We start from the raw sequence: 124,772 nt of genomic DNA on the forward strand, positions 1-124,772 counted from the left end.
AGATGTATGAAACATTATGAAATGCAAATAATGACGTTCTTCACCCTTCCTGAGAAGGTCAGGAAAGGCTGTTAAGATAACGTTTATAATTAGTCTTAAAAGATGAAAAATAGTTTTACAGAAAGCATAGAAGAAACAACAAGTGCAAAGGAAAGGAAGCAGGAAAGAGCACAGCCTACAAACGTCAATATATATTGTGGGACAGTGCCAAATGAAGATGTGGTGGCAGTGAGTGTGGTAAGTGGAAGTTTAAGACCTACACAGGAGTCAGGCCATAAGGCTCATGAGCTTCTTTCTATAAACTCTGGGAACTTTGTGAAAGACTTTTAAGTTAGGGATTGATACAGTTAAACTTTTTGTTTGCTCGTTATTTTGGGGGTTTTTTTGGTTTTGTTTTTTTTTTTTTTTTGGTTTTTAAAAAATACTTTTTAGTTGTAGTTGGACACAATACCTTTTTATTTAATTTATTTATTTTCATGTGACGCTGAGGATTGAACCCAGGACCTCGCACATGCTAGGCAGGCACTCTACTGTTGAGCCACTACCCCAACCCCTGCTCATTGTTTTTTTTTTAATTGAACCTCACATACAGTGAACAATGCTCTACAGCTGCTGATACATTATCATTACTTGTCCATGAAATGTTCCTCTTCAATTCCTTCTGATCTCCACTCCTCATACCATTCTTTGCCCCTCCTTAAGCAATTGTTCTTTTGTGTTTATATTACTTCGTATGTGTTATCATAAAATGCATATTATTATAGTGTTGCATGTTTATTTTATGTGAATGGCATCCTATTACATATAACATGCTATTTTTTATTTTTTGCCCTTAGCACATTCATATTGCCATGTGGATATATAACCCACTGCTTCCAATTACTGAGTGGTTAAGACCATAAGTAGGATAGTAAAATGACCATAAAATTGTATGTTACTTTCATGGTAAATGACCATAAAATTTATCATCTGAACCATAAAAGTGAAAGGTGCTCTCAATAATTACACTGGAATAACAGTTTTAAAGGGCTGTCCAGGGCAAATCAAAACCATGGTCATCCTGTGCTCCTAAAATCCATATTGTTCATCTGTGACATTTTACTGAACTACTCTTCCAGGGATGGTCATGCAGATTATCTCCAAATTCCTACTACCAAAAAAAAAAAAAAAACTTTTCAAAGATCCTAATAAAGACCCCCTTATAAATAGACATGAATGAGAATTCTAAACCAAAACATTATCTGTAATGATTTATCAATATCTGACATAGATCACTACTGAATGTAGAAAAAATGAATAAAGTGATAAAGAAGTAAATTACAATGTTTGGAGAGTAGAGAAGCAGAGTAGTTAGGTTAGTATGAAAGGTTTTCTTAGGGAATTAGTGAAAGGTATGGATGGAAAGGATGTTGTGGGACAAGATTTTAGGAAGGCCATGTATGCTGTGAATTTTATCTTGATATGAAATGAGAGTTACTAAATGTTTTTGAACTAGGGTATGGAGTTGACAGAAATGGAAAATACTGGAACTTCTGATACTGATACTAGGAAGATATTGAATCAAATATAGCACAGACACTAAAAATTAGGAGACCTAATAAGGGAATATTTGAAAGCCAATACAGTACAGTAATTATAGAACAGCATGGATTCTAGAGCTAATACTGGTGTGTTTGTTTTAGTACTGGAGATTGAAACCAATGGCACTTTTACTAATAAGGTATATCCCCAGTACTTTTTTATTTTTATTTTTATTTTTTTTTTTGAGACAGGGCCTCACTAAGTTGCTGAGGCTGGACATGAATTTACTATTCTCCTACTACCATGCCTGGTACTGTGTGGGTTCAAATCTACTTCTACCACTTACCAGTGTCACCACATCATTTAAGTTCTATGTGCCTCCATTTCTTCAGGTACAAATTAGAGATTATAATAGTACTTCTTCCACAGGTTAACTATAAAGACTTTATGACAGAACCTTGCATGTTATAACTACTCTTAATGTTAGCTAACAATATTATTGTTTCAATAGTCCAGGAAGAAATACAGATCAATTTAAACAAATCTGGTGGAATGCTTTCAACACCCAGAATACATGCCCTTAGGGAAGTACCCAAGTATCACATTATGTGTAATTCATAGAATCCTATCTTTCACAATAAGACAATACCTTAAATGGCTTAGAGTAAGGCAAAAAGGAAATTTGTTGGTCTCCATTATGTGTAGTTTGCTAACTCCTGAGTCACACATCATAAAAATAATCATTCAAGTTAATGACAAATTGTAGATGCCACAAATATAATAGCTAAATTAGGCTCAATGGTGCATGCCTGTAATCCCAGCAGCTCAGAGGCTGAGGCAGGAGGATTGTGAATTCAAAGCTACCCGCAGCAATGGCAAGGCACTAAACAACTCAGTGAGACCCTGTCTCTAAATAAAATACAAAATAGGGCTAGAGATGTGGCTCAGTAGTCAAGTGACCCTGAATTCAATCCCAGTACCAAATATATATATATATGTATATATATATATATATATATATATATATATATACATACATATATATATATATATGTATATATATATATACATACACACACACACACACACACACAAGAGCTAACTGTCAAATGTTAATCAGTATTTATTCATTTTCTATGGAGACTCAGTGTTTTTCTTTTTAATTTTCATAGGCTTATGATATCATAAAGCCATAAACCCATCTATTCAAAAATACAAATTTTCAACAACAAAAATTCTTTACCTAAGTGTTCACTAATTCTCATATTAGACTTAGGAAAGGTACAACGGAACTGCTAGAATTGAAGAACTGATTTCTAAGCTATTCTTTATTAAAAGTAAGACTGTTAGAATATAACACTTTCTGAACATTCATTAAATATTGAAACTCTGTTATTTAGATAGGAAATATAAAACTTAGTGTAAACTAACTAAATAATATTACAGCAATATGATCATTCCCAATTAAAATATTCAAAATAGTTTCCAACTTATATATAATAATATGTGTATTCTGGTCCAAATATGACTATAAATTCTTAAATAATTTGCATAAAAATGAACAGAGCAATTGGTATTTCTTTTATGTAACTAAATAAAATATTTAGGTATAAAAAAATTTAACATATTTAGAGCAAGTATATAATTATAATCCTAGTTTAGATGCAACATTCTTTAAGCAATATTCCCAAAGTAACAACCTAGAAGTTTCTTATAGCATTGGGTTTAAGACACACCCTGCCCTATTTTAGTAATCTGTATATGTGTGTTATTGGGATTTTTTTGTGATAGTTGGTTTTTTGGTACTGGAGATTGAACCCAGGAGCACTAAACAACTGAGCCACATCCCCATCCCTTTTTATTTTTTATTTTGAGACAGGGTCTCCCTAAGTTGCTTAGGGCCTCGGTAAATTACTGTGTCTGGTTTTGAATTTGCAACTCTCCTGCCTCAGCCTCCCCAGCCACTGGGATTACAGGCATGCTTCACCATGCCTGGCTGTATATGTGTTTTCTTTTCTACCTTGTTTTAGTACTGGGGATTGAAACCAACGGCACTTGGGGTGCTCTTTGAGGCCATGTCTTCTTTCTACTTCAATAAATGCTCTGTAACTAATTTGTTTTTGGACATATTACAGTATATATTGTGCTACAAATAGTAAGTGGCTAATATATGCTGAATGATAAAAATTAAAACTTAACATTCAAAAATTAACTTCATAGCCCAACATGGTGGCATGCACCAGTAATCCCAGCAGCTCTGGAGACTGACACAGAAGGATCACAAGTTTGAAGCCAACTTCATTAACTTAGTCAGACTCTGTCTGAAAATAAATTAAAAAAAAAAATAAGGGTTGGGGATATAACTCCATGGTAAAGTGCCCTGAGTTCTATCCCACTGCCAAAAGAAATTTTTAAAAGTATGTCGTGTACATTTCTATTCACATTTTCTATTCATTAAACTGTATTTTGTAAAATCTTATACATGTTTAAGAATGCTGAAGACACCATTAAGCAATTTTAAAACATTAATTCTAAATGTCCCTTTTCTAAAATTTTGTATTGTTTTTCTAATGACACTGTACTTTCTGCAAAGAAATGGTATGTCACCAGAAGTTCAGCTTCCAAAACATGTGAAGGTATTATTAATTTTGAACCCATCATATGCAATGTCTGTAAACTTAAACATTAAATTGCAAGGCAATTCTTTTGTATCTCTAGCCCTGACAATACTTCTGAAGACCATTTTGACTAATTCTTCCCTTATTACCACCTTCTTCAAAATACTTTAATCTGTGCTCCTGGGGTTTTATCATCCACCAGCAAAATCTACCCTCTGGAAAAGAACATAGACTTACCTACACTTTCACTCACTTACGTAAAGAGGCAAAGGAAAGTCTGGTGTAGGATCTGTCTCTGGTTTCTGTGTTGGATTTCTTTATGTAATTTTGCCAAGATTCTGTTTCCACATGTATAAAATTAAAGTCAAAATTAATCATTCCAGGGCTGGGGATGTGGCTCAAGCGGTAGCGCGCTCGCTTGGTATGGTGCGGCCCATTTCGATCCTCAGCACCACATACAAAAAAGATGTTGCGTCCGCCGATAACTAAAAAATAAATATTAAAATTCTCTCTCTCTCTCTCTCTCCCCCCTCCCTCTCTCTTTAAAAAAAAATAATAATAATCTTTCCTGAAATCCGTTCTAGCTCAGGTTATCTCCCTTAAACATGTTTATAGTTGTGTGCATTTATTATTCATTCACTCAGCTTTATATAGCACCTAAAACAGGTAATCAAATACTGTTATTTTAATACTTATTTGTTGACTGAAAACCTATTCTATGCCAAGCATTGAACTAGATGATTGAAATCTAAGATCCACCCAGTGCTATTAAGGAACTTGAGAGAAAAACAACTGGAGATCAAAAAGGCGAGTATAGCTAAAATTCCCCCAATTTGGGCAGAAATATCAAATCCTTTTAAATGTGGCTGGTAAGTACAGGGACATAAACACTATGTTGAGTTTTCAGTGTTGAACTCTGGCTAACACAGGAATGTGTGCTTACGTATTCACAGTACGTACCCCCATCATAATTTAACATGTTCTCTACGATTCGTCGATGAATGTGAGTCCCCTGCCAGAATCCAAGAGCGGGAACAACATCTGCTTTAGTCACCACTGTTCTCTCACTACCAGAGATGCTGGCCGGCATGCCTTTCGCGCTTTACGTTGAAAAAGCCGCACTCTATGCACTTTGACTAAATGTTACAACTCCACTCTAAATAATAAGGGATCCATTCTTTAATAAATACAGTCTGCCCCTGAAAGTTAGAATATGATTTCCCAAGCATCTTGGAAGACCATGTTCATGTTTTTCCAGCTCAAGGAAATGCCTTTTCCCCTAAATAAAAGAATAGACCCCGGGAACCCACCGGAGTTCCTCGGGAAGAGTCAAGCCCTATAGCGGTGCTTGACTCCCACCGTCACCCCTTAGGTCACCTAGGATTTTCAAATCTTTAGGGAGTGGGGCACTGAGACCTGCGGGCAGGGAGACGCAAGATGAGCTCAGCCCAGAGGAGACCACCAGCCTTCGCTCTCGCGGCGACGCGGCCATGAGGATTTAGTAGCCCATTGGCGCCTCCGCCTCAGGCTGTGGGTGCTCAGGAATACGCCGGTCCTGGACGAGGGGGAACAGCGCCCTTTACTGGCCAGTGCAAACTCGCCTCATGGAGCTGTCACGATTCAGAACCCTCCCTCCCCAGCCACGCCCAGGCTCGCGAGATAAAGTACGGAAATCTCCAGATAGGGCTCTGCGGAACGGAATTTCCTCAATATGTTGTTCCTACACGGAAAGATTTTAATTCGCCGGAATCGACTGGCATTAAGAGGACACCGCAAAAAGGAAAGCGCTATCACTGTGACTAGGCTTACTGGACCGACCGGAAGTCCTAGTTGACACGCCACGCGGAGAGCATCCTGGAACCGGAAGGAAGTGAGAACTCCAGAAGCCGATCTGGACGTCCGTAAAGTCGCGTGGTAAGAGGCCCGCGGCGGTTTAAAGCTGCTTGCTGCTAGAACGTGTGGTTCGTGTGCCGAGGCCAGAGTGGCCGAAATCCCGGTGTCGCTGCAGAACGTGAAGCCGAGGGAGAGCCATGGTTGGGAGATCCCGGTCCCGGCGGCGGGGAGCGTCCAAATGGGCAGCTGTGCAAGCCAAGGCAAGTGGCACCACCGCGTATGAAAATGAAGATTTAGGATCGCCACCCTCACCTGGAGACTCTAGCTACTACCAGGATCAGGTAGATGATTTTCATGAGGCACGATCTCGGGCAGCCCTGGCCAAGCGCTGGAGCGAGGTTGAGAGTGGGGATGAGGAGGACGGTGATGATGAGGAGGAGGTGCTGGCCTTAGACACTGACGACGAAGATCGAGAGAGTGAGGGGGATGAGGAAAATGATGATGATGATGGTGATGGTAGTGGAAGCTCCGTGCAGAGTGAAAATGAGGCTTCCGTGGATCCCAGTTTGTCGTGGGGTCAGAGGAAAAAACTTTACTATGACACAGACTATGGTTCCAAATCCCGGGGTCGGCAGAGTCAACAAGAAGTAGAGGAAGAGGAAAGAGAGGAGGAGGAGGAGGCAAAGGTAATTCAGCGGCGTCTAGCCCAGGCCCTACAAGAGGATGATTTTGGAGTTGCCTGGGTGGAGGCCTTTGCAAAACCAGTGCCTGAGGTAGATGAGGCTGAGACACGGGTCGTGAAAGATTTGGCTAAAGTTTCAGTGAAAGAGAAGCTGAAGATGTTGCGAAAGGAATCACCAGAGCTCTTGGAACTAATAGAAGACCTGAAAGTCAAGTTGACAGAAATGAAGGATGAGCTGGAGCCATTGTTACAGTTGGTGGAACAACGGATTATTCCATCCGGAAAAGGAAGCAAATATCTGAGAATCAAGTATAACCTCTACCTGAACTATTGTTCCAACATCAGTTTTTATTTGATCCTAAAAGCTAGAAGAGCCCCTGCACATGGACATCCTGTCATAGAAAGGCTTGTCACCTACAGAAATCTAATCAACAAACTGTCAGTTGTGGATCAGAGGCTGTCCTCTGAAATTCGTCATCTACTCAAAGGTGATGCTTTAAAGAAAGAACTGAATGCAAAAGCAAAATTCACCAATGCCAAGCCAAAATCTGTTTCAGAGGCTTCTGCTGCTTCAGCTATAGATCTCTCTGATGGTTCCGATATTGATGAAGAAGATGCATTGAAATACTACAAAGAAATGGATGACAGGCAAAAGTTTAAGAGAAAGATAGAAGAAAATAGCATTGAAGAACAGGCTCTTGAAGATCAAAATGTAAAGAGAGCCATTACCTACCAGATTGCCAAAAATAGGGGACTTACACCTAGAAGAAAGAAAATCGATCGCAATCCCAGAGTGAAACATAGGGAGAAGTTCAGAAGAGCCAAAATTCGAAGAAGAGGCCAGGTTCGAGAAGTTCGTAAAGAAGAGCAACGCTATAGTGGTGAATTATCTGGCATTCGTGCAGGAGTTAAAAAGAGCATTAAGCTTAAGTAAAGTTTTTCCTGAACTTACATAAGGTTTTTGGTAATAATTTTAGATCAATAAATTTTTGTTTTAACTGAAGTGATTGTATTTATATATACTATATAATCTTTCAAAATGTTTGTCAACAGGGATATTTTGCCTGAGTTATTGATTAATTTTATATGCTGTTTGATTTACATTAAAGTCTTACTAAGGAACTGAGGGAGCAGTATGAAGATGCTTGGAGAAAGATAGTGTTGAAAAAAAGTTCTCCAATATTTTGTCAGGTATTAGCCTAAGAAAATTTCCCAGCTGATTGTGGAACTTTACTGAAACTTATTTGTATAACTTTTCACATTAAGAGAATGCAACTCTGGCAGTCATCTTATTTGTAACATGACCTATAAAATAGTTCTGGTGTATATTTCATTTACCCACCTACAATTCTTGAGTAGGATTTTTATTAATATGTGGGTTTAAGGTTAAACTGAATTTTGCACATTCTGTGGTAAAAGCATGGGAATAAAGAACTTTAGCTAAAAGTAGAAAAAGATATACCTAAATTATAGCAATTTGTGAATACTTTCTAGTAGTCTTTCATGTGGTAAATAAGGCAAAAGTTCCATTTCCCCCTTTGTGGTGGTGACTTACAGTGGTTGCTGTTAATATTCATATTCCCTTTACTGAAAATTTGTTATGATTGCTAGTAGGTAAGTGATGACTTTAAGTGGTAACAAAGTTACAATTTTATTTATAGTTATTCTGATCTTCATAATTGAAAAATATTGTTAGTGCACCTAAAAATACTCAGGATGATACCAGGGAAGAAAATGAGAATATACTGAAGGGAAGCACAAAAAAGTGTTACCACTGCCCCTGTTTATTCATTAAACATTATGTTAGGGATGTAGCGTGGATCCATAGTAAACACTTGCCAAGTAACAGTTGTGTATCACCTCATCTAATCCTTAAGTAGTACTATTCTCTCAATATCACAGATGAATATGCTGAAATTCTAGGTCAGCTTTCTAAAGGATACCGATGTGAACCCAAACCAACTTAAGGTCAGTATTTGTTCTCAACCTCTGGTTTACAGCTGCTTCCTCAGGGTAACATGCCAGTTTATTTTCTTGTTTGTCTTATACTGAGGCAAGTTAAAAATAACCGTAACACTTACTACTTACTAAGGTACATTTCTGAGCACCTTATTTGTACTTATTTCCCTACTCCTCAACAGCCTGATGTGATAAATTGTATTATTCACATTTGGAGATGAGGAAAATTAATTTTCTCAAGGTTACACAGTCACAGGATTTCAACCCAGCCTTTCTGACTTCAAAGCCTAATCCAATACTTCTTTTCTGCTAAAGTAGAAAACACAGGCATACAGGTTTGGAGTTAACTCACCAGGGAGATTTTTGTGGTTTTTTGTTTGTTGGGTTTTTTTGTTTTGTTTTGTTTTGTTTTTGTGGACTGGTCCAGACTAGGCTGTCTGTATAGAGCTTGTCTAACGTATGTCAACCGAGCTACATCCCCAGCCACCAGGAGAATTTTGAGTTAACTGAACTCAGATGAGTAGTAAGGGCAGACTATAGTTAGACTACTCAAATTCCTAAGCCAGCTCCATCACTAGTACCTGTGACTTTTGGGGTAAGTTACTTGGTATCTGTTCCTCAGTTTTTTCCATCTAAAATCTGAGTAATAACAGTACTTATTTTGTGGGGGTTATTATGAGGATTAATTATGTCAGGCACTTAGAACAGTAACTATTACATAGTAATCACACAAAAAGTGTTAGCTTCTCAGTAAAAAAGTTAACACCCGAAGTTTTGGGAGAAATGAGGGGAGTATTGTGTAAGGAATACTAGATTTAGAAAATTTGGGACAGGGCCAAAAAAAAGAGGACATGAAGTTAAAAGACTGAAAGTATGATTAAGAACAAAATGTTTTTAAAAGAATAAAAATCTCTGATTTAGGAAAGTGGAAAAAATTAAACCTGACATTCCTTCAGAGACTTAACAACACTTTATAAATAATTCATTCTGGAATAGATAGGATGTAGATGGTGCTATCCTATATTATAAACACAAAATGTAATTGCTGGGTTTAGTATTTACATCTCCAGAATTTTTGTTTTAACATTTAAAGTAGCCAGGCATGGTGGCTCACACCTGTAATCTCAAGAACTCTGGAGAGTGAGGCAGGAGGATCACAAATCCAAAGACAGCCTCTCTAACTTAGCAAGACCCTGAGCCACTTAGTGAGACCCTGTCTCAAAAATTTAAAAATGGGTTTTAGGATGTAGTGACCCTGGGTTCAATCCCCAATATTAAAAAAGATACATTTAAAGAACACTGAAATGGGGGTGGGGCTGTGGCTTAGCTGTAGAGCCCTCACCTAGCCTGTTTGAGGCCTTGGGTTCAATTCTCATCACCACATAAAAATAAATAAAACAAAGGTATTGTATCCAACTACAACTAAAAAAATTTTTAAAAATTAAAAAAAAAAAAAAACACTGAGAAGTGCTGAGGACTATTCTATTTTCATTTTTCCAGTATAGGGGCTTGAACCCAGCAGTGCTTTACCACTGAGCTTCATCCCTAGCACTTTTGCGCTGAGGCTGGCCTTGAACTTACAAACCTCTTGTCTTAGCCTCCCAAGTCTCTGGGATTTCAGGGACCATCCCTGGCTTGAGTACTATTCTGAGGTATGAATAATAAATTGCTAATCAGTGTGGTGGTCCTTTTTCACAGTGATGAGAGTCAATATAAAGCACAACCTGTTTGTTTGGTTGGGGTGGTACTGGGGTTGAATCCTGGGACTCATGCATGCTAGGCAAACACACTACCATTGAGCCACATTCTCAGCCCACAACCTGGTTTTATGATAGCATGTTAAAATACAGACAGCTATGGGAAATATTAAAGTAGACAAAAATGTCAAATTAGTGATCCAGCACCTTACTCTATTGTTAACCAGCTGATTGGTTTTGGACTAGTTTTTTCTAAACTGGTTTCTTAACAATATTCTTTATAAGAAGTTAAATAAGCATGCTCCTTTTGTATAGAAATGAATTTTATTAACCTAAAAACTACCTAATAGTAAGGTTTGGAAAACTAGAAAGTTACCTTTTGTAATCTTAAGGCTAAAATTAGCTTACAGCTGGGCAATTTAGGAGGTTGAGGCAGGAGGTTTCCAAGTTTGACAATAGCCTTGGGAACTGTCATTGAAAATTCTTTAAAAAAGGATAGGAGATATAGCTCAGTAGTAGGCAAGTGTGAACCTAGGGTTCAATGCCCAATATCAATTTAGGAAAGATGAAACAGTATACTTTACATGTCAGGGATCACAATGATGAACATTGAATAGATGATCGCCCCAAAACGCAGGATTTAATTAAAATTTTAAATCATGAAAGCTGAATTTTTTTCTGGTATAAATTATATAATTTTTTCAGATATTCATCCCCATTTGTTGTTACTTTAGCTTTGTTTTCCAGATGATATATTTTCTTGATTCTTTAAGCTATCCTTAAAAAAGTGAAGCTTTCAGTAACAGTAAATATAAGAATCAACATTTGTTAAACTATGAAACAAAAACTGACAAACTAGTAAAATGTTTTGCCTTTAGAAAGACACAGGTAGGGTAGCAATTAGAAGCTTGTTCTCTGGAGTCAGACTGAGTTCGCATTTTTGCTTCTCTAGTTTCATCATTTGTCATGTGTCTTTGATGTACTTATTAATCTCTCTGCCATTTCCTCACTCTGAATAACATATGACCTTTATGTTCATTTAAGTAGTTAATCCATATAACATTTAGAAAAGCACTTGGAAGATAATATGTAATTAGTTACTATTAATCACATTTTTTAAAAACTACTTTGAGTTAATTTCTCCTTGAGTCTACCATAATCTAATTTAGAATGCCCAAGAATCAGTTGGTAAATTTAAAATGCAGGTTTCTAAGAACAGGCATGACGGAACACACCTGTAATGCCAGCAACCTGGGAGGCTGAGACAGAAGGATCTCAAGTTTGAGGCCAGCATCAGCAACTTGGCAAGAGACCCCATCGAACAAAAAAATTAAGAAGAGCTGGGAATTTAGCTCACTGGTAAAGCTCCCCTGGGTTAAATCTCCAGTACCCAAAAATAAAATACAGATTCTTATGCCCTATCTCACATTCTTGATTCAACAGGCCTAGTGTGAGGTCCAGGGATTTCTTAATTTTAACAGGCACTGTACAAGATTCTGATCCAAATGGTCTGTAGTAAACACTGGGAAACATTGCTCTGGGCACACTGATTTTTAGAGTCTGTTGAAAATAATGTCCCTACACCACCAGAGCCATAGGATGGGTCTAAACATTTTACATTCCATGTCAGTAGGTTTCTGGACTTCCTGAAGCCAAGAGTCCATGAACCTTAGAAAACCTTACACTAAGGGAATATTATTTTTTCCATGGGTAGAAGAAGGAATTATTCAAATTAAGTAGATGACAACAAAATTTTATTAAGTGATCTTTTTAGACATATTTTACACCACATTGAATATAAATAGAAAAGAAAATTTAAGCCAAATAAAAATAAAACTTCCCCAGATGGCCACAGACAGAAATCAAAGAATTTGGATAGGATCTTAGGCATTTGAAAAATGAAGGAGGACTGGGAACTACTTAGAGGAATACATTTGTACACTGTAAAATGGAGAAGATAGGCCTATTATAATTAAAGCAATTAACTGCTTAAATAAGATGCTATTGGAACCTCAAAAAGAAGCATGTAGGGAGAATGGAGAAAGTTTCATGATATATTCAAGCAGAATCTTGGCAGGAAGAATGAAAAAGTGGCTCTGGCAATAGGGGAATGCCAAACAAAGTGTTAGCCAACAGCTACAGAAGTAAAGCAAGGTAGGAAGATAACACTGGAAAGCTAGGGGTTAGATGACGAAAATCCTCCTAGGTGGTTAAGGAGTTTATATTGTATCCCAGATAAGGAGAAACCAACCAAGATTTTTGAGAAATGGTACAACATATTGGTCAATCTTCAGAAAAGTAAATTATACTACCCCTAATAGCTGCTGTAGGGAAGGGAACTAGGATGCATTAAGACTAGAGGCAGAAGGGCTGGGGTTGTTGTGGCTTGCCTAGCATGTGTGAGGCTCTGGGTTTTTCTCAGCACAGCTTATAAATAAATAAAGGTCCACTAACAACTAAAAAACATAAAAAAAAAAAAAAAAAACTAGAGGCAGGAACCAGCTGAGTCTTTTGCAATAATATTAGCAAGCGAAGAATAACAAAGCAGAGAGAACAAAGGGATATTTGATAGAAATCTGGAGAGCATAAGAATTGAAACAAAATAGATGAAGTCATTAGAAGGAAAATAAAAGCAACCAACCAGATGACTTCAGCAACATTATTAAAATATTAAACACTAAATAGACACAAACTCCTATGGGTTTGGGCCTCTTAATACCCAAGGAACACAGCCTTCCTGTTGGTAAATCTTCATTAAAGATATAATTATTTATTAATCAAAATAGCATTTCAGCTGGGTGCCCTGGCACACATCTGTAATCTCATCGGCTGGGGAGGCTCAGACAGGTGAATCGCAAGCAAAATGCAAAGTGCTAAGCAACTCAGTGAGCCCCTGTCTCTAAATAAAATACAAGATAGGGCTGGGGATGTGGCTCCGTTGTCGAGTGCCCCTGAGTTCAATCCCTGGTACAAAAAAAAAAAAATAGCATTTCAACACAATTTCTAATATAAAAGTAACATCCATTTTAGACTGCTTGCAAAGATGAAAAATAGAAAAATACATCCATGTTTCTACCACCCAGAGAAAACTGCCATTAGTTGATCGAACTAAATATATTGCTTTTATTTCTTAAGAGTAAATAAACAGGAAGTACAACTGGCTAATTCATGTTTTAGAAAAATAAGTTAATGAGTCATCAAAATTTAATAATTCAGAAGTACAGTGGACTCAAAAAGTTTTCACATTTGAGGCATTGTATTAACTGGTATAAATAAACTACATTTATTAAAATTAATTTAACATTAAGTTTTGAGGATTTTGGGGGCGTGTGTTTTGGTACCAGGGATTGAACCCAAAGGCGCTTAACCACTGAGCCACATCCCCAGCCCTTTTTATTTTTTGAGACAGAGTCTCACTAGGTTGCTGAGTGGGGCTTCAAATCTGCAATCCTCCTGCCTCAGCCTCCAGAGCCACTGGGATTACAGGTCTGGGCCACCATGCCCAACTTTCACACAAATTCTTAAATTGAGTGCCTTGTTTTCAAATAAGACTTTTCCCAAGTACCATACTCTCAAACAAAAGATTCAAGGAAACCATTATCTCATCATCATAATTATTCTTATACTATAATGAAAAAAGTAAATCTACCCTTCTCAAGTGGTATCTTCTGATTCACAGCATTAAGTAGCTATACTAAAAACATTATCATCCATGACATTGATCTCTAAAAGGCTTTTGATATATTCTAAATATATATTCTTTTTATATATTCTAAAGATCACCGAAGGATGTTTAAAAACTAAACATGAGTAACTAAAACTGCAGATAAAAAGGCACCTCCTGCTTTTTTTCCACAAGAAAATTAAGAGCTTGATTCTCAGTTATTAGGCTTGGATTTTGTCACTATAAAATAATACAGGAAGATGTTCTCTGCATTTTCAAGAAGGAACAACATGTTTAGCCTTTTTTTTTAATGCTGGCTTTCTTAAATGTGTGTAGCAGCTGAATCAGCCCTTTACGTCACTAACATTAATGCAGAGCTGTGATTATATTATTGATCTAAAAGCTAAATGCATAAGAAATTAGGAACTTGGAGTACTATCACCTTGAAAGAAAAGTTTAGTCTTGCCTATAAATTTTAAACTAGTAATTCAGTTGAGTTTTTTTGTATTCATCACACTGTCAATGACAATAGAACCATTTTTAAACTAGAGAGGCACAAAAAACAAAACACTGCAAAATTCCACAGTATATATCTACACCTCTGTAAATATCTTGGTTTAACAAGAAAGGATAAAGCTGGCATTTAGTCTAGATAGCATTTTATAACTTGGTGACCTCCTTGGCTAATTAGATTGGCCTTTCTCAGGAATAATTATTCAGGAGATCCTAAAGAACCTGGCAGGGGAGTGGAAGGCAGTGACAAGAAGCTGCTGGTGACAAATCATGAAGGCCAAGTATATGAAGATGAAATAGAGTTGCAGTAATCTTCAAGTCTACAGAAATATATGTCATTTAAAGTCAAAAATTTAAGCCGGTAGTGGTGGCACATGCTTGTCATCCCAGCAACTCAGGAGGATTGCAAGTTCTAGACTAGCCTGGGCAATTTAGCAAGACCTTGTCTAAAAATAAAGTAAAAAGGGGGTGAGAGTGTGGTTCAGTGGTAAAGGGCCTCTGGGTTCAATCTCCAGTACCACACACACAAAATAAATAAAGTCAAAGTTTAAAAATGGGGGGGGGGGAGGCTGGAGTTGTGGCTCAGGGGTAGACTGCACACCTAGCACGTGTGGGGGCCCTGGGTTGGATCCTCAGCACCACATAAAAAAATAAAGGTATAAAAAAAAGTTCAGGAAGCTTCTGATTTCTTTTCCTTTACCTACAATGGGGTAAGCATAGAATCTTTCCAGACTCTTTACTGAAACACTGCAAAACATCTTTAGGAAAGAATCTGATAACAATATAAAGATCTTGCCTTGCACAGTGGCAAACCCCAGTAATCCAATTGGCTCAGGAAGTTGAAGCAGGAGGATCACAAATTTGAAGCCAGCCTCAGCCATGTAGCAAAATCCTGCCTCAAAGTAAAAGATAAAAGGAAGGAAAGAAAGACAAGCTGGGGAAGTAGCTCAGTGATAAAGTGGCCCTGAGTTCAATCTGGGAGGAGGAAGGGGGGCAGGGATTCACACACATACCCTTTGGAATTTCTTAATACAAAAACAAAATGAAAGATGCAGTTCAGGACAGGTATTAAAGTCATATATCTAGAATCTTTTCATTTTTCTCTTTGAGAACAGACACAACTCCTGAAAGAAATGTCTTTTAACTAAGACTCATTCTCATCAAAAAATTAAACCTCCATGCCAAAGGATGATGAAAAAGAATTTTTTTCCCAACTCAGTTTTTTTTATTTTTGAAAGTTACATGCTGGTTTGTCAAAATGGCTAAATATAATTAAAAATAAGTACTTAACCTTATGTTAGTGTTTTAAAGGCCTTACTTAAATTTCTTACTTAACCTTCACATGATCCCTACAAGTTATATAATCATTTTAGAGAAGAGGGCAAATGACTTGCTCAAACAAGGCAGTAGGACTAGGATCAACAGGTCAAGGAAATGCCAGAAAAAAGCTACAGAAGAAATTTTTAAAGATTGCTTGAAATTAACTTCTTATAAACCTTTCCTTTTTAAATGCTTCTTGTTTCAAAGAACGGTGAAGAATAGTATTAGAAGTCTCACCATAATCTCTGGTGGTAATTCAAGAGTGATTTACAATAAAAAATAGATATAAATAGATATAAAAAGGTTTACTTTTCCTTTCAGAGAAGTGTACAAAGGGAAAAGACTGAAAAGAGGAGGGAAAAACAGGTAGGCAAAATGTTACACAACAGTGATTTTTAACTATGTATGAGTCAACATGGAGTCTGTGCCAGCATTTTGCAACCCAACACAAAGCTAACAGCTAGGAATCCAGGTTAAAGAAAAATAAAAACTGGAAATAGTCTTTCGTAGAGAAAAATCTGTTTACTTCTGGAATTGGTTTAAATATTCAAAATAAAGCAACGGTGGTCAATTGCTAGCATGACACAAGCCCTTTGAAAGTGAAATTGTCGACCTGTAATAGACAAATGCCATATAAATTCTAAACTGGTTGGCTTAAAATGTTCTCCCGCACGTCCGGAGTACTGGAAAACTAAGGAATTAAAGTCAAAACAAACACAAGATTCCTACACAACGCAGACAAGGAACAAAAGGGGAGCTGGATGGAAGACACGTTTCTCTGGTTTATCGTATACAAAGCTCAAAAGAATCAAAACCGTGAATCAACGGTTCAAGTTCCAGTATACGGATAGTAAATGGTACAATTTAGTGCCTAGGGGAAAGAGGTTCCTTTTTAAAAAAATCTGTGTCGCCTCTTAAACCCAGCTCTTTGTGCCTTCGTGCTACCGACAAGTTGGGGGTTACACATAAACACCCCTGGATATCTCGCCTAGTCTCCCACCTGAAGCACCAAGGGAGAAATACATCTGGCCGCCTCAAGACGGTGCCGGGGCGGGTAAGGATCGGCACCAGAGCCGTCTCCTCCCAAGGATCGGGAGGGAAGCGGAAGGTGGGGAGAGGAGGACGCTGCCCCCTAGGGGAGCCGAGTCGCAGGCTGGGAGCCCGGGCGGGAGGGGCGGGAGGGGGCCGGTAGGAAGGCCGCGCCGTCGGGCGGGGCGGTCCCTCCAGCTGGCGCGGACCCGGCGGGGCGGGCTGTGAACCGAGCGGCGGAGCCCAGGCACCCGCCCGCGGACAGGGAGAAAGGTGGCGACGGCGGCGCGGACGGGACGGGGCGGCGGCTCCTCGCCGTGACCCTCTGCCTCCTACCCGGGCTGGGACGCTAGTCCGAGGCGGCGGCGAAGCTAGGAGAGCATGGCTGAGACCCCGCCGCCGCCCACCGCTGGTGCTGAAAGTTGCTGCGAGGAGCCGAAGAGGGGCGGGGAGAAGCGGCCTGAGGAGCCGCGCAGCGATGCCGCGGGGGTTGAGGACCCAGAAGGCGAGGCGGGGCCGCCGCCGGTCTCTCCCTCCGGGCAGTCCGAGCCCGACTCGCCGGTGGCCGCCCCCTTCTTCCTTCTCTACCCGGGCGATGGAGGCGCGGGCTTCACAGCGCGTCCGCCGCCGCAGCAGCAGCGCTCCTGGAGGACCCCGCCGTCGCCAGGCTCCCCGTTGCCCTTCCTGCTGCTGAGCTACCCGAGCGGCGGCGGCGGCAGCGGCGGCAAGCACCGTGAGTGGCGGGGGATGGGGACGCCGGCAGGGAAGCGGGCAGTCGGCCGGGAAGGGCCGGCCCGGCCCCCGTGGAGCTCCGCCTCCCGCTGCTGCCCCGTCAGGCCGGCCGGGAGGCGGGGGTGCTAGGGGCGGCCTTCGGGAGGTCCTGTCCCGGGACGCCCGGATGTGGGAGACGGGGATGACTGTGGTCCGGCCGTGGGATTATTTACCTCCGAGTGTCCCCAGGCCAAGGGCTCCCGCCCGGCCTGGTCTCCCTCCCCTCTGGGGCTGGGCGCTAGTCCTCGCAGCCTCCCACGTGCTCGGGCGGGGGCGTCTAGCCGCCCACCAGCCTCCATCCCGGCTTCCTACCTCGGCCGGCCGGTGGAGTGGGACCCGTCCTGCGTGGAGTCGAGGAGGGGCGGCGCCCACAGCCCCCGCGGCCGTGCTGGCCCGCCTTTCGCAGGTTCCCGGCGCAGCTACAGCCAAGTAGGTGTGGCTGCCGCGCCACCGAGGCCCGGGTGGCCCCAGCGGTTCGAGTGAATTTTTCACGAGTGTACACTCCATACCCGTAAATATTAAAGATGCGCCTCCCCGAAAGGGAAGAAAATCCGAAGCGCGAGGAACATGATGAGAAGGAAAAGTGTGGCTCACTTAGGAACCTGCCAGTTTTTCATCTTTTGTCAGGAAGAGGCCTCCACGTTTGAAAGCCACTGTCACACTTGAGCCCTCAGAATGCAGGGAACCCTTTTGGGCTGCTGAATTAGTCAACAAATGCATATTGCTACTGGCAATGAGCGGGCCTCTAGAGTAGTTAATGTGAGGATTCTTGCAAGAGTGTTAAATCTGGCATAAAAAGACAAAATTTCAAAAGTATGAAAATGTGGCTTACAAAATATGCTGTAAATGTCAGATACCTTGCTTGGGATGAGTGTTCCTGTTTTCCGTCTCTCCCACTCCCCCCCCCCACCCCCAGATCTTTCTTTATAAGTGCTCAGCACTGCCAAGAAAGTCTGACTTTGCTTTTTCTGCCTCCTGCTTCAACCCCTAGGAAAAGTTAAGCGTTTGCTGAATATTTCTTATGTGCATGTGCTGTGATTATCATGGTTAACATGTCTCTGTGAGCCAAATATGATGCTTTTCAGATGAGGAAACTGAAGATCAGAATAAATTATATGATTTGTCCTCAATAACAGCCAAAGAGAAGGAATGAAGTTGACCCAGATTCCTGGTCTACCAAACATCAGAGATCCAAAACTGAGATGGTTTATCAGGTTAATAGTGAGGGTCAACTGGATTCACCCGGTGGTCGTTCAGTATTACTTCACTTTGTTACTTATTTGGAAATTGGATTCCAAGAGGAACCATTGACTAAAAATCTTAGTAACAGCAGTGTAAGTGTTGGAATGGTCTGCACTGTCTCCAGATAGGAGTGTCTCACCTTAGCAGAAATGAATCTTTCTGTATAGCAGAAGAGGTAAAAACAAGAATATGATCAACACTTGCAACATTTTTCTAAGGAATCTGCTTTCTGCTTTGTACTTAAACACAGACTCTTTTTCTTCTCTTCACAGTTTTCTATTTCTGTGTAATTTGCTTACCAACCACATCAGTATAGTATGACACTCTTGTCAGTTTTTTGTGTAAAGATTATGTACAAGATACCAGTTGTTTATATTTGAATTTCAGTTACTTTATTTGATTTATTTGACTTTTTTTCTTTTTGATAAACGTTGACTTTTATTTTTTTAAGTATTGTTAGAAATTGGGGCCTAAGTGTAATGGTGATCAGTAAATGGAAAACTTAAAACTAAAATTTCATGTGTATAATATTCTAGTTGAGCTTATAATATTCTAGTATGGAGTGATATGCTAGCATATAAAAGTTCAAGAATTTCTTCATGATCTTTTTTTCTGAAATAGTTCATTGATGTGTAAGTAAGTGCTCAGAAAAATTGCTGGAAACATGCACAGGTCTCATTTCCTCTGTCTTTAAAGACATTCATATTAATTTAAAAAATCAGTGTTACATATTTTATTCAAATATAAAATTGACTTTAAAGTGTGTTTTTTTTTTTAATTTTGAATTTTTAGTTGTATGTGATATTTTTATGTACTTTAAAACCCAAATCTACTTAAATATGAATACTCTAGATGTGAATGAAAATACTTCCTGGTTGCCCTTAGAGTCAATGCAGTATTGCTTTCTACAGTGTACCTAACTATCAGAACTCTGATTCTCCTGACTGTTCATTTAAGAAACTGAGATTAAATAGTTTTAAAAGACTTTTTTTTTTTTTTTTTTTTTTTTTGTACCAGGAATTGATCCCAGGGGTGCTTAAACACTGAGCTGAGCCATATCACCAGCTCTTTTATATGTTATTTTGAGACAGGGTTTCACTGAGTTGCTTAGGGCCTCCTTAAGTTGCTGAGGCTGGCTTTGAACTCACAATCCTCCAGCTTCAGCCTCCTGAAAGACTTCATTTTAATTAACAGGATAGTACTTAAACCTAAACTCAACACCAAATAATATGGGAACTAAGATCTGCTTCCTGAGCACTCAGTTTTTAACTCCTTGATGTATATGCCAAAAAGTATACTATACATAACAGCATGGAAAGACTGTGTAGTAAAGTAGTATTCTCTTTTTACTTTAGAAATTGTGACTATACTCAAACTTTTTAAATTAATGTTTACATTTGAGTTTAGAAGCTTTGTTTTTAAATGACAGTGCTAAAGCATAACAAACAGGTGTACAGACAGGTAGCCTAAACTTTTTAGGATTTTTGACATGTACAAAATTTTGTAGGATACAATGTTCATAAAAATCAGCTTTCATAAATACAGTATGAAAGAAGGCTTCTGATGTACTTCGTCTTTTTCTGAATCTTTGAGTGTTGCATATCTGCTCAGTTTTTTTCTAACTTTTAAATCTGATATTCTCACCAGGCAAAGTAATACATGCCTATAGTGCCAGTGGTTCAGGAGGCTGAGGCAGGAAGATTGCACATTTGAGGCCAACCTCAGCAATTTTAGTAAGTCCCTGTCTCAAAATAAAAAATAAAAAGGGCCAGAGGCTGTAGCCCAGTGGCAAAGCACCCCTGGGTTCAAAAACAAAACAAACAAAAAATACTCATATTCTCTTCTCTACCATACCTTTTTAAAATGTATTACATAAAAATTACAAGTAATAGTAGCACATAGAGCTACTGTGATTGTCTAGATGTTTTATAATAAAAAAAATACAAAGGCTAGGAATGTAGCTTTTTTTGTTTGTTTGTTTTGTTTTAAAAAAATAGAAAAGTATATCTTAACAAAGTACTTTACTCTTTATGGGCCTCAACACATCCCCTAGCCACTTGTTTCTTTTTGAAGGTACCTGTTTCTGAATTTGGTGAGTTTGCTTCCCAGACTTCTTCATGTATTCACAAACACATGAGTTTGTATTTCATGGTGCCTATTCCCTCTTGGTGTATGAAATTCCAAGCCAGTACTCATCAGCCATCTGAAAAGGAGCTAAATGCACGCCATGGTGTAGTACCTTTTTTGGTGGTGGCGTGGTGTAAATCAAACTCAGGGCTTCACATGCTAGGCAAGCAGTCTACCACTGAGCTACATCCCCAACTTCTGCAGTACTTATAATGCCTTCCTTTTCCATTCTAACATTACAGGTCTTCTTGTGAATAGACAGTGCGGACAAAAAATGGCTTCTCCTTAGAGTTGTGCGGGAGAGGCATTCCTGCCATTTGTACTGTTCATATATTTTATTTACAGCTATTTTTCCAACTCTCAAAGCTACAGCCAACATTTATGTTTAAGGCAATAGCCCACATCTCTGTCCTTATCTTTTTTCTCCCAGTTAAAGCAGTGTACAAAATGTCCCACTCGCAAAGAAGCAGTTTTCTTTCTTATTTGTATGTGCTGTTTTGAGATGGGAGGAGGCCTAGAAAAGGAATAAAAAGGAAAAAAAAAAAGAGAATCTTGAAAAAGACTGGCAGTGTTACTATGACTACCCACTTCAAAGTATACCTAACAGAGAGTGCCAAGGATAGTGCAGAGAATGAGGCTCTTGATTATCTCTCACAGAGCACTTGAAGAATCCATAATGTGAGGAAAGAACTGCCAAATTACATGTAAACCCAGGAATGTGTTTAAGGGCAGAAAGTCAATTTTATGTTTACAGTTTCATGTGTGTGTAAATAGAATAAAGAATATATTTGTTCTTCATATATTTGTTGTAGTTTATCCTCCATGAATATTTCTTTTTTGCTTTCAACTTTTTTTTAATCTTTTACTTCAAGACAAGATCTTACTGAGTTGCTTAGGGCCTCCATATGTTGCTGAGGCTGGCCTCAAACTTGCAGTCCTCCTGCCTCTGCCTCCTTAGTCTTTGGAATTATATGTGTGCAGCATCATGCCCAGCTCGCTCTCGCTCTCTCTCTCTCTCTCTCTCTCTCTCTCTCTCTCTATATATATATATATATATATATATATATATGGGGTTTTTTTGTTTGTTTTTATGTGGTGCTGAGGATCGAACCCAGTGCCTCACATGTGCAAGGCAGGCACTCTGCCACTGAGCCTCAGCCCCAGGCCCCAGCACTCTTTCTTATTTTTTGATTTCTTAATAGTTCTCTAAAAAGTTTTATTCCTAGTTGAGAGCTGAAGATGCATTAATCCTTTCATCTGCTGTATGCTTTTTAAAAAAAATTTTGAAAAGATGAAAGTTTATTTGATTTTGTAAATATGGAATGACCTGCCCAAGCTGGGTGATATGGGAACAAAGATCAGGTCATACTAGTATAGTTCACCTTCATACTAATAGTTGTGGTTTGGTTTTGTTTTTAAATATTTTTTACAGTAGATAGACACACTACCTTTATTTTATTTATTTATTTTTATGTGGTGCTGAGGATTGAACCCAGTGCCTCACACATGCTAGGCAAGTGCTCTACCGTCTGAGTTACAGCCCCAGCCCTGTTTTGTTTTTTTCACTGCTAGTTCTTGAAACAACAAATTGATCTGTGCCTTTTTAAAAGGCTGTCCCTTGGTATGTTCAATGTAGATTAGTGCCTTTGTCTATAATATTATTACTCATTAACAATTATTCATTAATCTGTTAGTCTTCAGCTCTTTTTAAACACAGCCCTTCCAACTGTGTTTAGAAAGCAAAACACTGGGGCTGGGGATATAGCTCAGTTGGTAGAGTCACTGCCTCACAAACACAGGCCCTAGGTTGAATCCCCAGCACCACAAAAAAAAAAAAAAAAAAAAAAAAAAAAAGACTATCTCTGAAAAGCAAAGCACTGTCTGACCCATTAATACAATTTTTGTCAAATGGCAAATAGAAGCACCCATACCTGAGAGAGAGAGAACCCCTTAGAAATGTAGCCCCTTCCAACAATATATAATTATAGATAAATGACCACTAGAGAACTGGACATTAGCCCTTTAGAGTGTCTGAGTACATATGACTCCTTTTCACACACAGCTGAAATGACCTGGGACACTTGAACCTCTGAGTGTGGGTAGCTAGATCCTGCCCCAATTTCCTTTCTTGGGACTAAACTGTCCACTGTTTGCCTTCCTGATTCTTTTTGTTACCTCTTTACCTAAACTATCATAGTTTGTGTTCCCAACCAACTTGTCCCTTCTTTTCTGCCTCCTTGCTTTTGTTTTACCCACTCTTCTGGCCTGGCAGTATCAAAAAATCAAATCATGGGCTGGGGATGTGGCTCAAGCAGTAGCGCGCTTGCCTGGCATGCGTGCGGTCTGGGTTCAATCCTCAGCACCACACACATACAAACAAAGATGTTGTGTCTGCCGAAAACTACAAAATAAATATTAAAAAATTCTCTCTCTCTCTCTCTCTCTCTCTCTAAAAAAAAAAAAAAAAAAATCAAATCATATTCTGATGGGCAGAGCAATAGTTTCAGAATATTAGATTTAATTTCTGAATCTTGACTTTTTTGGGCTTCTCTCCTTCTATTAAGCATAGGTTAATTTTTTTTAATAGATGGGCACAATACATTTATTTATGTGTTGCTGAGTATTGAACCCAGTGCCTCACACATGCTAGGCAAGTGTTGTTCCACCACTGAGCCACAACCTTAGCCCCAAGGTTCATTCTTATAGACAGAGTTTTCTCTTCATACTTTCCATCTTAGTTTCATTTTGGGTACTAGAGGATCCTAAAAGACATTTCATTATTTAACAAAAAAAGTACTATAGTTATGTAACCAAAACAATTACCCATAAAAAATATGACCGGTAAGATAATAATAGTAGTGTTATCTAACCCAAGTTTATATGCTCAGCCCATGCAAAAAAATCAGTGTTTAACAGGCAAGTGTTTGAAAGAAAGAAAGGCTAAGTTCATTCAGTGGCCAAAGAATGAAGAGGAAATTTGCTCACAAATCAGCTTCTCAACTCCAAGGGGATGAGGGATTTCAAATAAGGAGTAGGAATAATAAGGGAGGGACACAGGCTTACAAAGGAGAGAAATATTCATGTCTTTTTGGGACTAGGTGGAGATATTCCAGGAACTTGGGTACTACCTCTTGTTATTTCTTCATGGTAGCTGGTAGGTATCTTTAACTAAAGGAATAGCAGAGAAAAATGGCAAAGAAAGCGACTTTAGAGAGTAAAAGACAAGTATTGGAACCTGGACACAGTAACGTACACCTATAAACCCAGCAACTTGCCTGCTGAGGCAGGAGGATCCCAAATTCAAGGTCAGTCTGGGCAACTTAGTGAGACCCTGTCTAAAAATAAAAATATAGGGCTGGGGGTGGAGTACTAGGAATTAAAGCTCCTGGATTTAATCCCTAGTACCAAAAAAAAAAAAGACAAGTATTGACTTTAAAAAATATTCACCTGACAGTATTCTGTCTTGCATCTTTTTGTTTGACTTTCACAGAAATCTGCATATTAAAGGGTGGAATTCTATCAAGAACCTAAGAGACCATGTTTTTCTAGTGTAGTTTATAGGTAGCAAAAAGTCTAGATCAATGATGATGAATGAATAGCAAAACTAACTGGATTTTTCTTTGTTGGATAATATTTTTTTTAATATTTATTTTTTAGTTTTTCAGCAGACACAACATCTTTGTTTGTATGTGGTGCTGAGTATCAAACCCGGGCCGCACACATGCAAGGCGAGCGCGCTACCGCTTGAGCCATATCCCCAGCCCGTTGGATAATATTTTTGAAAATTCCTTAAATAAATGAGTTCATTAAAAGATTGCTGTCCCTCCATAATTATATAACAGGCAACCTCACAGCCAACATAATTAAACAGAATTCCATTGTAATGAACTTTATGGGATATCACACTATTATATTTCTGTCCACGCCTTATTATCTTTTTAATTTTTTTTCTTGTAGATGGGCGCAATACCTTTATTTTATTTATTTTTATGTGGTGCTTAGGATTGAACTCAGTGCTTCACACGTGCTAGACAAGTGCTCTACCACTAAGCTACAACACCAGACTTATTAATATTGAAACTTCTTCCTACAGTGCAAAGAGGCTCATGTTTCAGTTTTAAGATTTGTTTGGAGAAGTCAGTAATGCACCATTAGTATTAAATAATTTGAAATCATAGGAGGGGGGATAGAGTGTAGCTCAGTAGTAGAGAATGTGTTTAGCATGCCAGAGACCCTGGGTTCAATCCCTAGTACTAAAAAAGAAAAAAGAAAAGAAACTTTATGAAAGGAAATATTTTTAGAATTACAAAGCAGTGGTACTTGAGAAGATAATTATTAATATGATCATGGCCTAAACTGTTAGCTATATTTGAATAATTGTGAAAAAGTCCATAGTCTACCTAAAACTTTAAGGACTGCTGGCCAAGGTTGTATTCCTCCTGGCAAAGCCCATTTTAGTAACTGCCTAGCTCTAAATTTACTCAGTACCAAGCAGACATGACACTTAGTATCTGTTGGAAGGAATGGTGGGGCCAGATGGTTTGAAAGAAAGTCATGGGAACCTTGAAATGGGTAGAAAAGAAGAGGTTAGCAGGACTAGGCTGTAAGAGGCACATGGAAGGCAAAAAGTTTTAGCTTAGAGTGTGGTTCTTTTAAATTTAGAAACTGTTGAGGGACTCTCCACAGACATTTATCTGCTTCTGCTATCTTTTTTAAGAACTTAAGAAATCTGGTCACCTGATGTGAATGCTTGGTAAAATTCTGACCCATCGTACTTCTTCCTTCCTCAGAACCCAAGAAACACCACAGTATGCCCTTTACTCAGATCTCCTTTTGACTTTCCTCTGTCTCAGTCATCAAACACTGATCCCTTAAAGACCTTCATTTCATGTTGAGTTTTTTGTTTTATTTTGTTTTGTTTTCTACTCTGAAAGACAGAAGCACTTATTATAGTAATGATAAAAGCTGACATTTACTTACTGGTTACTTTGCTAAGCATTTTACTTAATTACTTCATCTAACTCTGAAGAAGTTAATTCTGCCTCCATTTCATTGTGAAGAAATGGACACAGAAAAGTAATTTGGCAAGGTCGTTCAATCTCTAAGTGGTAGGCCTAGGATCCATCCTGGGCATTCTGCCTCTAGAGTGCACTTGCTCTTCTGCTATGATCCTTCATCCCCTCCCACAACAGGAGTCTGGTCCTAGATTGAAGCCTCCTTTGCAGGCAACAGCTGTCTAGTTCCTTGTTCTACTCACTAAAGCCCTATTTTCTAAAAATAAATGAATGAATGAAACTCACAAGTCACCAGTTTGATAAAGTAGTTGCGAGTATGAACGGGACATAGGAATTTCATAAATATCTGTAATTGTTTCTTATCTATTGCCTTGTTCTGTATCTGTAATGGTTAACACATACGTTTCCTATATGTATTAAATGAATGAATCTATTATGTATATATCCTGTGTTAAAATGACCTGTTTTGAGATCTAAATATAGTGGTTTTATAGATCTGGGGTTTGATTTTCAAAGTTAAAGTAAAACGAGAATAGAGAGTACCATTGCAAGAGTTTAGAGTACTTTAGAGTTATACATCTATACCAACAAGCATCTGTTAGGAGTCTGGTATTTGGTAGGTACTGTTTTGAGAAGATGCATAAATAACATGCAAAATAGACAGTTGCTTATGGAGAATATGCTCTTTGTGAAGCTAGTTATTTAGTTTCACTTTGCAGCTGAGTAAATTGAGGTATGAGGAATATAAATTTCCCAGGGTCATTGAAGTAGTCTGTAGCTTTACATAAGTAAATCATTGCTTACTGCTACTCATCAATAAAAGCAGTTTTACATTTTTTCCTCTACTTTTTAAAAAAATATTTATTTTTTAGTTGTAGTTGGACACAATACCTTTATTTTATTTTATTTATTTATTTATTTTTAATGTGGTGCGTGCTGAGGATCGAACCGAGGGCCTTGCATGTGCTAGGCAAGCGCTCTACCGCTAAGCCACAACCCTAGCCCCTCTACTTTTTTTATTGGTGTATTATAGCTGTACATAATGGTGAGATTCAATTTTCCTTTTTTTAATTATTGCATTATAGTTATACATGGTTAGGTTCATCCTGTCAAAATCATACATACATAGAATTTGATTTCAGTTCATGATCTCCCCCTTTCTTTTATCTTCTCTCAAGTCCCCCATTCTCCTTCTTCTATTCTGCTAGTCTTCCTTTCACTTATTCATTTTTTTATATTTGATTCTTTTTAATTATATATAGAGGTGAAATTCCCTGTGGTATATTTATATGTGTCATAACATGATTTTAAGAATTCATTCTGCATTGCCCCCGCTTTCCTATCCCCCCACTCTTGCCTCTCGATCTCCTACTTCTACACTACTGATCTTCCCCTTTATGATATTCCTTGGTTCAACTTTTTAAGGTAGAAATTATCTCTAATATTACTCATACAGTGATTTATTTAACAAGTAAGAAGATAATGCACTGTAGTAGTACTGGTTTATTTCTCACAAAATAATTATAACTCATCATTTTAGTTATAGTGAGCCTACCGAGTGCAGCGACCTCAAATCAAAGAAACCTCAGAATCAAAGATAGTCATAATGCCCTTGGGTTCTGGAAAAAGAAAGGTAGTGGGAGGGAGGACTGCATGTGAAATCATGATCTGGGCTTTCTTTCCACCAATGTCAGCATAATGATACCTCCTGAAAGATATTTTTTCATGCCGTAGCAATAAGAAATTCAAGAAGTCACCTTCAGAGCTGGGAATATAGCTCAGTTGGTAGAGTACCTACTTTGCATGCACACAGCCCACACAGTTCAATCCCCAGCACCACAAAAAAAAAAAAAAATAGTTGCCTTAAAAAGGAAGACAGGAGTTCAGAAGCATTGAACACAGTGCTTCACATGTGCTATAAATCATCCACGTAAGTTGTTGGTCCATTTCTCCAGATGGTTTCATGGATACTGATTCTTCTTTTTTTTTTTTTTTTTTGGCTGGGGGTATAAAGGGATTGAACTCAGGGACACTGAGCCACATCCCTAGCCCTATTTTGTATTTTATTTAGAGACAGGGTCTCACTGAGTTGTATAGCTCCTCACTTTTGCTGAAGGCCAGCTTTGAACTTAAAATTTTCCTGTCTCAGCCTCCTGAGCAGCTAGGATTACAGGCATGCGCCACCATGCCCAGCCTGATTCATTCTTTAAAGCATTAAATTATGTGTTGAGTTTGCTCCAGGTGTGTGTGTGTGTTACTAAGGATTGAATCTAAGGCCTCACGCATTCGGACAAGTAGTCTACCACTGAACCATATCCTCAGTCTGAGTAGGCTCTTTAAAGTAGGTCTACAATTAGTTATTTTTAAAAAATTATTATCCTATTCATTTATCTTTTCCTATTTCTGATCTATAATTAGTTATTTTACAAAATTATTATCCCACTCACTTATCTTTTCCTATTTCTGATATTAAATTTCTTAATATTGAAGGTCCAGCTGAGTGACTAAATGTGGCCATAACTCGTGAGATGGTTCTTTCAGCTCTCCCCAGATTAATAGAAAAGTGAATCAAGGACATTGTTCTTTATGATGCTTGGGAAGTGTTGGGTTTACTCTTGCCAGCACATAACAGGAAAAAACTGTGCTGGGTACTCAGTTTCTCAGAAAATTACCACTTATGAAAAACCCGAACTAAATGTGTAAGTTGTAGAGCGAAGTAGAAGATTTATTTTGTGAAGCATTAAGGTATAAAGTATGAAAGATAAAAACTGGAAAAAAAAAGTCTTCAAATCTTTTTCCGAGTTGAGACTCATTTTTAGGAAATCTTGTGAAGCTTATGAGAACAAAGTCTGTGATGCTATGTTTTGCTTTGTTCATTTCTTTTTATTTTCTCTGAGTAAAATTTAGTTTGAGGGAAGAGTTGGGGTAGAGTGCTGAAATTGCAGAGTATACAAGAAAACAAACTTTGGGAGCGTCTACACAAAAGCAGTTTGGAATGACAGATCTGCCACTTGCTAATTGTATGATCCTGGAGCAGGTATTTGTATAAACGTAAGTTTCCTTGCATGTAAGAGGAGATATTCATATCTACTTTGCAGCATTTTTGAGGGGAGTTGATGTTATTTGCAATGCACCTAACAGAAACAGAAATATAAATGATGGGTATCTTAATAATTTTTCCACACTGTGAAACAGGGATATTTTGAGGCCTGATAAATCAAGCTTTGCCTTATAACAGTATCAGCTGAGTATCAATATACTTTTAAGAGGAATATAACCTCTGGCTTTGAAACATAAATCTTGTTTGCTTTGAATCAATCATAATGTGGAAATTCAGGTGAGATAAGCAGGTAAAACATAGTAGATAGTATTTTGGGGATTACTCTCTTGGATTTGAACTTCACCTGGCCTTCTAATTCTATCTTAAGGCCATAAACTGCACCCCTGCCTTCCTTACAACCAACTTACAAATATGTGCCATTATTGGCAAATGAAGTCAAATGAGAAAGTAGTTCAATACAGTTTATAATTAGTGTGTATATAAGGAAAAAAGTTGAGGTTTATATGTCTTACTCCTGACTTAACATTATTTTTATATGTGAAGCTAATATATTTACTTAGTGAAGACCCAAATGTAAAAGTAGTACTAAGCAACATTTAGAATCATTTTTATTAGTCTTCTACAAATAGTGTCATTTTCATAGTAAATCAATTGCTTGTGAATAATGAGTAACTGTGTTGAAGAAAAAATAGTGTTTACCTAAAGAACAGATATGACTCCTAGTGGAAGTATAGGTTTTCTTGCCCACCCACTCATTTCTTACTTCTGAAATGATTGTTGAGCCTGCCATAGACTGATAGATGTGGAAAACAAGGGTAATCAGCTTTTTGTCTCCTTGCCAAAAGTTTCAGTTGCTTTAGGCTTCCCTCCCTGTATCCTTTACCTGGAGAGAAAGGGATTGGAAAGGATCTTCAGAAGTGATGTAAGCCAGGTTTCTTGCTTAATAACCTGGATATTCCTGTTGTGCTGGTATGTTGTAATCAATCCACAAATGCTGAAGGCAGGTGCAGTTGCCCTCTCTTATCCATGATTTTGCTTTCTCTGGTTGCATTACCTTAGGTCAACAGGGGACCAAAATACTAAGTGGAAAATTCCAGAAATAATTCATAAGTTTTAAATTGCATGCTCTTCTAAGTAGTGTGATGAAATCTTGTGCCTTCCTACTCCATCCTACTCAGAATATGAATTATTCCTTTGTCCAGTGCATCCATTCTGATGGTGCTACCCTCCCATAATTAGATCAGTTGTCCTGATATTATAGTGCTTGTGTTCAAGTAATCTTTATATAGTGTTATAACACTCACAATGCTCCCATCATTCACCTAATCTGGACATTGTATCATCTCACATCATCACAAGAAAAAATGGGATTTCATTGCAAGATATTTTGAAAGACAGGCCACATTCATGTAAATTTTATTACAGTATATTGTTGTAATGATTCTTTTTTATTAGTAGTTATTGTTAATCTCTTACTGCTCCTAATTTATAAATTAAACTGTATCTTAGCTATGTATGTAAGCAGGGTTCATTCAGAACTATTTTTGGCTTTGAGCGTCCTCTGGGAATATTGGAGCATATCCCCTGGATATAGTGGGGGGCTATTGTATTGGATCCCAGGCATTCAGATTCATTCATGCAGTCGTTGTTCCCTATTTTAAGAATATGTGAGTTACTTAGAGTCTTGATGTCACAAGTACAGATAGTCAAGGCTGTTTGAAGTTGTGTTTCCAGGAACTACATTCAGTGTAATTTAAATGTTTCAATGACCATTTACTATGTTTTGAAGTATCATATGGCATAAAGTGAAACTATGAACTGTCTATTTTATGCCTTAGTGAATAAGAAGGAAATAATGTTTAGCTAGAAAGGAATTACAATGTACTTAAATGTGAATGTGTTAAATGAAGACCCATTCATTTGGATGTGTAAACTCTGCTGCCTCCAAAAGGTGAGTCTGTCTTACTACTATATGTTCAGTATCTAGATAACCACCTGGCATGCAGAGCACCTGTCAATGAATATTTGCTAACATAAATGAATGACTTTGGGTCCACATATAGGATAGTATTGGGATGAAATGAGATAGAAATAAATAAACCAGGAGTATTTTATAAATATTTTTATTTATTTATAAATACTTTATTTACAAAGTATATAAAGTATTTATAAATAAATAAAAAGGAACATTTAATTTTCCTTAAGAACTTGCTGATTTTCATTCCTAATTATAAATAAGTATATATATACAGATAGTACATGATTTATTGCTTGTCAAGTTTACAGTAGTATAAAAGTGATAAATATCCAGCAGAAATTGTACCTTGAGTTTTAAATTTTAGTCTTTTCCCAGTCTAGCGATATGCAGTTTAATATTATCTGGAGATGCTGGGCAGTGGCAGTGAGCTCTAGCTCCTAGTTAGCCGTGCAGTAACAAGGGTAAACAACTGATACTCCACAGTACACAGATGCTCCTTGACTTACAATGAGGTTACATCCAAATAAACCCATCATAACTTGGTATTTTGGTAGTCCAAAATGCATGTAACTTTGTGATAGAACAAGGTGCTTAGTACACATGAGGCCCTGGATTCAAGCCTCAGGACCGAAATGTGTTTAATACATGTAACCTACCAAGCATCATAGCTTAGCAACAGTACACTGTAGAATATTACTTGTATCCCCTTGTGGTCATTTGGATAACTGGGAGCTGTGGCTCACTGCCACTACCCAGCATCCCAAGAAAGTATTGTACCAGCATATAATTAGCCCAAGAAAAGAGCAAAATTTAAAATTTGAAGTACATTTCAACCAAATAAATATAATTTTTGCATGATCATAATATTGTACATCAAGCCATTGTAAGCCAGGGACTGTATGTACTGTGCTTCAAAGCTATGATGTTTGATAGGTTAGATGTATTAAATACATTTTCAACTTAAAATGTTTTCAATTTAGGATAGGCTTCTTAGGATGTAACCCCATCAGAAATCAGCCTTTGCATTTTTATCTTGTACCTATTTACACTCCTAACAATATGAAAGTGCCTGTTTAACCACAGAATCTGGTTCTTAGCATTTTTTCTGTAAGCTCAATTTCAATTTAAGTTGAAGCATTTATAAAATTTTAATATTATTCAAGGGAAATTTTTTTCTTTTAACTTTCAGAAATTAGGTAAATCAAAATGTCCCCCTGATAATGATGGGAGACAGAGGCAAGTGGTGAGAACAGGAGGTTAAGGGAATAATTCTATAAAATGGGACTACAATGCTGACCCCCACATGCTTTCTTTTCCAAGAAGCAATTTAAATGCAACCCTGCTTAAGTGGACAGGATATGTCACATTCCTCAACATATTACTTCTTATCTTTAAGAGAGCTGCAGGCCTGAAATAATGTCAATAGAGGAACCCAAATTATCCTGAAGAGGGAGACTTTTGTGACCTTTTCACAGACCAGATATTGGAACTTAGGGAGATAAGGATTATTCTTTCTAACCATAAAATCTGTAAGAATTTGTGGTTAAGAATCCAATTAGAACCCACCAGCATGGCCTAAAGTGACCTAGAGTTGTCATGGCTGTAGGTCAAAAACAAAAAATAACAACAACAACAAAAATAGTCAAGAGGTGGACCTCTCTAGAAACTTCTCTGTGATTCCCAATAAAATAAGTACAGAAGAGGCACACTGTCCCTCTCCAAGAGGACCCATTCTCTCCCTTGAGTGTCCCCCTTTCCTCTTTCCCATCCCTATAATAAACTCATTCATTGCCTGTTATTGGGAGTGACATCTGAAATCTTTATGACTTGATTGTCAGAATCTAGGTTTGAAGAGTGGGACAGGTCTTCAGGCTGCCTCAGTTTCCCAGAAGGCCCCAAGCTATTACAGTAAGAATCCCTAGAGCCAGGGGCAGTGGCACATACCTGTAATCACAGTGACTCAGGAGATTGAGGCAGGAGGATCACAAGTTTGAGACCAAACTCAGCAACTTAGTGAGGCTCTAAGGACTTAGTGAGATCCTATCTGAAAATAAAAGATAAAAAGGGGCTGGGGATGTGGATTAGCAGTTAAGCACTCCTGGCTTCAATCCCTGGTACCAAAAAAAACCACATTAAATTAATTCATTTTTTAAAAAATCTCTAGAACATAGCCAGGCTCAGTGTTGCACACCTGTAATCCTAGCAGTTTGAGAGGCTGAGGAAGGAGGATCACAAGTTCAAGACCAACCTTGGCAACTTAGTGAGATCCTGTGTCAAAATTTTAAAAATTTAAAAAGAGCTATAGATATAGCTACATTGTAAAGAACCCCTAGGTTCAATCTCTAGTATCACCAGGAAAAAACAAAACAAAACAAACAAACAAAAAAACCCTAGAACAGAATAGTCTTACTTCTGTTTCTTGAAATTGTATGTTTCTTCTTAAAAGAAACATACAATTTCAAGAAACTTCTTAAATTAAAAAAAAAAAGTTCTCAATTGTCTAAAACATTTTCAAAGTCCTTAGCCTTCCTCTCCTTAATACTTACATAGTTCAGAAAGTGAGTACCTGCCCTTTTGCTATCAGCTATCAAGGCCTAAATACCTCATTGGATGATGTAGATGTGTGTGAATATGGTTTGTGTGTGTGTATTAGTTGATTTAAGAGAATCTGATAATGTGCCTTCAGTACATTCCAGGATGGGAAGGTTTTATCGTTTCATTTTTCCTGCATATTGCAAAAATTTGGTAAATATAGCAATATTTAAAAGAGGAGATTGCCATTAATCAGGAAAGTTTTTTTTTTTTTTTAGCCTTCATTTCTTCACAGTCTAAAAATGTCTTTGTACTTTGGAGAAGGAATTATGCCTGAAAATAAGTTATTTAAGTTAAAAACTTACCTTTACTTTTCTTAAAATACCACCTTATTATAGTATTTTAACAAATATGTATGTAAGGGCTAAAGAGATGAATTATATGCTTGATTAAAAATCAATCCAGTTGCCTCTTTGCCATCTTTGCAATGAAGTATTATCCAGTATTAACTGTCCTCTGTTATTCAGCCCTTCTATCACAAAGTGAGGGGAATTGATGAGGATATGTGCATTGCATTATGTCTGATCACAGTTTGACTAGCACAGTCTGGAAGTGGGTTGTACAGGACGAGAGAAAGCAGCTAATTGCTCTCCCTGCATCAGCAGCATCTATAAAGCATCCTGGGAATTGCTCCCCCTACGTTCAGAGCAGCCGGTCACATGAGCCTGAATTTTCAGTTCAGTTCATTAGTCAGCCATTTTGGTCAACACCCTGCTTACTGCGCACAACCAATCCTGTTAGAACTCAGCATCCTGGCTCATCTGAGCAGATCCTGGAAGTGATTTCTGCAGTTTGGGATTTTTTTAAAAGCTAAATTGGAAATATAGTCTTATTTTTCATTCTTTTTTTTTTTTTTGTTTATATATTTTTTGTTTTCCCTGCACAAAGAAAGGATTTCTTCATTTATTCGTGCTAAGACCAGTTTTTTAAAGCCAGCTAAGGCATTGGCAGATTTGAAGCCTATAGCTCAGCTAGAGAAGAGGGTAGAGAAGAAAAGATAAAAGGAGAGGACGCTGGAGAAGACAAGCATCATTTTATTTTGCTATGTGGTAGGAATTGTCAATAAGAAAAGATAGGATAGAATTATTTTTCTTGAGCAGTTGGTTTCCTTGTTTTTTTGGTTTTTGTTTTTTTAATTTTAGGATTTTTTGTTTGTTTGTTTGTTTTTAACCTCCCCCACCCCTTTTCCTGAACGCTTTGTTTCAGAGGTTCAGATTTGGGGATTTTTGGTGAGGAGGTCTTATTATATTTCCAGTGTGTGTGTGTGTGTGTGTGTGTGTGTGTGTGTTGTGGTCCCAGCTGAGTCATCATGTCTGCTCTGACTCCTCCGACCGATATGCCAACCCCCACCACTGACAAGATCACACAGGCTGCCATGGAGACCATCTACCTTTGCAAATTCCGAGTGTCTATGGATGGAGAATGGCTCTGCCTGCGAGAGCTGGATGACATCTCACTTACACCTGACCCAGAACCTACCCACGAAGGTATGGTCAGATCTCCATCCAATAGTGTCTCTACAGTATCCTCATTGTTATAGGGGTTGGGAGGGTCAAGGAGAGTTGGGAAGAACCTGCATGCTAAATTTTTAACAATCCTGGAAACCTTTCATCCTTATTTACCACCCAGCTTCCCTTCTCTCACCTACAGTGAAAAATATTTTTCCCACCCGCTGAGGTCTCATTTTCAAAGATGCTGGTGCATTCAGAGTTCTTTGTCTTTAAGCCTCTAAGGAGAAATTTGAGGTCACTTTTCATGTCTGATCCTAATCAATAGTGAAAAAGCTATTAATTTTGTTCACATATGAAAATAGTATAGAAATTGCAGTGATTCTTAAAAGTAAATTGAAACAATATGACTACAATTATAGGATTGTACATGATCACTATATTAGAAACACTAGAGGGGTATCCTGCCATCAGGATATAATGTTAAAGAGCCTATGACATCTAGAAAACATTTGATAAAATGTTTTTTTCTTTAATAATAAGTATTAATTCAAAAGAGAAAGCAGTTTTATATTTACTTTTTTAAATGACTGTGGACCTTTAAAAGTAGGTTAAACATGATTAATATGATAATCCCTACCCATGGACTTTATGGGTCATTGCTTTTTATAAGTTATTTGTGTTAACTATTATGATTCATTTGAAATTTCCACTGTCAGCTTCTTTGAAATCTTTTGTTATCTCTTGACTTACTTTCTCCTAGAACCTCCCTTAAATTGTTAGGTGTTTTTAGCTTCTACCCCTTAATTCTCTTAATACCAAGGTGGAAATGGTTTTGTTTTTAATACACTGGCTTCTCAGATTGTGTTTACTCTACTTTAAAATGATAAAGATTTAAAAATGCTTGCATATGAAGAAAAATTCTTTATAAACATCTGCCATGTATTTAGGCTTATCTACAGGCCAAAAAGGGCCCTGAAGTGAATTGCCCATTGCAGAGTTAGGAAAAGTGATTCCTTACCCTTGACCTTGTTGCAATCTTATCATGACTCAGATTTCACCCATTGTGTTTGGTAAGGATTTTATCTTCCCAGTCAGACTTAGCCTTAAGAAGTTTTGGAGAGGGTTAACATCACAGAACACAAAGCAGTCATTTTGTATTTATCTTAAGAACAAAGTTTAAGTAGTCTTGGACCTTTTGCATCTCTTAACAATTGGTTTGTCAGTTAAACAGCTTCCTTCAGCTGTGCTTCAGAATGTGCCCAAAAGTTAGAAGACATCAGCTGAAATTCCATACAGTGCCACTACTGTTTAAAACAGCCTCAAAGCTTTAAAAATCTTTGGGTAAGAAAATGATTTTAAAAGGCTACCAAGAAGTCTTTTAGCAAATACCTCAGTTTACATATTTTGTTTGAAAAAAAATCTCCATTCATTTTTTTAAAAATAAATTTATTTTTATTAGTGCATATTAATGGTACAGAATAATGAATTTTATTGCATCATATTTGTATATGCATATAACATATTTAGATTATTTCTACTCCTCCAATCCCCAACCATTTGAAAGTAATGCAATATGAAATATTAATTATAAAATCCAGTTTGTCAAAATAATTTTAATAATTTAAGTACTTTGAATATACAGTTGTTTTTTGAGTAAGAGGCCAATGGGTGAGCAAAAATGAGCTATTTGGCTCATAAGCATTTGTGTGGTACTGTTTGAATTCTTCCAAGAGAACTCTGTTGCCACAGATATGAAAACAGCACTATGGGAAATGTATGAGAGCTGCAAACTAAGCTATAAGGGGTACATTCTTTGATGAAGGAAGTCAGACAAATAAGTTTCCAAAACTTTTAATCAACTATGGAGGATTGGAAGAAAATAAGAGAAATACTGATGTTGAATTTGAGGGGTTTGCCTTTGGTTAGTCTAAAGAAGCAATTATTTTAAATGATTTTACAAATGAAAATGATCAAAGAAAGCACAGGCCATGAAAGTATATATCAGTATAATGATCTAGGAATCTAGGTAGTACTTTATGAGTGGTTTTATTTCCTTCTTTTACTGGTAACTCTAATAAGAGTCTAAATAGTCATATGGACCCAAGAAATGTCTGCTTTAATACCACTGTTAATACTAGTGAAAAGTATTAGATTTAGTTTAGCTGTAAGCATTTGAGTAGTGGACAGTGATTATGTGAATCTCACTTTATTGTCAAAATGGAGCCCCTGGTACTTGGACACTCAGGAATGTCCAGACTTCCTCCTGGCTGTTTCACAGAGAAAAACTGACAGTACAAATCCCTAGAAAAGAAAATGGACAAGGAGTTCCCTCTTAAGATGATGATAGAGACTGTGTGTCCTCAGCATAGAAGCTTTGTGGTTTCTAAATTTTGTTTTCTAAAACAGTTTCTACACTTCACTGTGCAGTCCACAGTGTGCATAGGCCTGGACCAATTATTTCTGCCTAATCTTGTTAAATGGGAATAAAAGCATTCACCTACTCATCTCAACATTTATTTGTAGGCAGTGTGATAATCACTCTCTTTTGTTTTTATATATTCTCTTTTTTAAAACCAGGGGCAAATTTACAACAACTTTGATTGCAAGTAGATTTCCCCTAAAGACAAGAGCCCAGGATTGAGTCCACAGGAAAGGAGAGGGTAGGGGTCAGGAGAGACTTCATGGAATAAGTGAGTCTTGATACAGACCTTGAGAGAGAACTTGATGATCACTGGATACACATGGGACAGGGCATTTCAAGTAGTATCTGGTGAGTTAGCCAAGCCTGGGAATAGTAAGTGGTTAGGAACATAGCATGCTTGTGTTTGGCACAGCAGCGTATAAGGCAAGAAAGGACAGACTGAGAAGCCTGGGCTTGATGCTAGTGAAAAGCTATTGGTTCTTTATGTCTGAATCTGAAATAAGGTTTTAAATATGGAATGATCACTCATTAGCAGTGTTAGTAGATGGATCAGAAAGACATAAGCTCTCTCGGACCCCTTACCATGATGATTAAAATGGTCCAGGTCACTGATGATAATCCCAAACTAAAGCCATGAGAGTGATCACAAAAGAGAAGGAACAGTCACTGAAAAAGTAGAATGTGTTTGATGACTAAGTGGCTAAAGGGCTTGAGGATGAAGTGAGGCAGTGCCCGCCTGGGGTGACTGCCAAGTGTTTGGCTGCAAGTCCTGGGTTCCCTTCACCAACAGGGAATGCAGAAGGAACAGAAGGTATTATGAGTCTCTGATGCTAATATGTTATGACTTAAAAAAAAAAAAAAACCACCATCTCTCTATTAGTTTAGCTTTCTATTCACTCTCACAGAAGTATTAAGCAGGTTTACACTTTACCAGGTTAACCTACCCTGGCTTAATACAACTTCTTTTTGTGTGTGTATTTATTTTTTAGTTGTAGTTGGACACAATATTTATTTACTTTTATATGGTGCTGAGGAGCAAACCCAGGGCCTTGCCCATGCTAGGTGAGTGCTCTACCGCTGAGCCATAACCCCAGCCCCTTAATACAACTTCTTAAGAGTTGGGTCTTTACTCAGGGTGTGGGACAGAAAAGGGGGAAAAGTGAAACTTAAATGTACACATTGAGCAATTTGAGATATAGCTCACTTTCCTTTTGTCATGTCAACACTAGAGGGGCAGCCATATTTGTATAAAATTTATTTTGCTTTTTTTTTAGAAAAACATGTGCTATCATTGCAATTACCTGCCAGAGACATTCTTTGAGTGTTTTTAGTTTAAACAACAAATTATTTTCTCATGATTCTGTGGGCTGGAAGTCTAAGATCAAGAGTTAGCAGAAGATAGTTAGCAGGATTGGTTTTTCCCAAGGCCTTTCTCCTTGGTTTACAGATGGCTACCCTCCCACTATGTACATAATGGAATTTCTAAGAAAGGGAACTTTTAAAGCACTTTGGAGTTTTTTGAGAATAAATGCCCTTTGTTTTTCTTTAGAAGCAAAACACTTCAATTAGACTTTTAAGCATCGTTATAATTATTTCAGGAATTGCACCATTGCTGAGATTAAGTGATAGGCTTTATATTATAATGGTTTGTGCTCATTTACATCTGGATTTTTGGAGTAGCATTCTTATAATAAGTATATATAATTCCAGGATCAGGAAAATAATAAAAAGACTTTTTTCAGAAATTCCTCATAAATTATATGTGTACACATGTGTACACACATGAAGGACAGGCTCCAGTATTACCTCCTTTTATAAAATATTTAACAGCAAACAGCTGTAGTTGTGACTTGGTTTAAAAAATGTTACCCTATAATAAAGTTACATGATTAGCAATTTATATATTGAAAAAAATCTTTTAATGTCTTAAAGAGTATCTTTAAAGAATGAAATGGGGGCGGGGGGGGTGCTGGGGTTGTGGCTCAGTGGTAGAGCACTTGTCTAGCACATGTGAGGCCCTGGGTTTGATGCTCAGCACCACATAAAAATAAATAAATAAGGGACTGGGGCTGTAGCTCAATGGTAGAGTGCTTGCCTAGCATGTGTGAGGCACTGGGTTCTATCCTCAGCACCACATAAAAAATTAAATAAAATAAAAGTAATCTGTCGAAAAAATAAATAAATACAATAAAGGTATTGTGTCCAACTACAACTAAAAAATAAATTTAAAAAAAAAAAAGAATGAAATCCTGAACCTTTTGTGTTTTGTCTTTTATGTACCTTAAATTGAAATTATCTTAAAAGATGCCAATAGTGTTGTATTTCAACTAAGAAAATAATATTGCCTTTACTCTGTTAACTGTTCTCATCCCCCCACACACACCTACCTACCTCTCTCTTTCTCTCTCACTTTCTCCCTCCCTCGCCCCCTGTCTCACAGGGTACTGGGGATTGAACCAGAGGAGCTTTACTACTGAGCTCCATCCCCAGCCCCTTTTGAAAGAAGATCTTGCTAAGTTGCTGAGGGTCTCATCAAATTGCTCAGGTTGGCTGACTTTGAATTTGCTATCCTCCTGCTTCAGCCTCCTTCCAGGCTTGTAAAGTATTCTATAGACATTTTAATAGGATTTAGGGTATAAGTCAAATTCTTATAGTTCTTAAACTAATGTCCAGTTTTTAGCTCATTTCCCTTTTTCTTTCACGTTCCTACCCTCCTTTATCATATTTGAGATATCTGTATGGTTTAAATATCTGGCCAGTTATTTAGATCTTTATTTAAAATAATTCTTTTTTTCTTGTGTGCTTATTAAAGTGGGTCTAAGTTGGATATTTTATTTTATTTGGTAGGGGGGATTTAACCCAGGTACCCTACCAGTGAGCTATTACTCTCAGCCCTTTCTTATTGTTATTCTGAGACAAGGTCTCACTAAGTTGCCCAAGTTGACTTCCAACTCAGGATTCTCCTGTCTCAACCTCCCAAGTCATAGGGATTGCAGGTGTGGGCTACCACGCCCAGATAAATTGGATTTTTATAGTAAGACATTTTTGTGACAATGAAAGTATATTCTTTGTGGAGAATTTAAAATTTCCAAATAGAATTTTGGCACAGAATTAAAAATGATCATGAAGAATTCTGCTAGTACTCAATAAGTCTAATCAAAATTGGCTGGATATTATGGTATGCTCAGTAGTAGTGTTTTGTTTTTATGGTTGTGGTTGTTGTTTTTTCTGTGTACTGAACTTAAGGGCACTTTACCACTGAACTACATCCCCAGCCCTTTTTTTTTTTAATTTTGTGACAGAGTCTCACTATATTGTCAAGACCTCACACCTATAGTCCTCCTGCCTCAGGTCTCCTGAGTCACTGGGAATATAGGCATGCACTATACCATGCTTGACCCAGTGGTAGAGTGCTAGCTTAGAATGCATGAGTCTCTGTGTTTGATCTTTTGCATTGCAAAAGAAAAAAAAATAATTGGGTGGATATTAATTAGGTTATAGAAAACTATAGTATTCTCAAATTAGGGATATACTAAGAACAATAAAGGGATTATTACAATTATGGGGGTGATTTGGTGCTTTAAGCTATGGTAGTTAGTAATTTAGAGATGATATAGGGTAGTGGTTAAAAGTGTAGATATTTGTGTCTTCCATCTGGATTCATTTCTTTATCCCACTACTCAATACTCATGTGACCTTGCTCAGGTTATTAAATCACTCCTTACCTGAGCTTCCCTCCTTTCTTAATTGGTGGTAGTAACTACTCCATATGTTACGATTCAGTGAGACCACTAATGTAAAGTGCCCTATAAGCAGCAGCAGTTCCCATTAGTAGTTCTGAAGCAATATTTGAAGCCACAGCAGTTTAAACCACATTTTTAAGCACATTATAATCTAATTTACATTTCTATTTTTATATCTAATCTTAAAAGAGTAGTCCAAACTGGTTGTTTACCATACTAAAGGTGAACATTAGTAGCTTAGACTCAAATTTTAGTATTGCCCATTCTTGGACCTCTATGAATAAGAAAAATAATTAGATAAAAATAAAACTCAGTTATCAAGAAATATGTGCATCTCTATTACCATTTTTAGGGAAAGAGAATCTGACAAGAGATATGATACTCAAATGGTCAGTTTAATATAGTAAAATATGCCATTTGGTACAAAGGCATCTATAAGCTTTTAAATTACTCTTTTACTTAGAAAACTTTTCTTAAATACAGATAATACAAAACAGACTATGAAGACATTATATATATATTGGGTGGACATGTTAAGAAAAGAAACTTTGCTGAGGTCTTTGTCTTTAGAGTTACTGTGAAGAAGAGCATATGATAGCAGAATTCACAGTACTGTTATTGCATAACTCACTTCCCTTGGTATTTATTCTGGTGCCCTTTTAGACATCTAGCATTTGTATGATTATGTGTAAAGAGAAGCTTACATGTAACATGAATCTAGTACTGATAGTGCATTACACGCAAAGATTTTATTTTGGTCTGTTAGTTGGTCAGAAATATTTATTGAATATCCCATGATACAAATGGATAAGGGGATAAGAAGTCAAGAGCCCTTCCTCTCTATGAGTTCAAGATCAAGGTAAAGAAGTGAAACATATTTTAAATTTAAGCTCTTTTAAATAAGATTTAATAAGAATAGTTCTTATTAAATCTTATTTAAAATAGTTCCATTTAATAGAAAAATAAGACAACTCAATATTGACTGACATGCAAATATTTTCATTTATTTATGTGTGATAGTTCCCATATCCTTCTGATGATAAGCATGTGTTTTCTTCTGCCAAGAAAATTATGGACGTGTAAAGCTCAAAAGTTCTTAAATGAAACCTTAAGTTGATGAAAATTCAAGGCTGTAGCTATTTTCATAGTAAACATGTTAATAGCATAACAAGTACCACTTAACTGAATTTGTGTATATATAAAATTATATAAACCATTTTAAGGTATCTGTTTTTATAAATTTTATGAGTAAACAAGAAACAATGCTGTCCATTTTTAGGGCCTAAAAGAGGTGTATTTGTGTTCCATTTCACAACATCCTCTTTTGTCTTATTTTCATTTCCATAACTGCCAAGATCTAATCATGCCATATTCAGATTCTTACACCTGTTTTTTAGCTTTCTCCAAAGCTATGTCTCTTCCCATACCAGTTTCAGAAAATTACCAGATGAGTCTCACGACCATATAAGAACTTTTCATTCTTATACAAGAGACCTATTTGAGCAGCCTTCTGTATTGAATATAGAATATTCCTAGAAGAAGGGTGACAGTAGTTTAGCAGGAGAAGATAATGTCACTTGCCGAGCAGTTACTTTGTGTAAGAACTGTTTGATCTGAGTGTTACAGATTTATTATCTCCTTTAATCCCTTTAGCACCCCTTAAGCTTAGGTACAGTTATTATCTTACTTTACAAATAAGAAAACTGACCTTACATAATGTAGTAAGTGGTACAAAATTGGGCAGCCAATGGCTCAATCCATCCATAGTATTCATGTCGCAGAAATTCAGTAGACCTGTATTAATAAGGGAAGTCTTCCCGGTCTCTGGTGACTCATTTCCCGCAGTTTTTACATAATATATCATAGTATTGTGCAGCTGAAGTCCTGGGAGAATCCAGATGAACCTAAACAATGCCATTTGAGGCATTCTTAGTAATTGCTGTCAATTAAATTGAAGATCCCAGTTTTCTATTCATTCACTTTCTTTTTTCTCTTTTCATTCGTTTTATAAAATGCACAAAAATATTTACATAGTGCCACAGATACTGCCAAACAGCAAAAATGGTACACTTCTGAAACTGACCAGACTGGCAGGCAGCACTTTTGTATGCTAAATTTAAAGTGTTTCTCACATGAAAGTACAAAGTGATCCAAAAAGCTGTTCATAGTAGCAGTAGTGTAAATCCTTACTCTTTAGCCAAGCATTCCCATGGTTTTCTACAGGTAGTTTTATTTATCCCGTTTTCAAACTTCTCTTCAACATACTTTCCTATTCCAACCAGGCTATTGGTTCTGTACTTCACCAAAACCTTGATCATTCTTGTTATACTATTCCCTCTTGAGATTCTTCATGCCAGTGTTAACTTGGGAAAGGGAAAGGACCCCCAATCCCTTCATCCACAAATCCATCTCTAACAAAGCTGACACCTTCATTTCCTGAGTCACTAGGTACTATCTGTGTCACTTGAAATTATTCTCCAGTTATTTAGATTTAATGAATGATTCTTCATTTGAAATAATATAGGAAGGGCTGGATATATAGCTCAGTTGGTAGAGTGCTTGCGTTGCATGCACAAGGCCCTGGGTTCAATCCCCAGCACCCCCCCCCCCAAAAAAAATGAAATAATATAGGAAGTTTGTTGGGGCAAAACTTCTTTTTCATCCTGCAGAAGTCTTCTGTGTACTGTTTGTGGCAGATATCCAACAAATTTCATGTAGACTCAGTTATTCCTTGTAATCCCAGAAAATAATTCATTTAAAAGAAAAGATTATTAGAATACCTTCCCTTTTTTATATACAATTTGACTTATGGTTTCTGTTTTGTTTGGGGTTTTTTATTTTTTTATTATTTATCTCATGTTCTGAACTCACTGTCATATTTAGAAAATAGACATTTAGTATAATTAATAATTTGCTATTGTTGCTTTTTAATGTATCTACTAATACTACTAAGTGCTGGTGGAAGTATGGGAGGAAGACATGGGGCTCTGACAGTAGAGAGTGTATGTTGAAACAGCCTTTTTGAAAATCACTTTATCAGTATGAATCAGGGACCTTAGGAAATTAGTTCCCAGTGACTATAACAGGCATTTATTCTAAGGAAATATCAGAAATACAGGCAAAAAATTTGTGTATATGTGTGTGCGTGTGTGTGTGTGTGTGTGTGTCAAAACATTCCAACTTAGAGTAGCAAAACCTTGAAAGCCATTTAAATAACTTAGGAGGAAAATTATTTACTAATTTGTAAAACATACAACAAGCACTAAAAATGGTGAAAGAATATTTAATGGCATATAGTAATGTTTAGAATATAAGAATTTGAAAACTGTCTCCCAAGCCACATATACACTATGATCACACTTGTTTTAAATGCAAATACACTTAAACACAAGTCAAAGGAAATGTACCAAAAATGTAAAAAGTGATTATCTCTGGTGGAATTAAAGGTCATCTTTATGTCTTTAAATACTCTACAAGAGGGTTGTGTTATTCTGATCAGGAAAAGATATTTTTTTCCAAAAAAAAATTATGAAAATTAAAATTGTGCATTCATTCATCTGTCTTGCTTATATCATATACCAGTACCTTTCCTTGACAAAGAGTTTCACCCATCCATGAGTAGAAACAGTCTCCTGAAAGCAGAGCTACTGCTTCAGATTCAGTTTCCAATGTGTTTTTTTTTTTTTTTTTCCATTAAATATTTTGAGTTTTTCCAGGTCACAGACCTGTTTATTGGCATGCTTTGTTTTTGCAACCATCAAAATGCTACATGCAGTGCACAGGGGTCCACCGTGTATCTAGACCCATTCCCTTTGTAACTATTCAGAAAATTTCTCTCTCCCTCTTGAGTGATCTCCTTCGCGCTCTCTCTGTCTCAGAGGTGGGGTTCTAGGGATTTAATTCGGGATGCTTTACCACTGAGCTACATCATCAGTCCTTTTTTTATTTTGGGACAGAGTCTTGTTGCTGAAACTGAGCTCACACTTAGAATTCTGCTTTCTCATAGGCATGCACCACCAATGCCAGACTGTCAGGATTCTCTTTGTCACAATATTGTGTTATTACTCTTTGCTTTGGCTGTGTATCCCCCACTTTTATAATCAGTCCTTATGAGATTAGTTTAGGAATATTTGTTGCCACTTACACAGATACCCTCAGATTGACATTGTCAGGTTCCCAAAATTGTGATTATGTATGCACAAGACAGTCTGTGAACTTTTCAAAGCAAGAAGGTTGTAGCTTTAATACAATCTCAGAAGCCTAGAGGGCAAAGTTCTTTGGACAAGGTTCATCTTTTCTTTTTGCTGTGCTTTGAGAACAGCCTGGCTAGTCACCCTTTCAAGGTAAGTTTTACCCACCCAGCCTCTGGAACTTTGTAAAATCTAAAATCTGGGTGGAAAAAATACTAGTAGATTTTATATATATATAAATTATATATATATATATATATATATATATATATATATATATATATATATATATATATTATATATATATTAAATTTATATATATATATAATATATATATAAGTTGTCAATGGATCTTTTATTTATTTATTTACATGCAGTACTGAGGAAAGAACCCCAGGCCTCACTCATGCCATGCAAACGCTCTACCAGTGAGCCAATACTCCAGCCCCTTAGATTTGTTCTTGTACCCAGTCTCTACCTAAACCACAGAGAAGGTGCATGATGTCTTTGAGACTAAGGTGCTATACATAAGTTCTGTGTGGAATTTCCCATTTCAGGCCTACTTTCAGTTTTTCCCTACTGATACTCCCGCACTGGTGTCTGTTTTAGTGCAGTGTGCTTAATCATAGTACCTAATAGTCTTTGCTTTCTGGTGGTAAACTTTTTCTGGAACTTTCTTAGAACAGAGTATCTACTTTAATCTTTAGCTTCTGCTTTTCTTTTATATATGTATATGTATGTATGTATGTGTGTGTGTATATATATATATTTATATATAAAATATAGTTGTCAATGGAACTTTATTTTATTTATTTATATGCAGTGCTGAGAGTCAAACCCAGTGCCTCACACATGCTAGGCAAGTGCTCTACCACTGAGCTACAACCCCAGCACAACTTCTGTCTTTCTTAAAGGAATTCACATGAACTTGTCTTTGGGTTGTCATCTTTTCAAATGACCCTGAAGTCATTTGTCCTAAACCAATTATTGAAATATGAATAATTTTCCAAATGTACCAGATTATGTTAATGGTGGAGATCAGATGAAAACCAGAGTCCTAAGCCTGGTTACCAAGTACTGGCTAGAAAGAGAGCAAGCACTGTGAGTACACTGGTATCCTCTGCTTTCCAGTTAGGGTTCTATATTTTGTTTTTTTCCTGGTGCCTTTCTTGGCAGGTAAAGAGTTTAAAAGGAAGCATTTTTTTTTCATGTGGCTCCTCGAGGCATCACCAATCTGCTGTAACTGCTGTGAAGTGCTTTTGAGTACAGGGGAGTAAATACTAAAATTTGTTCCTTTATAATTTTTGATATTTGAATTTTTCCAGAGAACAAATAGAAAGATCTTAAAAACACTTTTGTAGAGGAACAGTGAAACAAATGTGTCCCTAAATGGCCTCTTGAGTAATCGTTTACTTTTTTTGTCTTTAGTATTGGTATATATATTTTAATAAAAACAACTTTATTTTGCTAGTTATAGCAATTATATATTTGTATTGAAAAATTATAGAATATAAAAATATAAAATACAAAATAATGCATTTCACATAAAATTCTAACACCTTCAGCTAACTACTATGAAATATCTACATACAACATTTTGCACTCATGCAATGTTATGCATGTAGATCTTATCATTTCTGTGCCGTGTGACCTGCCTTTTTTTCTCTTATAGTATCTTTCCACACCAGTAAATAGAAATCTCTACCACTTTATTTAATGCCTTCAGTTGATTGAACATGCCATAATTTCTTTGACTATTGTGTTATAGACATTTGGATTGTTTCTAAATTTTCTTATCATGGATAGTTTTGGTAAATAGCAGTATGTACAACTTGAACATTTTACCAGTTTTAATTTGTAGAACTGGAAGTTCTAGATCAAATAGGAATACTTAAGTTTTTTGTAAACATTTCCAAGGTGCTTGAAATATTTTAAAACGTGTTTAATAGCATGGTATTATGAAATCTTATACTGGCTACTCCTTTACAATTTTATTGATTGGTTGATTTTGTCTTTCACTGCTGCAATTGGTTGCATTTTCCCATACGTATTAAAATCTTAACCTTCCAAATGATACAGTTGTGAGTTTTCTTTTTTTAAGACAGTAGATTCAGCTTGTGGAAACTTTACATTTTTTTTAAGACTACTAATAGGGCCCTAAGCAGGAAATACATTTTGCTATTACTCGTTCCATGAGAAATTTCACACTTTTTAAAAATCTCTAGTTTGCTTTCTGAGACGAAGGGCTGTTGGGATTTTCTTCCCCTTTCCTAGAACTATAGAACTTAGGCTGTGTATGGGATGTACTACATTTCACCTCGGACTCATACAGTGTCCAGTCCTGAGGGCAGCAGCTTCCTAGCTGAAGTCTCTCAGAGATGTCTCTACCAGTGCAGCCATTCAGGCAAGAGGGCAAAGGGTCTACTGATGGGGCCCCTTTTTCTTAGCCCCTCACTCCCCATCAGGCCCTGTCCTCCTTAGGCTTCCAATGTTATCTGCTAGACTTAATCTATTTTATCTTCACTTATGTCTTTCATTATTAATTCCTTTTTAACTTGGTGTCATAGTTACTTAGATCTCCCCAAGGTCAGTGTCTTCTGTTGCTTTCTATAAAATCTTTTGCTCACCATAAATATGTAATCGATATTAAATGACTCAAATGTTGATAATTTAATGTTTTCTGTTTCCTAAGACCATTTGTAAATCCTGGCTGATATTTTTGGTTTTAGTATACTATGGGGAAAAGATAAACCTTGACCTAAATTACTGATTTATTAGAACAGGACCTCTTAGCATTAATGAAAATTAGCATAACAATTCCTTTGCTAATTTTTGCTATTATATTACCAAGCTAATTAAAGTATTTGTTTAATGGCACCTCAACTGTTAAATTTTTTATTTCACTTACTTAATTTGGCATGTTTTTCCCTGTGTTTAATGTTTAGTTTAGTTGTTTTTTTTAAATCCCTTTTACTTATTTTCTTTTATTATGGCCAAAATGCTTATAAGAATCCAGTTTGGGTCTGGGTTTGTAGCTCAGTGGTTGAGTGTTTGCCTCTCATGTATAAGGCACTGGGTTCAATCCTTAGCACCACATAAGAATAAATAAATGAATAAATAAATTAAATAAAGATATTGTGTCCATCTACAACTAAAAAAATATTTTTAAAAAAGAATCCAGTTTGTAGCCAAATAAGAGTACATAATACATATTACAAATAGTTTCTTATAAGCCTAAAATTGACATTAAGTACCTGTGATGTGCTAAGTTCTTAAAATTCATTAGTGTTTAATTTTTTCAACAGCCCTTAAAGGAGTTTTTGTGATCTGTCAGTATTTGGAGCTTCAGCAAGGCATTTCCCTGAGAAACTATGATACATTTGTAAAAATTCACATTCTAAATCAAAGGCTTGTAACCTCTAGGAGACAAGCTAACTCCCAGGCCTTGTAAACTTTAACTGTAACTTCCTTGTTTATGGTAATACTGCTAGAGGAAGACTATATCAAGATGAGAGATTGCACAACCCTGGATACATAAACAATGGAGAATCACTTTTTGAGCCCATTCAAGTACTTCTCTGGAAGGAGAGAACTTAAGCCATATCCCTCATCCAAAGGAAAAAAGAAGCAACTATATAGGGAACATGGCCATGTTGGCAAGGAATGTTTCCCAGCCTTGTCTTTTGACAACACCACAGGATGAGCCAGTGACCAAGAGCTCAGCCACTGTCCACAGAGCAGTGCCTGCATCCCAGCCCTGTCTCAACATCAAAGCCAGGGCCTCTCTGTCAGACCACACTGCTGTCATTAATTGAGTTACCATGTACCTTAAAAGCAAATAGTTAACAGCAGACCTGATTAAATATTTCCAGAGCTATATAATTAGTCTGCTGTTTTGTTCCTCTTAGATCTAAAACAGAATAATAGCCAGGAAAATAGTAAGCCTTAAATAAACTGTGCTTCCTAATTCAGGGCCATTGTACAATTCCAGCCTTGTCTCTGAATTTCTTGACTAAAAAAGGTCTTTGTTCATATGCACTTTTTTAAAAAGATTACTAAATTATGTTAAGTGCACCGTTTTAATCCAGGTGTTTGGAGTGGTGGCTGCAATGTTTCATTCCAGTCACATGGCACTACACACACTGCAGAGATGCTGCTTTGCCTAGTCAGTGTTTTGAGCAGGGATTCTGAGGCTGTTTAGGCAAAGTAACTTTAGAAATTCCCCTTAACCATATGCTTTAACATTTCTTTTTTACATCTGGCACAATTCTGATTTGTGCAACTCTGAATTATTAATTATTTCTAGAAAAAAATATTTATTAGAAAAATTTTAATCCAGACCTGTCTGTGGTAGGGCTTTAGATCTTTAGATTCCTCCTCTCTGTAATTTGTTAATTATTATGATACAAAATAATGTTGATACACTGTGTGTGTGTGTGTGTGTGTGTGTGTGTGTGTTTTATTGAGGATATAACCAGGGCGTTATACTGCTAGGCAAGCATTCTACCCCTGAGCTACATTTCTAGACCTTTTTATTTTTATTTTGAGTGCAGAGGCTGGCCTTGTTCTTGAGATCCTCCTGCCTCTGCCTCCAAAATCACTGGGATTATAGATGTGCACCATCATGCTCAGCTTGCCGTGCACTTCTTTGACTAATATATTAGATGCTGCCATTATTGTTTTAATAATTTGGATATATTCCAAAGGCACAATTTTAAAAATATATTTTACTAGCCAGGTGTGGTGGCACACGCCTGTAATCCCAGCAACTCAGGCAGCTGAGGCAGGAAAGTCACAAATTCAAAGCCAGCCTCAGCAACTTAGCAAGGCCCTAAGCAACTTAGTGAGACCCTGTTTCAACAAAAATAAATAAATAAAAAGGACTGGGGATATAGCTCAGTGTTTAAGCACTCCTGGGTTTAATCCATGGTTATACACTCTAAAACTTAGCTATGCCCTAGCTCCTGATATCTATTCTTTATTACAACAAAATCCTGAGATGCTAAAATAAAGAGAAAACATTAAAAGGAAAAGACAGGTGAGCACCATAGCGCATGCCTGTAATCCCAGTGGCTGGGAAGACTGAGACAGGAAGATCATGAGTTCAAAGCCAGCCTCAGAAAAAGTGAAGCAACTCAGTGAGACCCTGTCTGTAAATAAAATACAAAATATGACTGGGACTGGGACTCAGTGGTTGAGTACCCATGAGTTCAATCCCTAGTATAAAAAAAAAAAAAAAAAAAGGAAAAGAGCCTTTTTACCTTTCTGGGAGAGGTAGGTTCTCAACTGATTTCATTACCCTGAGAATCAAAACTTTATAAACTTAAAAAAAAAACAGAAAATGTGTCTGATAGAGATAGGCAAGTGCTCTAAATGGGACTTGCCAAAGGAAACGTCAGAGAGATCTCTGGTACCCACTACACATTTCTAGGTACCTACCTAGAAATTCACTTTCCAGATCTTTCTCTAACAAATCTTAGAGGATCTTTATATTTTGCTTTAGTAAGTAAGATTTTATTTGATTAAATGACAAGTATAGCTTCAAATTCAATAAAATAAAGAATAAAATAGGATCTTCATACTATTGATTTGTAAAGTGACATACTTTTGACTTGCAAGTCTGTAGAGCAAATGATGTATATAGTTAAAAGTACATTCTTATGGATCTGTGATCCTACATAATATAGGTCTGTAGCATATTATATTGTCTGAGGATTTTACCTGAAAACCACTTATGCAAATATGTCTAAATATAATATATGTCAGCACCAATTTACTATAAAATTATAGTAGCCAACATTTGTTGAATTTTTTTCTGTGTAAGATAACTTCTAAGTGCATTACATATATAGATCCATGAATCCAAAGTTGTTTTTAAAACCTCTGGAAATCACAACCTATTTTCACAAATTTGCCAAAGCTCATTTGGTGAAAAAACATGGCTAAATTTACTTGAGGCTGTTTGTAGTTCCAATTTAATCTGAATATTCACTTATTTCTTGCAAAAATATTAATGTGTTTGATTATGGGTGCTGCCTCAGATCATAGTAACTCTGTATGCTGAGTAAACAGTTAGCTTTATTGAATTTTAAGTGCTTTATTTTGTGTATCTTCAAAGCAGCATCCTTTCCTTGTGTGTTTTAGGAAAGGACAGTGTGGAGGTGTTATTTTATTTGTTGTTAATTTAAGAAAAGTCACTCGTTGGCATCTTGAGATTTGTCCTGGTTCTAAAAAATATTCAGCTTCACTGAAATGATCAAAATAAATGTTGAATTATGTTAATTTTGAATATACTTAGAATACAAAGTGTTTAATTTGGTTTCAGTAGAAAAAAATCTCTGCTGTTTTATGGATATGCATTTTTCTTTATGTTAGAAACTTTTAAATTACTAATCTTATCTTTGAAACATATTTAGTAATCCTTGTTGATATCTCTGCTTAGTAGGTTATATTCCCAGACTTTTTCAACTGTTAATCTTTGAACTAAACAGAAAAAGTACTAAGAACTTCCCTTTCAGTTATCCTTTTGGAAATCTTATTTTAATAGCACTTTTCTTTCTTGGCTTGCATGACATTTTATCTTTCTTTTCCTTTCTTTTTGCCGTTTGCAAAGACTCTTGGGAGGATTTGACAGATTTGGTGGAGCAAATGCGCGATGATACAGAAGGTGCGTGCCACACCAACATCTTTCAGCTTTTTTCTTTATTTCTTTTTTAAATTTTCTAACCACCTTTTAATTGTTTTCCATAAGAAGGAGTGTCAGATTTAGGTTTTATTTTCCATGGCAGTAACTGAGAAAACTTTATGCTTGTGATTCCAAGTAAAATAGCATTAGTGTATATTTACACTAATCTTTTAGGATATTCATTAAATAACATGTTTAAAAGGGACATTATTTCAAGATCACATCAAGTTTTCTATGGCTTTTTTTATTGGGAAGGATAAAATTTATCATATATGTATATGTATGTGTGCATGTGTGTGTGTGTGTGTGTGTGTGTAAATTTCACAGTGAAAAACAGATCCCAGGAATCTAAAGTGTTCTGGAATGTTGCTATGATTTGCACATTCCCAAGGTATTAAACACTTTCAGCTTTAACATATAAACAGCATTACTTTCTAATGGAATTATTTTGACAAGTAGCACATATTTTATAATACATGAACATTTCCCAAACCAAAAATTATTTCTTCTGTAATTCTTTCACATAAATATAACTGTATCCAAAACCAAGCTTACTTTGACCCTTTTCTCCAAATCAATTACTCAAATTTGTATTTCTGTTTATAGCACACCGTTCTAGTGTCACTGGGCAGAAACTTTGGGCTATTTTTGACTTCTCCGTTTCCTTAACAGATTTTCTCAATTCGACCCTTTCCAATTACTTCAGTTCTTCATGGCGAGCCATTTGATCCTCTTCCCCAAAATTAATTTTACATAAGTCTCTCAGATAAATCATCCCTAGTAAATTTTAACTACATTGAATCCCTGTTCCAAACTTACAGTAGTTCCAGTGCTTTTGTAGGAAACAATAGGAAAGTTTTATCTCTTGTAATTATCAGCTACATAAATAGCCCTAAGACAGGGCCCAGGTATCAGGGCCTTTCAGGCTTGATATAAACCAGTAAAGACATGTAGGAACACAAGAGGTCCAAGAGGCATTGTCTCCCCCAGCATTTTACAGGCGAGGTACAAAGGAATGAGGAATTTTTTCCAACATCCCTCAAGGAATATGAGAGAGACAGATCTAATTGTTCTACATCAGATATTTAATTGTTCTAGGTCACAGTGATGCCCTCTAACATCTGTTTAAATTACTTGTATGGAACAAACTGAATAAACGGGGAACTCTTTGACTGTATTTCCCACCTAAATGTCTTATGTTGTATCAAAAAAGAAGTCTGACTATTGTCCTAACGTGTTTCCAGAGATATTTCTAGGTGGTGTTTTTTGGCATGGAATTCATCAGGTAAAGATACCTGAAGAAGTTTGGAAAACTCTCCAAAAGTAAAATTGATTATATTATGATATAGCATCACAATGAAGAAATCAGTATGATTTCATAGGGAATGCTAATACAAGCTTGGATTATGAAAGAACATCTACTAAAGATTAAAGAAATGTATATCTAGCCAAGATGTACAAAAGAATGGTTTTGGAAAATAAGTCACCAAATAAGCTCACTCAATGCTAAATCCAGTTGAATGGGCTTTTTTTTATTTTGTTTGAAGATAACAAGAAAACAGTACTATTTTATTACTGGAGGCTAGCAATTAAACCATGACCTGAAGCAAGAGAAGGCAGAATTTCCTTTTTACTTTTAGTTGTGAAACTCTTTAAAGTGTATAAAATAGAAAAAAAAAATAGCATGATGGATTCTCTATCTCTATAACCTAGCTTCAGTAATTGTCAATATTTGCCGGTCTTACTCCGTTTCCACAGCTTTGTTTATGGAACATTTTAAACTGCAAACTTTACATCTTATCTGTAAATACTTAAGTAACACACCTAATAAAATTAGCAGTAATTCTTAAAAATATCTAATACTCAGCCCATTTTCAAAATCTGTTGATTGTCTCAAGTAAGGTCTTCCTGTTGGCTTATCTGAATCAAACTCCATGTAGGATATGCATTATTAAGTCTCTTATAAGTCTCATTAGTTTTTTTAAAATAATAGTTCTATTGAGATACAACTTATATACTATAAAGACTACCACTTTAAAGTGTACAGGTCACTGGTTGTTAGTCACAAAATTGTGTGCTTCTGTCACCACTATCTAATCCTAGAATATTTTCATCACCCTATAAAGAAATCCCATACATATTAGTAGCCACTTTTTATTTCTACTTCCTCTCAAGCCCCTGACAACCACTAGTCTATGTTCTATCTCTATAGATCTGCCTATTCTGGACATTTCATATGATCAAAATCATAAAATATTTGGCCTTTGTGTCTGACTTCTTTCATTTAGCAGGTTTTCATTATTCATCCATGTTGTGACATGTATCATAACTTCATTCCTTTTATGACCGAATAATATTCTATTGTATGAATACACAACATTTTGTCTATCCATTTATCTATTGGTGGACACTGGACTTGTTTCTACTTTGGGGCTAATTAGGAGAAATGATATTTTGAATAGCAATATGCAAAGTTTTATGTTTCACATTAGGACTATATCTAGGAGTAGAATTGTTAGATCAAATGGTAACCTTTATGTTTAACTTTTTGGAGGACTGCCAGTCTATTTTCCAAACAGCTGTACCATTTTCATTTCTACCAGCAGTGTACAAGGATTTTAATTTCTCTACTTCCTCACTAACATGTTTTTTTCCTTTAAAAAAAAACTATAGTAGAGACTGTTTCTGGACTCTCAATATTCCATTAATCTATGTGTCTGTACTTAATGACAGTTCCACATCATCTTGATTACTGTTGCTTTGTAGTAAGTTTTGAAATCAGGAAACGTGTCATCCAATGTTATTCTTATTTTTCAAGACTGGCTATTCTGGGTCCCTTGCATTTCCACATGTACTTTATGATAAGTTTACCAATTTCTGCAAAAATACATCTGGGAGTTTGACAGGGATTGCCTTGAATCTGTACATCAGTTTGAGGAGTACTGTCATCTTAGCAATATTAAGTCTTCTGATTTATGAACATAGGAAGTATATTTGTTTTGATCTTTTTAAATTTTATTCCACAAGATTTCATCATTTTCAGTGTATAAAACTTGCATCTCTTTTGTTAAATTTATTTGTAAGTATTTGTTCTGTTTGCTGCTACAATAAATGGAATTTATAATAAGAGATTAATAACAATAAAATAGAACAGTAATAAAAATACACTCTAATAAAAATAGGTGAATATGGTTTCCTCAAATGTTTTATTGTATTGTATATCTTAGCATACAATTTTTTCAATTTTTTTCTTTTTCTATTTTTACTTGTTGAGAACTTTTCACTTTTTCATGTAAAGATCTTTATAGCTTCTCTTTGGCATATACAAATAGCCAGCAACACTATTCTGCACTTTGGGACCATTCTTAAGTAAAATGAGGGTTACTTGAGGCAATAGCACAAGATTTCATCACACGACTCAGAAAAGTCAGTATATGATTTAAAACTTACAAATTGTTTATTTCTGGAGTTTTCCATTTAATATTTTCAGACCACAGTTGACATCCTTCAGAAAACAAAACCTCAGAGAAGAGGAGATTGCTATACAATTCAGTTTTGTGTATCGATCTTGTACCCTTCAACCTTGCCAAACTCATTTATTAGCTAATACTTTTTCTGTGTGTGTGGAGATCGCCTCACTGGCACTGCATACTGGGGACAGAACTCAGAGGTCCCCTACAGGAATATCCCCAGCCTTTTTTCTTTCTCTTTTTTTTTAGATGATGTATTGCCAAGAGGCTAGCCTCAAACCTCTTTTGTACTGCCTCAGTATCCCAAGTCTCTGGGATTATAGGAGTATGCCACCATGCCCAACTTGTGTGTGTAGATTCTTTTGGGAATTTTTTTAATATACAATATTATGTCAACTACAAATGATTTTACTTCTTTCTTTCCAGCCTGGATGCCTTTATTTGTTTTCTTGTCTAACTGCCCTAGCTACACCCTCCTGTATAGGGTTGATTAGAAGTAGAGGGAACAGAAATCTTTGTTTCTAAACTTTGGGAAAGACTTCAGTCTTTTGTATTACTTTTTCATGGATGCCTTTTACCAGGTTAAGGAAGGCCTCTATTCTTCCCAGTTTGTTGAGTGTATTATTAAAGGATGTTGGATATATCAAATGTTTTGTCTGAACTGAGCATGGTGGCTCATGCCTGTAATCCCAGCTACTCTGGAGATTAAGGTATCACAAATTCATGGTTAGCCTTGGCCAATTTAGCAAGACCCTGTCTCAAAATTTAAAAATTGAAAATGAAAAGGGTTGGGTGTGTAGCTAAGTGATAGCCCCAAGGTTCACTCTCCCCATACCAGTACCCCCCCCCAAAAAATGTGCTTTGCCCTATTGAAATATCACAATTCAAATACTGTTTGTTCTTTATTCCATTAGTTTAGCATATTACATTGATTTTTATATGTTGTACCAACCTTGCATTCTAGTACAAATCCCATGTAGTCTTGCTATATAATCTTTTTTGTATATTGCCTGATTTGGTTTGTCAGTATTTTGTTGAGGATTTTTGCATCTATAGTCATAAAGAGTATTGTAATTTTCTTATGTTCTTGTTTGTTTTGGATCTCAAAGAAATCCTAGTCTTATAGAATGAATTGGCAAGTTGCTTCTTCTATATTTTGGAAGACTTGTGAAGGACTGATGTTAATTCTTTAAATGACTGACATATTCCAGCAATGGTCCTGACTTCCTCTATGGGTCTGTGTTTTTGTTTTGTTTTGTTTGCAGTACTGAGGATTGAACCCAGAGCCCTCTACCACTGGGCTGCATCCTAGCCCTTAACTAGCTCCTTTAACAGGTTTCAACCCAGAGAAAGTGTTACTTAAACAAATTTTCTCTTTATTGAGTAGAAGTACATAACAATATCTTAAATAGCACTAAGCAGAAAAGATAGATATGAATATAAATATATAGATAATCTAAAGGTCCTAAGACTCTAACATTTTTAGTAAATGAGAATTGATAAAGGTTCTCATACAAATAAATATAATCAAACTAATTATTTTTAATGAATTTTTTTAGTACTTTCAGTTATATCTTTCACAATTAATGACAACTCACTTATGCCCACTTACATTCTAAAACAATTATAGCAAAAGTTCAAAATAGATTTACTTAGGAATTATTGATCTTTAGTGACTACCAACATATAGGGTAAGTTTTCCTCTGTGTATTTTTCTGTTAGTGATTTTAATTTCATATAATAACTCCCAGGTATTATTGAAAAGCCTGATAACAACTGTTTTGTTTCTTATATAAGATAAAGCTTTGATCTGACAAATAATCAGAAATTCTGAGGAATAACTGCTATCACGCTTCATAAATTATTCCCACTTGACCAGGAACTGGGTGTAATGTAACATACTAAATACTAGCATAACATTAAATATACCTTACTTTTCCTTCAGTTATTTATAAAACGTTTGAAGACTGTGTATGAGCATTAGTCATTGCACTAGGAGATGAAATGAGGTCTTGGTCAGATGAGTGGTTTTCAGAACAGTGTGATTCACCATCATTCTTAGTCATGTGACTTTGGACTCAACTTTGTCTTCACTATTAACTAAATGAGTTGTGTGACTTTAATTATATGGAAATTTGCAGTTCAAAAAGATGCAGTAGTCACATGGTCTTGAAAGAACTTTGATTGGAAAACCAGTCAATGTAGCCTATTATTCTTTTTTTTTTTTTTTTTAAGTATGAGGGATTTAACCCAGGGGTGCTTAACCACTGAGCCACATCCCCATCCCTTTTTATTTTTTATTTTGAGACAGGGTCTTGCTGAGTTGCTTAGAACCTTGCTGAGTTGCTGATGCAGGCTTGAATTTACAATCCTCTTGTCTCAGCCTCCCAAACCACTGGGATTACAGACATGCGCCACTGCTCCTAGCTCATTTTAGCTTATTATTCTAACTGTATTCCCTACCAATGTGATTTGTACCAGCATCCATCTAATCACCAAAACTTGAAATGTAGAGATTATTTCCCATTCTTCAAGTTCTGCCTTTTCCTACTTGTGCAAATGGTCATTGAGTCTTGAAATCATGACATTTTACCCCAGAATGCCTCTCAAAGCTATATCCCTCTTCTCTATACAGCATCCTCTATTGTAGTTTCATCTTTTATTACTCTGCTTAACTATTGTAGTAGTCCCTTTCTTACTCCCCAACTTTAGAGTTCAGGCTCCTTTTCAATTCATCTTCAACAAGAATACTAAAATGATGTCTCTAAAATTCAAATTTTGTGACATCACACCTTACATTAAAATCTTCACTGAGTTTAAGGTAAAAAACATACTCCTTAAATAATGTCCTTAGCAATCAATCCTGTCTCGGTCTTGTGTCATTCTCCACACTTAATGTGAATCGTAACTCCTGGCATGTTTTTCTGAGTATGCCATGTTCTTTCATATTTCTGTTTACCCAGTCTGTTCCTTCTATCCTGTTCCCTCAACATCTCTACTCCTATCCCTTCCTTACCTAATTTATTTTTGTCCTTTAAGATGAACTTAAAAGTGTGATCCTCTAAAAATGTATGGACACATATCTGCCCCTTAAATTTGAAGGGAAAATAGAGAATCAGGTCAGATGCTCTTCATCTGTATATATTCCCATAGCATCCTATGTATAGGATTTATATTTGTAGTGATTTTGCAGTGCTTCTCAAAGTTTGAAGTATACTCAAATGTAGAGAAAATGATATTATACATGCAGCCTGCCTGAAACCCTAAAATGATGTCATTTTCTACTATATTTGCCTTAAAAATATGGAAAACTTACATTCAATTCTATAAATAGGCATATTTTATTTAATATAAAGACATGTAAAATTATTTTTCCTGGAATAAAACTGATCACCGTTAAAGATGATAATGTTTATCCTGAAATTTTTAGTGTTCACTATACACTGCCCCCTCCTGTTCTCCAGAAATTTTTATTAGCCAAGTTTGAAAAAGAGAAAAGTAAGCACTTTGATGGCAGGACACTAGGCCTGTTAACCTCTATGTTCCTAGCATTAAGCCATGTCTAAGCACAATAGATGTTTACTATTAATTAAAAAGTAATTAAATGAAAGTTCAGAATTGGAATAACAGTGTTAAATGTTAGCACTGTGAAATTTTTAAATTTTTGTTATTATTCTTACAGAAAAAATAGGACTAATAACACTGTGAAAATTATACTTTTTTTTTTCTTTTTTTGTGCAGCTGAGGATCAAACCCCGGGCCTTACACATGCTTAGCTAGTGTTCTGTGACTGAACTACAACCCAACCAAAAAATTATGCGTTTCTTAAAAAATCATTCTGTCCTATACCATGTAACAAAATCTTTTTTTAACTTTTTGTAGAGCACAAAATACATAAGACCACCACATATGTAAGCTTTCACATACTCAATAAACTTTTACATACTCAACACTCTCAAATAACCAATATCCAAATTCACAACAAAACTTTACCTCTGCTTTCCCTCTGTGCTCTCAAGTCATTGCAGCCCTTTTTATAGCATAGATGAGTTCTGCAGAGTTATTTTATACTCAAATACAATTTAAGACAAGTAACAAAACAGAAAAAATTTAGTAGTTACTTTCAGTAATTTACTAACTAGGAGACATAATTAAAAATTATTTATTTCTGATCACATTAATATTTACTGTCTAACACAAAAATGTTAATAAGCATTAAATAATACTCATTATAACTTCTGTGTTAATTAACTATGAGAAGTACATTCCTTTTAAACTCTTATGTCTAGTAGTCATATTACCTGGTTCTTGTTTGACTTTTGTTTGTTTAAACTCGCAGTTCTCAGCAAGAGGGGGGGGCTCCATTTTTTTTTTTTTGTCTCCCAGGGGGCATTTGGTAATATTTGAAGACAGATTTGGTTGTCATAACTGAAGGATTCTACTGACATCTAGTGGGTAGAGGCCTGAACTACTGTGAAACTTACTGTGACTTGCTGCTTGTTACAGTTTACAGCCTGCTTCTAATCTAGTGAGAATTAGTCCCATGGGGAAAGCTAGATTTGAAGTAAAAAACATGCCCCCCATGAAAAATAATTTCCTAGATCAAAATGTCAGTCATACCAAGGTTGAAGGTAGAGTTTAATAAAGAATGGTGGCACTAATCTTTCTATAGCCTGTTCAACCCAATCCCAAACCACATGTTCAACATTTTTGCTACTGATTACAAGAGAAACAAAATGAGACAGTGTAGATGGGTTGGTGTGAGTACTTCTGCAAAAACCTCTCACAGCATGATATTAACTTCAAATCTGGCTCTCCCCATGGGACTAATTCTCATGAGGACTAGAAGCAGGGTTGTAAACTGCCACTAGTGGCATTGTTAAATTTTGTTAATTAGTTTCTGAATTAAAGGTCTACAGGCTTGAAGCACAGCAAGTGTAGCCTTACAGGCAGGCAGTTATCCCAGTCCAACAACAGTTTCCCTGCCACCTATTGCGAGGGGTTAAGTGGGGAGTCCAGTTGCTCTCCACAAACATTCTTGCCCATACACCCAGTGATTAGAGAAAGTTTGAAACATAGTAGTATACAAAAGTGCTGGTAATAAGTAGAAATTAATATTTGACAAAGTTATTCTTCATGGCTGTCTTTCAGAAAATAGTTTTGTGTATATTTCACTATGAGCTTATTCTACCTTTTTGTTGTTTGTTTTTGTGCTGAGGCTCAGACTCACGGTCTTGTGCATGCTAAGCAGACACTCTTACTGCCAAGCTACACCACCAGTTCCTTCCTGTATCCTTGACAAGTTGATCTACCATGACCCAAGAGAGCTGCATTTGAACCGTAGTCCTAAAACATTTGTTGATATGTGAGAAATAATTAATTGGAATATGGATAAATTTTTACTTTCATACAAAGTATTTCTCTAAAAATATTACCTGAAGGGCTGGAGTTGTGGCTCAGTGGTAGAGCGCTTGCCTGGCATGTGTGAGGCACTGGGTTCGATCCTCAGCACCGCATATAAAGAAATAAAATAAAGGTCCATTGACAACTAAAGTATATTTAAAAAATATGTGTATTACCTGAGAAAATACTAAACATACCAAGATTTGTGTAGTTGGAACTATAAATGTGGACGCCCTTAAAATTAACGGAGAAAATTAGATTAGAATTTGGCCATTTGACTCTGCTCATTTAACTGTGAAAGCAGATATAAATGAAAACATTCTGTGAACAAAATTATTTGGGATAATTTTCATAAAATAGTTTTATGTTAACTGCATTATCTGTGTTATGAAAGCACATGGTTTAATTAGTACTTTAGTTTTCCTAAGAAAAAATGGAGTGTTTCATAGACCTCTGGGCCTTTTTTTAGATGTTGTTTGGGGGGAGGGATTTTGTTGTTGTTGTTTTGTTTGTTTGGGGTTGTTTTGTTTTGTTTTAGGGAGTCAGGGATTGAACCCAGAGGCACTCAACCACTGAGCCATATCCCCAGGCATTTTTGAGATAGGATCTCGCTAAGTTGCTTAGGGCTTTGCTAAATTGCTGACACTGGCTTTGAATTCACAATCCTCCTGCCTCAGCCTCCTGAGTCGCTGGGATTAGAGGTATGGGCCAACATGCCCAGCCTTTTGTAGTTTTTAATAGAAATTTGGTGTTTTGAGATACATGTAGCATAATGGAAAGAACATTAGCTTTCATATCAAACCTAAGTTCAAATACTGCCATTTGTGAACTGTTGACTTTGAACCACTGTACTCTTCCATGCCTGCTTCAGTACCTGAAAAAAGGGAGAATACTTAAATGGTAATAGCAAAGTAATAAGTAAATAAGGTAATCATGTAAAAGAATGATCAGGAGGAGGAAAGGATAAACATTATTTGGAGTCATAATTTCATTGAAAGGTAGATCATAGTGCTTAAGAGCACATGGTTTGGAGTTGGACACATGGGATCTGGACTCTGGCTTGATCACTGATGACTCTCTGTGCCCATGGACCAGGTACAGCTATTCAGTAGACATAGAATGTGATGTGACTTGTGCAAGATCATACATTGAGTCAAGAAAGAGCAGTTGAGGCTTTACTCTCTTTGTAAGCTTAAGTTAAGCTTTACTCTCCCTGTACAGTGCCTTGCACAGGTTAAGCACCAATAAATGAGGGTGGTAAGTGCCTAGACTGTTCTGAGTTCTGCCAGATAAAATGTGGTACTTAGTCACTTTCCTCAGATAGATTACCTTTGGTTCTGAGAACCACACACTATATTCTAAGTCTTAAAAATTCAGAAGTTAAGTTCTATTACCATATTATACTAATAATGTTAATGCTTCATTTAAATAAAAAATAATGATTAGTATAAATACTAATAACGCAGTTTAAGTACTTTATTGTTTTTTCCTACATTGGCTTTATTTTTAGAACACTTAAGAAACTGTAGAGAGAGGGGCAAACTAGCGTGGAAGCAGAGAGACCAGTGTGAAGGAAGCACAGTAGTCAGCTATGATGGGTGCCCAGATGGGGTGGTGGTAAAAATATAAAAAGACTGTACTTAAGGCTTAAAAAAAAAAGTAAATTTTACTGCTTCATCAAAGATGCTCTAAAGGGCAGTAAACATCTTATTTTTTCACAGCAAGTACATGGCCAAGAAGAACATACAAGTTTTATAGTTTGGTGCCACTTCCTTGCTTTATCACAAGTCACCACCAGTATTACCTACCATTACTTTTATACCATCAGTGCAAATATCACTGTGGTGAAATCCCACTGGATTTTTACAATTCCCAGTAACCAAACTTCATTCTCTCCCCTTTGGCTGCAGATCCAAATTATCTCATGGCTAATGAACGTATGAACCTGATGAACATGGCCAAGCTGAGTATCAAGGGTTTGATTGAATCAGCTCTGAACCTGGGGAGGACTCTAGACTCTGATTATGCACCCCTGCAGCAGTTCTTCGTGGTAATGGAACACTGTCTGAAACATGGCTTGAAAGGTGGGCAGTGGCCTCAAAATGTAAATGTGCATGCAGCTGTTTCCTAGCACTACAGTCAAAAAGAAAGTATTCTTTGAGGAGCTAAAGCATAAGACTTGAATTAATAAAATTAATCCATTGGAGTGCTACCTGTATGGGAGCAGAGCTATGGTTGTCTTAAAAGACTTATAGGACTTAAAAAATACAGATTATTAAATGTTAAGAATTGGAACGGCCATTATAAGTAATTAAATCAAATACAGCAGTTCTATCCAGTTGGCAGGCAATATAGGTCATGACTTGCCCAAGGTCACACAGGGACAGAGCAGGTGCTAGAATTCAGGTTTCCTGACTTTTGTTTCAGTACTCTTTCTATTTAACCACAGGTTTTTGAAGCAGAACCTAGACTTTTCACCTTCACTTTCTCCCTTCTCAATATTCAGTTTGGGAAACAGTCTTTACCATTGGACTATTTTTTTTTTTTTTCACTAATACCACATGGTTTAGTAATTATTAAATTTTGGTATTATGAGGCTAGGTCACAAATTCTTTCTGAAAGAAGGACTGTGTATTTTAGGAAGTAGAGAATTTTTATTTTCACAAAATTTTATGTATTCTGAAAGCATAAATAATTTTATAATTGTCTAATAGCCTAGGATTGGATTCCTGAAAAAGACATCTAATAGATGGGAGGTATGTAGTGGGGTGTATAGTGAGGGACTATTTATGTTTTAAAGAACATTTAAAATACTGCCTTGTTTTTGTCACCTTAGCCAAGAAGACGTTTCTTGGGCAAAATAAATCCTTCTGGGGTCCTCTAGAACTGGTAGAAAAACTTGTTCCAGAAGCCTCAGAGATAACAGCAAGTGTTAAAGATCTCCCAGGACTTAAGTAAGTCTAAAGTTGAATTCTGTTTCTCAAGAACAACATTCTTATTTCTTAAAGAATAATACTAAAGATAATAATACCTATGATCATTTTTACAACATTACAAAATGCATAATGTTATGAGTAAGAGAACTGGTATGTAAAATTTTAAGAAAAGTGTGCTCTTGAAGGATAATCATTCATCTAAAAGAGGTTGGCTTCATGTTAAAATACCAAAGTTCTCCTCCACCCCTACCCCAATACTGGGGACTAAAATTAGGGTTTCACGCCTGGTAGGCAAGCACTCTACCACTGAGCTATACTCATAGCCTAATATTTAAAAAAAAAAAAAAAAAACACTTGTGAGAATCAATGAGTCTCAAGAAATTCAATCTAGGGAGTTGACTTAGGGAAATAATGTATTTGATGGGGTTCGAAAGTCAATATTAAATCGGATATCAAAAAAACAAACAAACAAAAATAATAATAATAAAATAAATCGGATATCAAGTGAACCTCGGGAATTGACACCAACAACCTGTCTTAGAACTTGAAAAAGAGTAGTGATCACCCTCCCAAATGAGATTGGTTTAATCTTAATCAGATAGAAGTTTAAATTGCCTGAATTCACATTCATGTTTGGTCCTTATATAACCCATACTAAATCTGGGAATATTTATCAATACTAATCTGATGGAACATTTCTAGTTGGGCTTCCCAGAAGTAAGTCTGGGAAGTAGTCACATTAAGTAATTGTTTATTTGTTTATCTCTCTATTTGTTTGTTTGTTTGGTGGTGGTGGTAGTACTGGGGATTAAACTCAGCTTTGTACATGTTAAGCAAGCACTCTATACTAAGCTACAATCCCAGTGCCCTCATTCAGTTATTAATTCTTTGTAAGAGCATTTATCCTAAACATACCCCTGGATCTTACTATTCTGCACAGAATTCCCAGTATAGGACTGTATTGAGACAGGTTATGAGGAACACCTCAATGTGCTCATTATACTGGGAGACCATTGGAAAATGAAGTGAATCTGTTCCACAGTGACCCCTGCCTCTGTTGCTTACATTTTTAGTCATTTTGTCATTTTGTCTCTGTTCTTGTAGGACACCAGTAGGCAGAGGAAGAGCCTGGCTTCGTTTGGCATTAATGCAAAAGAAACTTTCAGAATATATGAAAGCCTTGATCAATAAGAAGGAACTTCTCAGGTATGAACACCATTTTGAACTTTCTTTTTCCCTTGATGAGTTCTGTCATAAAACTGAATCATACAAATTTTTTCATTTTATAAGAAATAGTTGATTCATAACAATTTTACTAATATTTACTATCACACTTCACATACTTGTATTTCCAAATGGATGTTTTATACTATGTATGCTCTATCACTCTGACATACATGGTTTTTTGCAGGGCATTCCAAACCTTAATACCTCCAGAAAACAGAGAAGACTTTGACACCTTAGTGTGTGCCCAGGCTCAGTAAGATAAGAAGTTGACATGTAGCATTAAATTTAAAAACAGCCCCAAAATTCCAGATGGATCATAGATGTAAGTAGGAAAGACAAAACAATAAAACTTTTAAAAGAAAAAGAAGGCAAAATTTTGCTACTTGTAAAGGGAGAAAAATGGATAATTTGGGCCACATTAAAATGAAGAACTTAGATTCATCAAGATACTCTTTAATATTAAGAAAGAGCCCATCTTTCACAGAGTGAAAGATGATTCTAATACATAATACATATATTCAACAAAAGTTTCATATTCAAGGTGTATTTTAAAACTACCAATCCAGTAAGAAAAAACATATAAGCAATATAAAAATAGGCAAAAGATGGGCTGGGGTTGTGGCTCAGTGGTAGAATGCTTGCCTATCATGTATGAGGCACTGAGTTCAATTCTCAGCACTACCTATAAATAAATAAATAAATAAAGGTCCATTAACAACTAATAAATTATTTTTTAAAAAATAGGCAAAAGACTTGAACAGGTCTTTTTAAATCATTTTCAACCTATTATGCATGTTTGCTCATTTTTGCTAATTAAGCAAAAATTAATATATATAATTCATCTGTTCACATTTGTAAGATGTTTACTTACTGCATTGAAGGAATGTTATTTTTAAACAGAATTAAAAATAAAAAAATTTTAAGAAGGTATTAACTTTTAAAAATCAAACCAAATAAAATTTTAAAATGCATAAAAGATTTCAGAAGTATCCAGTGATGCATCACAAATATAAATATATCAGAAAAATCTAAATACTCACTTCAATAAAAATACCATCTGATCATCTTTTTTTCAACCAGATCACTTGTTATCTGAAGAGTCTATTCGTGCACCTGCTATCTAAAATAAAATATTTATGAAACACTTTCTTCTTTTAAAACTTTGTCACTATTATCATAGATGACCATGTTAACCATGAGGCAAGCATTTTTCTCTTTCCTTCATGATTATATCATTGGATTTTTGAGGTTTTATTATAGTAGAATATTCTGTATTTCTCTTACAGTGAATTCTATGAACCAAATGCCCTCATGATGGAAGAGGAAGGAGCTATAATTGCTGGTCTGTTGGTGGGTCTGAATGTCATTGATGCAAATTTTTGTATGAAAGGAGAAGATTTGGACTCTCAGGTATGGAAATAATACTCATTTAACCAAGTGTGTCACTTTGGATTCTGTTATCTCAGGAATTGGGTTAATTAGATTATATCAACTAAGAGGAGAATCATAAATGGGATTTCCTTTAGTTTTGATGTATGAAAAATTAGATTTTTGTCTTCTAGAATATTTTTCAAATTTATTATCTTGGCTGCAATCGCTGTTAAATATATTAAAAAGCCAGTAAAGTGGCACACACCTGTGATCCCAGCAAGTTAGGAGGCTAAGACAGGAGAATCCCAAGTTCAAAGCCAGCCTGGGCAATTTAGTGAGACCCTGTCACAAAATAAAGAATTAAAAAGGGCTGGGGATGTAGCTCAGTGGTAGAGTGCACCTAGGTTCAATCCCCAGTACCATCCAAAAAAAAAAAAAAAAGCAACCCAGTAGAACAAGTAGAGCATGGTCTTTAAGATTAAAGACTCTAAAGCCAAACTGCTTAGTTTTAAATTATCTTCCTCATTTTCTAGCTAAATAAATTATGTAGGTACTTAGTTTCTTGGTGCCTCAGATTCCTTGATATAATGTAGGGATTTTTTTTTTTTAAGAGTATAAATAAGCTAGGCATGTTAGCCTATAATCCCAGTGACTCAGGAGGTTGAAGCAGGAGAATCACAAGTACAAGGCCAGGCTCAGCAATTTAGGGAGACCCTAAACAACTAAGCAAGACACTACCTAGGGTTCAATCCCCAATACAAAAAAAAAAAAGAGAGAGAGAGAGTAATTAATGGGGTTTTGTGGGGAATAAAGAAGTTAGTATACATAATTCACTTAGATTTAGCCTTAGCACATATTAATTGCCCAGTAATTGCTTTTTCACTATTATTATTTCTTACCTCTTCTGTGTGAAATATTATGATGAATTTCTGTTAGGTTTTACTCTGAGAAAATATAAGACAAAATATGACTCAATCTTGATTTTTAAAAAAATTTTATACTAGAATATTCTGAATAAGCTGAATAATTAAATAGCAAATCTTGAAAAATGAAGATATGTGCATCAATGAAGCTTTGAAAGAATAGACACCACGGGGAAATGTACATTATTTTTATAATTTAACTTTTAAAAACTTATCCCTAAAAGCAAATAGAAATTCAGTAGCAGAATGCCTGAAATAAGTAAAAGAGAAAGAAACTTTAAACCTTATATACATTAAGTATTCTGTTGACTGTCTCAGTTAATGATCTGGTTTCCTAGTCCTATTGATATAATCTTGATCCTATACTTCTAACTCACAGCAATTCTTGATTAAATTAAAGGTAAAACATTAAGGGCTGGGAAGTATCATTGGTAGAGTGTCCTGGGTTCAATACCCCATGCTGAAAGGGGAAAAAAAGCGAAACATTGTATTTGTATTAAAAATTTCTGGTGATTATCATGACTATTTTATTATTTTGAGTGCCTAGAAAGAGACATTTTGCTGTTGTTTGTTTTTTGTTTTACTCTTACAAAAAGACATTGTTTTATGCCTTGGAAAAAGCATCAAAATTTGTATTAAATTCTGAAAATTCTCTCTGTAGGTTGGAGTTATAGATTTTTCAATGTATCTCAAGGATGGGAACAGCAGTAAAGGTAGTGAAGGGTATGTGCAAAGAAAATTAGATTTCTTTTTTCCTTTGTAGTATTTTTCCCCTTTGGTCATATTTAAAGTTTATAACAATACAGATTTAACTGACTTGCCAAAAGAATTTTTGATGATATAGCTTTAAAAATATCTGACTATTTGTGCCTCCTACTAAATCCATTTAGTTAAATAATTTTCTGTTGTGTGGTTCAGGCAAACAAAATTAAAATTATGAAATAATCAAATTCTTCATCTCTTAAAGTAATATTTGAAAACATGATCTTTTTGACCAAAGGAATTACAATGTCAGTTGCTTAAAATTTGCAATATGAAATATGCAGCATGGGGTTATATAAAATATTAACATTGAGGGAATTGAGTGAAAGGTATATGGCAACTCTGTACAACTTTACAACTTTCTTATTAAGCAAATATTATTTCAAATAGAAAAATTTAAATACTGTGGTACTTGCTGATTAGAGATCAGAAGTATACCTTATATCCTTTATGTATTTAGCAGTTGAAAGCATAATTTGTCTGATATTTTTAATCTTTGACTTTGAGTTTAAGCTTATGTCGTCTGTAGGAGCTGGGGATGTGTCTCAGTGTTAGAGCAGTTACCGTAGTGCACATGCCTAGCACACAGGAAGCCCTGAGTTCGGTCCCCTGCACTGCCAAAAGAGAGAAAGAAAAAGTATATCATTTGAATTTGTGCCTTTTATAGGTTAGTTGGTTCTAAATGAACCTCATTTTTCCACACTTTATTTCCCTTCTAATAATAAGCACTTAACCTTTACAAGCCTTTTTTACCACTTGCTTTGAATAAAAATAGCACTTAAAGGTAAATATATAGCCTTTGGGAACAGCTACATTATACTATAAGTGAGTTTAATTCATTTCCTATGGGGAATATAAAATTTTTGCTATGAATAATACTAGTGAAGCTGAAAAAAATGTATTAACTTGCAAGAAAAAAACTTTTTAAACGTAAATGCCACTGATAGAGAAGTTTATGGCCTATAACCTAAGTTATTAAGATTTATAAGCAGGCTAGGGTTGTGGCTCTGTGGTAGAGTGCTTGCCTAGCATGGTGAGGCCATGAGTTCATTTCTCAGGACCACATATAAATAAATAAAACAAAGGTCCATTGACAATAGAAAAAATATTTTTAAAAAAAAAGATTTATAAGCTATAGCAGGGGCTTTATTAATGTAGCCTTTTATTTTTAAACTTCCAAGTCCTTCTTGTTGATATGTGGAGAGGGTTATTATGCATCATGTTTATTTTGTTCACTATATGTGCCCCAATTTTCTTCGCATGTTTTATGAAAAGATGAGATGGGTAGTGTTTCTAACATTATTTATTTTATTTTTATTACTTCTCTTTTTCTTCCAGGGATGGTCAGATTACTGCAATTCTGGACCAGAAGAACTATGTAGAAGAACTCAACAGACATCTGAAGTAAAGAATGAATAAATAATATTACTTTACTGGGGTTTTGTTGGGAGAGAAAGGAAGTATAAAATGATAAGCAATGAGGATAAATTCAGACAATGTTCAACAAATATATAAATATAGAATTCCTGATTGTCAGGCACTGAGTTAGACATTAGATAAATGAGATTTAACTGTTTTGGTGACCCTTAGTGAAAAGCAATATAAGAGACTATAAAACAGTAATTTAGTGATTAAGTAAATAAATACATTCAGTTAAGAATTTTAAAATGTGTGGCACAGATATTTGAAATTGGCAGCCCACTTGGTGCAGTGATAAAGCCACTTATTTTAGTATTAAACTAAATTCAGTAATTTAGTTCCTATATATCTCTGGGTCCCTTGTATTTCATATACAAGTCATATAAATATGACTCTTATATTAAATTATTTATTCTAATTTCCATGCCTTAGTTTCTTTATCTGTAATTGGAGACACCTAACACATAGAGCTGTTGAAAGAATAAAATTATGCAAGTGAAATAATTTCGAACAGTGCTTGGTACATGTAAAGCATTTAATTCATATAGCCTATTTATGCTTTATATAGGTAAACCCTGAAATTTACATGTAGCTCATTAGCTCTTTTTTTATTGAACAAATACTTAATACGAATTCTAATGCCAAAGATACAGCAGCTAAGGCAGACACAGCCTTTTGTAAGCTGTCTTAGAGCCTAATAGTCTATCAAAAATTATAGACATTAGACAATGAATGAATGATAAGTATGGGTATTTCAAAAGGAAAGTTCAGGGTATTGTTTTCAAAAGAGACCATTGTTTTTCTCTTGGTAGTGCTACTGTAAACAACCTTCAGGCAAAAGTAGATGCATTAGAAAAATCAAACACTAAACTCACAGAGGAGGTAAGTGTTTTGGAAATTCTTTGACCTATAAAATTTAATAATGTGTATTAATGAAATCAGTAATTTCTATGTAACCTTAGAAATGAAGGATTTGACTTTTCAAATATATCTACTATAGTATATAACTCCTTTTTTACCTGACTGGTTAGTTGGCTTATCCCGGGATTCTCATTTAACCCAGTTAGACTGCATAGGCATGTTTTCTAAGTATCTTTTATGAAAATGTTTTATCTGAGCTGTCCTAGAATAAATATTTAGCATATAGCATGATATTCATCATTTATTCATTCAAATAACATTTTAGGCACTAGGTGCTATAATTACACAAAGATTTATATGTGTTGGGCATTGATTTATATGTTTCAGACAGACAAGCTTCTTACTCTCTATATTCTTATATTCTTCTTGGGACAGTAAGATAAAATAAAGATCACTGGTCAAAAGACCAATAATTTCTGCTTACTTGTTAAGCTATTTATGTGTCATGTGCTCCTGAGTCAGTTGACCTCTAAGAGGCCCAATTCCCTCACTGGCAAATGGAGTGTTTATACTCCCCCTTATAATCTCACCATTACTTAGAAGATCAGATAATAACAGATATGTGAAAGCTCTTAGAGTAAGTTCCTAAAGAAAAAAATAACCTCATATGTTCCTTCTGATTAATGAAGCTATTTTCCCTAATTTGCCAAAGACTAAGCTACAATTTTTTTTCTTTAATAGCATTAGATGTGTGTGTGTGCGTGCATGTGTGTGTGTGTGTATTTTGCTGGGAATTGAACCCAGGGCTGTTCCAAGCAAGCACTCTAAAACTGAGCCACATTGTCAGCCCTTTTTATTTTTTATTTTTAGACAGGGTCTCGCTAACTTGCCAAGGCTGGCTTTGAACTTGCAATCCTTCTGTGTCAGCCTCCCAGGCTGCTGGGATTACAGGTGTATGCCACTGCACCCAGCAGCGTTAGATGGATCTATGAAAATCCTCAAGTAAAATTATCCAAATTATTGCAAAGAGCTTGTCTTCTCTGTTTCTAATTATAATGGACCTGTTGTATTCAGTGAGATAAATTTGGTTAAACAAAATCAAATTGATGCACTGATCAGGAATATGCTATTCCTTCAGAACAAATATTTTAATTTTAAATGCTTGTTTCTCAGCTCTGTGGGCTTTAATTTTGAATGAAGAGTATATATATATGAAGCTTTAATTTATGGATATGACCCTTAAAATCTATCCCACAAGGTTTTAAGCAGTCCAGCACAAACATTTCTACTGAGGTTCTTTTGCTGCTGTATTGAGGCAGTATGGCATAGCAATTGAGGCACTGGGTTCAATTCTTAGCACCATATAAATAAATAAATATATGAAAACTTTTTAAAAATTTTATTTAAAAATCAGCAACAGGAGATTTTAAAATATATTTTTAGTTGTTAGTGGACCTTTATTTTATTCATTTATTTATATGCAGTGCTGAGAATCAAACCCAGTGCCTAGGCAAGCACATGCTAGGAAAGCACTGTACCACTGAGCCACAACCCCAGCCCAGGAGATTTTTTTTTTAACCTACATTAAAGATATTTCTCCTGAGTTCCTTTTAAGAACATTTTTCATTGGGTTATAAATAGTTTCTTTATTTCTAAGACTATCCAAGCCTAAAAATTGTTGCCTAGCAGATCATAAATTATTTTATGCTATTAATACAAAAATAAATAAAATTTCACCAACAGCTTGCAGTCGCAAACAACAGAATTATTACCTTGCAAGAAGAAATGGAACGAGTTAAAGAAGAGAGCTCCTACATATTGGAATCCAATCGAAAGGTGAATATTAACTGGATTTATAAAACATTCATAGAGTATATGTGATGTGTTAGCAATAGAGGGGAGTCTCTAGAGGAGATGCAGACATTTGCATATATCAGGCACAGTTTTTACCTTGTCTCCATGCATAATTGAGTGCATGATAGAAGGAATGGAGAGGTTTTGCCCTTTCCCTTACATCATGCTCCTTGGCTTCACTCTACCTACATAATGTTTAACTTCAAGAAAATCTAATTTTGTTCCTTTTTTGTTGTTGTTGTATTAAGGATTTGTACCATAATTAATTGATATTTGTGATATTAAATATGCCATTATTTTTGTGCTGTTACTGTTTTGTTAAGTGACACTTCCTTTATATCATATCACTGGGAGTTACCTTATAAATGAATTTTCTAGATAACTTTATCTCCTAAAGGACCAAATTTTTATACATGTCTAATTAATTTTTGTAAACCTTGGTACTTTTCCAAGCTACCTTAATTAGAGGATATAATTTATATCCATAATTTTAAATTATTAAAATTGTTCCTAACAAGTAATTTGCTCTGAGTGGGAACAAAAGCAGTTTTGTATGTGTAGGTTCTTTGACTAATGCATAGACTTCAAGAAATTACTGTGAATGTTCAGAATAGCCTTTGATGACCTATGTATTTTTAGCTATGATCTCTGGATACTTGTAAGACACTATATGAGATCTCTGGAGAATTAATGTAGTATCATTTGAACCTTTAGCCCAGCTAATGTTTTAAAGTGAATATGTTATTTTAATTTAAAGACTGATTTTTAAAACACCTAAGACTTTTTTTTTTTTTTTTTTTGGTTTTTAATACTGGGACTTGAACCCAGGAGAACTTTACCACTGAGCTACATCCTCAGCCTTTTTTTTTTTTTTTAAGTTGTAGATGGACACAATAACTTCATTTGATTCATTTATTTTTATGTGGTGCCAAGGATCGAACCCAGTGCTTCACATGTGCTAGGCGAGCACTCTACCTACCACTGAGCCACAACCCCAGCCCCACATCCCTGGGCCTTTTTTTTTTTTAAGACATCGATAGACCTTTGTTTTATTCATTTATTTATATGTGGTGCTGAGGATTGCATCACACGTGTTAGGCAAGTGCTCTACCACTGAACCACAACCCCAGGCCCCAGCCCTTTTTTAAAATTATTTATTTATTTATTTATTTAGAGACAGACTCTCACTCAGTTGCTGAGGCCTCAAACTTATGATCCTCCTGCCTCAGCCTCCTGAATAGCTGGAATTATGGCCTATACCACCATGTCTGGCTCTGTCTCATTAACTTATCTTAGGATTTTTAAATAAAGCAGGAAACTTCCAATTCTTCCTGACTTTTTAAATGTACTTGACTTCTTCAGTTTCCTTACTGTCTTCATTCATTGTTGTAAGTGCTTAGGTATCATCATTTTTAAAAGGTTTTTACAAATATTGTTTATTTTAATGAAGCTGATACAATGTCCATTTAAAACCCATATCCCAGGCCAAAAGTACAAATAAAATCAGAGGAGCAGTGTTCTGTTGTATACACTTCTGCATGAATAACTTTATTAACTGCTAATGAAAATTAGAACTTTTCCAGGGTCGTCTGACAAGATTGTTGTTTTTGTTGGTGTTAATCTTAAAATGCTTTCTCTTCAGTGAAGCCATCTTTGGAGCTTGTCATTACTCTCATCATATCTGTCATCTTGACTCCAAAGCTTTATTCCTCCTCTTTTGGTCCAAACATTCAGATTTTAAAAGTAGCATCAACTTAAGGAAAGGTCATTTTCCCACAATTCAATTCTCTGAAAAACTTCCATCTCCCACTGAAAGTCACAGTCCAGGAATGAAGCAATCACGGGCTAGAACTTCAGGGCCAATTGGAAAGTCATTATAGGTACTCACATTGGTCGATCTTGTTTACCACCACAAGCCTGAAAATGCAGTCCTGAAAAAGGTGGCCTCTCTGTGTACACGTGTAATTTTTTAAAAGGAGAGGGCAATACGAAGGGAGCTGAGGTTTGATCACCAAAAAATCAGCACAGTGAAAACAAACAATGGTGGAGTGGTGCATGCCTGTAATCCCAGCAGCTCCAGAGGCTGAAGCAGGAGGATTGTGAATTCAAAGCCAGCCTCAGCAAAAGCAAGGTGCTAAGCAACTCAGTGAGACCCTGTTTTAAAGAGATGGGTGCCAGTTTTCAATTCCATTTGAACACCACATTACAAAAGAACTACTTTTAAAAATAAAAAAGGATTGAGGGAAAAGAAAAAAAAAACCAATATCTAAACCATTTAATGACTCCTTTTTTATTCCTTATAAACTTCAATCACATCTTCTTCCTCCATTCCCAGTTCTTTTGGAGTATGATTATCAGCAATTCTCTGACCTTCAAAGAGAAACCTGAGTGAATTCATTGGAACTCCCTGTCTTTGACAGTATGATTCTTTGAATTTCTTGAGATGTGTTGTCATTTTCACTTTAAAGTGAATCTCAGTGTTATCCTGTCCAATGGCTTTGAGTTTAATGTATTATTGTTCTCCAAGTCCTCGACTGAAGGTTTTGCTTCCTGATCAGACATGGAGATGGTGGCTTCACCCAGTCTCCACACAGCAGCGACCTTGGGTATGCAGAACCTGGCTCCAGGGTTTACAAATTCGTCTCCCATCCCCACAGCACAACACCATATCTATCATCATTTTTCTTTACTAAATAGCAATGCCAGTATCTGCTAATGCTGTGTAGGTTATTTAAATCCCTAAATATTCAATACTTTATTTCTTTTCAAGGGTCCTAAGCAAGACAGGACTGCAGAAGGACAAGCACTAAGTGAAGCAAGAAAGCATTTAAAGGAGGAGACACAATTACGATTGGTAAACTTTGCCTAAGTTTAGTATTTCAGGAACACATGAAATGGCCTAAGAGATTTTACCTTATAGACCAAGATCTGGAATATCAGTAGTATTCTATATATAACTTTTTTATAATTCTGAAAACTGTTTCTTAACTTTTTTTTTAACTCACATTCCCTGTGTGGCTTTCTCAAAACTACCTCCTGCTTTTTTTTTTTTTTCTTTATATTTCAGGAACACTAGATATATAGAACTTACTTATCCCCACTCCTCCCTCAGTCCTTACCACTGCAAAGCTTGACATCGTCCCCTTAATAGGAATCATGAATGTAGATTATCTTATTTTTACCTATTATTCCTGAGTTTATTCTCACTCTAATATATATACATACAGGAAATTTTATTGTCCAGTATTACTCTTAGAAATTAAAATATATATGTGTAGTATGTGTTTAAGATTCATAAGTATCAATAAACCTTGCTATTAGCATATTAATTCTTCCTGAATTCAGATAGGATGACAAACAAAATGACCCCTCCCCCCCCCATAGTGTCTCTAGGAATAGGGAAAAGATAAAAAATAAGGGGTGATTTATATGTAATAAAAAGTTATTACAAATTAACAGTGTACAGCAGAACTTAAGATTGTCTGAAAACATAGTAATGTTATTTAGTATCTGCCTTCTATGTGTTTGTAAATTGATCTCAAAATACTTCTTACAAGGAAGGTCCTAGAAATAATATGTCAGATTTTAAGAGGGGTGTCTCAGTTAAGTAGCACATAATAAAAATCTTAAAATTTTTGTATTCTTTTATCATAATAAGAAATAAGATAAATATTTGTTAAGAAGGCAAGAAATAGGCAAGGTGCTAGATACATCTTAGACACAACTCAGGTCTCTGTATCTTTGCTGATCTGAATAATGTTACAGTCATAATGGTTGAAACAAAAAGGAGTTTCATGTTAAGTGAATCTAAAAATTCAGTTAGCTGTATTGATAATTCCTAATAGTTGAGATGTTATCCTTGGGGACCCAGAGTATACTCTGGGTTCCTTGGGTTCTTGAATATATCAACATTTAAATTTTGGAGAATTGCAACTACTTCAGTTTGTGCTTCTACTAAACACTTTATGTATATTTCTATAATAGGACTTATGCATTGTCGCAGTACCCCAAGTGTGTGCATATTTTGATCATAAATAGCATTGTCTTTAACCTAGTAATTTTTTAGATTTGTGCATTATCAAACAGATGTTATACTTCATTGTTCTTATTGTTAATGTCTCTGAAAATGAATGATGGCTTTTGGCTATTTTACCAGAATATTCAGACCTGAGGGTTTTGGTCTACCCTTCCTGTGAAATTTTATGGTTGTACTTAGTTGAGGAAAGGGAGTATAATCAATTCATTTACCTCTGGCGGCAGGATGTTGAAAAAGAGTTGGAGATCCAGATCAGCATGAGACAGGAGATGGAATTGGCTATGAAGATGCTGGAGAAGGATGTCTGTGAGAAGCAGGATGCCCTGGTGTCTCTGCGGCAGCAGCTGGATGATCTCAGGGCTCTCAAGCATGAACTTGCTTTTAAGCTGCAGGTAGGGGAAATATGAGGAATAGATTCACCAGCTTTCTGAAATAGTGGAGCTCCCCTCCATCTTTCTTGTTCTGTAGAATCACACTTTAAGAGGGAAGAGTCACTAAGCACTGACACAACCCAGAATCCCAGCTGAGGGGAGGCTGAGACAGGAGGATCACATTTCAAGGCCAGTCTGGGCAACATAGCAAGACTGTCTCAAAATGAAATTTTAAAAAGGACTGGAGATGTAGCTTAGTGGTAGAACACTTGCCTAGCATGTATGAGGCCCTGGGTTCAATTCCTAGTATTACATACACATACAAAAAAAGGATCAGACTCTCATAAGATTCTCTATTGTGTTCTGAAAAATCAAGCCCACTTTTCATATTGCAAAACTGGTTGGGGTCTTTTTTAATCCTACAATTTATACTCTCTATCTTAAGATGCCAGCTGAGTTATGTATTCCATTAGATTTTAAATGGAACATGATAAATTGATGAACCTTCTGATATTATGATAAGGTTGCATATAAATAATACTGATTTTAACCAAATTACTTTTGGAGCTTTGGTTTGGGAATTTGGGGTTTGTTTGTTTGTTCTTGTTTGGAAATGTATGAGCATTTATATTTCTCTGTTTTCCCCTTACCATCAGGTTCAAAAAGCATATGTGATTATAATTAAGAAGTTTATGTTATAGTCTATAATTATTTTCTATACAGAGTTCAGACTTAGGAGTAAAACAGAAAAGTGAACTAAACAGTCGCTTGGAAGAGAAGACTAATCAGATGGCTGCTACCATTAAACAACTGGAACAAAGGTAAAAAGTGCTATTCCTTTAGCGAAATACTTTGAGCTGCGAGTGCTAAAAGTGAAGAGAGTATGCTCTGCTTTGGGCAAATAAAAAATATATGAAATTCTTCCAACCCTAATCAGCCATGCCTGGAGAAAGAAAGCCAATTGAATTTTATGTGTTCTAAGATGTCATTGAAAATATTGTTAAGAAATGTCAGTCAGCCTGTCCTGATTACTTTGAATATTAGAAATGGGAATTTAACCCATTTCACTGATGAGTCTTAGAAGTATACTTTTAAGAATGAAAGAATTTTTAAGTATGTGTTTATAATTGTGTGATTTTATTGTTCCTCACTAAAGTCTTGGAATACTTTGGCACTAAGTGAGCTAGGGGTTCCAAAAGGTGGTTTAGAAATAGAAATAGAAAGATCTATTATGGATCTTTCCTTTCTTTAACCCTTCTTCTCTCTTCTCTCCCATCTCCCATTGCTGTCTACTTGCTCCGCAATAGTTGTTTAGCTTCCACTGACATCTGCAGTGTGTGTCTCCTCTCTGACTTCCATCAGGAGACTGGTCTTGAGTTTTCTTCCTCTGACCACCATCTCCCACCAGTCTTTCAGTTCTCTCTGCCCAAAGCATCTCTCTTTCTATGATATGTTCTTTTTTTTTTTTTTTTTTTTTTTTTGAGAGAGAGAGAGAGAGAATTTTTATTTATTTATTTTTTTAAGCTTTTGGCGGACACAACATCTTTGTTTGTATGTGGTGCTGAGGATCGAACCCAGGCCGCACGCATGCCAGGCGAGCACCCTACCGCTTGAGCCACATCCCCAGCCCTATGATATGTTCTTAATTCTCCATTTGTCTGAAACTACTGTTGTTGACTCAGCAGCCAAGAGAAACGTGGCTAAGATTTCAGGATGGAACACAGCATGGCACCCAGGGTCATTCAGTGTTTCCACCTTTAACACCTTTCACCCTTTTTGCACTTGAAAAAAACTAAACTATGGCTTCCTGGATATGCTTTCCCCTTTCTTCATCCATTGCTTTGCTGAGAGTTCCATCAATTAGAAATGACCTTCTCCTTCCTGCTTCCTTGTTCTTCAGATATATTTTTTCCATTCAAGCACACTCCAAAGCTGCTTTTTTTTTTTTTCAGTACTGGGGATTGAACCCAGGGGCGGTTAACCATATTTTATTTTGAGACAGGGTCTCTCCCAGTTGCTTAGGACCTCACTAAATTGCTGAGGCTGGCTTTGAACTTACAATCCTCCTGCCTCAGTCTCCCGAGCTGCTGAGACAAAGCTTCTTCTGATACCTACTTTCAGCTAGAAATTGCGTTATATCTGTCTCTATCTTTACCACTTAGTGGCACTTATTACTGTCTGCTTTACCTTATAGTCCTTTAAATACATACCTTCCTTTGAGAGCATAGGCTCCTTGAGATTAATGAACATTATTTATTTTTATTTTTATTTATTTTTTTTGGTGGTGGTGGTGCTGGAGATTAAACCCAGGGCTTTGTATATTCAAGGCAAGCATTCTGCCAACTTGAGCTATATCCCCAGCCCTAATTAACAAATCTTTTAAGATCTTTTAAGCTCCCTCATTGGGAGGGCTGGAGTTGTAGTTCAGTAGTAGAGCACTTGCTTACCATGTTTAAGGCCCTGGATTCAACCCTTAGTACCACACACACAGACACAAAAATGTTCCCTCATTGGATCTGTCAGTACCTTAAATGTACAAGGCATAAATTTGGTAGATATGTGAATGAATGGATGAATAGGTGACTTCTTTTATTCCAATGATTCTTAATGAGGGAAGGTACTAAACAACAGTGCATATTTATTTTTAACTTAAAAGTTAACTGCAGATTTATAAATAAACTCAAAACCTCTAATATGGGTGACAAATAAAAAGTATCTATTAAAAAAAGTAAGCTAAGTACTTGCTCATAGGCAGTTATATGTTTATAACAAATATATTTATTTTAGTATTTCTAAATTGTACTTTTGAGATGTATCATATTTTTCACTCATTTAGACTTGGCATTTAAAGCAGAGAGAATAAAATATGACTTACCTCTCTGAATATTAAGCTGACTTATTTCTCTTGCTATCTTTGTGTTTCCTGTTTATTCATTTCCTCATTTCCCTTTCACTTCATTTTCATTTTTATTTTATTTCATCTAGTGAAAAAGATTTGGTGAAACAGGCAAAGACCTTAAATAGTGCAGCAAATAAACTGATCCCAAAACATCATTAGGCATTTTGCAGTTGGTCACCTCACAGTATCACAAGTCAATTGTAAAAGGAAGAAATCTGAAAGTTATTATGTTTAAGCTGTGATTCCATAAAAATGTCACCAAAAGTTGACTTTGTATTTGTTGGACTTTTAAAAATAACAATTGGACAAATATGTTGGGGTTTTTTCCTTATTATTATTTTCTCCCCAGAGTTAGAAATTTGGTGCAAATTTCTAATTAAATGCCAAATAAACTGAGAAATTACTTCTGAGTTGACCAATAAATAAAAATAGCATTTAAAAAGAAAAGCCCAGAGAATTGAGGCTTTGTATATATATATATTAATGATGCCTTTACAACCCATTCCTTGGTAATATCAGATTCTAGGTGCATTGTTAATGTCTGTATCAGCAAGCCTGTTCTGTCATTGCAATGTAATGAACTAGAGGTGACTACCATGTAAACTTGGACTCTTCTAAAGTAGTTGTGTCTCTTAGACCATGACCCCTTTTCAATTTTGTTATGTAGGTTTAATCCCCAAACTAAGGATAAGTGCTTAGTATTTCATTACAGTTCTATTCTCAGTAACCAAGATTGCTTGCAACTTTTTTGCCTTAGTGATTTTGAACAACAACAACAAAAAAAAAAAAAAAGCATCCTTATATTTCTTTAAAGTACATAGAGATAAATTTAATAATTAGGTAACTTATGATAGCATCATATTATGGAAGCTTGAGAAAAATCTCCTAATATTTGTCATCTTCTACCTCTGCCACTTTTTCTGCAATTCCACTTTAGCTCAGAGAGAAAAAATTTTAATAAAAACACTCTTCTCCTATAAATAAAATGCACTATGCATTTTTCAGATCTATCCTGTTTTTCCTACTGGAGTAAAGAGGATAAGGCGTATATATGAATAATGATTTCCTGCCTGTTATTCCTTAGTTTCTGTTATTAAGAATTTCTGTTACTTTTTGTTTAGATGGGTTTGCTAATGGTTCTGGGAAACTAACAATTTAGTTATTAGAAAAACATTTCAGATTAAGAAATAAATGATAAAGCACATTCTTTATTATTATTTAGTATAAAAATAAAAGTTCCCAGGGCTGGGGTTGTAGCTAAGTGGTAGAGCACTTGCTTTGCATGTGTGAGGCACTGGGTTCGATCCTCAGCACCACATAAAATAAATAGATAAAATGAAGGTACTGTGTCCATATAAAAGTTCCCAGTAGGTATCCACAAGCAATATTAGCAGGGCTTCTTTTCCTAAGTGACCACCAATCTAACCCTTTCTATGCTTTACATTGTAAATAATTGTATAAATACCTTGATTTTTTTTTTTTCTTAAAGTGACTTTTGATTTGGGGATACAGGCTTTTATAGTAAAGCCTTCGTTCTGTCAAAAGGTCTTGTCAAAATATTTGGGATTTTGTTTGCTTGGGTTTGTTTGGGTTTTTTTTTTTTTTTTTTTTTTTCCTTCATTCTGGTATGCTTCACAGCATTTCAGCTGCTAAGGTAGGGAAAAAGACAACCCATTTGCTTCCGGCTCTTGAAATTCTTTACCTTATACTTGGCAAAACCAGAATTAAGAGAGTAAGATAGATTCCATATGTTTTTATGCTTACACAGACTCAAACCAAAATCAAATTGAAGAACATATGTTAGAGCCAACTTTATGAAAGATATTGTGCTCTTGAGCTTATATTAGTTCTTATCATTTTGCACCTATATAAATAAAATGCTTACTACATTCTTATCTGCATCAACCTTTTGTGGTGATGAGTTGCCTTTTCTATGGGCATTTGGAGGGAGGACTCAAACATGAAAATAAAAATTTTTAAACTACACATAGCATGCTTCTAAGTTCCTTTATATAAAGCTCCAAGTGTTTTGCCTTCTAAAACATGATTCTTATAGGTGCAAAATTATAAGTTTAGAAGAAAACATCCATTGGAATCGTCCAGAGAATGTGGTCAGGAGTCTTATAAGGCCCAGTGCTGAATTCTTTGTCCACATAGTCACACATGACTTGGTAGAAATGGAAAGGAAAGAGTCAGCCAAACTCTGAAAAAGGCTTTTCCTTGTATAATAATCTGAAGCCTGGTTAAAGGTTGATGTATAATGTCCTATGATTTAATATATGTGGTTTGAGGAAAGGACCAGAAAAATGTTATAATTCCACTTATTAAGATAGTTACCCAATTACAAGTTCCAGTTATGTATGTAAAGCGAATAAAAAGTACCAAATCAAATAGGAAATAAAAACAAAATATGAATTAAAAACTCAAATTACTATGTACTTGAGGCTGGCTTTGGATATGGATTTTCTAAAAAGTGATGTTTTATTGTTGATCATCTAATGACTGTAAACTGTAGTGCTAGAATAAAAAAAAAATTGGAAAATTTTCCTCTGCCTGGTTCACCTTCATCTTGCTTTTCTTTAGAATTTGTTTCTTCTCCATCTTTTTTTTCCCTCATAATATTTTCCCCTGTGTCCTACAAAGTTTTTTCTTCTTTCTCTCTCCATGCCTTCCTCCTTGGGTTATTTTATTTTGTGTTGTGAACTTGGTCTTCCTCCCCACCATGGCTTTTGTTTTTTATCACAAGTTCATATGGCTCACATCCAGATTGCGCCAGGCTGAGCGAGGCCGCCAGTCTGCTGAATTGGACAACCGGCTCTTCAAACAGGACTTCGGAGACAAGATCAACAGTCTACAGCTGGAAGTGGAGGAGCTCACCAGGCAGCGGTGAAGGGAGGGCAGCTTGAGCTGACAGGGTGGTCATGGGGAGTTCTAAGGCCAGACAGCAAGAAGGGAATCTCAGGACTTACAGCCATCTCAGCTACTGTCTTTTCTCTGGATTGGAATTCCGTTAGCTTCACATATATCACCATTCCCTAAATCCTGTCAACATCCTTTGTAATTAAAGAATTAGGAAATTTGAGTGCAGGGTCCTAGATAAATAGTAATGAATAGTCAACATAGCCGTAATAACATTAGTTAGTATTTCCTGCATTCCTCCTGTGTGCCGTGTACTTTACAGAGCTCTTCAACACACCCAGTGTTTTCACAGCAATCCTTTTAGTAGTTTATATTGTTGCCCCCACTTTCAGATGGAGTTAAAGCTTGGGAGGGCCAAATGTGTTTAAACTGACAGCTAAGCTAATAAGTGACAACACTATCATTCAAAAATCTATTTCTCTGACTCCAGCACTAACCACTGTTCCATATTATATTTCAAATGTGACTCACTTTTGTGCTTAAGTCACTGATTCCAAACAAATAGAACTTTGTTGGATATAAAGCTCATAGCAACAGAGATCAGTAGTGTTTGAGGGTAGAGTACATAACTTTAAGAGAGAACAACTAATTAATATGAAATGGATCTATAATAACCATACTTTGATACTATATCTTGCTGAAATTTTATAAATGCTGTCTTTTGGTTATGGCAAATACTATTGTCATTTCAGTGACCACAACTCTTAATGAAGAGTTCATATAAAATACCAATATTCAGGAGTTGCCCTTCAGGCACTGGGCAGTCCTAAAATATATCCATAATCATCCAAGAAAGATTAAGCATGTTTTATGTTTTTTAATATTATTGGTTTTATTGTATTTTAGTACTTTAAAGCTTAGTTGTCCATTTATGTGTGGTAACTTTTAATTCATCAAAACTTAATTACTGGCCAGGCACAGTGACAAACACCTTTAATTCCAGCTACTTAGGAGTATGAGACAGGAGGATCTCGAGTTCAAAGCCAGCCTCAGCAAAAAGCGAGGTGCTAAGCAACTCACTGAGACCCTGTCTCTAAATAAAATACAAAATAAGGCTCAGTGGTCGAGTGCCCCCAAGCTCAATACCCCAAAAGAAACTTAATTACTCAACTTTAAGAGAAAGATTTGGCAAAAAAAAAAGTTAAAAAAAAAAAAAAGAAAGAGTTTGGAATGTGAATACAGAAATTCAAATTTTCAATCTTCCTTTCCCACCTATCCCAGGAACCAGCTTGAGTTAGAACTAAAACAGGAAAAAGAAAGAAGGTTACACAACAGGAGCACCCCAGAAAAGAGTCAGAAGCCAGAACCCAAGGTGGTAATGTTTGTTACTCTCTTGTTTATTTACTTTATTTTAATTTTGAGAGGCTACCTTGATGAGCCCATGGATTTCATACCTTGTTGCTGTGGCCTCTGGTATACAGACAGCAAATGAGCTGGACTGGAGAGATGAAAGCTTTATTCCGAGTCTTCATGATTTCATTTGGAAAGGGGATTGTAATAATAATTTTTTAAGATTTTTGTGGTAGCTTAACAAAAACATGCTTCTTGGATTTCTGCTAGTATTTCTAAGTCATGAGGATTTCAGTTTGAGCATACTCTAAGAATTTCTTTTAGAAATAATTAGAGGGAACAAGGCTTAAGGAAGGGAAAGTAACAGAGTGGTTTTAAAGAGCAGAAATAAAAATTCCTACCAAACATTCTTAAAAGGAGGGTCGTCTAGCACCTGCAGTGGTGAGGAAGCTAAAATTGGATAAGATCATCTCTGGGACTAGGAAACAAGAGCCAATTTCTTCAAGTAATGAAGTCCAAAACGCATGAGGTACTTTTTGTATCAAACACAGAGAAGAAATTGGCTCCTTTATGTATGTTATTATATATAATAAAGTAAAACCTATATACAATTCTTATTTAAAATTTCTAGAGAATGAGCTGTTAATTTTCCAAAGAGGTTTTTTAAAAAAAAAAAAAATGGGAGCAGCTCGGGAGTCTAAAGCAGGAGGATAGCAAGTTTAAGACCAGCCTCGGCAACTGAGCAAGGCCCTAAGCAACTTTGAGAGACTCTGTCTGAAAATAAAAAATTTAAAAAGAGTTGGGGAATGTGGCTCAGTGGTTAAGTGCTCCTAGGTTCAATCTCTGATACCAAAAAAAAAATGGTAAATGTAAATGCATTGTAATAGTAACCACCGCTAATTTTTTAAAGTATGTAAAGAGCCATTCTATATAAGCATGCTATCTTTATTAAGTTTAGTGAACAAAATATGAAGGAGTTACAAAGGTTTACTTAAGTCTTACCTTATTTTATCAGTGAGTTTAAGTTTTTCAATCTAGAATTGCCTTGTAGTAGAGTTTCTAGAAGGATAAATAGTACATTAACCTCCCTTCTTTGATAGTTGAATGGTCTAAGAACACAGATTCCACTTTTAGAAGCAGATGGACTGCAATTCAAGGCATGCAGCAGTGTGTGTGTGTGTACACATACATGTTCTCATGCCACAGAATTTGTCCCTAAAAACTGCCCAGACAGGGCTTAAGAGCATTGGTATCAATATGCAGGTGGAACTTTACCTCATTCTTCAGAGTAGAAAACTCTCTGAATACATAGGCTGTAGAAGTTGTTGTAGCATTCAGGCATCTATTTGATTGAATTTCCAGAGGATTACACAGGTCTGCTAGATACAGTTGTGCTTGGTTTTACCAGTTATGCAGAGCTCAGTCAGGGGAAAAAAAAAAAAACTCATAAGAAGTAACTGATATATAGGTATTTTGAACTTACTTTACTCATAAATAAGATAAATTTTGAAATTGGGCTATTTTCTTTTGGCAGGATGGAAAGTACAAAATTCAAGAGGAAAATGATAAAATTAAAAAGTCCTTGGAAGAAAACCACAGGTGTTTGTTAATTAAGTTTTAAGTAAGATACAAAGTCACTTGGGGGCAGTGGGAAAGAGGGAGCTTATTTAATATACATTGGCACTGACACAGGCAAAACACTGACTTTTAATATTAATATGCCAGAAAGACATTTGGAGGGGAAAGTGAATAAATAATAAAACCAGATAACAGTATTAATTAAACTAAACTTATTAGGTCATTTCAGAACAAAGAAGGGTAATCAGGCTGTCCTCTGACTCTTACTTGATTAATTCTAAAACTCAAATTATCACTTAAAGATTAGTTCTCATTTATACTGAATTGGTGTCCCAGGAGAATGTAGCATAAATCATAGCATTTCTTGGGTTCTTAAATGTTCCTGGATATGACTTCTTTTCACGTATGTGCTAAGTTTCAAATAGATACTCACATTTCCTGCTCTCTTATTTCTTTTTCTTAAGTGTCTGAAACAGCTTAACTTCATTTCTGTTTCTTAACTTTGTGTCTGATCTTCTCACTATGTAAAACAGAATTATTTCAAGGAAGCTGATTTTTAACAGTAATTTAGCAGGTTAGAAATATAACAAAATATATAGTGCCACTGCATCAAAAAATGAAGAAGCTCCAACTCTGTGACAGTCTAGAAAAGGCAAAGCCATGGAGACAGTAAAAAGAAAATCAGTGGCTTCCAGTGGTTGAAGGGAGAGATGAAATCATAGAGGATCATGGAGCATTTTTCAAGTAATGAAGCTATTCTGAACACTACTATAATGGTGGATACATTTCATTACACATTTGTCCAAACCTATAGAATGTGTACCACCAAGAAATCTAGACTATAAACTCTGGGTGATGATGATGTGTTGATGTAGACTCATCAGTTGTGACAAATGTACCCTCTGTGGTGCAGCATGTTGATATTAGGGGAAGCTGGGAGTGCAGAGGTATGTTGGAAGTCTCTGTACTTTCAATTCTGTTTTGCTGTGAATTTAAAATTAAGTATATTTAAAGCAGGGGGAGAGGTTAGTGATGAGAAATGAAAACCATAAAGGATTTTGGAAAGACCTCTATAGTGTCCACTCTGGAAAGCTGTCCCCACCCAGGCTTTTGATGCCTTAAGAATGAGGTAGAGTGTTATCTTTGCTCTCTCTAAAGCATAGGTAGCTGCTGGGGAAGTTAAACACATAATCCAATGGTAAGTGACTATCACAGACTTAGTCATAATATCCTTTCCTTACCTCCAAGGACAACATAATTTCCAAGTCTTTAGTTGTGCTCTTAGAGAACATGGTTTAATACAAGACTAACCTTAAACTTCAGTCAGTCTAGCCCAGAGAAGTGATCCAAGCTTGTAATCCCAGCAGCTTGTTAGGCTGAGGCAGGAGGATCACAAGATTGAGACCAGCCTCCACAACCTAGGAAGACCCTGTCTCAAAATAAAAAATTAAAATGGGCTGGGGATATAACTCAATGGTAGTGTCTCCTGGTTTCAGTCCTCAATAGCACACACAAAAAAAGAACAAACATGTATTTATATATAAAAAAAAGATACAGCTCATCTGACATTACAGATCAGCATAGGCACAGGGAAGGGTACTCGGCTGTAAAATTAGCCTTCCAAATGCCTTTCAGGGTCAGCCTACTAGTGGTCTAAAATCAAGTTATTAATTGGAATTATCAAGAGTGTCTATTAAATGCCAAGTACTGATTTAGGCCCTGGGAATATAAGTCAGTGCTTCATTATACTATCTGTATTGTGCTCTGTGGCTTAGAAAGTGTGTTTCACATTCAGTATCTCCTTCTAAATTAAATTCTCTTTCAAAAATAAAACCATCCATTCCTACTTTACAGATGAGAAAACTGAACATAGCAAGTTGCCTTTGCTTATCACATATCTTCTGTTTTTAAGTCCTTTGTTTCTGTACAACATAATGGCAACTTCCAGGGCCTATTCCAGCCAGAACTGCAATCATGGAACCACACCAGTCCTCTTGAAATTGTGATCCAAGGAATATTTGAAAACTTCGTCCCCACGTGGTATAACCTAGTCTTGTGATCACACTGCCATCAATTAAAAAGAAATGGAACAATTATCAATCTGTGGCACACTTTCCCCACAACTAAAAGTACCTGGGCTTTACTTCTCTACTTCGGGTTCTGCTCCAAGTAGAGAAGTCAGGATTAGCTCAATGTAGTCTAATGAAGAAATAGAACAGCTTGAATGGACTTTCATGTGACAATCTCTTTCATTTCCCTTTCCCTGATTAATTTGCTAAAGCTAACATTTTATGAATATTTGGGAGAAGAGACTGATACATGACATAGGATAATGGATAGATTTCCATTATAATGGATAGAAAAAAAGCTATTAAAATATATGTCTAATGGGCCACTGGAATTTTACATGTTAGAAAACATTAATGTTGGGCTAGGAATATAGCTCAATGGTAGGGTGCTTGCCTAGCATACACAAAGACCTGGGTTCTGTTCTTACCAACATGAACTAAAAGGAAAAAAAAAGAATGCTATTTTCTTGGTAGAAAAGAGGAAGTATAAACTATAACTCCAAATCTGTTTGTAAATGGGAACCATAATATAGGTCAAGTGTCAGATTCTAATAATAGACTTAACCAAAATGTCCAAAATCTGGGAGTGCAAAATTAATAATTCAGTTGTTCCTACTAATATCAAAGAACTCCAGTATTGCTTGTTTGACAAACTATTTGTCTTCTGAACATTTACTGAGATGATATAAATAGAAATATATTAAATTGATATTTATTATGATTTTTTATTTCTATATTGTAGGCTGCTGTCCCACCCTACAGATGAACAGGTAACTGAACCTCCCATTTTTCTAAAAGTATGGAGTTGGTACACTATGCCTAGCCAGTAAACAGTATGGGAAAAAGATAAATGGTATATCCTCTGTGTACCAACCTTTCAACAATGTTCTAAATAATGGATTGCCTAAAGTTTTCATACATGTTGGAAAACATAAATGCCAACTATTTTCTTGCTAGTAGAAGGAGATGTAAAATATAAGTCCAAATCTATTTGTAAACAAGAACCATAATGTAAGTCAAGGGTCAGAAAGTAGCACAGCCTTGAGCAACTTGCTAAGAAAACAGCAGTTCTCACTTCTCTTGACATACTGTGAGACCTCGGCTCTCTTTCCTTTAGTTTTTCCTTATATAAAATGGAAAGGAAAAAAATGATCAGTTAGAAATAAACTAACATAAATGCTTATAGAATACAAATATAGTCTGATAACACTACAAGAAAGACCATAAATGCCTCTGTGCTTGAGTTACTCTGTGACTTAGCTATTAGGATATAAAATGAAGCCCACTGCTCTCTATTTTTTATGGTAGAGTAAACAAGGATGGAGCAGTTTTTAAAACTTTTTTACTTTATACTTCTCTGTGCTTAAATTTTCTATTTAGAAGTATAATCATGTTGTTTTATTATAAAAATTAAAAGCTGTAAGGATAGTGTTAGGATTATATCAAAGGTGGTAGGACTATGTGAATTTTGTTTCTTTAGTTTCCAGATAGTCTGAGTGTGGCTACAGTAGCTAAATATATATATAAATGCATTTTCCGGCCAGGCACCATAGCACACACCTATAATCCCAGGGACTCAGGAAGCTGAGGCAGGAGGACCAGAAGTTCAAAGCCAACCTCAGCAATTTAGTAAGGCCCTGTCTCAAAAAATAAAAAGGTCTGGGAGGATGAGGATCACTGGTTAAGCACTCCAGGATTTAATCCCCAAAACCAAAAAGAAAATGCATGTTCTGAAAGCATTCAAGTTTCTAGTGCTGAGGGAAAGTAACTGACTCACTGTGTGCTTTAGGATCAGCCGCTGCTCTCTGAAAAGCCACAGATATGTCAGCTATGCCAGGATGACAGCCTATCAAAGGTAAGTGGAGAGAAATGAACAGGTTCTTTATGAAGATGTTCTTTGCACCACTAGCCCCTTTCCAGGAATAGCAGGAACTTTGTTGTGTAGAGCAGAGTGCCAAGAGTCAGGTAGGAAGCCAAGGGAACAAGCATCTATCAGATACCTATTTTTTTTCAGTCATAGTAATTCATGTTGGCAAATTATATGAATAACTATACATATAATTTTAAGCAAATAATTTATTTAAACATACAGCATTTACCAAAGTGACTTCTAGTATTTCATCCAGCTCAGAACAAAGGGAAATGAGCTCTTCCCGTTGGACCACTTGTTTTTCCCGTGGTCCTTAGGTCTCTGCCTGAGTACATTTCCAGTTTGTTATAGTAGAGTGTAGACAGAGTGAAGGAAGCATTCAGAAAGGAATGTCCTCAACAACTGGGACTGCATCTTGCTAACAGTATCCTCAGCATCTAATATGGTACCCAATTTATAGTACATGCTCAAGAAATGTTAAGTACAAATGACTATAAAAAAAAAACAAGTGCTTGGAAGACATGAGAATTTTGCCCAAATTCTGGATTACATCACCATTTTTTATCATTCTGAATTTTAGCAAACAAAATTATTATTGTGACCTAGTCTTAGCTTAGCAGAACCAGATAACGGATGAACTGCTTTTATAGATTAGAAGTTGCAGATACAGAAAGATGTGCCAAAAGAGAAGAAACTGCTAATCAAATTCCAGCTTTTCTGAGCCATTCAAAGTAACTTCAACATGTCATAGGAAAAGGTTTCTCAGGCTTTCAGATGAAAGTGACCCCCACCTCCACTCCACTGCACCCTCAGGAAGATTGCTTGGGATGAAAGCAGTATTTCATGGGGGGAATTATTCTTCACAACCTTTTATGATGAGCTCTATATCCCCTGGTTGCAACCTTAGCAGTGACACTGCCATAGTGACAAACACGACTTCTAGTGCTTGGCCACTAAGACTCATAGAGTTTCCCTATAAACATGATGGAGCCAGCTGTGGGCCTGTCTCACTGATATCCCAAAGGATGTGCTTGTGGAGCATCACAAGAATGCATTAAGCACATGAATGTATTCAGAATCTTATTTTCGGTTCAAAGTTAGCAGTTTTTTTAATCTTAGGCTGTTCACTAAAGCCATTGCTAGGTCACTGCCTTAGTGCATGTGCTTAGGTACTTGCACTAAATTAGCCCCGCTGAAAATGAATGTCAGGATCACAAGTATGAAATGTAATCCAAAGACTGAACAATTTCTGTGTTACCTGTTCTTTTGAGTGTTGTGGCATTGCTGCTTCTCTTCATTTAGATCTAATAACATTTAGATCTTAGACTGTGAACTTGTTTGAGGATCAGAACTAAATTTAGTCAGCTACTACCTGGTACATAGCAGACATTCAGCCTGCACTTGATTAGGCATTGAGCACTTAGAATATTCAGCCTTTCTATCCCATGCATTCCTATGCCTTGCTCTTCTTTTTCCCACCTAACCTCCTCTTCTCCTTGTAGAATGTATGTAAGAACTGCAGAGGAACCTTCTGTAATGCTTGTTCAACAAACGAACTGCCTCTTCCCTCAAGTATCAAGCCTGAGCGAGTTTGCAATCCCTGTCACAAGCAGCTGATGAAGCAATATTCCACCAGCCCATCATAAGACTGGAGAAACCTGAACCAATCACTCACACAGGTGCATTCTGTACCTGTGTTAGATGTCAAGACCCCTAAAGCCCAATTCTTAAAATCAACTAAGTTGATAGGAATAATTTAGGTAAACCAGGTCCAGGGAAAAAAAGGCAGTGATTGGGTTTGCTGGAAATTTTGCTCAATTTCCCTAGTAATTGTATAAATAAAAAAAAGTTACTGAGTTGAGCCTTTCTTCTGTAAATCTAAACAACCCCATTTTGAAGGGGTTATTTTATTTTGTACCTTTGGAAAGGCTATTTTTATGAGTATGGGGTTGATATAATAGGAAGGGTGCAAGCATATACGAATTTAAAGAAAGGGGCTGGAGATGTGGCTCAGTTGTAGAGTGGCTGCTTAGCATGCACAAGACCCTTACTTTGATTCCCCAGAACCGCAGGGTGGGAAAAAAAAAATAGAAAAGTGATCATCTCCCTCTATTACATTTGCTGTTTCAAGAAGGAAAGATAAATGTTAACTGAGGTCAAAATGATGTTACCTATTTTCCCAGGTGCTGCTAGACATAAACATTGTTTCCTCTTCACTCCCACTAACTACCTCTTCTTTACATATCTCTACCAAACTGTGAACCCCAACTCAGGGAAATTAGAGAGTAATATAAATTCTGAATGTACTGAAAATAATATTGTGTTAATATATTATAATTTCAGGATCAGAATTTTCTGGTCTTGACCTACAAGTATTTTCATTATTAGAACAAGAAAGAACATTGTTGTTTTTCCACTTAATGACTTCAAAAGTAAATATCTGCCTTTTTCAGAGTCCCCTACCACAAAACAAGCCATCTCTCTCCCAGTCCCTCCTTCCTCTCCGTGTCATAAGGGAAATTGTAAGCAAAGCTAAGTCAAGTATGAAGCAGGTTTAATTTGTTGATGGCTGAGAACAGTTAGTTCATATTTATTAAATTATTCCTTGAATAAGGAACTCCTTATTCTGAACCAAGAATCAGAACTGGCAGACTGGTTTCTTGGAAAGGGCAATACTCAGACATCTCTTAGTAACAGACTGGAAAAAGGCAAGTGCACTCAGCAAGGAAAGAAATGATTATGTTATATATGTCTAGATTGTTTGATTCCAATTAAGACCTGAGAAGAAATTATTCTGTGGCTGGTTTAGAATTCAGGGGTAAAAACATCCTGGAACCATGTTATTTGATAAATTCTATCTCTGAAAAGGGTTACAGTCTGGGAAAGAGTTGTTATTCCAGAAGTCTATAGACTGTTACATGGTGAAGCTAAAGTTTAAAAATACCTGAGGAAAATAAAAATTAATAATTCTAGTTTAGTTTGTTGTCTCCTTTTTCCTTTAAATAATTTTGTGTGTGAGAGGGCCTTCCTTTTTTAGGGGGGGGGAAGTAGGTGGAATGGGGTATCTGTATGAGCCAGCATTGTTTTAGGTGCTGCACACAGAATGAGGGAAACAAAAGTGAACAAAATGGGAATTATCCTTAGTTGGCAAATGTTATTTTATAATTAAGTTTTGCATTAAATTGAAAAGAGGCAACTCCATAATTAGAAATATAAGGAAGAATAAGTAATTAATTAATTGAGTTTTCGTTTAGAATTTCACAGAGCTGCATGCCAGGATACTGGCAACTCGTGAGGCTGAAGCAGGAGGATCAAAACTTCAAGGCCAGACTCAGCAATTTAGCAAGACCCTGTCTCATTAGGATGCAGCACAGCAGTAGAGCACTCCTGAGTTCACAAAAAAAAAAAAAAAAGTTTTTTTTGCACATAGCTAGTTAGCCTTTTTTTATACACTAAAAACTACAAAATGTTGCCATACAAAATGGTGCAGTGACTGGGAACAGTATGACAGTTTCTAAAATTGAACAGATTGCCAGTAAGCCCATTTCTGTATATATATCCAAAAGAATATAAAGCAGTGTCTCCTAAAGATATTTGTATATTCATCATGTTCATAGCAGCATTAGTCATAGTAGCAAAAAGATGTGAGATAGATAGATAGATATATAAAACACACACACACACACACACAGTGAAATATTACAGCCATAAAAACAAAAGAACCAGACATGATGGCACACACTTGTAATCCCAGTAACTCAGGAGGCTGTGGCAGGAGGATCACATTATGTTCAAGGCACCCTCAGCAAATTGAGGCTTTTATCTCAAAATTTAAAAAGAGTACTAGTGTACCTCAGTGGTAGAGTGCCCCTGGATTCAATCCCCAGTATTGCTAAAAAAATAAAAATAAAGGAGCCAGAGGAGAGCTGGGAATATAACTAAGTGGTAAAGAACTTGACTAGCATGCACAAAACCTGAGTTTGATCCTCAGTCCCACAAAAAAAGAAAATTGAAAAGGAGTCCAAGGGCTTCTCTGAAAAATGGCTGGTTCCAGGTCTGGGGCATCTTGTATTGCCTGAAAGTAAGGAAGTGTACACTACAAAAAGGACAAAGGAGTCTACTGAAGAATCTCCCAATGGCCAAAAATGAAACATTCTGAGCAACAAAGTAACATTATAGGAGTATAGCCTAAAGACAAGTATCCTGAGTCCGTATTGATATAAATGACCAAATAAAGACATGACACATCTCCCATACAGAAAATTTTCAATTTATGTAAGTAAATCCATCCACTTCAAGGTGAATGGGCTTAATTCCCCACCTCTTGGGTATGGACTGTGTTCAGTAGGTTCATTCAAAATATTAGGATATGGCGAGAAGAATAATTATAATAACCTGGCCAAGGTCATCAGAATTTGCAGTGACATCGATAATATGTACCCCTTAATGTGATATGAAGAGAATGGTCTTCCCAAAAAGCTCCAGGCCAAGCAGAAGAAAAAAAAAAAAAAATCCCTATGTGAGAGACATTCTACAAAATAACTGACCTTTGCTCTTCAAATCATCAAAGTCATCAAAAACAAAACATCTGAGGTGTTTAAGGCTATATAACTAAATGTAATGTGAAAGTCCCTAAAATGAAAAGGGTATTAGAAAAAAGCTAAGAAAATTTGAAGTGTGGAAAAGTAATTTGTCAATGTTGATTCCTTAATTGTGACAGATATATTAACAGTGTGATAACAGTAGGCAAAACAGGTAAGGTGTATATAGGAATCCTACTATTTTTATGTCCTATGTATCTAAAACTCTTCTAAAATTAATCCTTAGTACCAAAAAACAAACAAACAAAAAACTAAGCCAGGCACAGTGGCACACACCTACAATCCCAACAATTTGGGAGCCTGACACATGAAGGTCCCAAATTCCAGGCCAGCCACAGAAAATCTACAAGACCCTGCCTCAAATGTAAAAAGGACTAGATAAAGTACCCCAGGTTCAATCCCTAGTACAAAAGAGGAGAATTTTTTTTTAATATTTTAAACTGCTTTCATATATATCTAACCTTATAAAACCTGACTAACCTCACTGAAAGCAATTTATGTCCAAATAGGATCTAAAGACTTTTCAGGGTTAAGTAGATGTAGAAATGTGATGATTAGAATCATTTGTCTTAAGTTATAAAATGTATTATGGGGGCTCCGGGATGTGGCTCAAGTGGTAGCACGCTCGCCTGGCATGCGTGAGGCACTGGGTTCGATCCTCAGCACCACATTAAAAAAAAAAAAAGATATTGTGTCCACCTAAAAACCTAAAAAATAAATATTAATAAAAATAAAAATGTATTTTGAAACTCTTCAAGGGAATTTACCCATTCCCCGAAAGGACTCCAGATATGGCCTAGTGGTTTTTAAGTAGTTCTCTGGGCCATTGTCCACTACAGCTTCATTTCAGCTTTGATAACAAAAAAAAAAAAAAAAGTAAAGTATTTTTAAAGAATTATATTTCAGAAGTATAGTAAGCGGCCCTGTTTGGATTTATAGTACAACTTCTTTTAAATAACTTAGCTTAATATAGTTCCCCAAATGTTCTCCAAGGTCAACTCTCACTGATTCTTAGAAATTTGTTGGCTTGAGAACTGTCAAACATTAAGGTCTTCTATTTTATTCTCAACCTAAGGACAGGTTGATTTCATGTTTAACACATTGATTACCTTTGTGTTACTTTTGCAGCCAGTCAATATAGCAAATCAGAAACGAAATATCTGACAAGCACAATTTTTACACATAAAGACACAAACTTTATTCAGTTTATTATCTTTGAAATGTAAAATTAATTTAAAAATAGAATCCATAAGTAGTTATAAGCATTACTTAAGATAATTAACTCTTACGAGTTAATTAAGATGGTAAGAAGTAACTCCAGCCTCCAGTGGGCAAGCAGATTAAAAGGCTACACAAGTCTCCAGGAAGCATTAATGCCTTACCTCTGAGGATACCGCTTTCTAACACAAAAGTATCATTCATATTCAATGATAAGGTTAATCACAAATAAGACATTCTTATAGGTAAGAGCAGGTTAAAAACTACTATGATACATAACCTGTATTCCCTGACTTACTTTCTTATGAAAATGAGGAATGAATGGAATTACAGGCAGCTGACCAGAAAGTCTACCAGAAATTATGAATATCTCAAGTCTCTTAACTCTAGATCTTTATTCCCAAATGTTTGCCATTTTCTGTCAAATGGTAGAAGAAAGCTTTATTTCAGTTAGAAACAGATGTTTTGGGATCAGAAATCTTTGAACATACCTATTAACTTTACCTGTAGGCTTCAGAATAAGATTCTTACCCCCAACAACCACTACCCATCCAATAGTGCTAGGGATCCAACCCAGGATCTAACCTAGTGTATACTAGTAAGCACTTGATTATCCTTGTGAATGTCATTGAGCCCATCCATATTCTAATCTACCTGGCTTAACACCTTTATGCCTTACCACCAGGCACCTTCAGAATCATTTCACTGAGATACCTAATTCTGACACAAAACCAGAAATCATAAAAGGGGAGATTTATGAATCTATGCCAGACATGGTAGCATGTGCCTATAATCCAATCACTCAGGAGACTGAGACAGGAGAATCTCACATTCAAGGCCAGCCTGGGCAAATTAGTGAGATTCTGTCTCAAAAAGGGCTGGGGATGTAGTTCAATAATTGAGTGTGGAGGCCCTGGGTTGTATCCACAACACCAAAAAAAGGAAAAAAAAAAAAAAAAAGTTTCAGACATGTAAAAACAATTCCTGACACAATAAGAAATGAGAACACACTAAAAGCAAAAGGTATATAAAGCTCACTACAGTAATAATAAGGGACTCTTGAAATTAAAACACCAAACCCAATTTTTAAAAGGGATCAATAAACATCAAACAGGCAATCAGCAAAATTCAGACTGGAAATTTACAGGTTAATCTTATTCAACAAATAAGAAAAAAATATATGGGGAAATGTACCAATTAAGAAAAATAAACAGGCATTCAAGTTCACTAAAGGCCCAATAAGGTTATGAAAAAGGGTTCATTAACAGTTTCAAGAGAAAGCAAATTAAAAACATACAACACAACATACAATGGCTAACCTTATAGACTAGCAACACCCAACAGTTAGAATGTACTTAGAATTCTGTGGGAATGTAAAATAGGAGGGCCACTATAAAAAAAGCTATGTAAGACCCTAATTTAAAATATATCACTCTTGCAACTCGAGATCTTCTACTCCTAGACATTTACCCCAAATAAATTAAAATGAAAGGTGCACAAAAAGGCTTGTAGAAGATGTTCAAAGCAACTTTATTCATAACAGCCAAAACCTGGAACCAGCTCATCAACTGCTCACCTAACAGGTAAAGGTTCAACTGTGGCATATTCATATTCATACAATGGAATACTAATCAGCAATGAAAAGGAACAGAGAGGTGAAACACACAAAAGAATCGCAAATGCTGAAACTTACACAAGCATACACATCATATATAAGCATATGTACTATATGATTCCAATTAATTTCTAAAATAAGCAAAACTAATCTGTGGTCAACAAAATCCTAACAATGGATACTTGCATGGGAAGAGAACAAAGTACAGGAATGGTACAGGAACTGACCAGGTAAAAAATTTTCTCCAGCAACGCTAAGGTAGGAGGATCAAGAGTTCAAAGCCAGCCTCAGCAACTTAGAAAGATTCTTGTCTCTAAATAAAATACAAAAAAAGGGCTGAGGATGTGGCTTAGTGGTTAAGCGCCTCTGGGTTCAATTCCCAGTACCAATCAATCAATCAATCAATAAACAAAATTCTAATGTGATGGAAATGTTTCATAGCTTGCTAAGGGCTTGAGTTACACAATTGCACAAATACACAGAACACAGGCTGAGAAAGGAGGATCTCGAGTTCAAAGCCAACCTCAGCAAAAGTGAAAGACTAATCAACTCAGTGAGACTTTGTCTCTAAATAAAATATTTACAAAATAGGGCTCAGTAGTCCAGTGCCCCTAAATTCAATCCCTACTATTAAAAAAATCAATGACATGTATACTGAAAAATTTAAGTATAAATGTCTACAATTTATTTTGACATGGATAAAGAAGATGGCTGGACATGGTGGCACATGCCTGTAATCCCAGTGACTCAGCAGGGAAGGAGCAGCACAAGTTCAAGGGCAGCCTGAGCAATTTAGCAACAAGACCCTGTTTCTAAACAAAAAAAGGTAAAAGTCAGGCAACAGAGTTGGTGGTGGAGCATCCCTGGGTTCAACCCCGGTACCACAAAAACAAAAAAAGAAAAACTGAGGGATGAATATGTACATGATAAAGTATGGCAAAATGTCACTAGCAGAATCTAAGTGATGGGTAAAAGGTATGTTGATGATCCAAATTGTATGTATGTTTCAAATTTTTTGTAAAAGATTGCAAGGAAAAATATGCTTACTCAACTGTAATGTGCATGTGGACTATCTGCATTCTGATTCAAAGAAATGACTGGGTGTGCGGGTGCATGCCTCTAATCCCAGCCACTCAAGAGGCTGAGGCAGGATTACAAATTGGAAGCCAGCCTCAGCAACTTTTTAGCAAGACCCTGTCTCAAAAAATAAAAAGGGCTGGAGATGTAGCTCAGCGTAAAGCACCCCTGGTTCAATCCTCAGTACCACCAAAGGAAAAAAATGTTTTCAAAAATGATAACCGGCTTGGTCACAAGAAATTGTATTTTTATGAAATGAGTTGTGTTTTTTTTAAAGTGCATTCTGAAATATTTACAGGTGAAATAATGCTATCTAAGGTTTAAAAATTAATGAGGAGAAGGCTGGGGCTGTAGCTCAGTGGCAGAGCACTTGCCTAGCATGCATGCGGCACTGGGTTCGAACCTTAGCATCACATACAAAAATAAGCAAATAAAGGCATGCTGTCCACCTACAACTACAAAAAAAACCTACAAAGCCATTAATTAAAAAAAAAAAATTAATGAGGTGGGGGAAAGCCATGTGCAGTGGCAAGCACCTTCAGAACTGGCACTTGGGAGGCAGAGGCAGGAGAATCACTCAGGCTCATAAGTCTGGAATCAATTTGGGCAATAATGTGAGACTTGTGGTACTGGGGATTGAACCCAGTGGCACTATAACACTGAGCTACATTGCCCCCACCCCTTTTTTCCCCCCAATTTTGAAACAGGGTCTCACTAAATTGCCTTGCCTTGAACTTTCAATTCTCCTGCCTCAGCCCCCAGAGAATAGGTGGGATTAAAGGGAATGCACCACCATGCTCCACAAGACCCCATCTCTTTTAAAAAAAAAAAAAGCCAGGCTCAGTAGCATATAATCCCACTTCTCAAGAAGCTAAGGCAGAAGGATTGCAAGTTCAAAGCCAGCCTCAACAACTTAGCAAGACTCCGTCTCAAAATAAAAAATAAAAAGGTTGGGCAATGTAGTCCATAATAAAGAGACCCTGGGTTCAATCCCCACTACCACAAAAAAGAATAACTGGATGGGGATGAAACCAGGCTACCTATAAACTGATAATCATTGGTGATTTAAATGGGAAGGTGATTATGCTATTCTATTTTTGTATGTTTGAATTTTTCACAATAAAGGTTTTTTTTTTAATTGGAAGAAGATATAAAGATAGTTCACACTGCACAATCATTAACAAAGAACAAAGCTGGGCACAGTGGCTTACACCTGTAATCCCAGCAGCTCGGGAGGATGAGACAGGAGGATCACAAGTTCAAAGCCAGCCTCAGCAATGGCTAGGCACTAAGCACCTCAGTGAGACCCTGTCTCTAAATAAAATACAAAATAGGGCTGGCTGAGTGGCTGAGTTCAATCAACAGAACCAAAAAAAAAAAAAAAAGTGAAGATTTTGTATACTAATATAAAACGACCTTTAAATTGTTCAATTGGGGGAAAAATGCAGACCAGCAATGTCTAATAATTGCTTAAGTATATATACAGTATAAATTTACATTAAAAATTGATGATAGGGTTGCCTGAGAAGGGGAAGTGGCTAAAGTAATAGAATGGGAGGAAGGCTGTTCACTGCATACCTTCTCCATCTCTTCATTTTCTTCAAAAAATATAAAGAATTTTTAAATTAGCCCCGTTCTTCGTTTTTATATCATCAAAGTTTAAGAGAGACTGAATATTCCTTTATCCCTTTTATGAAACTCAATAAGAAAACTTACCAAAAAACAGGGCAGAAGATCTAAACAGACACTTCACCAAAGATGAAAAAAAGGCAACTAAGTGTATGAAAAGATGTTTATTATTGCATTATAGAAATAACTTCTTTATGAAAATGGAAATCAAAACAATGAGGGTTGGGGCTATGGCTCAGTGGTAGAGCGCTCACGCAGCACCCACAAAGCACTGGGTTCGATCCTTAGCACCACATTAAAAAAATAAATAAAGGTATTGTGTCCACCTACAGCTTAAAAAAAAAAAACACATTTAAAAAAAAAAAATGAGATAACACTAACTACAATAGCTTAACTCCAAAACACTTAACTCCACCAAATGCTGGTAAGGATGGGGAGCTACACAAACTCTTGGTGGGAATGAAAAATGGGATAGCCACTTTGGAAGACAGTTTAGCAGTTTCTTACCAAACTAAAATTAATCTCTACCTAAGGAACTGAAAACATGTCTACTAACAAAAAACGATAAATGAACGTCTACAGCAGCTTTATTCCCTTCCTAAAAATTTCAGAGATTATTTTCTAATCTGTTAAACTCAGGAATAGGAACATATTTCTACTACTTGAGAAGTCTTGTTTTATCAAAGCCTCTATTATTTCAACCTCCTTCTACTCTACAGCTGAGGTACACCACTCTACTTTGGTCCTACCAATTGAACAAGAATTTTTTCACATAATGTATGGGAACTCTTCAGGACTATGGAGTATTTTAAATAATAAGGTGAAGAGGATGTAACACAGAAGAAAAAAAAAATCTCCAAATAAAAACCTACTAACCTACTAGGGATTGTTTAGAAATGCTAACAGAGCATGTTGGCTAATAAGTGGGATCTTCACATACCATGTCACCTACAGGGAAGTGGTTTTCTTATGCTTCTCCACAGTGCAGTAGTGAAAAGGACACAGAATCTTCTGACCATACCTAACTTGGCTGCCATTGCCACCTGGGTATAAAGGAACACTGGCTCAGTTTCAGTGTCCAGAATCAGTGAATACATTACATTGGATCACAATCTTCAGGAATGTTCTCCTTTGTGTTTACATAATCTCTATCAGAGTTTTTCTCCCTTGCACTATCTTAAGAAACAGCTAAACCAAAGCAGGATATGGGGACTCTGACCATAGACTCCAACCCCACCATTTTTGACAGTTTTACAACAAAGATTATAAAGACATAAGGAAATCACACAGAAGATAGAAATTCACTCATTGCTTCCTTCAAAAGCAAATAATAATGCACAGCCAAGTTTGAACAAAAAATTTTGAGAGACAAAAATGTCCTGTGAATGAATAAGACTTTTATTCTGTTATGTGGATCTCCTCCTCTCCTAATAACTACATTTGCCTTATCAATCACTCACTCACTCGCCTAAATTATGAACAAAAACTAATAAGTAGAATATATGAATTCATATGGTGACTTCCCCAAAATGAACCTGTTTTGTACTGAGAACTCAGTCTTTAGTGAAGCAAGAAGACATATTCCTTCAAGTTTACCCATCACACAGTATTTTAATGCTCTTGCTCTCATTCTTTTCCCAAAAAAGCACAAATGAAACTCATTAGCTGAAGACAAAGTACAAATGAATGAATTCCTCACTAAACCCAATCCCAATAGACTCTACAGGAATTTTCTAAAGAAAATTAGATACCAATTATGAATGGGATTGTTCAGACCCTGAACAAATGACATAAGTACGGACACCAGTTCTCACAACTTGGCACATTCAACCACATATGAAAACATTTCCATCTGAGTAGTACATCTGTTAGATTAAGTCATGTACTTACAGGAGAATTTTTTTAAATACAACTGAAAATTAATCATTTCTTCTTACATTAATATACCAGGAATTGCTGTAATAAAATATATAAGCAACTGACTCACATACTCCAATAATAAATACTCTTAGGTAATCTTCAGCCTAAAGCGAGCCTCCATTTATTGACTGCTTACAGTACAGTGATTTTTGTATCTTAGCTGGTAATCAAAGATGATTATATATTAAGTGAGAGAAAACATCATCTCTCTTCCAGATATCACCTCTCTGAAATCTGGGAAAATTCAATTTTAAGAACTATAACTGCATCTCCTGGTGGCAGCTGTCACCCTGAGAACAGGAACAAGGCAAAGAAAGTATACAGAACTTTGATTCTCCTACACAGGTGCACATAAAGTTAGTTTATTAATGACTACATTTTGAAGCCAGCCATTTTGTCCAATATTTAAATAACAAGCTGTTTAATATTAAAGCAGAAGGTACTGCCACAATGTGGCAGATGTAGCTTTATCCATAAACCCTTCACACAATTATACATTAAATGCTATTTTTATTTAAAGCAAGGCACCCCTACTTGTTCTAAAATATGGGATGTGCTACTGCACTGAAAAGCAAATGAGGAGACAGATTTTTTTACCTGTCTAGAGCTGGTTTAAATCAAGTGAAGCCATTAATGTCCTTATAAGTCTGGACTATTGTGACATATCACTTTACAGTTTCAAGACTAAGAAACACCCTTAAGGTTTACCCAAAACCAAAAAAAAAGGGGGGGGGGATCAACTTTTAAGTTGAGACTAGACTTCCCCCTAAACAGACAGGCACCAATGTTAAATGCCTTTAACCACAAGGTTTAGAAAGGCAAAACATTTCTAAAGACATAAAACTGCCAACTTGTCATTTATACTCACTAACCTGTGGTATTTATTTATTTTAATCACTACCCCTATCTAAATAATCAAATATAGCTAAAATTAAAACTATCTGCCACACCATAGTGGTTTAAAGGTCTGAAACCTTTCCTTGCTTTGGTGAGTGTTTGGTTACAATAAAACATTATTTCATCCATAAGAAGCTTTACATCAGAGCTCTCAATTCATAGGCAAAATCAAAACTTTGAACAGATTATTTTTTAAATGAGAAAAAGATTTTTTAAAGATAGTACTGAATAAAAATATGTAGTCTTTACAATGGGTAACATATCCTCTATAAAAACAAACTGCTTAATTATATAAAATAAAGAATTAATCAGATTTTCTTAATCAGATCCTGAACAGTTTAAACAAAAATTTAAGATTTGTGGTTTATTTCATAATACCAAATTGAATCTTTCTCCTTCTCAATAGTTCACTATGAATTTTTCTTAGAAGCATTAACCCAAACCCAAAATCCGTTCTCTAGCAGTTTCTGCCAATAAACAAGAACTTTATAGCCCATGTCCAAGAAAGATGTGCAAATGAAATGCTTCTTGCTTCATCCTGAAAATAAAACAAAAAAAATGTTACACTTTTGTTTTGCTTTTTTTTTGGCGGGGGGCAGTACTAGGAATTGAACTCACGGGCACTTGACCACTGAGCCACATCCCTACCCCTATTTTGTATTTTATTTAGAGACAGGGTCTCACTGAGTTGCTTAGCACCTCACTTTTTGCTGAGACTGGATTTGAACTTGCAATCCTTCTATCTCAGCCTCCCAAACTGCTGGGATTACAGGTGTGAGCCACTGCACCCAGCTGCACTTCTGTTTGAAATGTAAAAAAAAAAAAAAAAAAAAATTACTTGTGTTTACAAATACCATTTAAAAGTACAAGTTCAATTTTTTTTTTTTCTTCCTGACTCATAAGTTATCTGACAAAATTTAAGTCAGGAGCCAGGCATGTTGGTACACTATAATCCCAACATCTCAGGTAGTGCATACCTATAATCCCAACATCTCAGAAGATGGAGGCAGGAGGATCACAAGTTCAAGGGCAGCCTTAGCAACTTAGAGAGACCCTGTCTCAAAAATAAAAGGTACTAGGGATGTAGCTCAGTGATAAAGCACACCTAGGTTCAATCATCAGTACTGTAAAAACAAAACAAAATTTAAAGTAAGGAAATTAAGGCATTAAGGTACCTAGCCTTGTATGAAGACAGATTTCTGGCACTGAGCACAAAATATATTTCATATAGAAATAAGGTAATAATTGGGACTGTGGAACTTTATATCCAAAAATAACCTACGACATCTATAGTAACAGAATGTGTTTTACTACATATGGGAAAATAATTGCAATACAATATATGAAAACAATTAATGGAGAAAAAAAAGATATCACATATTTAGTCAAAGGACACTGAGATATATTTAGCAGCCAGGTGCAGTGGTACACACCTATAATCCCAGCTACTCAGGGAACTGGGAGTATCACCAAGTTCGAAGCCAGTCTTAGGGAGACTGTCTCAAAAAACATTTTAAGTGGGGCTGGGGATATAGCTCAGTGGTAGAATGTTTGCCCTGCATGCACAAGGCCCTGGGTTCAATCTCCAGCACCACAAGAAAAAAGTATGTAGCTTGGTGGTACAGCACCCCTGGGTTCAATCCCCAGTTCTGAGGGAGGGAAGAATATATATGTTTATTAAATATGTCATAGATAAGTTAACACTATGAAACTATGTTCTTCCTAAGACAAAAAATCATTTTCAAAAGAAAAAGGAAGTAATGACAAATTAACTGCATATGAATGACACACCCTGATTTCATATATAACACCTTTTATACATTGTAAAAATATCTCACAACTGAAGAAATCTGTTTACATTTTAGTGGGAAGAAAAGCTAATGCAAGGGAAACTTTCCATAAATTATAATTTACAGCTACAAAAGATAGCTATACAATTTATGGAGGGGCACACAGCATGATAAATGTTGGGAATTATGAAAAAAATTTTATGCATGGATAATGCCTGAAAGCACTATATAATCAAAATGAACTTTTATTCTTTATAGTGTTACTTTAACTATCACTAGAGCTTGATCTTTATTAAAAAGAGAATGGTTTCTACCATATTACAAATTAGTGAGTTAATGATTATTCATCTATTTGAAAATAATTTCCATAATTGGACCTCTTAAATTTACTTTACTTGGGCTGGGAATATAGTTCAACAGGGCACTAGCTCAGCAAATGCAAATGCAAGACCCTGGGTTCAATCCATGCACGGCAGGAAAAAAAAAAAAAAAAAATTACCTTACTATCTGGAGTCCCTGGAAGTCTTATTTTCCTTTTGGACATGAATTCAGGAACAGTTCAATATACCTATGCTCTGAAAACAATAGAAAAAGATTAGTTTTTAAAACCTGAAAAGGCAGAAAAAATACTGCAGCCATTTTTCTCATAGTTTAGATGATAACTCAAACATTTTTCTTTATTGGGGGAAATAAAAAAACGAGGGCTGGAGTTGTGGCTCAGTGGTAAAGCGCTTGCCTAGCATGTAGGAGGTCCTGAGTTTGATTCTCAACACCACATATAGAGAATAAAGGTCCATCAACAATAAAATATTTTTTAAAAACGAGGCTACAGAGGATGGCAAACACCTACGGTCTTAGCTACCAGGAGACTGAGGCAGGAAGATCACTTGAACCCCCTTAAATTTGAGACTAGCAAGACCCCATTGCCGCCCAAATTTAAAATAAAAACATTTAAAAAATCAAAAACAAGTAGGCAAAAGCAAAATTAAAACAAAACCCCAACTCTGGATAGAAATATAAGGAAACTTGCAGTCAACTAAATGTTTTTCTTATAATACAGTGTTTCATATTTTACCTTTAAGTAGAATTTTCCCTAGGAAAAATTCTAGACCAATCCCTAAATAAGGAAAGATATTTGTAAGCAAAGATAAGCACTGAATACAAGGAAAACCATGAGCAGTACTTACGAACATGGGACCTATCCTTGAGCATAGCTGCAACAGCATCCTCATGGGTATCAAAGTGCACATCAGCTTCTCCAGTAGCCTTTCCATTGGAACTGTATTCCATGGTGATTCTCACAGGCTTCAAGGGAGCAAAAAACTAAACGGAGGCAAACAAAAAGAATATAACTGAACTAAGACCAAGCTTTAGATGTCTGGTGGCTCTACTTTTTTTTTCTTGCAGCACTAGAGATCAAACCCAGGGCCTCATGTGTCAGGCAAGCAATCTACCCCTGAGCCACATCCCCAGCCCAGGTAGTGGTGGCTCTGCTTTTGCTTTCAGTCATTGATTCATACACCTGACACAGTGGTTTTTAGAAAATCCATTAAGCAATAAAATAGTTACAAATCTACCATCTCTTCTGGTCTGAATTTTCTGACTCAAGATTACATTTCAAATATCTGTTATCAAAGAACCTCAAACTACAGATCCTTATACAAATGGTTCTCACACAATTTTTCATTTCTCCCATACACATCTGTTTCTAAAGAATATCTATCAAATATACTTTATTCCTCAGTAATACATTTAATCAGATATGTAGCTATCAGTTTTCAGAAATACACAAACTGGGCTACCACACTAAATGGTTATCATTCCAAACCAAAGCAACAACACGTTTCTTCCTTTTTTTTTTTTTTTAATATTTTTTAGTTGTAGATGAACACAATATCTTTATTTATTGTTATGTGGTGCTGAGGATCGAACCCAGGGCCTCACATATGCTAGGCAAGTACTCTACCACTGAGCCACAACTCCAGCCCACAAAAACAAGTTTCAATGAAAACTTGCAAACTTCAATTTGGGTAAAGATATAATTCCCAATATGCACTTTTTTTTTTTCTTTTTGTACTGGAGACTGAACCCAGGGGTCTTTAATCACTAAGTTACAACTTGAGTCCTTCATTTTTTGAGTCAAGTTCTAACTAATTGGCTTAGGACCTCGATAAACACTAAACGGCTGACACTGGCCTTGAACTTGTGATCCTCCTGCCTCAGACTTCCAAGTCACTAGGACTACAGACATACGTTACCACACCCAGCTCTTAGTATGTTTTTTGAAATAATGACAACTCTGAGGCTTCACTAGTAACCAAAGACTCTAGGTTTGGATCTATCTTTCATACATGTTCTCAAGTTCATAAAGTTGAGAGCTTTGTAGTTTTATGTTTTATTTCACATAGTATCTATTACTAAATAAAAAAATGTATTTTAAATTTACTTTCTCAAATATTAGGGAATCCCATTTCATGAAGGCTACATGGTATCTCATAAAAACTCAAGCCTAGATTTTTGTCTAGTACAGATGTGCCCTGAATTTATAATGGTTAGATGGTTCCAGTTATGATTTTTCAACTTCACAATTGTGCAAAAGCAATCCAAATTAAGTAGAAACCATACCCTGAATTTTTAACTTTTCCCTGGCTAGCAATACAAAGTAAGGTACTCTGTTGAGATGCTCAGTAGTGGCAGCAAACATGTCCCAGTCAACCACAGGATCACAAAGATAAACCACCAACACCCTACAGTATACTGTGTTGCTATGATGTTTAGCCGATTAGGTATATTAAATGTATTTTCAAATTATGATATTTTCAATTTATAATGGAACACTGAAATATCTGTATATAACTGCTCTGTAAAAAAATGAACAAAAAAACCCTCTGTAATCATATGCTTTAGTGTCATTTTCCCAAAGTGGAAAAATAAGTAAGTTGAAGTCATTTATTCTAAAACCAAATTTTCCTACTTTATTAATAAATCTACACCATTTTGCTGTGCATTTATAAAATCCTCACCTGATTTTCACAAGTGTAATAAAAAGCCACCCCCACCCTTTTAAGTTGTGGATGACCCTTTACTTTGTTCTTATTTATATGCAGTGCTGAGAATCAAACCCAGTACCTCACACATGCTAGACAAGCACCTATATCACGGAGCTGCAACCCCAGCCACACCCCACCCCCTTTTTTTTAATATATTTTTTTTTAGTTGGACACAATGCCTTTATTTATTTTTATGTGATGGTGAGGATCAAACCCAGGGCCTTGCACATGCTAAGCAAGTGCTCTACCACTGAGCCACAACACCAGCCCTGGCCCCGGCCCCCACCCTTTTTTTAAGAGAACCAATCCACCTACAGTCTACAAGTTGGCCTCAAACTCCTGGATTCAAGCAATCCTCCTGCCTTATCCTTGAAGTAGTTGGGACTATAGGCAAAGACAACCATACCCAGATATCCTACACTTTTCAGCTACAAAAAATTAAACAAGCCTTTACAAAAGAGATGCTATCTCACTATCTAAAGATACTCCAGAAATACAGCATTTTCTTCTGCACCTTCCGCAAACTAATACAAGTTCAATTTTAGAACTCAGTTCAAACCTATTGAGAATGGATATCTTAGTAGCACACACATTTATAATGTCTTGGGCATTAGCTTGAAAAGGTAATCCTCTCATGTGGACAAAATGCAATGAAGGCGTAGTTCCAAAATCAACAGCTTCTGGAAGCTTTTCTGACATCTCCTTAGGCAATTCTGAAGGAGAAACAAAAAACACCATCAAGGACATAAAGCATCAAGAGCTATTAATAGATTATAATTAGATATGACCTTTATATCAAAATCTTCAAATCATCTTGAACCAGTAAGGAAGGGCTTTAAAAGCCAAAATAATCTGAATTTCTGCTATTTAACAAATATCACCTGAATACCCATAAGTATCTAATACTTGAATCCATTACTAAATTAAGAACTTAATTTTCTGTTACAACAGAATGAAGGTAAACCGGTCATGAACTAAACTATAAAGAAAGAGAAACTTTCTGGGTTCCAGGAGGAAAGGAAAGGAAGATAGAAAAATATAGTGACAGGATAACTGCAAAGCGCCAACTGGAAAATACTTAACAAATTTCAAAGACTCCAATGTTGCTTCGAGGTTAGGAATCAAAGAAATTATTAAATCCAGAGGCAAACAAAAATCCTTACTTAATATCCCTGCTCTGTACAACTATCTTTCCCTATCTTAGTTTAAATGCTGACATTTTACTTCCTTTCATTACATTTTTAGTGTCCAGCTTTTAATAGACTACAAAATTATTAAGTTAAAAACATAACCAAATAATTAAGCCCTTCAGTATATATTCAAAGTACATACTACAGAGACATTAAATCTTTAACTCAATTTCCTTGTCCTGCAATCTCACAATACAATGATTATTAAGAAAAATAGTTTAACAAAAACCAAAACATACAAGATAGACCCAATGAGTCTCAAGAGGAGATAGGACCTTACCTATCTCCTTCTCACTTTCAAAACCTGTCATGGGTCGAATGTCCTCATTTACTTCATGTTCTTCAAAGACCATTTCTGGCTCAGTTATATACTTAGCAGTAGGAGAAGATGCCATTTTCTTTCCCTTATGAGAGCCAACATGGGTTCGAACTTCATTCCTTCTGCTTGGAAATATCTCTATATACCTAGGTCAAAACAAAAACGAATAGTCACAAATGATGCAAAATAACTGTACACTGAACCCATTTAAAATAGGTTTTAAGGGGTTGGGGGTTGTGGCTCAGCAGTGGAGCCCTCGCCTAGCACGTGTGGGACGCTGGGTTCCATCCTAAGCACCACATAAAAATAAAATAAAAGTATTGTGTCCAACTACAACTAAAACATAATACTAAAAAAATAAATAAATAAAATAGGTTTTAAGATATTTCCAATAGCTTATAAAATACATGTATCCAAAAAAGAACAGGAAAGGGAAAATTTAACAGTGACTGCAGATATTAACCCATGAAAACAATACTCAGAACAGAATAGATCAATAATTTAATCATTTTGCCTCAAAATTTTTGCCCCAAAATATATTTTCATATACATTTTAACAATATGTTTTACTGTTTTGCTTTATAAGAATAACTATCCTCGTTGTAATTGTGGGTACAGAAACTAAACTTTTTTTTGGAATGCAAAAGGTTTGACAGATTTATGGATTTTTTTTTTTTTAAAAAAGAATCTTTACAAGGTTGCTGTGGCTTAGATGTTTCCCCCCCCAATTTCTTGGTTAGGAGCTTCGAAACTGGAGTGACAATACTGGGGGATGCTGTGAAACTTTAAGAAGATAGTCTTTTAGTCATTTGGGGCACTGCTCTAAGAAGGGAATCCTGAAGTTAATTCTCAGAAAAGTAAGTTGTTATAAAAGCCTGAGTCTACCCCTAAAATCACTCTGACTTCTTGTTGTGAGATGTGATTTCTTCTTCCCACAGGTAAGCACTCATACCATTCACAGCAGGGGGGACCTTGCCAATGCACCACACTGTGTGGACTTTCAGCATCTAAAACTATGGGCTAAATAAACCTCTTATTGTTATAAAGTTAGCCTGCATCAGTATTTCATTACAGTAATGAAAAACAAACCAAAACAAAGGTTTTTTTGGTCTTCTTTCCATAGTTGCTTATCAACCTGTCGAAGCCCTGCAACTGAATTCTTTGAAAATTAGTCACATTTGTAAAAGATGGTCCCAGTGTAGCCAAGTGCAGTAGCACACACCTATAATCCCAGCAACTCAGGGGGCTGAGGTAGGAGGATCACAAGTTCAAGGCCAGCTTCACAGACTAAGGGAAACCCCCAGCAATTTAGCAAGACTCTGTCTCAAAATAAAAAATAAAAAATTCCCTCTATAGTCCATCACTGGTAAGAAAGCTCAGTGGTAAAGTACCCAAGTTCAAACAAAAGAGTCACAGGATAAGAAAAGCTACCTTTTCTAGAATTTCCCTAGGAGGTAAATGAGAACTCAAGAATTCTGACTTGCCATTATAGTGACAGTGGGACTAAATTAAATCCAAGCTTTTTTTCCTCAACACTGTTACTCCAAACTAGCTTATTAAACATGAGCTGTAAAAATTATTTGTATTATTACCACTAAATAGGGAAGAAAGGTGGGAGGGAAAAGGAGAGAGAAGGGGAGTTGCACGGAAGATGGAAGGAGACCCTCATCGTTATACAGAATACATGTATGATGTGAGGAGAAAAAGAAAAAAAAAGTGTCACATTAGATTGGATAGAGAGAAGTGATGGGAGGGGAGGGGAGGGGAAGGGGGGGATAGGAAGGACAGCAGAATACAATAGACTTTATGACTGCTGTATGTATATAGGTGATTCTATGACCAGTGTGATTCTGCAATCTGTACAATCAGAAAAATAAGAAATTATACTCCAATTGATTCAAATGTATAAATTGCCAAGATCATTGTAATGTCATGTGTAGCTAATTAAAAAAAAAAAAAAAAAAGTGAACAGAGCCAAGTACAGTGGTGCACTCCTGTAATCCCAGTGTGTTGGGAGGCTGAGGCAGGAGGATCATAAATCCAACACCAGCTTCAGAAAGAGTGAGGTTCTAAGCAACTCAGTAAGACTCTTTATTTAAATAAAATAAGAAATAGGGCTGGGGATGTGGCTCAAGGATTGAGTGAGCTAATAAGTTTTAGAATGACTTATTATCTAGTGATAAAAAAAAAACCCACTCACTATAGCCTGGATGCCAAGAGTCAGTCACAAGTTCCACAGAAATCATATGGAAAACAGCTGGTGTCTTATAGATAATGATTTAATTTTTCTTCATTTAAATTTAAAGTTGACTCTCTTGGTAGGCTGTATTGAATTATAGACATAAATGCCTATTATTTGTGCTAACTCATAGTACCCCATAAAAAACAAAAATCAGACATCATAATCCTGCCATTAGGCTCAAGGCAAAATGCAAATAAGTTCTCCTTTAATTGCTTATACTCTAGAGTCAAGAGATCATGACAGATCTAAAGACCTGACACCCTCCAACTCTTTTTCATTTTTAGTATTAATACTAGAAACTTTATAATTTTACTTGTGCCTCATTTTTTGTGTGTGGGGGGAAGTAGGGAAATTGCATATGAGTTTAACTCTCAAGTTATTTTCTCATATGACCAGAAGAAAAATAAATAAATAAAAATTTTTTTAAAAAAATTATTTGTATTTACAGACCTAAAACAATTAAATGAGGGACTAGGTGTGTAGCTCAGTGGTAGAGCACTTTGCCTAGCATAAATGAGGCCCTGGGTTTGATTCCCAGAACCTAAAGGGAAGAAAAAATAATAATTAAACAAAACATTTTTTTGAAATAGAGTCTTGCTATATTGCCCATGCTGGCCTCAAACTCGAATCCTCCTGTTACAGCATCCCAAGTAGCTTGGATTACAGGTGTGTCACTGTGCCCAACTCAAGAACCACTTTTTTAAAAAGACCTATGAACCCATTCTATAAGTAGATTCTGAAATAGTCAGCTTTTGGAGTGGCGCTATTTAAAAAAAAAAAAAAAAAAAAAGCTTCAAAGGAGCTAAATAAAAAGGCCAGAAAACAGAGATTTAAAATTTGACAATTTCCTATGCCTCCAAAATTGGAGCTAAGCACAAATCACCTACATCATTACATGCATCCTGATGTGATATAAACAGGAGACACTGCCTGACCCAATTTCTTCAAAAGTCAACTGCATTTTTAAAAGGGAAAAAGAATAAAAAATAAAGAAGGGAATTTGCTCTATTTTAGGAGAATTAGAGTCATATTAAAAGCAAGGTATGGATTTGTCTGGATTCTGGCTCAAACAAACAAACTACAAAAAGGTACTTGGGGTTTAACTGTGAAAAGATTGTGGGTTATTACTGGATAATACATTATTGCTAATTTTGTTAGATGTGCCAATATTGTGATTATGTAAGAAAATACCTTTTTAAAAAGACAAATACTGAAAATAAACAGATGAAATAAACATAACAAATGTCAATAATTTGTTAATCCAAGCAATGGATGTCTGGTGGCTCCTCATACTATTCTACATTTCTGTGTCTGCAAACTTTTCAGTCATAGTAGAACACATTCATCAAAATGACTTGAAGTGTGATGCTGCTGCATCACTAGTATCTGTCTCACTCACCTGTTACCAATTTCTTCCCTGTGTTTCAACAAGGCTTGGTTGGCCATTTCTGGTTCTTCAAACTGCACATATGCTTCCCCTGTTTTTCTTCTCCCTCTATAGTCCATTACAAAAGTAATGTCCACTATATTCAGTCCTAGGATACAAAAAATTATTCCAAATTAGTGTTGCTACCGGGAGCTTTTTATAATCTTTATAGTTAACAAATGCACTAATAAAACTTGTATGTGGTTTTGCCAATCCCAAAGCTGGATACATGCTTAATGGGTAGAAGTTATTATGCAGCCAGAAGTTATTAATAAATATGTACTTATATTTTCAGAATGTTGATGGTCCAACTAACCAATCTTTTTTCAATACTAGGAATTGAACCAAATGGTACTCTACTACTGAGCTACATCCCAACCCACCCTGCTACTGAGCTACACCTCAACCCACCCTGCCTTTTTTTTTTTTTTTTTTTTTTTGAGACAGGATCTCGCTAAGTTGTCTAGGCTAACCTTAAATTTCAGATCCTCCTTCCTCAGCCTTCAGAATACCTGGGATTATAGGTGTGCAAGACCATGCTCAGGTCCAAGAAACCTATCGTAAACACATCATTCCCTCAATTTTTTTTTTTTAACTTTTTTGTCATTAATTATATTTGAAGAGACAACAGAGATTTAGACTAACATTACTACTAATGGCACATATTTTATAGCTAGAAATTAGATAACGCTTTGAAATCATATAAATGGTTATTGTATTAGACAAATACGGCCACTATTTTGAGCAGACATTTTCTTCTATTGTAAGACAAACCCTCATGAAATTCTGAAATGTGACATCCCCCAAAGATCTGCCTATTAGGATCAAAACATATCTAAGATACAGAACAACAAGGCAAGGGGACGGGGTGTGTGGGGAGAAAAGAAATAAGGACCCAAATATGATATGACTACAAAGCACCTGCAAAGAAGTCCACGATATCTTTCTCATTGCAACTATAAGGAAGTCCTCTTAAACGAACTACACCATCATTCACCACAGGTGACGACTTGACCTGTAGGCTCTTCATTAAGGCATCCACATCTTCATTATTTATCTCATATACTACAAAGAAAAAGCACAAAATGGATGTAAAATTTACATAACAAAGGACACCACTTTTTTAAACCTTTATTTATTTATCTTTATGTGGTGCTGAGGATCGAATCCAGGTCCTCACACGTTCTAGGTGAGCGCTCTACGGCTGAGCCACAACCTCAGCCCCAGAAGGACACTACTTTTTAAAAAAGAAATCAAATACACTAACACTTGGTAGATTATCCAAGAATTAAAACACTAATGGTTTTAATCTTTTTGCACATCTCTCAAGAAAATAACATTTATTGAATATTTATTATGTACCAATCATAATCTATTTAACTCACAACTTTAAGATAAACTTAGTCAACACTTTCATTCTATAAAAAATTCAGATGATCTCTCTAAGCTTCATTTTTACAAGTTGTAAAATAATGCTACTTCACTATTGTTAATGAGTTTTGCAAAATTTAAAATCTAATGCAAGATCATAAAAAGCCAGAATCTGAGGAACATACCTTCCACATATCGCTGACCCATGTACATGCGGTGCTTTTCTAAGGCTTTCTGCACATCCTGCTCTGACTCCATTTCAATTAAGGCATCACCCCTTCGTTTCCCATCTCTATTTAAAAGGAAATGTATTCCATTCTTACTATTGCGGATTCTGCAGTCTAAAAGTATATGAATAAAGTCAATTAAAAACAGAAATCAAACATCAAGCTCAATTATACAAGTCATTAGAATGCAATTTTCCTACAACAAAGGAGGAACCAAAATGCCTGTCACATTCTTTACACAAATCCCCATCACTGAAGTCATCCAAACACTAATGAGGTAGCGGTGTCTAAAATGTTCCAAGCAGAAAAGATAAGTAAACCTTGGCTCAGAAGCTTAAGATCTTCTGACCATTAAATGTCAAGTCAGGCTGGGTGCAACTCAAAATGCATTATGTCCATTCCAAAGTTTATATAACCGGTTTCAAATCACTTAAGGAATTAAAATAATAGGTTTAACTTCTATGAATAAAATATCTCCTATAAAAGAAATTCTGCTATGATAATTTAACTTTCCCCATTTTCCATTATAAGAAAGGCATCCCCATAGTGCACATTTCCTACAATGCAAGTCAAAGATGTAAGTGGCAATTAGCTTTATAAAATGCGTGACTCACACAATATTATGAACATTAATACATTAAGTCACATCTTTTTTTTTTTTTTAAGATTTTTTAGTTGTTGATGTACCTTTAGTTTTTATTTATTTATATGTGATGCTGAAGATCGAACCTAGTGCCTCTCACATGCCAGGCAAGTGTCACTGAGCTATACAACCCCAGCCCTTCAGTTACATCCTTTTACCACATTTGAAAGTGACATCTACTAAAAGTCCTTTTTAAAAAAATTTTCTTTTTTTAGTTGTAGATGTACACAATACCTTTGTTTTATTTTTATTTTTTATGTGGTGCTGAGGATCGAACCCAGTGTTGCACACATGCCAGGCAAGTACTCTACCAATGAGCCACAACCCCAGCCCCCTAAAAGCCTCTTGAAAGGAAAATTAAAAACTACAGTTAGATATAGAAACTAAAAAACTAAGAACTAGTAAACCTTGAAATATGTTATTAAAGGAACTTTATGCAAGTAATCTTGCATTTAAGTTCATTTACTACATAAACAGCTACTTTCAATCCCACATTTCCACTAATAGGTTTGGCTTTTTGTTATGTACATAGTAAAACTTAAAAGAAAACTGGCTTCATATCATGTCATTTTAATATTATTTTTGTTGCAGTCAATCATTAAATATGATACATACCACAAACAGTATCATGATGTCACTTGGTATTGAGTGTAAAACCAGCCAGAACAATTTCCAATCATCAAAGACACTGTCTCCACCATAGCTATACTTGGGATTCTGTAGATCAACCCTTTACTCAGACAAAATTACATGTTTAAAATACAATAAGATTTACCTGAGAAAAAGTTAAGCACATCTTCCACAGTACATGACCAAGGCAATCCTTGAGCTCGAATGAGATAAACATCATCTACCTCCTCTCCTAACTTGGATGGGGCCAATTCATACTCAGGGAGTGGTGGAAGGTCCTCCAGGTAGGTAGTTTTGGACTCCTTTCAAGAGAAATGAAGAAAAGACAACCAACTTAGTGCTTATTTCTTCAAACAGATGCTCTAGATATTAAGATTATTTCAGAGGTCAGAAGTAAACTTCACAAATCTAACTTCCTGTTTTGGCTTAAAATTGAACATCCTAAAGCAATAAGCAAATATATCCTAGTCATTTAGCAGTGCAAATTTTCTTCAGGACTTATTTTTAAATTCATCAACCCCAAATTATAACTAATAATAATGTTTTAGTTAGGATAGTACAAGGAGGATTCCTTCAGTATGACAAAAATATTTTAGAGTCCCTTACACAGAATGCACCACATTAGACCCTCATTTCAAAATAAGACACATACAGAAGACAAGATGCTTCAAGTGCTATAATTAAGATACAAAATACTATAGAAATTAAAAATAAAGCCCTAACAGAAAAAGAATCAGGAAGTGATCAAAGATGGACCTTACAGGAAATATAAAAGTTTGAGAAATATAAAAGTATTCCAGTTTGAGGTGAGGGGAAACAGCAGTCCAAACAAAGGTGCATTTGAAAAATAGCAATTAATCCCATTTGTCTTGCAGGGTAAAAACAGAGCCAAAGAAGATGAGCTGGCAAAAGGAACTTGGGTACTATACAGCAGAAGGCCTTCAGTGTTGGGCTCAACCTGTGTCCTTCACTTGGGTTAGCAAAGGGAAGTTAATAAAAAGACACTGAGAAGTGGGTAAAACAACAAGACAGCAGGAGGCCTTGGAAAGATTAATCTGTTGGACCAATTGAATAAGGGAAAGATCTTAAAAGGCAACAGCAGAAGTGTGAGGTAACAGGAGCCTGAGAAATACCTAAAGTAGACTATAACACTGAGCCCAAACTGGAATGTAGAGAGAATCCCAACAAAGCACTACAGCCATAAATTCAGAACGTAAATCAGGCTTTAAGACTTGCAATCTACTAAGCTAAGGACAGATATCTGTGTTCCAGTCATGTTTTCATGAACACTTAAAGTCCAATTTTAAGGCGTCAATAAGTGTAAGCAAAATGTCTAACACACAACAGATTTTACAAGAAACCAGCTCGCAAAGCGATTTTTTTAAGACAACTTTTTTCTCTTTTCCCAGAATTCCATAAGCATCATAAGATTTTACAGAAAAAAAGCAGGATAAAGTATTGGGCAAGTATTCAAATCAATTAGCTCAGCCATGGGCAGACAGCAGCCTCCCAAATTCCATAAATTCAAGGAGAAGCACAAACTGAATTATGATAAATATGACCCAAAGCATTAGCGCGGTAGGTAGTGAAAAAGTGAGCTGGCACTTCTCAGATGCCACGTAATAAGCAGAAGAAAAAGCTCCATATACAATGCATAGAATAATTGCAATCTGGGTTCTTCAAATACACACTTTAAAAGATAAGAATGGAAAAAAGTAAAGGAAAATATTCCCAACGGGGGCCCCAAATCGTAGCCCACTAGACGCTCCTACCCCACTCATCCCCTCCCCCAATATCCAAGTGTTCTCCCAGTGGACCGCGATCGACAGTCCTAAAGGACCTTCTGTCAAAGGAACTGGAGTTGCAGAGGTGACCTTCAGTAAATTGGGGCAGCCCGCCTTTCCCCGGGGAAACCAGAGAGAGGGGCGCGCTGGAGATGCGGCTCCTTCCCAAGCCAGCTCACGCAGCTGTGTGGCGAACCTTAGTATCGGTGGCTACCGTGAGGCGCCGCGGGCCGCCCGGGCCTAGTGCTCTGGCTGCACCGAAACTCCCAACCCTCCGCGGGGTCCGGCCTCCCAACTTCACGACCAGCGGGCGGAGAGCTAGAGGGATGCGGGGTTGGGGGCATCAGCAGCCTCACAAAACCTACCATGGGCCGGCGGGAAACAAGGCCTCAACATTCACCCCAGCCACACTTACACTGCCCAACCGACCAGAGACTCGAGGGGAGAACAAAAAAAGGAGAAAACCCAAGGCCTGGGAGAGCGTCCCTTGTTCCCGTGCCCAATAGGAGGACGGAGCGGGAGGGGGGCGGGTGTGCGGCGCCTGCCGCGGATACCCGGGCGCGCACGCGAGGCGCACGCGAAGGGGCGCGGGGACGCGTGCGCGCGTCCGGAGAGGGGTCCAGTGCGCAGCCCCTCGCAGCGTCCACGTACCTGGCTGTAGCTCCGCGCGGCGGCCGCGAGCGACTGCGGTAGCAGAGGAGCGCGTAGAGCCGGGTAGGAGGCGGCGGCCGCGGCCGCCGCTGAGGTGGCAGCAGGTGGAGGACCCGCCAGCCTCCCGGCGGGCGCAGGCCCGATCTGGAGGCCCCGCGTCTGAGAGGCGGCGGCCGCAGCGGCCCCGAGTAACAGCAGCAGGCGGCGGCGGCCCGAAACGCCCGAGGGGAAGGAGCCAGCGGCGGAATAAAAGGGCAAACAGGCGGCGCCGGTGCGCCGGCAGCTGCTGCAGTTACAGCCGCAGCCCCGGAGCAGCGCCCCGAGTACCCAGCGCGTTCCGGCCATGGACTCCGGAGGCGGCGCGGGGCCTGAAGGCAGCTGCCGCTGCAGCGCGAGCGGAGGGGAAGTGGAATCCAGGGCCGGGGAGGGGGCGCCGGGCACATGCGCCGCGGGCGCCAGGGGCAGTGGTGAGTCGGAGAGGCGGAGGAGAACGCCGCTCCGCCCGGTCTCCGCCTTCAGGGCGGGGCAGCCCGCGGGTCGGGAGGGGCAGCGGGACGCGGGAAGACCGCCCCACTGGTCTTTTGCTTGGGTAACTGAGTCCCAAAGAGAACCCTGCGAGGGCCTTCCAACTCTGGATTGGTCCCTGACCTGAAGCGCGGGTCTGCTTCCGCTTCACACTGTACCTCCGAAACGTGTGATGTAAGGAGCGAAAAAAATATTTCTGGAAAGAATTGTGATTCTTAATTATAAAAAGATTCTGGGGTAGTATCAGAGGTTTGGTACCGCCACATAAGATGTTCAGGAAGCCAACTTTCTTTGTTTTAAAAATCAAATATTTATGCTGAGAATGTATATTACAAAGATGAAGCCTCCCCTAAAGAGACAGTGTAGTCACAGGGGACTTGCAGAGATTTGCAAATAAAAAATAATGATCGGTTGTGTAGTTTTCCTATGAACTGTATTTGTCAAGGCTATAAGGATAAATGGAATTCCTAGAGTTAAAAATAGAACAAAGCTAATATCTTAAAAAACTTTAAAACATGAATGAAGATATGGCTAAGTGGTAAAGCGTTTGCCTAGCATACAGGAAGCCTGAGGTTCAATCCCCAGTACCATGGGGGGGAGGTATTATTATGGAAAATCTCAAACATAGAAGAATACAGTGAACTTCCAGAACTAAAGAAATTATCAGGGGCTGGGGCTGTAGCTCAGTAGCAGAGCAATGGCTAGCCTGTGTGCGGCACTGAATTTGATCCTTAGCACCACGTATAAACAGACAAAATAAAGGTATGCTGTTCATCTACAACTACAAGAAATTATTTTAAAAAAGAAATTATCAACATTTTTAGATGCTTCATCCATCCCTGCTGCCACACCAAGTTTTGTTTTGTTTTAAGACAGGGTCTGCCTAAATTACCCAGGCTTACCTGTATCCTCCTGCCTGAGCCTCCCAAGTAGCTGGAATTATAGGCATTTGTCATAGCTCCCAGCCAAATTTTTTTATATATATATAATAATTTTTGTCAGCCAAATATTTTCTTTTAAAGTAAAGGGTGATCATGTCAGTCACCCTTTCAGTCAGTATTCATCTTAAACTAGTAAGGACTTTTTTTTTTTTTTTTTTAACATTCTAGTCAGTTACTTTCTAGATACTGAAAATTTTCATCTGAAGTTTGACTTGCTCATCCGAACTATTTTTAGGTAATGAAAGCTCAGTACTTCCCAGAAAATTCCCTGCCCCAAAAGCCAACAACTGGGAAAAAAACTTTGTACTTTGGCTATATAAACCTGAGCATGCAAGATTTCAAAATCCTATAGGGTTTTGTTGTTTTTGCTTTTGTGGAGTTTTGTTTCGTTGTTTTGTTTTTGTTTTTGTACTAGGGTTTGAACCCAGGGACCCTCTACCGCTGTGCTACATTCACCAGCCATTTTACATTTTAATTTTTTTAATATCTTTATTTTTATTTGTTTATTTTATTTTATTTTATTTTATTTATGTGGTGCTGGGGATAGTACCCAGGGCCTCATGCAAGGCAAGAGCTCTACCACTGAGCTACAACCCCAGCCCTTACATTTTGATTTTGAAACCCAGTCTCCTTAAGTTGCCCAGGTAGTCCTGGAACCTGCCATCCTCCTGCCTTGGACTCCAGAGTCGCTGGGATAGGCCGGTGCCACTGCACCCAGCTCTTCTTTTCTTTTTTTTCCCTCAGATCTTATTTTCTTAAACTTCTCTTTCAAGGGAAAAAAAAAGGGGGGGTTAACCCTTCATGACAGATTATAAAAATAAAATACAAGTTGGCCAGGCACAGTAGCACACCCCTGTAATTCCAGCAACTCCAGAGACTGAGGCAGGAGGATCACAAGATTAAGACCAACCTCAGTAATTTAGTGAGGCCTTCCCAATTTAGCAAATCAAAAAATAAAAAGGTCTAGGCATGTAGCTCAGTGGTAAAGAGCCCCTGGGTTCAATTCCCAGTAGCAAAATAAATAAAGTACAACTTGTAGACACATTGGAGAGTTATTTATTCATGCCTTGGTTTTCTTAATAGCAGCAGCCATTGTCCATAAAGTATAAATCTGAATGGACTAGAAACCTAAATTGGTAGAAAGACACCTTGTACTTTATAATCAGGAATAACACAAATGTTCAAATGGAAAGCTTTAATCTTTACCTAGAGGAAGTTGAGGAGACTATAAGAAATACAAAAAAGTGAATAATTATTCATCTAACAAATATGTATTATGTATTTTCTGTTCCAAGTACTGTGCTCTGTACCCTGTGCATTCAGGGATACAATAGACTTACAGCTCTAATATAAAAATGATATAAAAGTATATGTATATCTGAATATACAGAGAGAATAGCAAGTTTTGTAAATGAAACTAATCATTTATGGAACACCTGGTTTTAAAAGCTGTAGTGTTGGCAGACACAATACCAAAGAGAAAATCATCATTTGGAAAACATGGCAATAGGACAAGCAGTTTGTGCCACCACTGAGGTTCTATGGTCTACCACCTTCAGTCAACTCATGATAAATGTGCCTGACCTGCCAAGCAGAAGAAGAAATAAAACTGCAGTGCCAAGGCTAAAAGATTAAATACTACCAGGACTGGTTGAATGAGGCACCTAAAACTTGTACAGTGTACCACAGATTTAGGAGTAGATTCTATTACGAAACATCATCTAAACCCAAGGAGGGCAGTTATTGCAGGGTCCATCCAGTTCATCTTAAGAATTTCAATGCTAAGTCATGCAAGCATTGTTCTGGTTTTTAAAAATAAAATTGTATTTAGTGTAGCATTCTATAGCAAGAAAAGGAACAAATAGGAAATTTTAAATGCTATACAGCTCTAGTGAACTGTTAATTTAACAAAATAAAAGTAAAATTTACGTATTTTGTTTTACAAAAAAAAAAAAAAATCTTTATTGAATATCCCACACATACTGCCATATATAAGGGGACTACAGAGTTGTATCCTTGATCTTAAATAAATTTTGTGCAGAATTCCAAACATACATATTTACAACTAGCACTTAAGCCAGAACCTGATTAATTTAGGTTAGAAAGTTATGCTGAATGCTAATGTTGATGCAAGTGAGACAAAAGAGTGAGTAAGGGGCCAGGGTTGTGTCTCAGTGATAGAGCGCTTGCCTAGCACATGTGAAGCACTGGGTTCCATCCCCACTACCACACTAAAAATAAGTAAATAAAATAGTGAATGGAAACATAACATAAAATCAGATATTGTGGAAAGTATGAAAATATGTTTTTGAATAAACATGTTTCTATTAAGCCTACTTTGTGTATCAGTATTTACATTTTTCCAAATTTAATATCAATGTTTTCACTTCAGCGTTAGCTTTCAAAAATTCATGTCTAAAAAAGAAAATTTTTCCATACATTTTATTGTTATATTGTACATATTGGCAAGATTTGCTGATACATATTCATACTGGCACATAATATAACAATATAATTTGGCCAACATAAAAAGGACAATTTTTTTTAAAGCTCTCAATGTAAACTGTTAGGTTGCTTTCCTAAAACTACAATCCTATCAGAACAATGTAAAAGTAAACATTTAAGTAAGAAAATCTGTGTTTATTTGATAGGAAAATTTGTGTCAAATAGTTTCATATAGACATATGAGACATAAACTAGTGTTAAATCCACTTTTGTTAAGTCAGTGGACTTTGACCTCAAAGTATTAATTTGAGAGTTGTGAATATAAGTTGCTAATTTGGTTAAGATTGCCTAGGAACAAGTTTAGAGTGAGAAGAGAAGAAAAGCTGAGAAACCAGATGTGAAGTGTTTGAACTGTTAATGCTCTACAGATGAAAATGAATCTGAAGAGCAAGAGTGATAAGAGGAAAATTAAAAGGCACCAACACAGTGTTTCTAGAAGGGGGAGAATTCACAGTGTCAAGTCCTTACCAAGATCAATACTTGGTCACCAAGTGGATGAGAACAAGAAAATGGTGTCCTGGATTTAGTGATGTGGAAGGCTTTCTAACCTTATCCACAATTGTTTGAGCTCCTGATAGCAGAGACCAAAACAAAGCATAGGTGAAGAAATGGAGATGGAAGTGCAAAAAAGTGATTTTATAGGTGAAGAAAAGGACAAAGCAGGGGCTGGGGTAGTGGCTTAGAGGTAGGGCACTCGCCTGGTGCATGTGAGGCCTTGGGTTCAATTCTCAGCACCACATACAAATAAATAAATAAAGACCCATCAATGACTAAAAGAAATTAAAATTAAAAAGGACAAAGCAGTAAACGAAGTATACCTCTAAAGTGGCTTTGTTTTCTTTTCATTAAATTTGTTGGGATTAAAGCATGTTGAACTGATATTGGGAAGGATTTAGTTGATAAGCACTAAGTAACCAAGAGAAGATAGGCATAGTTGCTGTGTAGAAAGAAGGTAGAAAAGAAAGCTGGAAGAGGATAGGTATCAAAGTTCAAATTCAAAGGTTGGCTTACTTTTTTTTTTCACCAAGAATCTAAACCAAGGGTGCACTATCACTGAACTATATCTTCAACCCCTTTTAAAATGTTATTTTGAAACAGGGTCTCCCTAAATTACAGAGGCTCACCTCAAACTTGCCATCCTCCTGCCTCAGCTTTCCAAGTAGCTAGGATTGTCAATGTACACCACCACACCAGCTCAGAGATTAGCTTTAAGTAGAGACAGCTCCACCAGCTTTTCTAGAAATTGTTCTTCAATTGTTCTGATATAGTCATTTAGCATGTATTATAATAGTATATAAGGCATAGCACTGACAGGTTGTCAGCTGACTTCCTTGACAGTTTCTGTTGAAGACACTCTAGATTTAGGGGAAAGTAAGGAGAAAGAAGGAGAAAAACCTCCCATTTCTAGTGAAAAATATTAAAAGAAGTCCTCATAGGTCTAAAGAACACACTATTGTAAGCTAGGAGAGGATCTAGAAGGGGATCCCTGTTCTGATCACTAATGAATAAGTTAAGGCACTTATTTTATTATCTGTGCTCTTCAACTGTGAGAAGTGAACATACTTTTGATATTCAATGAAGTGGGGTTAATCTCAAAGGATTCCACCCCATAGCCTTTTTTGCATTTGAAAGAAACTGAAAATCATGAACCATAGATGTCAACAAACCTAGGGTGGCAAAAGGAAAAAGGAATTAAAGTCAAGTACCATAAAGAAATGGTGCCCATTTGTGTAACCTGTGATTAAGGTGCTATTCATCATCCAAGATTAAAGGAAGAAGTTTATTAGGCTGAGTAGATGCCAGAGAGCTACAGGAATTGAGGCTATCAGTGATTTCCAAGGAAAGACAAAGAAGTGCATTTTATCACCACTACCACTGCCTCATTCTTTTATCTGACAAGAAAAACTGATCCACTACAGCCACAAACTCAAAAATTTGTTTTTGCTAGAAAGATGTTTCTTAGGTTAGCTTGTCAGTTGGCCTATATTCACTATTAACAAGTGCATGCTAAACAGTTTTTATGTCTCTCCCATAGAGTCTTTCTGTGAAGGAATAAAATGTACTTGTATGATAGACACATGACAGAACAATATACTTCCAAATACTGAAACTTCTTCACTTGTTAAAATAGGTCCCTGGAAAAGAAAGTAGCTGATTAATTATTTAAATTAAATGTTTGGTCAAGAAATAGTAATTTCAAGGCCAGTTGTAGTGTCACACACCTGTAATCCCAGTAACTCAGTAGTCCTGAGGCAGTAGGATCACAAATTTGGGGCCCACTTGAGCAATTCCGCAAGATCCTGTCTCAAAATAAAATTTATAAAGAACTGGGAATGTAACTTAGGAGTAGAACACTTACCTAGTATGTGCAAAGCCCTAGATTCAATCTCTACTACCATTAAAAAAGAAAGAAACATGAAATAGTAATTTTAATAAAAATTAAAAGATATTAGGAGATTTTGTTTGTTTCTTCTTGAGACAGAGTCTTATTATGTCGCCCAGGCTGGCCTTGAACTCCTGGTCTCAAGTGATCCTCCTTCCTCAGGTTCTTGAGTAACAGGGACTGCAAGCACATGCCACCATGTTCTGCCAAAGATTTTTTTTTTTTTTTTTGTAGTTGTAGATGGACACAATATGTTTATTTTTATGTGGTGCTGAGGCTCGAACCCAGGGCCTCAAGCCTTCAAGGTAAGTGCTCTACCACTGAACTAAACCCCAGCCCAAGATTAGTTTATATTAATAGTACATCAATCCCCCACCTCAGCAAATGATGATTTAAAGATGAACAAGACTAGGGAAGGAAGAGAGGTGAGAGAGAGGAAGTACTGGGAACTGAAATGGAGCAAATTACATTCTACGCATTAAAACCCACCCCCATATTATGTATTTCTATAATGTACTAAAAATTTTTTCAAAAATGAGCAAGACTGAAAATGTAAACTGTATTCCTGAGGGAGTTCTCAGAATACAATGTCAATATGATTGTATTACAAGGAAGTAGTTTACTCCAGATACATGAAGCAAACAGAAAACTGAATTATCTATGAATGATGAGTCAGAAGTACTATGTGAGGCTCAGTCTGAGGATATTTAGAAAGTGGAATGATGGATCAAGGCATCTTCCAGGCATATTTACAAAGGTAAGGTGGT

At 36.4% G+C, this 124,772-nt stretch overlaps 3 protein-coding genes and 1 pseudogene across 9 annotated transcripts; 2 read left to right on the forward strand and 2 right to left on the reverse strand.

The window, feature by feature from the left end:
• The first annotated feature begins 5,993 nt into the window (after nt 1-5,993).
• Nucleotides 5,994-7,657, forward strand: Utp3 (UTP3 small subunit processome component). Its single transcript, XM_027950857.2, has one exon. The coding sequence runs from the start codon at nt 6,170-6,172 to the stop codon at nt 7,586-7,588; it is 1,419 nt and encodes a 472-aa protein (XP_027806658.2). The 5' UTR covers nt 5,994-6,169; the 3' UTR covers nt 7,589-7,657.
• Nucleotides 7,658-17,049: 9,392 nt separating this feature from the next.
• On the forward strand, nt 17,050-92,343 carry Rufy3 (RUN and FYVE domain containing 3). 6 transcript variants are annotated; one of them, XM_027950860.2, is made up of 18 exons: nt 17,056-17,569; nt 62,897-63,070; nt 63,823-63,940; nt 65,027-65,128; nt 66,436-66,559; nt 68,105-68,166; nt 69,544-69,609; nt 70,437-70,506; nt 72,229-72,321; nt 75,110-75,193; nt 76,600-76,767; nt 77,470-77,567; nt 82,412-82,531; nt 83,786-83,876; nt 85,389-85,453; nt 88,244-88,271; nt 89,291-89,356; nt 90,874-92,343. In XM_027950860.2, the coding sequence occupies exons 1-18, from the start codon at nt 17,218-17,220 to the stop codon at nt 91,015-91,017; spliced, it is 2,025 nt and encodes a 674-aa protein (XP_027806661.2). In that variant the 5' UTR covers nt 17,056-17,217; the 3' UTR covers nt 91,018-92,343. The 6 variants fall into 6 exon arrangements, 5 of the variants coding, with proteins under 5 accessions (XP_071470431.1, XP_027806663.2, XP_027806661.2 ...); XM_027950861.2 differs by lacking the exon at nt 17,056-17,569 and adding an exon at nt 34,312-35,109; XR_011707973.1 differs by lacking the exons at nt 88,244-88,271; nt 89,291-89,356; nt 90,874-92,343 and having other exon boundaries at nt 17,051-17,569; nt 82,392-82,531.
• LOC114104652 (small ubiquitin-related modifier 1-like) lies at nt 74,630-74,901 on the reverse strand (annotated as a pseudogene).
• A 4,353-nt stretch (nt 92,344-96,696) lies between the features above and the next one.
• Nucleotides 96,697-118,114, reverse strand: Grsf1 (G-rich RNA sequence binding factor 1). Of its 2 annotated transcripts, none has more exons than XM_027950886.2 (10): nt 117,652-118,114; nt 115,362-115,518; nt 113,902-114,057; nt 113,267-113,410; nt 112,319-112,454; nt 108,639-108,823; nt 107,760-107,881; nt 105,306-105,441; nt 104,618-104,693; nt 96,697-102,866 (listed from the first exon to the last, which is right to left on the reverse strand). In XM_027950886.2, exons 1-9 carry the CDS (start codon nt 117,994-117,996, stop codon nt 104,644-104,646), a joined length of 1,431 nt encoding a protein of 476 aa, XP_027806687.2. In that variant the 5' UTR covers nt 117,997-118,114; the 3' UTR covers nt 96,697-102,866; nt 104,618-104,643. The 2 variants fall into 2 exon arrangements, with proteins under 2 accessions (XP_027806687.2, XP_027806688.2); XM_027950887.2 differs by lacking the exon at nt 117,652-118,114 and adding an exon at nt 117,366-117,437.
• Between the last annotated feature and the right edge of the window lie 6,658 nt (nt 118,115-124,772).

This window comes from Marmota flaviventris, chromosome 7, assembly GCF_047511675.1.
Source record: "Marmota flaviventris isolate mMarFla1 chromosome 7, mMarFla1.hap1, whole genome shotgun sequence".
In the NCBI taxonomy this organism is placed as follows: Eukaryota; Metazoa; Chordata; class Mammalia; order Rodentia; family Sciuridae; genus Marmota; species Marmota flaviventris.

Bases quoted from the DNA above. Each gene is read 5' to 3' on its own strand.
- Utp3 (XM_027950857.2), top strand. From the start codon at position 6,170: ATGGTTGGGAGATCCCGGTCCCGGCGGCGGGGAGCGTCCAAATGGGCA.
- Rufy3 (XM_027950860.2), top strand. From the start codon at position 17,218: ATGGCTGAGACCCCGCCGCCGCCCACCGCTGGTGCTGAAAGTTGCTGC. The intron at 83,877-85,388 runs GTGGTAATGTTT...TTCTTTTGGCAG, and splicing joins GTCAGAAGCCAGAACCCAAG to GATGGAAAGTACAAAATTCA. The intron at 89,357-90,873 runs GTAAGTGGAGAG...TTCTCCTTGTAG, and splicing joins AGGATGACAGCCTATCAAAG to AATGTATGTAAGAACTGCAG.
- Grsf1 (XM_027950886.2), bottom strand. From the start codon at position 117,996: ATGGCCGGAACGCGCTGGGTACTCGGGGCGCTGCTCCGGGGCTGCGGC. The intron at 107,882-108,638 runs GTAAGGTCCTAT...TTTCTCCTTCAG, and splicing joins TGAAAGTGAGAAGGAGATAG to AATTGCCTAAGGAGATGTCA. The intron at 104,694-105,305 runs GTAAGTACTGCT...TATTGTTTTCAG, and splicing joins CAAGGATAGGTCCCATGTTC to AGCATAGGTATATTGAACTG.